Raw genomic sequence first — 124,374 nt, 5'->3', positions numbered from 1 at the left:
GTTGGAAGGATTGTTTTTTTCCTGAGACACAAGAGGTGGCTGACTTATCTTTTTCTAATCAAGGGTCTAAAAGTCACGTAAATCATGGTTTTGACCACTTCTTCCTCTGCTGCCTGAGAAGGTATTCGTCCTAACTTTCTTACATACCTCAGCCTGAGTCTCCCCTTCGGGAGTAAGATTGTGTTCCCAGTCTAGACTAGACCAGACAAGGAGCAAGAGGAATACAGGAGGCCAAGGAAAATCTCAGTGTCTTGCTGGGCAGAAGCTGCCCGTGTGGCAAGGCTGCCCTTCTGACAGGCAGAGGTCGCCCTGACACGCTGGTGTCAGGAGTTGACTTCAGATTTTTTTATTCTTCTGGAAACAATCCAAGGTACCTGGTTAACATTTTGAAAAAATGTTTTCTTAAGGAAAAGGGAGGAGGTGGGCAAGGGAGGAGGGGGGAAAGAATTACACAAAGATTTAGTCTAACGGCTTAAAAATCAGAAGGATCATTGGACAGATAGACATCGAGTGTAATAGGAAACACACTGATCCTGGGGAGATGACTTAATATGGGCCCTCCAGCCTCCTTGGAGCTAAAACAATTATCTACGACTTGGAATGAGACTTCATATTCCCACATCAGTGTGTGCTCTGGATCCACCTCTCAAGACACAGCCAGCAGTCCTGCGTTATTTTAACCAGGCTGAAAATTAGAGGCCGTTAATAGCATCTCATAAAATTGCTTCTCAGATTTTCTTAAGCAGAATATGCCGAAGACTACAGGGATTCAGTGATAGGAGGGAGCAACATGCTGCTAGTTATTTTTCCAAAGCTTAATCTAGGGATCTTTTTGAAGAGCTCCTTCTCCAGCAATGAGACGAATGCCAAGACCAATATAGACTACGTTTTTCCCACTTAGAAGCGGTGACCAGGTCCATTAGCCATGAAGTTTCTTGGGGTTCCCAGGGGTGAGTCTCTCAGCCACATTTCACAGCCCCTCAGCCCACTGGCTTGTTATACGCTCGTCTAAAACTTCCCTGGCATCCTAGACTGAGAACTGGAAGTTTGGTCCACAAAGCTGCAATTCAATGCACCTTACTTTTCTTATATTCCCTTGTACACTGTTAAGGTTGTCTAAACCAGGACTCTTCCTTCTGGTTTGCTATGAATGCAACAAAAATAACAAAATCCTCCAAACATATTCTGAGTGCTTCTCCATTCTTCCAGGGTCCGGAGCCCCTCTTGGGGGCTGGTAACTGTTTTACCTGGAGAAGCGGCCACTCCAGGGGCCCAACTCTTAGCCCCAGCAGGTAGGGGTCACTTCATCAGGACTTGCCAGAGGAGAGACACAGGAGGCTTACTCAGAGGAGCCTCTGCTCTCAGTTCAACTGGGAAGGATAAGCCAACAAGCTGGCACTAATTAAGAGCTAATGGCCTTACAATGGAGCTTTGCCAAAGGATAACGACCCTCGGGCTGCAGCATAAATATCAAGGCATTTGGGGCAGAGCCAAGACATATATTTTCAGAGTGCATTAGACACTGCCGCAGCCTGCCGCAGCCTGGCTCTGCTGAGAAGAAAAGAGAGGATTTAAGGTAGATGGGAAAGGTGCTGCGTCTTCCTAGGGCTGCCTTCTGGTCAGCTCATCAGAAAGCTTCAGGGGGACTTTCGGGAAAGACTTTGCTTTTCAAAACTTCTCAAACTTCTGTGTATACAAGGATCATTTGGGAAGTTCGTTAAAAATGCATATTCTCTGGGCCCCACCAGCAGAGGGTCTGATTTCGGTAGCTCTTGGGTGAAGCCCGAGTCTGCATTTTACGCCAGTTCCCCCAACTGTTCCCTGATGCTGGTGGTCCTCAGACCACGCTTTGAAAAGTCCCTCGTTAGAAGCTGCTTCTACTTGTCCATTAGATCCCAATGAATAAGTTTGTACAGAATGAAGAAGAAAGTGAGCTCAGGGTCTCTGCTTCCCATGAAAACAGTCCATTCTTTCCTAACAGAACTGGGCACAAAGCTGTTTCAGAAATGTGGCACTTTTTTTTTAATTTAAAAAATTATTTTTTTAAAATTTGTTTTTCTTTACATTTTTTAGGTGACTTTATTTATTTACTTTTTTTTAAACTTTTTTTTTTTGTGGGGTCGGGAGGTCATTAGGTTTATTTATTTATTTTTGGAGGTGATACTGGGGATTGAACCAAGTACCTTGCATGCTAAGCATGAGCTCTACCACTTGAGCTATACCCTCCCCCACAATAAATGTGGCATTTCAAGCCACCTTTTTGTTCCATTTCTGTTGGGATCTTCCCATTCACACAACCCTGTGGTTACTGGGAGCAAGATTCCAGGGAATGAGGAGCTCACCATGGGTCTGGAGGAACAGAGAAAGCTTCCCATCTGCATTGTGTGTAGTGGGTATACAATGCTTTTCATATCCCGTAATTCATATGGCTACACTGCAGTCTTTCCGGGTAGTTAAATTAATAGGTCTGTTTTAAAGCTGAGAAATTATAGGCCTGGAGGTATGTCTTGCCTCTTCTGGTCACCATAACATCAGGAAGGATGTATGTGAAAAATGTATCACACATGCGATGAGCAGGGCAGACAAACTAAACCAATACCTTTAGCTTGACCTTCTTTGATCAGGCTTATTATCTGCTGGTAGAATTGAGGCTGGTTGTTTGCATCAGCAAATACTGCTGTAAAAGGATTGATGGATCAGATTATAAAAATAGATGGAAAGTTCATATGTTATACGCAAGCCGAGAATGAGAAGAGGAGAGAAACAACCCACCATATCATCTGGGAAAATGAAACTCCTTGGCAAGACTTCACAACAGCCTGATTCAAAATTTCATAATGAAATTATGTCTCTGATCAAAGCCTGAATGAGCTCATGGGCTGATTTTTGCCATTTGTGTTTATTCTGGTTTGAACCAAATTGAGGCATCAGAAACACATTAGCCTATACTTTTCTCCGGAAGTGGGCTATTGCACCCTTGTTGGGGGGTGGGGAGGGACAGCGTGAGGCAGAAGGGGACATCTTTGGGTCTTCGCTAGGTATGAAGTTGCTTCTGACCTGCTCTCAGAGACTTCCTGAAACACCACGTCAAGGTCAGGGCCATCTTAGGAAAGTCGTGTTTATGCTCATGATAGTTGCCCTGGGGGCAATAAAAGTGAGTCTCAGGGGAAAGAAGGTATTTCCCACTCTTGTCTAGGACATGGCCTGTTTTTACTCTAGAAAGAATGTTTTGGGGTTTGTTTGTTTCAGACGCAGAGAAATAAAGACTCAGTCATCCCTCCCACAGTTAGAGTAAATCACTTCATACCAGGTTGTTTGTTTTGATGGAATGAGATACCCCACAGGCCAGGATCCATCTTCTTCCTGCCTAACTACCTCTTCTCTGACCTATCCTGAAGGCATAGTCATGGACATGTCCTGACAACTTGAGGTACCAAAAAAGAAGGAGGTTTCTTTGTTGAAACACAGACATCTCAAGACTTTATTTTGGCTGACAAAAACAGAAACTGCTGGGCCTTACTGTCCTCATTCCCCCTCAGGAATGCAGAGACATGCCCATCTGCTATTGACTAAACGTGTCCTCCTAAAACTCATATTTTGAAACTCTAAATCCCTGATGTGATGGTATTTGGAGGTGGGGAAGATGATTGAATTTAGATGAGATCGTGAGGATGAAGACCCCATAATGGGATTAGTGCCCTTATAAGAAGAGGGAGACACCAGAACCCTCCCCCTTTCCCCAACGAGTGAGGACACAGTGAGAAGACAGCTGTCCACAAGCCAGAAAGAAAGTTCTCACTAGGAAACCAACCAGGTGGGCACCCTGACCTTGGACTTCCCAGCCTCCAGAACTATGAGAAATAAATGTTTAAGCCACTCAGTCTATGGTATTTTGTTACAGCAGCCTGAGCTAAGACACCATCTATTCATCTCTTTATTCAGTGAATATTTATTCAGTTCTTACTGTGTTTCAAGTGCTTTTCAAGGTCTTGAAGACACAGCAATGAACAAACTTTCAAGTTTCCTGCTCTCAAGCAGCTTACAATCTAGAGGAAGCAGCCAATAAACTTGTAAATAACATAATTTCAGCTAGTAATAAATTCCATGAATAATTAAAACAAATACTGTAACAGAAAAACTGCAGGAGAGTGGGAGATGGCTGATTTACACAGATTAGACAAGGAAGACTTCTCCCAGGAGGAAGGGTTGCCAGATAAAATGCAGGATGCCCAATTAAATTTGAATTTCACATAAACAATGAATTTTTTTAAGCATAAGTATGTTCCAAACATTGCATGGAATATACTTATACTAAAATGTGTTCCATTGTTTATCTGAAATTCAAATTTCATCAAATAGCCCCGCACACGTGGTCCAACGTGGTTCAGGCGGGTCACTTCGGCCTGGCCTGGGAGGTTACGAGCTCTTTTACCCGACGTAGGCCGGACCCCGCGCTCCGGTCCCCGTCCCGTCGGCAAGATGGTGAAGCCCAAGTACAAAGGACGGGGCATCATCCTGTATTTTTTAAAATTTTTTAATTTTTAAAATTTTATTTTGGGGGGGTTGAGGCAATTAGTTTCTTTTCTTTCCTTTTCTTTTAACAGAGGTACTGGATATTGAACCCAGGACCTCCTGGATGCTAAGCATGCACTGTCCCACTGAGCTATATCCTCCCCCACATCCTGTATTTTTATTTGCTAAATCTTGCAACCCTACCAGTGGGTGACATTTGAGCTGGGAACAGAATGACCAGAAGAAACTTGCTATGCAAAGGTTTAGGCAAATGATGATTCAGGAAGAGAGAACATCCAGTGTAAATGTCAGAGGGAGGAAGGTACAAATGAGGTCAAATAAATAGGCAGGGGCCAGATCCTGCAGAATTCTGTAGTGATGGCAAGCAGTTTGAGTTTCTGTTTCTCTCCTTTAACCCTAAGAGTGATGGTAAGCTATTGGAGTTTTAAGAAGGGTGACAAGTTCTGATTGGTATTTGGCTGTTGTGTGGTCTGCCACTTTTGGAAGGGCTTAGAGGACAAATTCAGAAGATAATTAAACTTAAGCTTGTGTCATTGGCCAGAGAAGAGACTTCTACGTTTGCGGGTAGACCCAACTAGGAGTTCTGGCCCGTGCGTCCGGGGAAACTAGGCGGTTGCTATGGAGGGCAGCTTGGCGGTTGCTAGGGATAGAGGGGGCGGGCGCTCGACGCAGAGCGACGTCTAAGAGGCCGGGGCGGGGGTGGAGCCAGGAGTGCGGCGTCGCGCGCCGCGCGTTCGCAGGAAGTCGCGCAGGGGAAGGGAAGGGTGCGAGCGGAAGTGACGTAGCCCCGCACACGTGGTCCAGCGTGGTTCAGGCGGGTCACTTCGGCCTGGCCTGGGAGGTTACGAGCTCTTTTACCCGACGTAGGCCGGACCCCGCGCTCCGGTCCCCGTCCCGTCGGCAAGATGGTGAAGCCCAAGTACAAAGGACGGAGCACCATCAACCCGTCTAAGGCCAGCACAAATCCCGGTACGGGCGGCGGGGTTCGCGGAGGGTGGAGCTTGGAGGAAGCTTGCGGGGAGGGCTCCGAGGAGACCCAGCGGGAGGAGGGACCCTGGGTGGCATGGCTTGGAGTGACCTCAGGCAGTGGCCCTTGGGGGTGAGAAGGGAGAAGATGATTTCTTGTTTGGAGGCACTGAGGAGGGCTGACTTTTACACACCTGTCAAAGCTAGATGCCAGGAACCAGATCTAAAGCCGGGAAAAGTGAACACTCAGGCCTGCAGCCTCGGGGAGTCTCCAACTGTGAGGTGCAGAGACTGGGAAACTTTTGAGTTGGAAGGGCAGTTAAACTTGACCTCTTCTTGTGTTCCTGTGTGTGTCAGGTTTTGAAGCCCCTCCCCCAGTATAGTTCAGTCGTGTGATTCCAGCTCTCCAGCTCAAGGAATTGCTAGAATTAGGCAGAGCCAGACTGAAAGTGTTGGAGACCAACCCCGCTGACCTTTTACTCTTGACCACACTTGCCTGCACCTTAGCTTTGACCACTTAAATGAGAAAGGGATTGTAGATTTGGCTTTTGAAGTCATCCCATCCAGTAAAATGCATAGAAAACTCTACAGATACATAAATACAATTATTTCAGTAAAGACATTTTTGGAGGAGTATGAATTTTGTGGAGGTTCCACTGGAGGATGAACAAGATAGCCTTTGGGGGAGTCCCTTCCGTTTGGGTTTAGTTATTAACACGTATTAAAATATGGTTTAAAGTTTTTGACTTTAATTCATGTCAAATGTTTTCCCTGAATTGCTGATACATTATTTAATGTGTGTAGACTGGAATCTTAGACCCCAAAAGGCCCTTAGAGATCACGATGTCACAGTTGAAGAGACTGAGCCAAAATAGGGGAAGTTTCTTGTCACAGTCGGCACAGTGAGTGGTAGAGCCACCAGTCCTGTCATCTCAGCCTGTTTTCTACTGCATCACTTCGAGGGTAGACAGGTGTCTTGAAGGGATCCCCAAATGAGAAGCTAGGCCAGTATTATGATGCCAGTTTGTCCTTCTCTCTCTGAGATGTGAGGCAAAAATTACTATCTATTTTGCTGTTGATTAAACCAAAATTAAACATTAGGAAATTAAGAAACTGGTCCTTCGGGAACGCTTGTGTATTATAGTCGTAGCCTTCGTGATGTTTTGCACAGAACAGGCACTCAGTACGTTTTAAACTGAGACACAGAGGTAGGTGTCTTAGTGGTTAAAAGCACAGATGGTGATTCAGTGCTATGGTTCAAATTCTGGCTCTGCCATTTGTGACTTTGTGCAAGGTGTCTGCCCTCCGTCCCTCAGTTTCTTAACCTGCACAATGGGGATAATGTGTCCCTCTTTATAGGATTATTGTATGGATTACATGAGATGATGCCTATAATGTGGCTGGCACAGGGCCATGATGAGGGCTCAGAAATATCACCTATTATCATTATCAAACAATCCTATTGAGGGTTCGAGAGTAGATCAGCTTTATCATACCGTGTCGCTTCTGGTAATGCTTTTCTTGGAGCAGCGTATGAAGGAAGTGGAGATTTTGCAGTGAGGTGGTAGCTCGCCTACTTTGAGTGAACTAGTTGGTGTGTTTGAAGCAATAGCTATACTTAGACCTGCTGGTTCTCCTGTGTTTTCTAGATCGGGTGCAGGGAGCAGGAGGCCAAAACATGAGGGACCGGGCCACAATCCGACGCCTGAATATGTACAGGCAGAAGGAGCGCAGGTGAGTGTGGCCACTGTTGTCCTCTGCCCTTCCCTGCGTGCCCTTGACTCGTAGCGGACACCTGTGAGGCCTTTGATACTCCCATCCCTACTCTCCCCAGACAGGAGTAGTGTATTGTCAAATATCGTTTTGTATGAGAGACTGAATTATGTCACGGTCCTCCACAGCAATTAGAAGTATTGCCCCTCACAGCCTCTGCCTCTACCGATGACCTGTTAAATCTCAAGGTAAATATCCATCAAATAGGTATCTGGTTTTCTTTAACAAAGCGGATAGGACAGTGCCATGAAGGCAGCCAGAAAAGTTGTTTTTTTGATGCCAAACTTTAGATCACAACATTGTGGCACTTGGAAACCCATCACAACGCTGAGTTCTGCTGAGGCAGCCTCTACCACAAGGACCTGCTGAGTGTGGCATTTTGCAAGCTGGTCTTAATTTGTTTGGTAATTGGATTCTTCATCCCTTCTAAAAGATGTGTCTGAAACACAAACGTCAATGAACTTAATCTGCCTTAGTCACCTACTCTGCAGTTTGTTTTAGAATTTTGAGTTCCAGCATAAATCACCCTCTACTTAAAATTCATTTAAACCAGCCTTCAAATAATTATCCCAAAAGACTCAAGTATGTGATTTTTTTTAAAGCAAATAAACAGTAAACAGATTTTTAAACATGGACATTAGTTGTTATTCATAGAGCGAAAATCATTACGTGCTCTGTTGCAAGAGGTTAAATGGCTTTTGGGCAGTCTGTTTCGAATGTAGAAGTACTTTTTATTTACCAAAGTCTGTATCTCATGATCATTTAAAACTGGGGCAGGCAGTGGGGAGGTCCTTTTGAAGGAAAGGGTATTCTGTAAACCCAACTTTGCAGTTGCCTTTCTTCTGTCATCAACCAAAATCTGTTATTTTCTCAACTTAGGAACAGCCGTGGTAAAGTGGTTAAGCCCCTGCAGTATCAGTCAACGGTGGCTTCCGGCACAGTGGCAAGAGTGGAGCCAAACATTAAGTGGTTTGGTGAGTATTGTCCTCTGCTGCCTTTGCCCTGGGAAATGTGTGCCGTGTGGAAAAAGGCAGAATGTTCAGGTGTCTAAAAGCCTGGTGTCTGGTGTGAGGGAAGCTGCCACGGATTGTATGAGAAAGGGGTAAGCCGAGTCCCCGCAGCGGGAAAAGCGCTGAGAAAAGTAGCAGGGGTGGCTTTCATAAATAACTTCTTTCGAAAAGAGCTCATCACTGTTGATTGTGAGTGAACCCTTTTAAACAGATGTGACCATCCTTAATGACTAGCATGCTCAGACATTGGAACTCTCATTTCTTAATTTCCGGTTGTCGGGAGAGGTTACTGTTGAAGAGGTGCCTTGTAGGTTTGTTTGTGCCTTTAGCTTGGAGAGGAAGTGTCTTAGCCTGAAGTTCCTCTGAAACACTTTTTCCTGATGGGGTTGTATTCGGACTGAGTGCCAGTGAAAGGACCTCTCGTTGGTCCTTCCCAGGAGTGAGCAGAAATGTCTCCAGAGGCGCAGGGGAAGCAGGATTTCTTCCTTTGGAAACTCCACCTTCTCAGCCTGGGCTTTCAGCCTTTCCCTTAGCCGCTGCCAGGCGTGTGGGCATGTCAGATGGTCAGACCCCATTGCTGCCTGCTGTTTGACCTCTGCTGGGGGGCAGATGGCAACTACCTTTGAAGATCTCTTGCATCTTTTGATGGGACGGATGCCCCCTAGGAAACTGCAGCACAGAAGAGTATCCAGGAGAACTCCTTTGGGAGGCGTCTGGCATGGTGGCAAGGGACCGTGACTCTGGAGCCAGACCGCCTGGGTTTGAACCCTAGTTCTGCCGTATCTGTGACCGTGAGCAAGTTTGTTCAATTTCTCCATCTGTAAAATGAAGATAAAAAATAGCAGCCATTTCATAGGACTATTGTGGTAATTAAATGAGTAAATACTGTATGCAGAGTGCTTAGAATGGTGTCTAGCAAGTAGTACCATGTAAGCATTGGCCGCTGTCACCGTCGCCGCCATTGTAGTCGTCGTCACCTTGAGTTTGGCATTTGTGCTGCAACACGCTGTTTAGTGAATGTGTTCTTCAGGCTCTGTCACTTCCAAGGTATTCTCTAGGTAGTGCTGTAGAGCTTTATTTTGTGCCCTTGCATGGCTTTATTGGTTCTCCAGTAGTCTCTTCAAACTCTCATTTCTCTGAACACAGTAGCTGTGACTCTTAGGTTCCGTGCTTTGGGATTCTCTGAGTGCACTGACACATCAGCTGTGATTGGCTCCGGATCTAGCAGAAAGTAGGACGTTTGTACTTCTCAGTTCCATTCGGTGATGTTTATTTTTCAGTTTCATCCAGTCAGGAAATTGGACTTGGAAAACTATTGAAATGCTCTGTGTGTCTCGGTTGGTGGATTAGTTAATCGTGTATAAGCGCAGGAGAGGCAGTTTTTTTGTTTTTGGGTTTTCTTTTTTTTCTTCTTTTAAGTTTGAAAATGGCTCCATGGGATGGGTGTGTCAGGTGTGCGGGTGAGAGGGGAATTTAAAACCTTGCCTTTCACTGCGTCACTGGGAAGGTGGGTGCAGAAGCAAAAAGGAGTTATTTATTGAATGGCAACATTCTTTTGTGAAACAGGAAATACACGTGTGATTAAGCAGTCATCATTACAAAAATTTCAAGAGGAAATGGACACGGTCTTGAAGGATCCGTACAAAGTTGTCATGAAGCAAAGCAGGTTACCCATGTCTCTTCTCAATGATCGAATCCGGCCTCATGTAAGATGGGGGATGTCCTGGCAAACTCCACGCAGATCCCTCTCTACAGTATTTGTCTCTTGTTTTCCGGTAGAGAATAGTGCCTGGTGCAGCACCGATGGGCTTCCCGAGACTTCGCCTTTCGCCTTTGTGAGCGCTCTCACCTCTAGTACGAATCGAGCTCTGCCAGGGAGGTTCAGTAGCACAGTGGACCAAAGCACAGGCTCTGGAGTCCAACCTGAATTTCCGTCTTTGCTCTATCCCTTCTTCAGCTTTAGCTTTCTCCCTGAGCTTTCACTTCCCCAACTGGAAAGTCAGGATGACCCATTTCCTCAGGTGTTTTGGATGCAGATGAAACATCCTTAAGGCTCTTGGCACCTAGCAAGCACGTAGGCCACCATCTAAGTAGAGCTAAATAGATCGTGGCTATTGCCAACACTGTTTCTAAATGTATGTGGTAGGCAGACTTGTTTAAGTGGTAAAGCCATCAAACTTTGGGGAAACGTAGAATTAGGACTGGGTTGGTAAGAGGGAGACCTTTGGAATTAAGTACTTTCAGCTTCTGTGAGATCCCTGGAGGGTCTTTTCAGCTGAAGGAAAGAGTGCCGGTCAGATTGGTTGCTAATCACTGAAGTTGGAGGGGAATAGGGACAGAATCTGGCTTGAGAGGAATGAGTTTCAAACGATCCAAGGAGGTGGCCTAATGTTTGCCTGCACGTTTTTACTTGCATTGAATTGTAATTCCCAGAAATGCATGTAAGTACAGCACGGATCTCCCTTCCAGCATGAGGAGGGGAAGAGGACATTGACATGCATACATGGATTAAACAGTTCAAAGAGAAGTGTTTACTTGCAGAACAAAAAAAAAGCTCAAGGCCTGGTTATTGCCTCAGGTTTTGTCAATTATGCTTTGTTTTACGACAGACTAGAAGAATGGCACCTATTAGTGGAGTGGCTGTTTTCTTCCAGGGAAACACATGAGTGTAATTCATGAACCGCAGATAAGTTGCTCATTTCCCTTCTTCTCTTTGTCTGTTCTCCCTAAAGCCATCTCTTCACAAACTCTTGAATCCTGTTTATGAGAAGAACAGAGAAGTTCTATTATGGATTTATTGCCTTGTTGCCCATACCAATTGTTCAGTGCTTCTAAAATTCAGTGCTTAAATGTCTGATACGTAGAGTGGAGGGCCCGCAGCTGCGGCAGTCAGCATTATTTTGGTGCAGACAGGTACTTGGAGTAACTGATGAGTGTTCTGCTTTGGCCTTGAAAAACCCTTACCTGTTTTATTTCAGTGTGATACCTACTACTTGTTATAAAATCTCATTCTGAGTTTTGCTGCACGGTGGAGTCAGATCAGATATGCTTTTAACTTTTGCACATTCACCTGTATGTGCATTATAATTACTGTGTTTCTGGAGCAATACTTCAGTCAGAATACTATAACTTATTTTGCATGTGTATTTTATTATATACTGCACATTACTGCCTTGTACTTACCAAGGTATAGGTTTATATGCGCAGACCCATGTATACAATGCTTTATAGGTTAAGAGGTTTTTAAGGATAATTTTGGTCATAATTTTCCCAGTGACATTAGAACCTAGTTCTCACGTGAAACGTGACAGTTCTGTTTGGGGATGTTTCCTTGTTGGAGGGTAGTGAGTAAAACGAAACTAAGAAGTGGGTTAGGGAATCTGGGAAGATGTTAATAGCTTATAGATCTTCAGGAGCTGAGGGGTTGTTCTGTCTTTCGTGTTTAGTAAGTAGCTGGTGCATACAGAGGAGCTTGTACTGAGGGGCAGAGGATGATTTTTTTTTTTGAAGATACTCTCTGCCGGCTGTTAACATTCTGTTACGTGATAGATCCTAACTCAGACTTTGACTTTTATCCTGCTTCAAAAATTCCTATGCCCGTAACTCCTTTACAGGCACATCAAGTTCTACTTAGTATCAGGTTCCTTTTATCACATCTAAACTATTATTTTGGACCTTTGCTAGATGTTTTTCATCTGAAGACTTTCCATGTGCATTTAATAAAAACGTTACCTAAATTAGGGAAAATGTTATCTGAAACTAAAATGCATCTTACAAAACAAGCAATTCCTTTTAGCCATGAAAGAAATTAACTTCCAAGAAAAAGTTGGCATTTACAGTTGGTTTAAAAAAAAATACAAGTTTGAGCATGATTGTCCTTGACAAAATCTGTGAATCTGGCGAATTTTATGCACTTGTTTGAAAGCTTTAAAAAAAAAGTCAGAAAAGAGAAGTTCATTTTCATCATTGTAGCCTAAATTACATTTGACTAAAGTTTATGATAAATGAAATAAAGCAGAGTTTTTGGCAAGTCTTACACAGCTATTCATATTTGCTTTGACTATTTGAATTACTTTTGTATTTCTCCAAGGGAGCTTACAGAACTTCAGAAGAGGGACACAAGTGTTTTTGCAAATTAAATAAGCATTTCTGATTTGCAGTCAGGCTGCACCCATGTCGTAGATTTTGGTATGGCTTGAGCTTCGCAAAAATAGAAGCAGAAAGCCTTTCCCAGGTAGGCTTTGAACTTTCAGCTTTTTCTCAGTGCTTTGCTGAGTTTTACCTGTAATTCTCCTTTCTCTTTAGAACTCAAAGGTGCACATTCTTGATACTGAAAGCTTTGAAACTACATTTGGCCCTAAAGCGCAGAGGAAGCGACCAAATTTATTTGCAAGTGATATGCAGTCACTTGTAGAAAATGCAGAAGTGTCCACTGAGAGTTATGACCAGGGCAAGGATCGTGACTTGGTAGCCGAAGACACTGGTGTGAGGTATGGTTTTGAAGTTCATGTGATTCTCAGCACTTGCTTTCCTGCAACAGACATCTTCTTCACACTTACTCACCTGCAAGAAGCTCGGTCATTTAACTCATAGATGGAGAGTTAGTCTCTTCCGTTAGACTAGAAAAATCTTTCTACTTTCTGCCTTTTATGAGTTTGACTGCTCTCTTGAATAGCTCTTCCTGTAAGTGCACTCGTAGGACTTTTGTCCTCTTGTATCTGGCTTATTTCATTAGCATAACGCCTTCAGGGTCACCCGTGTTATATCGGTTCTTTATTCACTTTTATTGCTGACAGTATTCAATTATGTATACACCACATTTTTTTTTTATTCATTCATCTGTTGACGGGGATTTGGATAGAGTCACTTTTTAAATTTTGGTTTTGGTCCATGTGCAGCTAGTTTCAGTATCCTTTTCCCTTGGTACTTGTTGATTTTTCCCTGGAATATCCTTTTAACCTTTCTTGTGCTCCAGTTCCTCACTTTGGGTGCTTTCTTGTTTAGAAATGAAGCCCAAGAAGAGATATATAAAAAAGGGCAGTCCAGAAGGATATGGGGTGAGCTCTACAAGGTAAGACTTTAACTTCTTTCTTACTGAGTGGTTCCTTTGGCTTTTGTGGTCCTCTGTGAGAAAGCTGACATGGGCGTGTTGAAGCTCTGTCAGATAAAGCACAGACTGCCCATTCCATCCTCTTCCCCCGACAGAGAAACCAGGATGGACGTGGCCTCGCACATACTACCATTGTTCTGGATGACTGCGTTTTTTTATTGCTCGTATAATAGTAACAGCCACCTTATGTAGATTCATATATTCTTTGTCAGTATTTCTTTGGATTACCTGCTAAAGTGATATTCCTGTTTTGATTTATTAAACGTGATGAGAGCTGCATGAGAAGTTTTGAGTGATTTAGTTCAGCGCTCTCTTTTTTTTTTAGATGACAGTGCACGTCTAGAAAGCCTCCCAGCTCACGCAGGTGGTTAAGGGAAGAGGCTTTGTATATCCTGAGTCCTGATCCAGTGTTCCTCAACTAGCTGAGTTTTAGGTCCACACTTGAGTAATTCTCGGTAACAAAGGCTCTCAGGCATAGTCTTGTCATTAAAGGGTAGCATAGTAGGAAACTCGTACTATGAAAGCAAACTAAATTTTTTTAGTTTTTGTAAAATACACAAAACCTGTAACATAGAAACTTAAAAGTCTGAGAAGTTAGTGGTTCTGCTCAGTAATGCATAGTAGTCATGCAGTGAGACTGATTTTATCCAACTTGTTCTCTTTGAAATTCAACAAGTTGCAAATACCCACAGGATGAAAATGCTTTTTTGAATACTCATCACTGGGCTTTGGGATTGGCTGCAACCAGCTCTCCTCATAAGGCTGTTTTGAGGTTATCTCTGTTCCTGCCTCATTTTTCCCAAGTTCCCTTAAATCTCTCTTTCATTTTGCCCTTGTCCTGTAGCAGGTCACTTTTGCCTCTCTGAATTTGCAGGTGATAGATTCATCAGATGTTGTGGTTCAAGTTCTTGATGCCAGAGATCCCATGGGTACCCGTTCCCCTCACATTGAGACTTACTTGAAAAAGGAAAAACCCTGGAAACACCTCATTTTTGTTCTCAACAAATGTGACCTTGTTCCGACCTGGGCAACAGTAAGTACAGCTGCTAATCCAAAACAGACGGCCAAGGCCACGCAACTCGTGCAGGTCCTGCGTTGTCCAGAAGTCAGTCAGTTTCATGGTTGCCGGGCTGGGGGCAGCAGTTAAAGTGTGTTGCGCTATTGAGAGTGCAGTCATTCAAGTGTCCTCGTTGAAAACAGAACTCAGGAGGGTTTCACTGATGACGAAAGTCCCCTTTGATCGTCCAGTGGTTGGTAACAGGACAGCTGTGGTGCCCACAGGATGAGTGACGTATGTCCCTTCAGAAGAGGCAGCTGCCACGGCCCCTGGCCTGTTTCACATTATGTTACATTAATTGTATTTAGTAGCAATGAAGGCATTTTTGGAATATTGTTTTGTGTTTATAAGACAAAAGACAAAGCATTAACTCATACTTGAAAGAAATATTTCAAAGAATTACAGCTAACATTTTCCTTAGACGACTGTGTATTTGAAGTGCTGTCCTGTCATTCAAGCTCTGACTCTTCCTGTATTGTAAGTAAACAGGTTGCAACTTACCAGCTGCTTTTCTTTTCTCCCTTCAGAAACGATGGGTTGCTGTCCTCTCCCAGGATTACCCGACACTTGCTTTCCATGCAAGTCTTACTAACCCCTTTGGCAAAGGAGCCTTTATTCAGCTTTTGCGGCAGTTTGGAAAGGTATTGAGACCAGACCTGTTCCTCCTGGAGTCCTCCTGGTGTGGGTCTGTGTGAGAATTCCTCTTCCCAGGATGTGTCAGAAAGTTACCAGCCTTACTCCCTACATCTTCCCAGTCATGAGAACGGAGTGTCCTAGAGATGTAAAAACTCAAAGCCTCAGGATCACAAGAGATTTGGAAGTACTTTCTAGCTTGTACCCCGATCCCTGACCACCATGGCTTCCCTTTCTGCTGTATCCCTGGCACCTGGTGGCCCAGCCTCTGCTTGACGACGGATCCCCTCCCCACGCTATGTTCCCCACTCTGGGCTCTCAGGGCCATGCAGTTTTCTCTCCCCTCTGCCTGGAAGGCGCCTGCCAAACTCCAGCATCAGATTTCCAGTCAGAGGTCAGGGAGTCACACGAACAGGTGGTGTCGCCGCTTCAGCGTTCTGGCCTGAGACTTTGTGGTCCTGTGTTTAATCCATCCTACCTGGCTTCTAGCAAAAGACACGTGTCCTCTGTCCCACCCTCCCGACTTCCCAGAAGAAGGGCTTCCGACTGGTATTGTGTATGTTTTATACATGCTTATGACTCTGTTTCTTCGTCTATCACCTCTTTTGGTTTCCACCTTCCTTTTGACGGAACATGTTTTTCAAAAGCTTCCTGAGCAGTGCTCAGAAGGAAGTCTCAGTTTTAGGTATTTATTAAGTTTCTGCTATGGAAAAGGAGGATCAGGTGTCTCACTCCGACCTCCCTCCACATGTTTCCCCTCCCGCTTCTCTCCTCGTGTTATTGTATGACTTTGGCTAAACCATTATTCATTCAGTGTTTATGTCATTATGACTGAAATGTCAGTCCCCTCTGATCCACATGGTGTTATAGTTCTAATTCCTTTCTAATAGGATCTTTGTCTGGTGTTGAGTAGGTCTGTTTTATTTGTCACTGACGTATCGCAGATCCCCTGGTGGAGTGGGAACTTGAAAATGTCTGGCACCTCCTGTCCAGGCAGGACGGGCAGCTCCCCGACGGCTGCAGGCTCTTCTTGCCGGGATTCCCTTTCACTGTCACCTGAGAATTCCCGAGGCTGCTTCCTGTGTTGGCTCCCTTGTTCACTGGATCCCTTTTCCTTTTTTGGTTTTCTCTCCTTCCTCTTGATGGAACGTGTTTTCCAAAAGCTTCCTGAGAAGGAGTGCTTAGAAGGAACATCTTTTGAGACCTTGCGTTCTGGAAATGTCTTCACTCTGCCCTCACATGGTTTCTTCTCAGGATGTCGAAGGCACCACTGCATTGTCTTCTGGCTTCTGGAGTTGCCGTTGTGAAATCTGAGGCCACTCTGACTCCTAATCCTTTGTGGTTGGGATCCTTAAAAAATAAAATTCCTGTTCTGCAGTTTGCTAATGATGTGCTTTAAGAAGCCTTGTGTCGCTCCGTGAGCGAGGCGTCAGGGGGGCTTTGTCTGATGCTGGTTCTATAATATTTCTTGCAAACCCCTGCCCCCTCCACCCCAAGACATCTCTATTCTCATTCAGGAATTTGGTTTTGTCTCCTGGTTAAATTCTTGAAGTTTCCTATCACTTCTTTGTTTCAGTACATTTATGACATTTTGCCCAATTTTCTGGGCCGTTTCCGTGACTCGGTCATTTAGCTGTTCTATCACAAAATGTATTTTGCCTCTCACTTTTAATTTGTAGTTTCTGAGAGCTCTTGTTTAACTCCGAGTTGCCCTGCCTCCCATTACAGCCCTTTCTTATTTCACGGGGGCGCTAGCTTCTCTGTCTCCGAGAACGACGCTGCTGATGCTGTTTTGAAATTTTTCTCTACGTTGTCCTACATTGACTCTGTTTCCTCCAAGTTTGCTTTTCTATCTGTGCTACTAAAGTCACTTCAGATGCCTGGTTATTCTTGGTTCTCCATTCATATTTAAGTGTGAGACACCAAAAAAAGGCAGTAGAAATTTTATGCAGCGGGTAGGCTCGTTGAATGATAGACTTCACTGTATTTGGTTGGGGGACACCCTAGACTTCACCGTCTGTAGGTCTTACTCCTGGGCCTGTGAGTCTCCCTAGAAAGGAGTTGTCCAGTCTCCAGCTCGGGGTGTATGGGCCTGGCTGCCAGGCTTCTGGGAACTGAGTGGGAGTAGGGGCTTGAGGGTCTTACTAGTCAATATTAGACTTTCAACTAATCACTCTGGGAACGCTTGCCTTCAGCTACTGTTATTGCTAAATCTAGAGTCCCTTTCAGGTCTGAAAATTAAAGATATTTGCAGAAAATAAAGAGTTTCGGAAAAAATCATCATCTCCTAAGGCTCTGGGGTGGAGAAGTTGAGTGCCCACACTGCGTGAGGTGGGGAGGGGATGAAGAGGTGTGACTGTTTGCACAGACCTTCCGCTGGTCAGTCCTCTTGATTTCAGTCCCACCCTTGGAGGGATCTGTACTGCCTTTTGTGATTCACTGGCAGTATTTTTGCTAGATTTTTAGCTGTTCTACCTTTGCAACCACTTAGCTTTCCTGTTTTGTAGTGGGCCAGGTTAGACACTGCTTTTTAGGTGCTGGTGTTTTGTTAGCATCACGCATAGTTTGTATTGTCTCATCACCAGCTCATGCTTTGGTTTTACATATTTATGGGTTTATATGTGTTCATTCCCACCGCTGTCACTGGTGGAGCTTGTGGAGGGCGTGGATGCTCCGTCCGCCTTCTCTTGTCCGAGGTCCCCGTCCATTTGTAACTCTTTTCCTGGGCTTGAAAGTCCTTGAGACTTTCACCCAGCGGTCTAACTTTGGAGGCTGCCTTTTTTTCTTTTGTTGTTTATTTTTAGGTGATAAAAAGTGCAAAATGTCTTGTACAAAGAAAAAAGAGGGATGGATCATGGCATTGCCACTTGGAGCATCTGCTGAGGTCCTCTTCCCTGAAGGCGTTTTGTCCGTGGATGGTGTTCTGCTTAACTGATAACTAACAAGCTATTTCTTCCTTTGTTTCTCGACCTACATACTTTCAGCCTTAAAACATTCAAGAATAATTTCACATGTGTGACTGAGGAGCTGACTGACCTCTGATTTATTAATAAGTATATGTGTGCAGCCCACTCAGACTGTGCAGGTGATACATGACTGGGCTTTAAATCAAGTGGTAGCAATAGTTTTGCGCTGTTTTCTTTATGTTAGCGAAGTAACACCACCTGTTTGTCTAAAGGGATATTCATGGCTGCGTGTATGAGGTGCGCATTCTTTTTTTGAACAGTTGCATACTGACAAGAAACAGATCAGTGTGGGGTTCATTGGCTATCCAAATGTTGGCAAGAGCTCTGTGATAAACACTTTGCGTTCCAAGAAAGTTTGCAATGTGGCCCCCATCGCAGGTGAGACAAAGGTACGTCTGGCTGGAAGGGGCCTTCTTTCCTTCTGCATGTTTTATTTCCACGGAGGGTGATTGTTGAGGACGTGGAGATTTCTGTTGCTTCTCCTGGATGAACATCACCACGTAGTCTCCAGATAGTAGTTTGGAATGCACTGGAGTTGTTTTCTGCCCATTTTGGTAAGACTTTGTGTGCCACTGCCTGACTTTGGCGTGATTTGGTATGTGCCCTTTGAGTCTGTTTGAAATTGTCACTCCAGCTTTTTATTTTGATAAACAGACCTAACCCAAGAATATTTGGTGCCTGGGCTAAGAAAGAAAACTCAGTGTTAGGGGAGATTCTGGCAGTTGGGGGTCCGACCCTGGAACACGTAGTGTCTGGGGAGCAGCGTAGTTCTGTGGAAAGGAACAGGGGCCAAGCAGTACTAAGCTTCCAAGAGCACTTTTAAAAATCAAGGCAGGTTTACTGGATATTATTGCACAACACTAGATGGAGATCCTGCCTCTGCATATTTTTAGACCCTTAGCTGATGGAAACTATAGTTTATGGCTCATGAAGTGCCTCATGCTCGGCACAAAGAGAGAGGAGGCTTCATAGCTAATTACTCAGAAGATCGTTCGTGTTTGACATACCCCACCTGCCCACCTCACCACCACCACCACCACCACCCACCACCCAGCTTCGTGAGCATCAGGGGTGTGTGAAATCACTCTTAGGGACTGACCCACGAAGTCTCCGGCTTTTTTCTGTCTTAGGTCTGGCAGTACATCACCTTGATGCGTCGGATATTCCTTATCGACTGCCCAGGTGTGGTTTATCCCTCAGAGGACTCGGAGACAGACATCGTGCTAAAAGGAGTTGTGAGTATTTTGGTCCAGATAGGCTCTTTGTTTGCCTGGGGAGGAGGCGGGAGTGGGGGAGAGCATGGGGAACACTGGATACCTTCACTTTTTACTCATTCAACAGGCAGTTTGGGGTCAGCCTGTCTGACCAAACTTGAGGAACATGACACTGAACAGGGCGGCCTCTCCATTCCACTTAAGCCTGTTTGAGGAGTTAGTGGAACTGTGGGCATATCTGGTCAATGTCATCCCACAAGAGTTTGTAGTTTACACACAGGATCCAGAGGGAAGCGGGGCCTGTTTATGCTTAGTGATAATTCATCTTCGTGAGTTTATGGGTTGAGTCATTTTGGAACTCAGTCATTTCCTCACTTGTTTCTGAAGAGGACTGAAAACTTTAAATGGTTCCACTTAACTTTAACCAGTGCTTCTGGCTATACATCCTGTGCCGGTTCCTCCCCTCCTTCCTTTAACCATTCCCTTCTCTCCCTGTCCTGGCGTCCGCAGACTTTTAACCATTTCGGCAAGTCAGTAGCATGAAGCAGTCCAACTTTTAACTGCTTGCGGAAGCCGCATGGTTGGTTTGTGGCGAACTGGGATTAGAGCTGAGTTCTGGGCTCTGCGGCTGTGGTTGGCGCCCTCCGCCGACCGTGTCTCACCGCCTCCAGGACGAGCTCCTGCCAGGCCCCCCTGGCTTTGGGGCGTTGAGATCTGTTTTCAGATATTGTTACCAAGAACACTGGAAACTTTACTCCTTCCATAATAGAATTTGTAAGCGAGAGCTTTCCTGTCAACATCTAGGTTCAAGTTGAGAAAATTAAGACTCCCGAAGACCACGTTGGTGCCGTACTTGAACGAGCAAAGCCAGAATATATCAGCAAGACGTACAAGATTGACTCGTGGGAGAACGCTGAGGACTTTCTTGAGAAGCTGGCTTTCCGGACAGGGAAGTTATTAAAGGTGAGCCAGGGTTTGTGAGAGTTTAGACTGGGATGTGCTGCAGGTATGTGCGCGCACGTGTTTGTATGTGTGGCTTGGACCTTTTTTTTGCGTGTGTGAGCAGTGTGAAGTATGCAACCAGTGGTGATGGACAGCTGGGGCAGCTGACATGCCTCCAAGCCAGGAGGTGGTTTTATGGTTTGAATTTAACTGGGTGTCTTCCTGTGATGTTTCAGGGTGGGGAGCCCGACCTGAGGACTGTGGGGAAGATGGTCCTCAATGATTGGCAGAGGGGCCGGATTCCTTTCTTCGTCAAGCCACCCAATACAGAACCCCCTGCATCCCCCCAGGTAAGAACAGGGCGGACCCACCTCTGGGAATTTGTGGTTACTGACCTGGGTGTGCCGTGTCTTGGGTCTGCCCGCTTCTTCCTTTGGGGTGGGTCTTTCAGCTGTAGTGTCACCCATCCCAGGTGCCACTGCTGGGACCTTGTAGGGGGTGACCAGGAAGTAGATGTATGATGGAAGACCGAGGGTAAATTCCAGTCTTCAGGTATTTAGCCTTGAAAAAAAGAGGGCTCATTAAATGTGAGTGCTCTTGCAGGTTTTGTGTTTTTCTTTTGCTTGAAGGACAGTAGCATTTCCAGGATTCATTTGTTTCACAAACGTTACACCCAACCACGTGCCAGGCACAGGGAGCATAGGAATAAATACCGTAGCCCTTGCCCTTCAGACGCTCATGGTCAGTGGGAAAGGAGAGCAGTACAGTCAGTGCTCGGGGAAAGACATCTTAGTTTGGGGGCCTCTGGGCTGGATTGAGAGGCTTCTCTACTGTTGCATTTGCCTCCCCCAGCAGTGGACTATGCAGGGCTCCAACTTTGGCACTTTGCCGTTCTATTTCTGGGGTCTTTTTCAGAACTCAGCCAGGTCTCTTGAAGAGGTGACTTTTGTTTCTCAGTCCTCTGAGATTGCACCAGCTGGGTGTCCAGTAATTCAGTTCAGTTCTGACACTAACTGCCAGAGTTGGAGCAGACCCCACAAGTTGAGGGCCCAGTCCCACAAGACACCCCCACTTCACATGCCAGCTACGGTTGGGCTTCTCAGGCTCCTCACACTTTTGCCCACCTGACTACAAGTTCAGGGGTGTCCAGTTTTGATAATTTGCTAAAAGGACACACAGAACTCAGAAAACTGCTTTGTTTATGATTACTGATTTATTGTAAAAGGAACAAGTCAGGAACGGCTAAATGGAAGAGGTGCATGGGGCAGGGTGGAGGGTGGAGGGTGGCGTGGAATTTCCATGCCCTCCCCAGACACGCCACTCCTCCCAGCACGTCAGTGTTCAACCCAGAAGCTCCCCAGAGCCCATCCTTTCGGGGATTTTATGGAGGCTTCATTACCTAGGCATGGTTGATGTGATCATTGGCCGTTGGTGACTGGGCTCAATCTCCAGCCCTCCCATTGGTTGCTTGACCAGCCCCCATTCTGAAGCTCGGTCCCACCACCATGGGTCATCTCATCAGCATAAACTCTGGTGTGGAGAAAAGGGGCTTATTATGAATAACAAAAGACACTCCTGTCTTTGCGCAGGAAATTCCAAGGGTTTTAGGAGCTCTTCTGCCAGGAACTAGGGGTCAGAGACCAAATATGTATTTTTATAATACTACGGGGAGACAGATAGTAAACAGGTAGATACATAGTGGCAGGAGACACTGATTGCTGTGAGGGAAACTAAACAGGGTTGGGGGTTGTGGGAGACAGAGGAGTGCTCTTATACGTGGGGTGGTCAGGGACGGCCTCTGAGGAAGTGGCCTTTTCGTGGAGGCCTTAGTGATGGGAGGCAGGAGCCATGCGGATGTCTGAGAGGAGAATATTCGCCTTCAGCAAAATACCCAAAGCCCCTGAGGCGGGAGGAGCCTGATGGGTTTGGTTCTGAAAGGAAGTCACAGGGCTGGACCATGTTGGGCAAGGGGAGGCTGATGTGGCAGGAAGCCTCTGGATCCGAGGAGGTCCGTCTCTGCTCCCTTGTGACCCTCTGGGGTTTTCTCTAACTCTTCCTCTATGTCCAGTCATTAAGTTTAGATAATTATTCCCCACACTGTGCGTCTCTTGCCTTTTCTTCTTCCTCTTTTTTGGTAGTGGCAGAAACCCTCAAGAATCCAAAAGCTAAAAATTACCTTGCCAGAAAAATATATAAAAATGTACAGATGCATTTTGTATACAGTTTCCTGAATTTCATGGATTCCTGATTTATTTAGTGCTTTGCACAGCCACCCTCGCCTGTGGAAAACCACTAAGGTTCTACGAGTCGCAGTTGTTAGAATACAGTGATGCTCCCTCCATGAAGCCACAGGCCCAGCACAGCTCACACTGCCCTTACGGCCCTTTCCTAGGACGGCCCGGCATGTCAGTGTTCGCCGCCCCAGGGCTCCTTCCAGCTCTCTGCAGGAGCTTCCCTCCTCTTTGCTCACACGCTTCCTTCCAGGTGCCTCCTCAGTGCCTCCTCTTAGCTCGTGACACTTCCTGACCCGTCAGCTTGGCTTTCCCTCTCACGGTGTGCTGTGTGCTCATTTTGGGTGTGTTTTCTCCGCAACCCACGTTCTGTGCAGTCCTCAGAGAAGGTACAGGGAATCTCACCTGTCAACAGTGTAGTCGATGGTTCAATACTCTTAACAGTTGGCACATCCTTTGGAACCGCAGATACATTCCTCTGGTCCTTCAGTGCTGGATCCAGGGTTTAATGCACTTTGACTTACAGTAGATCAGTGATATGACTCAAATGTGGGTGTTTTCGGTACTTGCCCTTAGTCCTGAGAAGAGGGCTGTCTCGTTTGAGAGCAAAGTGTGTAAGATCAGAAATTCAGGTTTTGCTTTCTGATTCCATTCCTCTCCCACCCCCACCCCTTTTTGGCCTGACCAGCATCCACCCTCCTCATCTTTGGAAGTTGCCCCAGAAGCATCCCAGAGCACCCCAGAAGAGGAGGTCACAGGAAGCGCAGGTGGAGAGTCGAAGGCTGTCGTGGAGAAGGAGGAGGAGGAGTGCGGTCCTTGCAGCGCCGACTCAGAAATGCAGCAGATCCTCGCACGGGTCCGCCAGAACTTCGGCAAAATCAATGTCGTGCCTCAGTTTTCTGAGGATGACCTGGTTCCTCTGGAGATGTCCGACATCGATGAAGAGCTTGAGAGCCTCTCTGCAGAGAGGGAGGAGGAGGAGGAGGAACCGGAACTCCAAGGAGATGATGAGGAAGAGTCTTATGCAGAGTCCCAGGAAGAACACGCAGGAAACGACACCAAGGCCGTTATTCAAGCCCTGGATGAGAAGATCGCTAAGTACCAGAGATTTTTAAACAAAGCCAAGGCTAAGAAGTTTTCAGCAGTCAGGTAGCATTCTCGTCTTCTCACGAATTGCAGTGTGCTCTTCCCTTTCCCAGAACCCGCTGCGAGGGTTGGAGCAGTGTTTTGATAGGGGGAGGGAGGGTATTGCCGTTTCTGAAAACTGATCTGTACATTTTTAAAATCCAGCCACTTTTGAGTATGAGGGGCTTAGTAGTTGGGTCTTTTACAGACGTCCATGGGGGCGCAGAAATGGTGTTGCTCCTACCAGTGGCATTAACTGTGTGAAGAGGAGCCTGGGTTTCTTTAATCTGCGAGCTTGTCACGGCCTCCCCGTTGGCATGAGATGTGGGCTGTGGCGGGGAGTGTCGGCCAGCTTTTTTGTTCTTTGGTTTCAGGATAGCCAAGGGCCTAAGTGAAAAGGTTTTTGCAAAACCCGAAGAACAGAGAAGAACAGCTGAAGAAGATGTAGAAGGTACAGGTAAAGTTGAATTATTTAAGTCATGTAGATGTGATTTGCATATTTAGAACTTTGGGAAATCTAAATTTAATCTCCAGATTTTCTCTTATACTGTCATCCACACATATTTAATCTGGCAGATTATCCTGGTTTCACATACTGTTTATCACATGGATTAGCTTATCTGCTTTTTTATTCTGCACATTCCATGGGATTAAGTTGGTAATTCAGGGAGCTTCCTCTAAAAAGAGTACATTATTAAAAATACCTTGTAACCTAGGGGTGAGTCCGAAGATAAATTTTTTTCCGGGGTTGGGGAGTGGATGATTTGTCTGTTTATCCTTAACGTGGTTGGACTGGTGATTTCTATATCAAGAGTGTGTTTTCCTGACACAAATGCAGAGCCTGCCGAGGCCGGTGAGGTCCCCCAGGTCTGGCAGCTCCCAGCCTTGTCCTGCTTTAACTCCGCTTTGCTCTCTGCACTCCAGTCACACCAGCCTTCTGTCTTCTCCTGCAACATGTTCCCACCTTAGGGTTCATACACACACTTCAAATAAAAGAATTCCTGTTTCTGTTCTCTGTGTGTTTGTGTATGGTTTCCAGCACCTACCAAAAAGGGAAGGAAGAGGAAGGCACAGAGGGAAGAGGAGCATTCGAATAAGGCTCGCAGGACGCTTACATCCAAGGAAGTACGTGTTTTGGTCTTAAGTATCACCTGGGCGTGGGGCGGTGGGGCAGTCCATCTCTTAAGACCCACTCTTTCCAAAACGAATGGTTGAAATCAAAGAACCCCAGTCCGAAGTGACCTGGTTGAGGTCAGATAAATAGGATCAGGAGCTGGCCCACTGGACTAAGGTCCTTGAGTTTGTGTCTGACATTTTAGGAGTTCCTGATCGCTGTCCTCAAACATGTGGGCCAACATTTGGAAGAGTCCACTGGGCTTATGTGGCCCCAGGGAAATGACACACGATGAGCAGAGCTGTGCAGGTGGACGGATCGCTGCCTTCTGTGACGTTCTGCTTTGTTGCTGGGCTCTCCAGAGCTGGCGCGGGCCCCTTTGGGAGGTGAAGAGCTTGTTATCAGAGTGGTCAGCCTTAGATGTCAGGAGTGCAGGAGAAAGGAGGCATTGGATGAGGGTCGGACTGAATGACAGTCTGGTTTAGAGTTGTTGCAAGTTACAGGGCAGCGGGGACTTGGGTCTGAGGGGGCCCCTCCCTCCTTGTCGGCACTGCTTCTGGTAGTCGTGGGAGCTGCGTGGGAATGGAGCACCGAGGGACCTGTTTTGTGACTCACTGGTGTTTCTGCCTTTCTTGTGTGTGTGTGTGTGTGTGCGCCCCATTTTTACAGCGGAGGCGAGCAGTGCGGCAGCAGCAATCCAGAAAAGTCGGCGTGCGCTACTATGAAACACACAATGTGAAAAACAGGAACAGGAACAGAAAGAAGACCAATGACTCAGAGGGGCAGAAACACAGACACAAGAAGTTCAAACATAAGCAGTAACATTTTAAAAGTTGTTTATTAAAGTATGCAAAAATATGCCATTAGAAACTGTGTTCATTTTCCTCATGCTCGGTGTTTCTAAGGTCGTAATGCATTTGTTCTGAGGTCTGTTAGTTGAAATTCACCAGTGCTAGTGACAATAAAGATGAGGCTCTCACGCCCCAGGGTCTCAGTGATGGGGTCCACGGAACTTCTGATGCTTGGATTAGCCCTCTGAGTTCCTCAGGAGTATCAGCCTGCTGTGTGGATGTCTGACGGAAACAGGGATGCGGTCTAGAAGATGCAGAGTGTGGTATTTCTCTTGTACTGGCAACGAGCAATTTGGAACAGCAGCTCTTTGGATTAGAACTTTAAAAAGAATTCCAAGGATGTCGTGTACATAGCCTAGGCTTTAAAATATAAAGAAAAGGCTACAGTAAATTCTGTTGTCCTTCATTGAGTCTGTTAGGGGGACCCAGTTAGGACACCAGTGCTGTATTGTCAGGGAGTCTTGGAACTAGCACATCTCGATGGGTAAGAGTTCTTTCCTGTGAAAATGACAGCACGGACAGGCTGTGTTAGTGGAATCTTGGCATCAGTTCCTCAGGACACCTGGAGAAGGGTAAAAGCTGTGACTTCAAGCTTGAGATTAGAGTGTGGGGGGCATGCTCGAAGACTCAGTGGAACACAGCTCTTCTGGGCGGACTGCGGTCCTTCCACTGAGCCTTCAAGCCCCAACCAGGATGGCATCAGGTCAGAGCACCTCTTCAGGGAAACACTGAGCACTCAAGGCCTTCCAGCCGAGGGGAGGGGTTAGTGCCTTCTGAGGTACGCTACTGGTAGAATCTGACTGAATGATGGAACTCACTCAGCTTGCTGGTCTGCCCTGAATCGAAGATTCATGTGCTAAGCTAGTCTTCTGGGACCCCGAAACCAGAGGAGTCCTCAGCCTCCAAACTTTGAGTCTAGCGTATGGGAAATAGTCAAGTGTAGTCGTCTCCCTGCCCTGGTCCCGTTGTTAATACGTTGAACTGCGGGTGAGGCTTGGGCTCATCAGAGGGAGTGTAGGATAGCGGGGTTGGATTTTCTGCAGCGTAGGGTCGGGGAGGAGCCGAGGTCCAGGCTACTCACAGCAGACACTGTGACTTGTGTTTCTTTCCAGCAAACGTTTTCTCAAAAGCTATAGGTTTGAGTCCCTGCCATTGCCTCCTCACCCGGGTAGTCCGAAACTAAGGAGGAAGGTGTCTAGTGACTTGGCAGGAGGGGATATGATGATACGGTATAAACCCCAAACTCCAAAAGGAGGTACTAGAATTGAATTGCAGTGGGGATGATGAAAAGACATCAAATAAAGGAAAGACGGAGGCCAGAGAAGCCCAGGTTAAGGAACAAGGTGTGGACCAGAATTGGGGGGGTGGGGGGCGGGGTACAGAGAAGCAGCTTCATTTGGCTGGAAATAAGGGATGGTATGGAGCGTTGAGGATGAGAAAGCGGCTGCTCCACTTGAGCGGCTACTGCAGAAGGACTGAATTCCAAGTCTCACTGTTGAGCTGGCAAATCCCAAAGTTGGCCGCATCCCGAGACGACCTGGGCTACTCTGCCTTCCATCGTCCGGCCAGGAGCCTGGCTGCCAGACCTTAGATGTTTCATGACTTGGGGCAGTGGTGTGACTTCTGACAAATATGTAGGTGGTGATCAGGGGGAGGGTACGGCTTCTTCACTTAGGAAACTAGCTTTTTATTACAAAGGGCTTATGACAGGATAGTAGTGCTTGCTGAGACCCAGATGGAAATTATCACTTCTTTGGTGCAATAATCCCTTCCAGTTGGGCCTGAAAAACAAAAACAAACTCCATTAGTATTGGAAACTTGCAGCCTAACACAAATAGCTGAGAGGTGATAAAAGTCTCTGGGAAGAATAATCCAAATGCTGCCACTCTAAGTGTTTCTTCCCTTCGTTCCCAACTCCGTATTTTCCAGATTAGCTGGTTTCTGGCTTGGCTTGCAGTCTTGTTGCATTAGGAGAAATGGGAGCTGTCCCGGTTTCCATACAATAGCTGCTCAGTGTATAATACAAGGCATTGAAAAGGAAATTGAATAAAAGTTGTTGAAATAGTTGTTTTTCATGGCTCAGATTTCAGGCCTGACTACGTCTGCTAAGTTAAACATTGGGCTGTCTGGTTTGAGAGCCTGGGATCTTTGTGCTGGGACAAGAGGTTTAGGAAACAGCAAATTTTCAGCCACTGAGACAACTTGACACCCAATTAGAGAAAATTGCTACCAGTGAGTAGTGAGCTGTCCATCTTGTATGTAAAGCTTCAGACACTTGGGAGTTATTTACTCTGCTCTTCTGGCAGCCAGTAAAATAATTCACTATCATGGTGTGTGGACAGTTCTTTAAGTAGGTCTATCCTGGGGACTGCAAACACTGCTTTATTTGCAATGCAGCTTTGAGCTAATAAAAATAACTCACTTCTAAAGAGTCCTTCACCCTGGGGATTACAAGGTTGCTTGTAAATGTTAGAGATGCCAAGGTATTCGGCTTTGCTCTCGCCGCCAACACCATAGGAGGAGCTGGGGGACTTGGGCTTGGGATAAAACAGTATGGCAGATAAGGGAGGCAGCTTCAGAGACCGCTAAGTAAACATTCACATTTGGCTGTGAAAGTGTCTTTGTTTTGTTAAACTCAGCTACAAAATCTACATCATCCACCACTAGCAGTTAACACAAGCCCTACTTTATCTCAAACGCCTGGCCTTCTTGGCTTGTAGCACCAACAAGCCTGCCAGTCTCAAGAATGTAAGCTTTCTATGAGACCAGGGAGGAGAGGGAGATACATCCAGGGGCCCCTTCTGGCCAGGGCCATGGAAGACAGCCACTCCCTGTCAATAGGCCATATATCTAGAACAGAGGTTCTCACACTTTAGCAAGCATCAGAATCACCTGGAGACCTTGCTGGACTGGCTTGCTGGACTCCGACTGCAGTTTCTGATTCAGTAGGTCTGGGGTGGCGCAGTAATTTGTATTTCTATAAGTTGCTGGGTGATGAAGTTGATGCTGGTCTGGGACCCTACCTCTAATAACCTTTGGACCAGACAGAGAGCCTGGAATTTCAGAGGCCTGGCCCCGCTGCCCGCCCTTTTCACTAGCTTCCCCCTTCTGCCTCAGCTCAGTCAGATAAACATATGCCACTGGCAGAGAGGCTTTGGTGAAAAAGCCTGCAGCTGAGTTCCTCTGACCACACACCTGGGGAAGGTCCCTGATTTGAAGTGGTTCTTTTGTCCCTTAGGGCCTTCCCTGCCCACCCCAGATGCAGTGCCTTGGTGGGAAGTGCAGGTGGTAAAGCACTCCCCTGGAAGCCCGCTGCAGGGCCCCAGGCCACTCTGAGAAGGCTCCACAGCACCAGCTGCTGTGGGCAAGACGGTCTGCTTTGTGCTATACCTGCCTTTCCTGGACGATAGACAGCTTTTATCCAAGACGGGGAAATCCTCCACTGGAGAACCAGGCAGAGATGTTATGGGCGTTCAGAGTTGAGAAGAGAGCCCCCCTCAGAGCCAGTTGGATGGAGAATCCTAGTAATGATCCCTCACTTCCTCCCACTCCCCAGGTCAGCTTCCTTTACCCCTTGGAGCACGCATGGCAAGTACTGAAAGGCATCGCAGGAGAAGGAACTGAATGCTTGGCCTGCTGGGCTGGTGGGGTGGGGGTGCGGGAGCGCCCCAGGCCTGCGCATCCATTACCTTCAGCTGCTGATTTGTCCGCTTTAGAAACTGAATCTCCTCGTTGTGCTTCTTCTCCTCCACCTGCCTCCTCTCGCTCTCCCGCTTCTCCGTGGCCTCGCATTTTGCCTTCTGCTCATTCACTTGCCTCTCCAGATCTCGCTTTTCCGATTCTAATTCTGCAATCTGAGGACAGAACCCCAGTCATCCTGGGATGTCGCCAAGTGAGTGTCGGGGTGCGGGGGGACTTGGGACACAGCTGTCCAATCAGAGGCATTGCCAGGGGCTGTACTGCCACCCAGTGGGAGGTCAGTGACTGGCAGGGCATGTCCAACAGGAGACGACTCTGCCGTGATCCGGATGACTGTGACACTGTGCATCAAGGGGTCCTCACTGATGGGAGAGCCCCCAAGGGGGCCAGAATTTGGTGCTGGATTGACTACATGTGGCCCTGGGATGGGCAGAAGAGTCCCAGAGGCCAAAGGCTCCTGGGGAACCGACTCACTTTCCTCTCCATGTCTGACTTCCCCTGTTCGGCCTGCAGTGCCTTCCTCATGCCAAACGCCACACTGCTCTCGTACAGGGTCTGGTAGGCGGCGATGGTCATGCGGATCTCGTCCCGGACACGCAGCAATAGCAGCCCTCGCTCCGCACAGTTAATGGTGACCTCACGGATCAGCTCATCTTCCAAGGCACACACACAGCGAGGTCACAGAAGGCAGGTGGGAGGGGAAAAGTCTACTGCAAACCACACACTCTGGTGTGTGTCCTCCTCAATGGGAGAGGCCTCGGGGAGGGGACTTCAGTGGCCCCCGGGGCCTTGCCATGTGGCCATTGCTCTGAACTTGGCACTTGAGGGTACAGGCCATCAGCAAGCCCCGTTTGGCCGGCACAATGGGAGATGAGCCCAGGCTTGTTTGCAGCCATGGGACTCCTCTTCCACCATCAGGCAGAAACTGGGTGCTGTTCAAAGAAATCTGACTTTTCAATTTGAAGATGGTGGCTGTTTTAAAGCAGCTGGGAAATCCGATGTGCCCCCTTGGCTGGACTGCTTTGGGGCTGGAAACAGGGTCTAGGGCTTGCCCACCCATCTCTGTAAATGCTGACTTGGAAGGCAAACCACACTCAGACCAGAATCACACTTGGACAGAAGAGAGCCTGCAAGCCCCCTGCAGCTGCCTCAGGGTTTGGACGTGCTTTGCATTTCCAAGTCCGCGTGGGCCAGTGAGACTGGACTGAGGGCCCGCCATCTGACACTGCCACCCGAGGAGGGAGATCTCAAATCCCTGTGTCTGTTGGTTAACAACAAATTACCCTGCAATATTTTTCTAGACCAAGGGCTGAATGTTGAAGGACGAATATAAATATAGAACATTAACTTTTTCTGATTAAAAAACTAACACGTGCTTGTTATAGAAACCTTTGGTAAAAACAAAGATTTAAAATGGAAGTTCTTACTCCAAACAGCTGCTCAGGGATGAAGAACCCGGTTGTCAGGAACACGGTAACTGGTAGGGAAGGTGGGCTGGGAGGGGGAAGAGGGTGCAGTTAGCAGTTCCTGGGTAGGGCAGGTGGGGGCGACAGACATTCCAGGATGGGGTTTCAGCTCCAGGGACTCCGGGCCTGGTTCCATGCTAGGGGAAGGGAAGGCGTACACTCCCCTGCAGATGGCTCACCAAAACACTGCGAGTACAGCTCCCGGCGCACGGGGCAGATGCCGGTCTCCCGGGCCTGGCGCTGCTGCAGCTTCAGGTCCAGCTGCTCCTGGAGGTGCACCACGTCCATCCTGGTGCTGGGGGTGCTGGACACCTGCTGGATCCATAGCTGCGTGTCCTCCACCCACTCCCTGAAGCACAGACACAGCCAGGCTGAGCCAACCCCATTCACCAGAGAGGGTCCTTGGGCCATGAGCAGAGATGGCCATTGGTGTTCTCTGCCTGCCAGGAGTGAGGGGCAGGCAGCTCTGTCCTCGACCCACCAGAATCCTCCATCTCTCTCTCTCTCTCTCTCTCTCTTCCTTGAGGAGTGTGCAGCTCCAAAGCCACACCCACTGTGCACCCTCCACAGGGCCCTTACCTTGGGGCTGGGCAATACCTTGGGGCTGGGCAGTCTTCACCCTCCCACTATCCTCCATGAAGTTATCACCCCTGGCCCAGATCTTATGCTCCTAACACTCTGAGGACAGATTTATGGTGGTTGTTGCTTGATCTGAACAGAGGGTCCAATGGGAGTTTCCACTGACTTGAGGGGTGGGAGACACAGGGGACCATGACCCTTGTGCCGGCCAAAAAGAGGTGAACATATGTATTGGAGGATGTATGTATAGGGGTCCTCCATATGTGTCAGAGACAGCCAGTTTTTGGAATCACGAGGGGGAGGCTGAGGGTAGAACGGCCACAAGGGAGAGGATTCCATGCATAGCTGAGAGGGAATCAAGTGAAAAATCACCCTCCCTTCCATCTCAGAGGAGACTGTGGTCTGTCTTTTACTGTTTCCCCTTTCCATCATAACTTAAAGACTGCTGTCAACTTAGTATATAAAAATAGTTGAAAGGCATGTCAGATGGTGATCAATGTGGCTGCAGAAGAAAGAAGCACGGTGAGGGGATGGTGAAGAAAGGGGCTCTCCTTTTGTAAAGGAATCTGAAGGAAAGCCTGCCTCCTCACGGCAATGATATTTGAGCAAGATCTGAATGAAGAAACAAGGAAACCAGGTGGATATGGGGGGAAGAGGATCATGGGCAGTGAGAAGGTCCTAAGGCAGGGGGAATGTCACTGAAGTGTTTCAGAAACAGCAAGCAGAGGCCCCCGTGGCATTAGCACTGTGAACAAGGAAGAGAATAACAGGACATGAAATTATGGATACATCAAGGGCCAGATCATGCCCGGTCTTCCGGGTCATTGTAAGGACTCTGGATTTTCATCTGAGAAAGATGGGGAGCCACTAAAGAGTTTCTGGCTGAAGACTGCCATGATCTGACTTATGATATCAGGGCTGTGTGGGGATGGATTATAGGAGCAAAGAGGGGAAGCAGAGTTTTCAGGTAGGAGGCTGTTGCAGTAGTGCAGGTGACAGTGATGGGAACAAGATAATGGAAGCAGAGTGAAAAGCGGTCAGATCTGGAAAATAATTTGAAGGTAGAGCCAAAAGAATTCGATGAAGAATAGGACACATGATGTGAGAGACCAAAGGGAATGAAAGGTGGCCTGAACCCCTAGTGGAAAGGAGCAGACCGAGGATGAGCTGGTTAGGGGAAGAAAGAAATTATGATTTAGTTTGGACCTGCTGAGTTTGAGACGTCTGTTAGACATCTTCGTGAAGGTAATGAGGAAGGAGCAGAATATATACATCTGGAGTTTAAGGGAGAGAACAGGGCTGGAAATAGACAGGAGGGAGCCATCAGCATATAGATGGTATTTAAAGCCACAAGCCTAGTGACAGCACTCAGGAAACAATGGTAGATAGGGATCATCACCCCACACCCTCCCAGGATCCAGCCACCTGCAAGTTCGAGGAACTCCGGACTGTTGGGAGGAAATCCCAGCCAGAAACAGAGATAGGATACCTCCTCTCACACTCCCAAGTCCTGGGATGAGAGGCCTGGGCTTCCTCCCAGCCACTGCTCCTATTTTCTTACCTTGGGGGCAGGATGGCATTCAAGATTTCTTCTGCCTGCTTTGTAGGATCTGGGACACAGGAAGTTGAGGGGAGCTTGGTCTTTGGTGGCTGTGGGACAGGACCTGAGGGTCCAGGCTGCTGGGGGCTGACTTTCAGTGGCCGTGCCTGTGAAGTTAGGGCAGGAGATGATTCAGACACTCAATTCCATGCATCCTGGCCCTCTGGGTTGCTCCAGATCTCCGGCACAACTCTCCCCTATTCCCAGATCACTCTCCCCCCATCTGTCTTCTCAGCAGAAGTTACGTTTCAGAGGTGAAGTAAGCCATGTAGTCTCTGGTCCTACCCCAACCCAATGCTTGTAGCTCCTTGAACAGATATTTCTGGCACAGTTGCTCAGGCCTCTGCTTTCACACGTCTAGTGATGGGGCAATCACTACCCGATCCATTCTTGGACCCTGCTACCCTGATAAAGGGTGAGCCCCAACCATCTCCCTGTGACTTTCTTCCCCACCCGAAATCTGCCCTTTGGGGTCACCTAACATCTGGGCTTCTTGTACAGCTCTCCCAACCTCCTTCCCCAGTCCTATTTCCTTTACTCCCAGTCGCTACAGCCTCTGTTCCTCGGGACTCCCGATCCTCAAGGCAGGGATCTGCCTTTCCCATGGAAGATTTCTGCTCCCCCACCCTCTGAGACCCGTCCTTACTTTGGGGCTCCGTTTCTCCGTGTTCCGGCTCACCAATACCGGGGTGTCATACTTGAGCAGAGAGTCCGCAGGGGGGATCATGGCGGCGGCCGGGGTAGTAGCCCAGCAGTGGCCCTCCAGCCAAGGCCTTGTTTTTTGTCACCATGGAAACTTCCTCTCAACCCTCATGGCCTGGGCGGGGCTTCGGAATGGGGCGGGGCCAGCAGCGCGCGAGTTCCTCTCTGCGCGGCTTTCCTGGAAAGTTCTCCCGTGCTAATCTTGTCAGGCCGCCAGCTCACCCGGTCTCCTCGGTACTCTCGGAAGCAGGGGAAACAAGGGTTCTGAATCCCTGCGCTACGTTTTTGCTCGCGATTTGAATAAGGTGCAGATCACCTTCGCTGACCCTCGATTTTGTCACCTGCAAAATCTGACTCCTCAGTGATGAGTGGGGACGATTCCCAGAGGAAGGCATCTAAAGTTCCCAGGTTTTAAAAAGTATGTTTTTAATTAAATGGAGAAATGGCACGTAACAGAAAGTGTAGGAACAGAGGGAAAATACTAATGATTTGCCCATGGGCTACCATCTATGATTGCATTTCCTTTTCTTCCTTTTTCCTTCGTATTTCCAAACGTAAATGTAATCACAGTCTGCGCACAATTTTATATCCTCCTTCCGTTTAACAACCCAGGGTTTTTTTCCATTTGTCATAGAGAGTTTATAAATAGCATTACGAAAGGCTGCATAACATCTTTCCTACTGCTAGGAGTGTAGGCTGTCCCTGTGTTTAGTAATGACTAATAACGCGGCACCAAACAATACTGAGAGTAACTTTTCCCCGAAAGTTTGTTTTGGAGGAAACTTAAAAGTCCCGCCACCTGAGTCGGGTGACTAAGGTCCCGCCCACTCCGGCATCGTATCGCGTTATCTCCGCCGCGAGGGTTTCTGGGAGAGCGCGCACCCGGAAGCGGAAGTCCAAGGATCAAGTCCGTCATTTCCTTCAGGGAGAGGAGTGCAACGGACTTGTTTTTACTTGGCTCCGTGAATCTCAGCATGAAGGAGGTGAAGACTGAGCGGGAGCGGGGAAGTCGGCGAAGGCACCGGGACGAGGACATGGTGGCGCCGGCTGCGGCGGTGGTGGTGAAGCAGGAGCGCCTCAGCCCGGAATCCGCGCCTCCCGTCCACCGCCGCCCGGACTCCTCCGGCGGTAGCCCATCCCCGCCGGCTGGCGAGTCGGGCCGCCCCGGTCACCGCGGGAACCGAGCCCGAGGAGGTAGCCGGTAAGTGGGAAGCAGCCCGGGGAGGACCTTCGGTCGGCCTCATTGAGAAGGGAGGACGCGGCAACTTGGGCTTCATTCTAAAGCGATGGGAGTGACTGGTCGTGCTTGTGTTAAAGAACGTTTACTCCGGTACCTGTCATTGCGTTATAGTTGGGCGTTAAGCGCCTCATGCCTGTTGGGCAGCATCTCGACCCTACATTTCTGTGTGCCCAGCATTTGGCTGAGTATGGCCCAGCCGATAGCCCTGATAATTTAAGTTGAAAGATTTTTCCCATCTGCCTGCAAATGGAGTGCGGGCGTTATGTTTTAAGTTACCTGCACCGAAAAGTTTACACATCGAGGGCCTAGGCGATCTAGCTATAGATACTCTAAGGGGGAAAAAAGTTGTCTCTTGTTAGACTCGTCCCTTTATTCATTCATTCATTCAACATAGTTTTACTTAGTACCCATTATGTGCTAAAGATTGCTCTGGGTATTGGGGCCGCAAGGGTGAACATGATAGGTGGTCTCTGCTGTGGCGACATTGACGTTCTCTGGCCCTGGGACTAAATAGCAAACAAATAAACAAAATAGTTTCAGTTAGTAACAAGTCTTAGGGATAGGTTAAAACAGTAATGTAATGGTGAGAGAGCAAGGGAAGTGGTTCTCCTGAACCACTCTGAAAAGTCAGCCATCTGTGCTGAGACCTAAATGGTAAGAACAGTCCAGCCTTGTAAAGATTTAGGCAGAGGAAACAGCCCATGCAAAGAACCTGAAGTGAAATTAATTGTGATCCTCCTAGAAATAGGGGTGGAAGTGGAAGTCCAGTTATCCAGTGATCAAAGGAGAGTGGTAGAAATGAGGGAGGATGGGACCAGAGGACTTGCTGATTGATAGAGTGATTGTGTGGACGGAGTTGTGTGGAGGGGCTGTTGCTGGTGAGGGAAAAAAGAATCAAGAGTGACTTCTAGGTTTTTGGCTTGAGGAACAGGGTAGATGGTGATGCCGATTACCTAGATGGTAAAGACAGAAAAAGTTTTTTGAGGGTTGGGACTCTAGAGTTATGTTATCTGACAAATTGCAGTAGGCAGTTATATTAAAGTGAGAAGTTTCAGGAGGCAGTTATATATGTGGGAGACATTAGGGCTAGAAAAGTGAAGCTCCCGATTCTAGTATGATCAGCAGACACCTTCACAAATATGGTGTTTGTATTAGTACATAAGCCTGATACTTGAAGCTAATTTATATGAGGGAATGAAAATTTAGATAAAATCTGTGTGTACCATTCTCTGAATAGGTCCCCAGCCAAAAAGAAAAACAAGTCCTCAGGGAGAAGAAGTAAGTCTCCCCGGAGTAAAAGAAGCCGAAGTCCTCACCACTCAACAGTCAAAGTAAAACAGGTGAGTGGATTGAGATGTTTTCATACTGGCTGCAAATCGAGAGCCTCTCCCATCATAGCTAAAGAGTGTTGCGTATGTGTACATCTGTACTTGCAACGAACTTTTCTAAAAACTGGGCTTTTTTTTACCCCTGCTTGTTTTGTTAAAGTAAACCTTTTACTTTGAGATAATTGTTCATTCACATGCAGTTGTAAGAAATAATATAGAAGTAGCTGTTTCTCCCAATGGTAATATCTTACTGAATTACAGAACAATGTCACAACCAAAATACTGACATCAATACAGTCAAGATATAAAACATTTCCAGTCACCAAAAAGGATTATCCTGTAATCCTTTTATAGTCATGCCCACTTCCGTCCCATCCCTACCCCTCAACTCCCAATTTTGTCATTTCAAGAACGTAATGTAATGGAATCGTATAGTATGAAGCCTTTAGAGATTGGCTTTTTTCTTTCCACAGAATTCTTTGGAGCTTCATTCAGGTTGTTTCATCTCTCTGTTTATTGCTAAGTGGTATTCAAAGGTATGGATTTAACCATTTGCCCATTAAAGAACATCTGGTTATTTCCAGTTTTTGGCTATTAAGACATGGGCTGCTATATAAATATTTGTGTGTAGGTTTTTATGTGAACATGTTTTCATTTCTCTGGGACAAATGCCCGAAAGTATAATTGCCAGATGGTATGGGAGTTGCATGTTTAATTTTTTTAAGAAATTGCCAAACTTTTCCTGAGTGCTGTGTTAGTTTGCTAGGTTTTCCGTAACAAAATACCACAGACTGGCTGCCCCAGGCAGCAGAAGCTATAATTTTCACACCGTTCTAGAGGTGAGAAGAACAGTTCAGTTTCTCCTGAGGCCTCTCTCCTTGTCTTGCGAATAGCTATCTTCTTGGCTGTGTCCTCATAGCCTTCCATCTGTGCGTTCATATCCCTGGCTCAGGCCTCTTCCTTTAACTACATCAGCCATATTGGATTAGGGTCTCACTCATTTGAATTCAATCAGTTCTTTAAATACCTTATATCCAAAAAATGTGGTTACATTCTGAAGTGTGGGGTTTGGGGCTTCAGCATATAAATTTGGAGAGGGCACGATTCAGTCCATACCAGTGGCTCTGCCATTTTACATTTTCACTTGTAATATGTGAGCGATCCAGTTTTCTTCCTCACCAGCACTTGGTATTGGCACCGTTTTTTTTATTTTAGCCATTCTGATAGGTGTGTAGTGCTATGTCATTGTGATTTTAATTTGCATTTCCCTGATAACTGATGATGTTGAACATCTCTTCATGTGCTTATTTGCCATCTGTATTTTCTCTCAGATGAAATGGCCTTTAAGGTCTTTTGCCTATTTTTTAATTGGATTATTTGGGGATTTTTTTACTATTGAGTTTTAAGAGGTTTTTTTTTTTTTTTTTTTTTTAATATTCTTAGATACTAGGCCTTTTTGGGTAAGTGATTTGCCAATAATTTCTTCCAGTCTGTATCTTGTCTTTTCATTCTCTTAACAGGGTTTTTCTCAGAAAAGAAGTTTTTAATTTAGGTGGAGTCCAGCTTGTCCATTTTTCCTTTTTTAGGTTATGTTTTTGGTGTCATGTCCAAGAACTTTTTCCCTGGCCTTAGATCCCGAAGATGTTTTTTCCTTAAAGTTTTTCATGTATGACCATGATCTGTTTTGGGTTTGTTTTACTATTAGGTGTGAGCCTTAGAGTGAGATTCATTGTTTTGCCTGTGAATGTCCACTTGCTCCAGCACCATTTATTAAAAAAGCTCTTTCCTTCAATTGCTATTGCTCCTTTGTCAAAAATCAGTTGGGCGTGTGTGTGCATTTATTTCTGGGTTCTCTGTTCTGTTCCACTGATCTGTCACTCTGCCAGTGCCCCAATCTTGATTACTGTAGCTGTATAATGCCTTAAAATCAAATAGACTGATTCTTTCACTTTTTTAAAGTTGTTTTAGTGAGTCTCTTTCCTCTGCCTTTCCATATAAATTTTAGAATAATCTTATTTATATCTATAAAAAAATCTTGCTAGGATTTGATTGGAATTGTGTTAAACTTGCATTCTGGAGAGTTTTGGCTCTTTAAAAAATTCTTAATATTATATTGAGTTTTCTAACCCATGAACACTACGTGTATCTCCATTTATTTAGATCTTTGATTTCTTTCATCAGCGTTTGTAGTGTTCAGCATACAACTGTTATATGTGCTTTGTTAGATTTACAGCTAAGTACTTTTTTGAGTGATTGTAAGTGATATTTTAAATTTCAGTGTCTGCTTACTCACTGCTAGTATATTGAAATGTAATTAATTTTTGTATGTTTGTCTTATATCCTGTGACTTTACCAAACTCAATCATTTATCTTAGGAGCTTTTTTTGTAGAGTACTTGGGAATTTTTGCATTGACAATCATATCTGCAAATAGGGACGATTTTATTTCTTCCTTTATAATCTGTATGCATTTTATTTCCTTTCTTGGTGCACTGGCTAAGACTTCCAGCACTATGTGGATACAGATACATTTTTTTGTTTTTAAATTTTTTGTAGGGGGAGATAATTAGGCTTTATTTATTTATTTATTTATTTATTTATTTATTTATTTAATGAAGGTCCTGGGGATTGAACCCAGGACATCCTGCATGCTAAGCACGTGCTCTACCACTGAGCTAGACCCTCCTCTCCAGCACCATGTGAAATAAGAGTAGTGAGAGCAGACCCTCTTGCCTTGTCCTCAGTCCTGAGGGACAAGCATTGAGTCTTCTTTTTACAGAAATTCTATGTTACAAAGTGCAAATAGAGACAATGGATTTTTTAATTTGAGAGACTATGGGCCAACTTTCTACAACCTTAAAGATAGAAAGCCAGACAGTCTTGGTGGTCTGTTATATGAGTTGGTCAGGCACTGCCTTGGCTATCAGAATTCAGCCACTGGCACCTCAGTACCCAGATTGAACCTCTCCTACCACTTGTAGGTAGGGAGGTGTGTGTGTGTCTAGGTTTATGCACAACTTGCAACTTTTTTGATTTAATAAATTTGACATGATACATTTTGTAGATTTAAGGTGCACAGAATGTTACTTTGATACATTTATGTATTGTAATGTGATTGCCATTGAAGCAGTATTTATCAGGTTACACCATTACAGTACAGTATTACTGTCTATATTCATTATACTGTGCATTAGATCTGTATGGCTTATTTACTAATCAGTACAAGTTTGTACCCTTAAATATTATCAGTCTTATCCTCCCACCATCCCACCACCCATCATCCCCTCGTAACCACCATTTTATTCCTTGGGTTTTGTTGTCTTTTTTTTAAATAACAGGTTTGACTTGCAGTTCTTTACCTCTAGTTTCTAAATCAACATTTCACAATAAATTCTGGGGCTTACAGCATGGAACTGTTCTGTGATTTACTATTTTGAAGTGTCTTAGGTTGCTTATCTGTGCTAACTTCTCTCCTGACTTTATCTCTTTTTAAAAAAATTATTGTTATTGAAGTATAGTCAGTTTACAATGTTGTGTCAATTTCTGTCTTTTCTGATTTATTTTTTATTGAAGTGTAGTTGATTTACAATGTTAGTTTCAGGTATACCAGATTATCTCTTAAAAAGCTGATTTGCTTGTATTAATTAGCTAGAAGTTTGGAAATGGCTCTCAAGCAAAAGGGCTTGAGGGCTTGACAGGCATTTGACACTCAGTGGCTTTCACGTGAGTTGTAGGAGTGCACACAGCTTGTGACTCCAGCTTGACTTGTGCTTACAGGTATTCTCTCCACCACTAAAAAAAATTTATTAATTGCATGCTCATCATAATAACACAGAAATCTGTAAAATAAAAAGTGAGAGTATGGTGTGTGTGGTATATGGTTACTCCTCTCATTGCTCCGCAGATTGCGCCTGTTTCCCCAGACAAAAACATCACCTCACTCCCCAGGGGTAGCCATTTTAGTAGTTTGATATTTATACTTCAAGGCTCTGTTATACTTACGCTCTCTTCTTTTCCTTTATGTTTTGGTGCGTGTGTGTGTGTGTGTATTCTATGCAAAGACTTCAATTCTGAAAAAAGAACCATATTATATCATTATCACACTTTATTAATAATTGAAGGTATATGCTTGACATCTTAGTTATTTTGTGTTACCTGATTATTTGATTTGTCATATTTTCTCCATAGTTTCTACCAGTGTTGCCTGGTATACACTTAACTAAAAATGAAGACCAAGAATGGCCCCTTAGATTTAGCAACATGGAGGCCATTGGTGACTTTGACTTAACAATTTTAGTGGAGTAATAAGGGTGAAGCCTAATTGGATGATTCAAAAGAAGATGGGAGAAGAATCGGAGACTTCTTAAAAAAATTATTTTTATTTTATTATTGTTATGGCAAATAGTCTGACCTTACTTCTTTTCTACTTTATTTTTTCTTATTTTATTTTTTCTTTCTTTCTCTTTGTTTCTTTGTTTCTTTCTTTCTATTTATTTATTTATTTCTGACGTATAGTCAGTTTACAATGTTGTGTCAATTTCTTGTGACCAGCATGTTTCAGTCATACATACACATATATATATATTCATTTTCATATTCTTTTTCAGTATATTTTCATTATATATATTACAAGATATTGAATATAGTTTCCCATGCTATACAGAAGAAACTTATTTATCTATTTTATATATAGTAGTTATATCTGCAAATCTTGAACTCCTAATTTATCCCTTCCCACCTCCCCTGGTAACTATAAGTTTGTTTTCTATGTCTGAGTCTTTTTCTGCTTTGTAAATAAGTTCATTTGTGTCTTTTTTTTTTTTTTTAAAGATTCCACATGTAAGTCATATCATATGGTATTTTTCTTTCTCTTCCTGGCTTCACTTGGAATGACCATCTCCAGGTCTATCCATATGGCAGCAGATGGCATTATTTTATTCTTTTTTATGGCTGAGTAGTATTCCAGTGTGCACAGTGCCCCCCCCACACACACCCACATCTTTATCCAGTCATCTCTCGATGGACATTTAGGTTGCTTCCATGTCTTGACTATTGTAAATAGTGCTGCTGTGGACACTGGGGTGCATGTGTCTTTTTGCATTAAAGTTTCCTCCGGATATATGTTCAGGGGTGGGATTGCTGGATCATATGGTAAGTTTATTTTTAGTTTTTTAAGGAATCTCCATACTGTTTTCCATAATAGCTGCACCAAACTACAGTCTCACCAACAGTGTAGGAGAGTTCACTTTTCTTCACACGCTCTCCAGCATTTATTGTTTGTGGACTTTTTTTTTTTCTTTTTTTTAATTTTTAAATTTTTTAAATTAGAAAAAAATTTTTTTATGTGGACTTTTTAATGATAGCCATTCTGGCTGGTATGAGGTGATACTTCATTGTAATTTTGATTTGCATTTCTCTGATAATTAGCAGTATTGAGCATTTTTTCATATGCCTATTGTCCATTTGTATGTCTTCATTGGGGAATTGCTTGTTTAGGTCTTCTGCCCATTTTTGTATTGGGTTGTTTTTATTTTTATTTTTAATGGAGGTACTGGGGATTTTTGAACCCAGGACATCATGATTGCTGAGCATGCACTCTGCCACCTGAGCTATACTCCTGAGCTATACCCCACCCCTGGAGACTGATTAAAATAGAACTCTTTTGAGGAGTTTTACTCAAGAAGGAGGGAGGAAATAGAGTGGAAACTGACATAGGGAATGGACCCTAGAGGAGAGCAGGTGCTCATGCTGATGGGAATGATCCAGGATAGACTGGGGAAATTGATTATGTACAAGAGAGATGAGACTCACTGGAGTAATATCCCTGATGAGAGGGATAGCTCTGAGAGGGACGCACCCCGGTGCTGGAATTAGCTTTAGATAGAAGCACAGAGTTTACTTATGGTCACAGGAAGGGAAGACAAGAGTATCTGGGTGTCGATACTGGTAGGTGGGTAGATGTAGAAAATACCTTATGAGTAAATAAGGGGTGGGGAAGGCCATGTGGGAGATTTGAGGGATGAAACAGTCATGTGAGAGAATGAATAGATCAGGAAAATGCAGAATAGTTGTTGAGCATCAGTAAGGCGGCTTGGGGTCATACTTCTAAGGTGGGACCAGTCGGAATGGTTTGTGTTTTTCTGTAGCCACTTTGGTGTGCTTAAAACTGGTTGTGGTTTTGCCAGGACAGTGCAACAGAATGGCACAGGGGAGAGATTTGAATGTGTCTGCAAGGGAGTGATTGTACTGTGTGACCGTGGAATGTAAGTTAGGCAGGAAGGGAAGAGAGGCTGAAAGAGTGAGGGACTGTGCAAAGGTAAGAGTGTCAAAGGTGTGGGTGAGTCTTATCAGGATAAGGGCTGTTAGAATTGAGTAAAATATGAGCTGGGAAAGTGAGCAGAGAGAGGACTGCTTGAAATTGAAATTATACAGGGTTGCAGGTATTGGAAAGGAAAAGTTCCGTGTATAACCATGGGAGTGAGTGGTTGAGGTGAAGGGAGGAGACAAATAAGACAGTGGGAAGAGAGAAACTCAAAGAGAGGCCAGCGTGTTGGAAGAGGCACCTCCGTGTTATTGAAACCACCACGAGTAATGCTGGGGAGAATGACTTGAGCTGGTAGGACAGCTGGCACAAAGTGAGAGGAGATGATTCAGGATTAGTCCGTGATGGCAGCAGTGAGCATAATGGGTGACAGCAGTCTGGTGTGAGATTCAGAGGTGCAGTGTTTTTGTTGTTTTTTTTTTTTTAGGGAGAAAGAGAAGGGTGGGGTGAGTTCTAGAACAGCAGTGAGAAGCACGGATGACGCCTGCCATCTGTCCCAGCCCAGAGATGGTGGGAGCTGAGGGGAGGTCAGTGGGAGAGAACCAGCTTCCATTTGAGAGAGCTGCAGGGGAGCAGTGCACTCACGGCAGAGCCAGGGTTCTGTTGGAGCAAAAAGGGATGAGAACTGTCTGAGAAAACGTGGAGGATGTGGATTGGTTTTGCCCAGCTGTCCATTCGCTAGTACAGTGGCTTCAGGAATTGACAAAGGGTGGGATTTGGGGACAGAATCCTGGTTGTACAGAGCCTTATGCGGATTAGAATACAAGAGGGTAGCGGTAATGACTTGGAGTCTGTGACTTCTTATATCGACTCATTTAATCGGGGATAAAGGGCAGAATGAGATTAGTCCTGGAGAACTCAAGGCAGAAGGTGGTGGCAAGCTTGTGAATGCCTTGGGCATTCTGAGCAAGCAGGCCCCCCCACGTGACCCCTGTGTATGGCAGGGAGAAGGCCTTGGCGGGGGAGTGGGGGCAAAGTCTCATCCTAGTGCTCAGGATTTCCTCTCTACCCCTTCCCAGGAGGCCTTGCTCCTAAGTGTGCACGGCCTGCTCTGGAACTCTGATGCTCTGGTTATTAGATTAGTAAGGATAATCCTATCTTCGGGTGTCCATTAGATATTTCTTTCCTCTGAAAATTGTTTAATATCCTTTGCCTATTATCTACTGGGCTGACTTTCATTACTGAGTCTTTTTAAAGAAAACGTGGTACATTTCATTTTTTCAGATCTATAAAAAATATATCTATTACAGTTGACCCTTGAACAACACAGGTTTGAATTGCACTGGCCACTTATATGCAGATATTTTTCAAACACTACAGTACTACATATCCCGTTGTTTGAATCTGCAGACGCGGACCCTCGAGTACAGAGGAACCATGTGTACAGAGGGCAGACTGCAACTGCTCGGAGGAAGGGTTAACTATTAGCTTTTTACAGGTTTCTTATATGTCTTGCATGTTTCTTAATTTCATTCCTAGGTATTGAATAATTTTTGTTGCTGTTGAAATAAGATCTTTAAAATTACTATTACATTTTTGTTTTGGGCATAAGAGAAAGCTAGCTTGCTTTCTTCATGTATTTATCTTGTATATGACTACTTAACTCTCAGTTCTGTTTTCCGTATAAGCTTGCCCATAGGTATCCTTGTTTCTTGGGCCCTGAACGTGGACTTGCCTTGTTAGACTATTGATGGGCAGCAGCAGCCAGGGCTCCGTATTCTATGTGGTGGCCTTGCCAGGGAGCATGACCACCACTGATAACCTTATTTCTGAGGGACATTTTACTCTGAGTGCCAACGTCCAAATCACAGATGACTTTTTGAATGCAGCTTTGGTCATAGACTGTGGACCACCTTTAATTCTGGAATCTGTTTGAATGTCAGGAACGTGAGGATCATCCCCGGAGAGGCCGGGAGGATCGGCCGCACCGAGAGCCATCAGGACAGGAGCACAAACGAGCCCGAAACAGTGACCGAGACAGACGTCACGGCCATTCCCACCAGAGGAGAAGCTCAAATGAGAGGCCTGGGAGCGGGCAGCCTCAGGGACGGGATCGAGACATTCAGAACCTGCAGGCTCAGGAAGCAGAGCGGGAGTTTCACAACGCCCGGCGCCGGGAGCACCGGCAGAAGAACGACATTAGCACCAGTGGGAATGCGTCTCAGGACCCGGTTCCTCGGCCTGGCAGCAACAGCAAAGACAAGGAGATGCCTGCTAAAGAAAAGCCCAGCTTTGAACTTTCTGGGGCCCTTCTTGAGGACACCAACACCTTCCGGGGTGTCGTCATTAAATACAGCGAGCCCCCAGAAGCACGTATCCCCAAGAAACGGTGGCGTCTCTACCCCTTTAAAAACGATGAGGTGCTTCCAGTGATGTACATCCACCGACAAAGCGCTTACCTCCTGGGCCGACACCGCCGCATCGCAGACATTCCCATTGATCACCCCTCGTGTTCAAAGCAGCACGCCGTCTTTCAGTACCGGTGAGTGTCCTCAGAAAGAAACTGAAGTGCCGGCAGAAGCCAGCTGTCTGGCTCAGTTACGATTACTAAGATCTGTGTACGTGTGTGTGCAGAAGCAGACCACACCCCTCGTATCGAATACTAGTCTTAAGGAGTATTATTAATCTAACAAATAATCACCTTATATAAACTTTCACATTTGTATAAGAGGATGGACCTTGGTGGCAGAAATCCATATTTTGAATCCTGCCACTGCCACTGCCACTTACCAGGTGTTTGACCTGGGGCAAGTCACTCTTTGGGCCTCAGTTTCTAGCTACCTCACAGGGCTATTACGAGGATGCCTGGCTTGTGTTAGCTGAATCTGTATCTGGACAGTTTCTGTGGTACATCTGTTTCTGTTGGATGTTCACAGCAGTCCTGTGAGGAGGCCACAACAAGTATTAATACCCCATTTGACAGATGAGAAGATGAAGCTAGCAAAGCCCAGTGCATCCCTAGTAAATAATCACTGTAGTAGAACTTGGGCTCAAATCGATTTTGATTTGAACAGTTTTGATCATCTTATCTGTTCCTTTGACCCTGAAGACCAAATCTGCTGGTTTATTCCCATCAGGACAGGAGCTAAAATATGTTGAAAAATTGATGAAAGAAACATTGTATTGATTATAAACAATGCAAAAAAATGTATTACTTAATTATGACAAAAGGCCTTGGATTCTGCCTTTTAAGCTTTTGATCTTGCCATGAATTCCCTCCCTCATTCCCCAGTGACCAGTTCTCACCGTTTTTCTTTAAGTATATGTAACCTGCTCCGCATTTCCAAATCCCTGGCCATGCCTTCCCCTCGACTTCCTAGAGTTTGAACTTGAACTTGTCCAAGTGAGGTTATTGACATCATCTTGGCTACGTAGCAAAAAGAGCTGGATGATCTGAGGCAGGATTTCACCTACAGGTTTCCCTCCTTTCTCTCTCCTAGGCTTGTGGAATACACCCGTGCTGATGGGACAGTCGGCCGCAGGGTGAAGCCCTATATCATTGACCTTGGCTCAGGCAATGGAACGTTCCTGAACAACAAGCGAATTGAGCCACAGAGATACTACGAACTGAAGGAAAAGGATGTACTGAAATTTGGGTTCAGCAGCAGAGAGTATGTTCTGCTTCACGAGTCCTCTGACACCTCTGAAGTGGACAGGAAAGAAGACGAGGATGACGAGGAGGAGGAGGAGGTGTCTGACAGCTAGCAAACTGGGAAACAGCCCAAACTCTCGAGAGACCGTTTTTCTCTTCGAAGGCTTTGGGATTGACTCAAAGGGCACCATGGTGCTCTCTGTAATGCCTCTTATTGCCTTAAGTCTTTCCTCTGTTGCTGACCAGCTTCTGCTCCAGTGTAAGAATTTTGACTTCTGTTTGGTTGAACTTTTTTCTGTGGTGCAGCAGCCGCACGCCTGTGGGCATCTGTTTTCAGAGCAGTCTCACCAACCCATTGTGTTCTAGTAGAAGCACTGTGGCTTTAGTTGGTGCTTTCAGAACTGCTGCCTAGGAGACTATAAACCCTTAGCTAAAGGGGAATTGTGGCTTGTTCTCTTTGTATAGTTACTTTATTTATATAGTCGCTAAGCTTCGTGGACTGGGTTTGTTTTCATTTTGGGGGCAGACCCCTGAACAGAGAATCTTACTAAGCTTTGGTTATCACCAAAACCGCCTCCAGAACATACCAAAGCTTTGACCTGATTGAGCTCTTGAGTCATAGAAATTGATTTTGCACTTCGTTATTTGAGGTGGGGGCGGGGGGATTTACTACATGACCTCATTATTGACTGTTGGGCTTAGACGCTATATGGAGCCTGCTTAAACTTGACTGTACAGGAAGATCATGGCCACTGCCAGCAGGTGCTGATTCAGTGTCACGAGAGGCTGAAGTGGGTCGTGGCTCTGTTTCCTGTGAGAGAACTCTGATTGGAGCATGTACATAACAGTTTTGGTCATCTAATCTGTTCTTCAATTTTGCAGTTTTATTTAGACGTTATCTTCCTCTTTGAGAAACACACTGTCATTTATGTGGCAGGGTCCTTGCTTTATTCTAATAACGTATATGTGTCTAAAGGAGGTTGTGTGGTTTACATGTTTCATCTTTTTTAAAATAATGTTCAGAGAGGTTGTTTTACCTTCCCAAGGCTGGAATTGGGCATGGGAATTGCCCAATTTCCTAATTTTCCACCAGAGGAATATGTGTAAGTAGAAAAGTCATAACTACTTACATCTGTTGTGTGTGTGTGTGTGTGTGTGTGTATATATATATTAAAAGAATTGTGTGTGAAAGAGCTGCATACTGATTTCCACATGAGAATGTTTTGTGATGTAAATGTAATACTACATGATAGGCAAAGGCCTCCCTGCATTTGAAGAGCAGGTTTTCATTTATATGTATTTTTGGAATAAAAAATAATAAAATTTGTAAATATAACCCCATTTCAAGGTGTATCTTCTTTCCGAGCATTGAGGACCTTGTGTCCATAGGAGTATTTACTGCTAAAGAAATCTTTGTATCAGTATCTTTGCGGTAGAAATAGACAGTTGTAGAGGGGGTCATGGTAGGTGATGAGACCCACACCTGCACTGGAGTCGAGATCTTCAAATCTCGGGAGTGAGCCTTGGTCCTGTGGAAGCAGCAGTGTTTTCTGAGTTGGCAGTGAAGGGGTTTTCCTCCCAGAATAGTCAGAGTTGGGGCAGGCTATACATAGTGGGCCTCATACCAGTTTACCCCGTCCCTGCTGTTTCACCCTCCGGTGGTCACGGGGGAGCAGGGCGGGGAGAAAGGAAAGAGGGTGCAGCTCAGTCGGTGCTGCTGCTGACTTGTTCCTCTTGGGTCGAAACTGATGATACTATGAGAGTGTCTTCCTTACCGTTGTTTTTCCATTAAGGTCTCACATCCTTCTGTGTACTCAGGGTCAAAGGTTGACCAGTGTGGGGAGGGGCAGCTGACTTTTTGTTTATTGAAAAGATCCCCTTGGAGGAGTGAACAGTGAGTAAGGTCAGTTAGGTGAAAGGTCAGGTGAGTGAAGCCACAGTTGGCATCGTCCCCCAGTGTGCTCTATACTGGCCACTGTAACTGCTGTTTTCCTAATTTTGATATATGCCATAGATCATGTATTACATATGTGCATGTCTGAAAGGTTTTGTATTGATGAGTTTTTCTCTTGATCCAGCCTGGTGATGGTTTTCTCTTTCTGGAATTAGGCACTAACCTGGCATCTCACTCCAGGCGCTCCTTGTTGAATTTGTGTAACAACTGCTCCCAGGGAGCCTTGGGCTTGGCTTCAGGCACCAGCCTGGCAGGCACTGTGATAGATGAGCACTTTGTCTACATTTTTTCAATAAAAGGTCCTAATTGGGTAGCAAACGTTTGCTTCCTGGATTAAGAGATTCTTCAGATTCTTCATGCAAAATATCTGGGAAGGTGCCCCCTCTACACACACACAGACACACTTTTTTTTTTTTGTTTTTTTAAGAGAGAGAGTCAAAGACACTAATCTCCAAAGCCAGATATCACCAGCAGACTTCTCATTTGAAGTTGACATAATTCTAAAACTTTCTTCTTGAATTAATTCACTGCTTAGAAACTTATGTTCACCTTAGCTATTTGCAATTGCTTTATTCCCCACCTTTTTCTCCACCCTGGCTAGCTAGCTTGTCAGCAAGTCAAGCTGCCAAAATCAAGTGATCCGCGAAACAGCCCTTTGCTTCTGAGCCCCTGCCCCAAATCCTGTGGTCGTCTACCGTTCTGCTGAGATACAGGACAGAATCATCAGATTGTCCCCGTAAGCCTCTACCCAGTCATTTTCTAGTTCCCTATTTCTGATACTGACAAAGGATAGCTCATTAAGCGCAACTGGTGATGGAACTCTTAAATACTTTCTCATATCCTGATGATAAGGGAAAGCAGAGTAATCAATTCAGATAACTGAAAATTTTTCTTGAAATTTTATATTATTGTACTGAGACGCCAACATACATCTATATAGCTTGGTTTTTAAAGCCTTAGAACTGAAATATATATATTTCAGATTGATTATTATTTGGTATGGTGCAGAGATGGTTGTATTTTTTTAACATCTTTCCCTTTGTGGAAATTAGTTGTGGATGTGAGGAACAAAATGATACCCTGCTAATCAGCCTAAGTGTGACTTGCACATAACACACCAGCAATACCTCCTTGTGAGATAATGCTCTGATTATAGGATGTTCCTGGGTGTGTAAGTTTATATCAAGTGAAAGGGCTACTTGATTTAAATTAAAGCATTGTAATTTAAAGCTCCATTTGGTCTCCTGGGTAAACTTCCTAGTACATTTACATCATTGTAAAAGACAGTGGATTCCTTCATATTTACTCTAAAGTTAAAGTGAATTAATCCAACCAATCAATGGTTACATAAGCTTGCTATGCTAGCAATTGGTTTATAGCTATGAGTTAGAAATGCAGCACTAATTTGGAGGTGGGCTGTACCTTGAGCAAGAGATGGTATTTGGGGTACACCTTAGAGATAGGTAGGTTTTGTGTGGTTTTTTTTTAATTGAAGTATAGTTGATTTACAATGCTGTATTAGTTTCTGGTGTACAGCACAGTGATATATATATATATACATATTCTTTATTACAGGTTACTGCAAGCCATTGAATATAGCTCCCTGTGCTATACAGTAGGACCTTGTTGTTTATCTATTTTGTACCTAGTAGTTTGTATCAGCCAATCCCAAACTCCCAATTTATCCCTCCCTTCCCCCTTTCCTCTTTGGTAATCATAAGTTTGTTTTCTATGTCTGTGAGTCTCTTTCTGTTCTGTAAATAAGTTCATTTGTGTCATTTTTTTTTAGATTCCACAAATAAGTGATATCATATGATAATTGTCTTTCTCTGACTGACTGACTTCTTCACTTAGTATGATAATCCTAGGTCCAACCATGTTGTTGCAAATGACATTATTTCATTCCTTTTTTATGGCTGAGTAGTATTTCATTGTATACATATACCACATTTTCTTTATCCAGAGAATAGGTAGATTTTAAACCAATGGCAGAGAAGGGCATTGTTTTAGACTGAGCAGTCTGAGAGACAGCAAGACTGGAGTGAAGTATGTGGAAAGGATCCTATAAAATCATTTACCTGAGGTCCCTCAGCAAGGCTGAGCTAGAGCTGGGGTGGAAATCACCTCAGTCCTTGTTCAGTGGTCTTTCCTCTGGAGTCTTCCCTCCCACCTCCCTCGCAGAGCTTCATGGAGAGGTTTGAGGAGGGAAAAGACAGCTGGTTCATTAGGCTTCCTGATTCACAGGAGGTTCAAGGAAATCCCAGGGGGTGGGACTTTCACGGGTAGGGAGTGGCTTAGGCAAATTCTGACTTCACCAAGTCATAGTCAGAGCTACTTGGAAATCATCATGCTAATTCACAAAAATAGACAAATATTCAATAATCAGGTGCCTAAGAAATGTCATATACTGAGACCTCTAATAAAATTGACCAATGTTCAACATTTGCTACATATAAGGCACCGTTCTGAGCATTTTACATGTGCACAAATACATTAACTCATTTCATCCTCATAACCTTGTGAGGCAGGCCTCTATTATCATCACATTTTGCAGATGCCAAAAGAGGGGAATATTTCTAGGCAGAGACTAGCACTCAGAAATGCCTAAGGTGATAAATGAGGCTTCGGAAGCACTTGAAGTTGAATAGGGGAAAAGAGGGTGATTGAGACTTCTGGTGTCTATTAATGATGAACTAGTTATTTTTCTGAATCCTCCTGCTGAAAACAGCTAAAACTTCTTGATAAAATATAAGCAAAGATTTTTCTTAAAGCATCCAAAAATTGACAAGAAAGTAGAGAGTTATCAGGCCAGAAGTGTAGATAAACAATAATCCAGAGAGAAATGGAACACAGATGCCTAGAAAATATATTAGATCTAAAGGCAAACTGAATTTGATTCTAGCAAATCAGACCTCGCCCTGGGTTGAATGGGACAGAAATCAAAACCCAAAGCCCTCATACAATGACTAGTCAAATAGAACATGTTCCCCACAAAAAGCTGGCATACCAAAGGGCTATACCTTTCAGAATAAGAGAGTAGATCAAAAATTGAATCCTCCCAGGGATTTGCAGCCTGGGAGCTCAGAAAACCTCAAGCTTTGAACTTGATTTAAGGTGACCCTGTACTATCAGTGCCTCCAGGTGTCTGATCGAAATAAATGAATTACTCTTTGGAGGAAGGGAACTTTTTATCTCCCCTCCAGTTATTTTCACATTTTTTCCTGCAAAGATACAATTTTATTTTAAGTACACAAGAAAAGTTTCTCATCAACAGAAGTAATGGGTAACAGAAACTGATTGTCAAAGACTTCAGATACTTACTTGAATTACACGATACTATAAGTTTGAATTTCTTTGGTGTAATGTGGAGCAAGGTTGCTTACTATATAAAGTAAATGTTTCAAACAAGTTAAATCTTCCATATGGACCTCACTGCAGGATTATATGAAGACTTTCCAACAGATAAAGGCAGCGCGGAGAGATTACCCTCTCAAAGTTGGAGGCCATTCAGAAGTTACAGATGCAGCACAGAAACTTTTAGTGCAAGATCCCAGTCCAAAGGGCAAGAAGAGATCAGGCAGAGTGTTCCTGTCCTGGAAAGATGCTAAGAGTCTTGGGGAAGGCTAATGGGATGGGAAGAGTGGGAACATGTAGTGTGAGAGGGCAAGGCCCTGGAATCAAATCGAACAGCTGGGGTGAGGGTAGGGAAGAGAGATGAGCAGGGAAACAGAGTTTGCAGTGGAGAAGTAAGAACAGGACAGAATGCAAATGATTCACCTGACAGTGAGGGCGCCATTCTCTGGGTCATTCCTAACTCCTAAAACTTCACCAGCATATGGCTGGAACACAAGGGAAGACCACCTAATGTTTATTCTATAACTTCTTATAACTCTTAAGTTTTATAATATGCATGTGAAATACCATAAAAAAAGCCAGTATTGCTGATTATAGAAAAGAGCAAACATCCTTCCATGCCCGATCTCCTAAACAATCTAATGTGTACGAAACTCTGATTATTCTAACAATCCCTTCCTTTTCCCATGTTTAAAGTTTTTGGTAGCTGCTTAGGCTCAAGAACTCCCTAACATCTTTGCAGAACCTTAGGCTTTACAGAGGTCTAAGACAAGGCCCTCACACCATCACTGTTCTTCACTTGGGGTCAGGCTTGAATCACCTGACAACTCTCTGGTTCCTTCCTTCTTTTCACTCAGTCATTTACCCTAATAAAATCTTTGCATGTCTAAAAAACAAAACAAAAACAAAAACAAGGTACTATAAAATGTTCATGGTTATTATTTTCAAAGAAATAAGTGACAAAACTTGAAAAGACCTGCAGGGTGGGGAAGGTATAGCTCAAGTGGTAGAGCACATGCTTAGCATGCAGGAAGTCCTGGGTTCAATCCCCAGTACTTCCTCTAAAAGGAAATGAATAAATAAACAAACCTAATGATCTCCCCCCCCAAAAAAAGCCTAATGAAAGTACCCATAGGGAACAAGAAATGGCAATAAGTAAAACGGAAGTTATTTAAAAGATCAACTAGAACGTTCAGAAGTGAAAAAGACAATAACTAAATCCATCAATGGATAGAAACTTCAGAGAGACCTAGTGAACTGGAAAATAGGTCAAAAGAAATTATCCATGCATATAAATTGAACAACTTAAAGGAAATGGATCAATTCCTCAAAAATCATAAACTACCAAAATTCACCTGATATGAAATAGATCATCTGAACAGACCTATAACTATCAAAAATTTTGAATTTGTAATTAAAAAGAACTTCCAAAAAATATACAAGCCCAGATGGTGATGGTTTCATTGAAGTCTATCAATCATTTCAAGAATTAGCGCCATTCTACATCATCTCTTCCAGAAATTAGAAAAGTGAGGAACACTTCCCAACTCATTTTATGAGGCCATTATTATTTTAATACCAAAACAGACAGGACAGTACCAAAAAAAACCTACAGACCAATATCCCATGAACTTAGCTACTAAAATCTTCAATAAAATATTAGCAAATTGAATCCAGCAATATATAAAAAGAATTATACAACACAGCCAAGGGGTTTATTCCAGATATGCAAAGCTGCTTCAGTATTTGAAAATGAATCTATGTAATCCACTAGATCAAGAGTCTAACGAATAAAAATCATATGATCATGTCAATTGATGCAGGAAAAGCAGTTGACAAAATTCAACATTCGTTCATGATAAAAACTCTCAGTAAACCAGGAATAGAAGGGAATTCACTCAACTTGATAAAGGGCATCTGCAAAAAACCCACAGCTAACGTCATGCTTAATGGTGAATGACTGAATATCTTCCTCTTAAGGTAGGGAACGAGTCAAGAATTTCCACTCTGACCATTCTTTTTTTTGAGGTATAGTTGACTTACAGTGTTGTGTTAGTTTCAGGTGTACAGCAAAGTGATTTAGTTAAATATATATATATATATATATATTCTTTTTCAGATTGTTTTCCATAAAAGGTTATTACAACATATTGAATATAGTTCCCTGTGCTATACAGTAGGTCCTTGTGCTCTGACCATTGTTATTCAACACAGCACTGGAAGTCTAGCCTGCACAGTAAGGCAAGAAGGGGAAATAAAAAGCACACAGATTGGAAAGGAAACAAAAAATAAAACTCCCTATTTGCAAATGAAATGATTGTCTACCTAAAAAATCCCAAGGAATCTACAAAAAAACTCCTAGGTAAATAAATAAAGGAGTTCAGCAAGACCCCAGGTTACAAGATCAACACATAAAAGAAATTATCCAGAATGTAGAAGAGAGACAAAAGGATGGAAAAAACAGTGGGTAAAATTTAATAATAATAATAATAATAATAATAATAATAATAATAATAATAATAATAATAAAAATAAAAGGATTCTTATGTAAGTTCCAAAAGGAGAGCGAAAACAAGGCAGAGGGGCATATCTGAAGAAAAATAACTCAGAATTTCCCAGAACTTATGAAAGTGCAAATCCACAGATTGAAGAAACACAAAGACTTTCAAAGCAAGGTGAGAAAAAAAGAAGGAAGGAGGGAGGAAGGAAGGAAGGGGGGAAGGGGGGAAGGAAGGAAGTGGGGAAGGAGGGAGGAAGGAGGAAAGGAGGGAAGGAAATGAAAGAAAATCCTGCCTAGATTCATGATAGTGAAATTGCAGAACCCTGAAAAATGGAGAGAGCTGAGGCTGGAGAAGTAATCAGGGGGCAGGTGAAAACAAAGTTAACAATATTGGACTTACGATTTTATTTAAGTAGGCCTTAATACTTTCCAAGCCCCTTACATTAAGTGATTTATCCTCATACCGATTGTATTTGGCAGGTACTGTTATTACCTCCGTTTTGTAGATGAGGAAATTGAGACCAGTGAAATTTAGTTACCCGCCCAAAGGGGCACAGTTTATCAATGGTAGAGGTAAGATTTTGAGTAAGGTAGTTCTGGCTCATTTGTGTTTTTAACCATCACACACATTCTTCTCCAAAGGGCAGTGAGAGGCCATTGAAATGTTTTAATCAGGGGAGTGACACATTTGTTTTCCAAAAACAAATCATCCTGGTATCATTGTCGATAAAGGATTAAATGGAGCTAAGGGTGGAAATAGGAGGCTGTTGGAATAATGTACGCCAGAATAGGGAGGATCTGGATGAGCGAGGGAGGTGGCAGACAAAAGAAAATAGATTTGCGGGCTCTTCCAGGGTCCACAGGATTTGGGTTTTGGATGGACTAAGGGGGTGAAGGAGAGGAGGATGGTACCCAGGTTTCTGACTAGGGCAATTCGTGGGACAATGAAAGTCATTCACTGAGGAGACTTTGGAGAAGTCTGATTTTGGGCACAGTATATTTGTTGTGCAAAAAATTGACTGGGTCCAAGAAAAGAGCCCGTCACTGAGTCCTCCTGGCAGGGAGCGCGCGAGCCCGAAGGCGGGAGCTCGGCGCGGAGGCGCGCGCCCCGGAAGCCGCGCGCGCAGGCGCAGTGCGGCGGCGGGCGCCCCCTGGCGGGCGGCGGCGTACAGGGACCGCCCCCAGCCCGGCGCCGCCGCCGCCCGCTTCAGCCCAACATGGCGATGCACAACAAGGCGGCGCCGCCGCAGATCCCGGACACCCGGCGGGAGCTGGCGGAGCTCGTGAAGAGGAAGCAGGAGCTGGCGGTGAGGGTTGGCACCCGGGGCGCCCAGGTGGGAGCCCCGCGCCTGCCTCCGCCTCCAGGCTCCAGCCCTGCCGCGCCTGGCCGTTGGTTACTCCGCGGGCGCGCGGCGGCCGGGAGTCCGGCGGCCTGAGGACGGCTGCGCACTGCGCGGCCCTTCGGCGCTGGCCTGTGCTGATCGGAAGCCCGGAGCCGGGGCCGGGGGCGGGGCGCTGAGCCGGGGAGGGGGAGGGGGACTAGGTGGGCGGGGGCGTGGAAGCAGGATGGCGCCTGGGGGTGGGTGCGTTGGTGCGGGAGCCCTGGAAAGGCAAGTGTCCGCGAGCTTTACGGGGTGGGAGGGGGTGGGCGGGGGTGGGCGGGTCTGTGATCTTTTGAGGGGCGGGGAGCGAGTGTCTCGTGGGCTGTAGATTGATACGGGTTTGCCCGTGGGTTTTGCGGAGGGTGGGGTAGGAGGCGGGTAAGGGAGGGAGACCCGCATATCCATTCTGGTTTGGAGGATGGAGGGACGTATGTCCTTTTGGGACTAGGAGTAGATCCGTTGGATGGGGTTTTTGATGGGCAGGGATGTGATGTGTTTGGGAACAGCTTAGAAGGGAATAGGCGAGGGGAACGGACTCAGTCTGGGGAATTAGGAATTACGACACGCATCCAGGGTCCTGTGCACCCTGGTGGCTAACCCCTCCCTCCCCTTGCGTTTTGGCTTGGGCACGGGAGGCCCATCTCACCTGACGCTGCCCTTCCAGGTTTCCATAGCAACTGACTGTGCAGGCTGTTTTTCCGAGCCTGCGGGGAGAGGAGCGAGTTGGCGCTGGAAGGCGGCTCACCCTACCCTCCCTGTAGCTGTACCTTTTATGCGTGGGAGTGGAGACTGCTCACGTTCTGCCTCTGCCGGCGATTTTGACAGCTGGGTTTCCACGAAGCCTCCGAGTATATGCAAACTTTTGCATGGGTGTACATGTTTCTGGGGACAGGCTCTCTCTATTCCATTCTATTCTCAGAGGGATCCAACAAGACAGGTCTAGACTGTCTTTAGTCTGAAACAGCCCACCCCTGCCCATGTCATCCTTCTCTGCACAAGTCTGGTTTGGTGTAGTTGAGCTTGAGTTTGTAAGTCTGATATCAGGGTTTCAATTTGGTCAGACTTAATGCTGGCATGTAAAAGGCATTAACCATTACCTTGGTTTTCATCCTCAGGAAACACTGGCAAACTTGGAAAGACAGATCTATGCTTTTGAAGGAAGCTACCTGGAAGACACTCAGATGTATGGCAATATTATTCGTGGCTGGGATCGGTATCTGACCAACCAAAAGTGAGTGTCAGAAGCCTGTAGTATTTGCCCTAGTAATATTTGTGTTTAGGGCTATGTATGTTCTTGGTAGTGACTTTGTGACTTTGCAGGGAGGCAGTAGTAAAGTCAGGTGGAAAGAAGTCTAGACTTGAGCTTGGACCCTGGCTCAGCCACTGCCTCACTGAGTTATCCTGGACAAATCCTGCGTCTGTACAGTAGGGGAAGTCTGGCCAATGCAGCAGGGTTGTGTGAGGCTTAAATGAAGTACAGCATACAATACCTTACATACCAGGACTCCTGTCAGTGTTTTACACATTTTAATTTGTCACGAGTTCCATCCTCACAAGATTTACAATACCTGTGTGCCAGCTGTGCCACAGTTTGTTTAGTGGTATTCTTGAAAACTTTCTTAACTTTTTGAAATTTTTGAAATTTTTAGAGAAATTGAAAGATTAGTTCATGATCTCTTGATACCCTTCACCACATTGACCAGTTGTTAACTTGTTGCCACATTTAATTTCTCTCTCTCTTCTCTTTCTCTCTCTAAAATATATGTTAACACACACCCCTGTATCTACAGGTATAATTATAGATACATAGGAAGTTGCGAAAATAATACAGAGGGGGCCCATGTACCCTTCACCCAGTTTTCCCCAATGGTTGGGTTTTTTGTAACCATATAGTACAATAGCAAAAGCAGTAAATTGATGTTGGTACAATGTGTATGTGTAGTTTGCCATTTTATCATGTGTGTAGACTCCTGTAACCACCACTGCAATCAGATACAGAACTGTTCACCACAAAGATCTTCCTCATAGAGGAATACTTCTCATACCTCCTTTGTAGTTATATCTCCCCTTTCCCTCACATATATATATATTTTTTGCTAAACCATTTAAAAGTTAAAAGCAGATATCATGACACTTTCCCCCAATTATGTCAGCAATTCCCTCCTAAGAATAAGTACATCTTTCTTACGAAACCGCAGTTATTATGCCCAGAAAATTAGCACGACGTTAATAGTATTATCTAATAGAGTCTTTATTCACGGTTCTCTAATTGTCCCCAAATGCATTGCTACCTTTTGATCCAGTCAGTGTTCGGGCCTTGCTTTTAACTGTTATGTCTCTTTATTCTCTTAGTTTAGGAGCGTCACACTCTTTTTGGTGGTGAGGTTGTTGTTTATGACGTTCATTGTCTTGTAGAATGTCCCAATTTCCAGGTTTTTCTTACTGTGACCTCATGAGCGATCCTTTAAACATTTTTGGCGAAAATGTTGCGTTGGTGATTTGTGTACCTCTTGTTGTTCAGCTCTGTTTTATCAGGAGGCATGTGGTGTCAGATTGCCCCCTTATTGGTGCTGCTAAATTTGATCATGTGATTTCACCATTGTGAAAGTTCATTTTTTTCTCTTTGTAATTAACAAGGAATTTCGGAGGTTATCCTTTTTGGCAGTGTGACTATGCTGCTCCTCCCCTCAGTTTTTAATCACTGGTTTTGGTATCCATTGTTGATACTTATCTCAGTCAGTTATTAAAATGGGAGTTGCAAAACAGTGATTCTAATTTTACCATTCCTTTTACATTTAGTACTGGCATTCTAAAGGAAGTCTTTCTTTCCTTCCCTCCCTTTCATTCTCTTTCTTTCTTTAGTATCACTGTAGACACTTGGATTTTTTTTTTTAAATCAGTATATTGAGATCTAGAACTATCGCTTATTGTAAAGTTTTAATTTTTTGTAAAAATTAACTTACTGAAATCTACTCAGAGAAGTGCACAACTCATAAATATATAGCTCCCTGACTTTTCACAAAGCTAACACACCCATCATTTTCTTTTTGATGTTTAATTTGTCCCAAAATGTGGCCAGAGGGAGCCTCCTCAGGCTGACTCCTTTGTCCTTTTGACATGACCCGCTTGTTTGGGCACTTGATTGCGTTCTGTCACCTTGTCCTTTTCTTGTTCCAGACCTGATATCCGTCAGTTCTCTAAGGAGCCCTGGTTCTTTAAAAATTTTTTAATTAAGGTTATTTAACAGAGAGACTTCATATCACTAGTCTGTGCTAGGTGTTTTTAATAATAGGTATTAAAATAAATACATATTAAAATGAAACCAATTGTGAACTAACTAAAGTCATCCCCTGTGCCACCATGGAGCACATACCGTCCTTTGGAGAGCTTCGCTGTCTGCATAGGCATTCAGCGTAAAGGTCACTGTGGTCCATCCAAGTAGGTAAGGAGGCATTTCTGTATGGAAATTGATCATAAAAAAATAAACAAGAGTTCCTTACATTTGTCCTGGGGCGTCTGCGTCCTCAGCCTGAGCCCTAGACATAGCTTGGTGCTTATAATGAGTTTCTTGTATGTGTTTTAGAAACTCCAACAGCAAAAACGATCGGAGGAACCGGAAGTTCAAGGAAGCGGAGCGGCTCTTCAGTAAATCCTCAGTGACTTCAGCAGCTGTAAGTGGGGTGGGGAGATCTTTCTGTGGCCCTTTGTGCAGGAAGACCTGAGTTAAAGTTCTGTGAGTTTTCTCTTTCCTTTCTGTCAGGGAGTGCTCTCCTCGGGTCTGTGATCATTTTCCTAGTAACTAGTGGTTTTTTTCTTTTAGGCAGTAAGTGCATTGGCAGGAGTTCAGGACCAGCTCATTGAAAAGAGTAAGTTTATTTATTTATTTATTTTTCACTTTTGCATCAGTTTATTTTTAAGCCACCATAGCCCCTATGTTTTAATTCCTATCAGCTGTGTATCTGAGGACTGTGTCTGTTATATTTTTGCCTCTTCTTTTTAGAAGTCAGGAATCCTTTTGGGTATCCTTAATCATGTCTTTCTTTTGAGGAAGAAACGACCTGTCCTTCTTGCCTTTTCAGTTACATGAAGGTTGACTTTAGCTGCTCGAGGACACAGAGAGATGTCTACTCCTGATCGGTCTTAGAGAATTAAAAAAAAACAAAAAACCTTTTATCATGGAAAATTTCAGACATATTTAATATATCCCCGTGTGCCCAGCTTAATAATTCTTAGGAAATTCTGATCTCGTGAACAGAATGTACCTGTGTGTTCTTAAATGTAAACTGGAGAGCAGATAGTATTTACTTTGTAGAGAAATTGTATTGTTCTCTGTGTGTAAGCTGTACTCTCAATTCCTTTCTAATTTCTAGTGATGAGACATAGATCTGCAAGTTTATCTTTCTGAGTCAGGCTCTGTGGAGCTGTTATCGGGTGCTCTCCCTGTGTGTTCTGTCACTTTGAAATACACCCTGCTTTTTGTGCTGTGGCTGTGTACCTGCAGATGGCGGATCTTGTGGGATCCAGTTCTTCTTGTTTGCATTGGGGCAGTGGTTTGGGGAAAAAGGATTTTGGTAGCTTGGAAATTCAGACTACTCAGTGACTTCAATTATTATCTCTGTGTACAGATTTCTGAGTTTTTAGCCCTATTCCTAACTCCTGTCCTGAGTTTTACTCATGCATTTCTAGAAAATTCTAGAAAATGTCTTTCAGACATTTCCACTCAGATAGTCAGACTCAAGCATTTGTCTAACACTGAGCTGTTCTATTTCCTTCAAAATGCATCTGCCCAGTTGTTTTGTTACAGTACTTCTGTTCTCCTTCATTCAAAAGTTGGTAGGCATCTCTGATTGCTTTCTGCCAACCTGATCAGTTGGACCAAGTCCTTTTGATTTTTCTTTCACTATGACTGTCAGTTAAATCTTTTTTGTTCTCAGTTAATATCACTTCTAGATTATGGAGCCATTTCGTCTGCTTTGTGGAGTAACAGGACCGGTTAAGGAGCATTCTGGACCTCATTCCTATGAGTTGAGATGGAGTGATGTCTGACTTTTTAATTTTCACAAAAGCCTGTTATCCTGCCCCAGGCTTAGGAGATAGTTTAGTATATGGTTCTGTACCCAATTACCCACATAGGAGGGGTGGGCCCAGGCACTTGTCAGGAAGGATCTTAAAGCCACTGCTTTCAGCAGCTTGACTGAGGCACACATTTCTGTATCAAAGATTCTCTAAAGTGTATGCAGGCCATCCATGCCCCTAAGATCTTCCCCCTGGATTAAGCCCCACCTCTGGAATACATCATATTGATATTCCTCAGTCTTCCCCATAAAGTTTCATTTGCTCGGTTGCACTTTGGTCCTGCACAAGGTGTCACTATTATTGGAAGAGGATGTTGTAAGTGTTGTTGTTATCATTACCATTATTTCCTTCAGGAGGAGTAGTTTTCCCTGAACAACTATTTGGTTTTTACTGAAAATCTGGTAATTGACAGTTTCCCTCTTTGTATGGATGCTAATATGCTTAAAGTCAAATTTGTCCTTTTTAGAAAGCAAATAGGAATTTATAGCATGCATTTTGGGAGTGAATCTTAGTACTGCGTCCAGCTTACTTCCTCCTATTTCTGTTTCTCATTTTAAATTTATTTTATTGGATTTCATCCTTTTTGTTTATTTGGCTTGGGTTTCATTGGACTTTATGAAACTGTGGTTTGGTGTTTTTTAATCAGCTCTGGAAAATTCCCAGCTGTTACCTCTTTGGATACTGCATTTGCTCCTTATTCTCTTCTTCTGGTGAGATGTATGTTAAACCTTCTCATTTCATCTTTTGTGTCTTTTATTATCTCTTTTATATCTTCTTGTCTCTGTGCTGCATTATGAGTAATTTTTTTCTGATCTACCAGTTCATTAATTTGCTTTTCAATTGAGTCTTGATTTACTGTTAAACCTTTTATTGTTAAATTTTTAATTCCTAGAAATTCTACTTAACTATTTTAAGGATTGGCTATGTAATTTTTCAGTAGCTTTCTTGGCAGCTATTTTCAAACTTCACATTTTTTACTTCTTTTAGTAAGCATAGTTTTTCTGTACTCTGTATTTAATTTCAATTTCTAAAGTCTTTACAGACCTCTTTGTGTCTGTTGTTTCTTCTGGTTATTACTTATGAAATCTAATCTCCCTAAGTGCATGGTTGTCTTTGACGGTGCACTGCTCACTGTAATTGAAAGTATTTGTAGAATAATTTGAGCGCTAGGATGCAGGTGTTGTCTTCCAGAGAAGACCTGTGTTTACTTCTGCTAGGACTGCTTGGACCAAGTTCAAGACTTGAGGGTCCCCCAGAGATGCAGATGATTCACACCAAGCTTTAGTTCCAAGAGAGGAACGATCCGCTTTGCCTTTCACTCTTTTTTTCCTTTGTACAGAATCTCTCCCTTGTCTCAGAATTTTTGTACAGCAAATCTTGTGGAATGACTTCTATGTTTTTGATTGTTGGTGGCAATGAAAGAAATATCCTTTTCCCTTAGAATTTGGACTTGTATATTCCTAGATCTCAGGGGCTTTGGAGCTTTGCACGGTCTGTGTTTATTTTCAAACTGTTCTGAAAAATTTCCTCAAAAATGTGTTACTTTTGCTTCCTTTGGCTTCTGATGTGCCTGCACTATAACAGGAGTGGATTAGCATGGTCCCCAAAGGGGGGTTCTATGCTAATTAGTGAAGCATTGTATATTTTTGTAAGAAGAATGAAGTAAAAAGAAAAATAGGCAGATTTTCTCCAGTTTCCGGTGAAGGGTCAGCAGTCTCTCCTGTTTGTTTACTGGAGTCGTCTGCAGTTCTCACCAAAGCAGACCTCTCTGGCAGCCACAGCATTGCACAGGTAGGTGACTGGCTGCGTGAGCATTGTACTGGGTGTCTTCCTTTCTGCCTTTAAACTTTTTACGCCCATCAGCAGTTCCTGCCTCGGCAGTGTTCAACAGCTGATTCTTCCTTGTAATAAGCAGAGTGTCTCATCTGTAGATTTATTTAACTTCAAATCTGATATTCTTTGCTCTGAGAATGAGTTGATCACTTTTACGTCCATGAGACGCAGACTCGTGTGTCTTTTCATGGTGCTGCGGTGTCATACGAGTGACCCGCTTGCTGCTGTTCTTGGAGGTGGTGTGACTCAGCCCTCTTGCAGTCACTTCTCTTCTCCTTCCATGAGCCGAGGAAGAAAATGATTGTTACTTTGTGGTCTCCCTTTGTATTTTCACAGTGTTTAATCTAGGCTCCCCGGCTCCAGCCCCTCTTGTAAAGCACTTCGAGCCTAATAGTCCTAAAACATGCATTTGCACAGGGAACTCAGTACATATTAATTGTCTGGTGTTGCCTTTCTGTTCAGAATCTCAGGCTGACTTCGTCTCGTTATGTCCTGCTGGCAGCTGTTTGACTGCAAATAACCTCAACTGGTTATTTGGAATTTGACTTGTGTGTTCATAGATCTCAAGGATGTTGAGATTTGAACACTTAACTTGTTCTGGACACTAAGCAAACACTCTTTTCTTGCGTTGTCTTATTTAATCCTTAAAGCTACTACTTGAGGACAGGCATAGATTATAAACTCCTTGAAAGTGGGGAACATGGCTGGAGCCCCAAGTATCCAGGCCAATGTCTCGTCCATAAGAGATAACTCAACACATGAGAGAAAGAATTGCTATTTTACAGATGAGGAAACAGGCTCAGAAAGGTTAAGCAACAAGTCAGTTCTTCTCACATCACCTCGTGTTGTCTCCCTAGATTAGATCCCTTAATTGGACAGTTGTGTCTTTCCATTTCACCTGTCATTTCTCAAGCTCTCTGTTTGAGATGTTTGATTTGTTTGTCTCAAAATACACCTTTTTTTTTCTCACCTCTGCACTTTTGCCTGTGCTATTTTTTTGTACTGACTTTGGCTTCTCATGTTTCAAAGTCCAGTTTAAATTCCATGCCCTCAGTGAAGCTTTTCCTGAATAATCCGCTCTTCCTTCTCTGACTCCCATAATTCTTAGTGTCCACATCAGCCCTTTGGGACATCAGTTACTTCCTGGACTCTATTCTTAGGGCTTTGATTTGATTTACACTGCTTTGTATGTGTTTGCACGTGTGTGCATGTACCTGGGTACCTACCTGATGGAATATTACTGGCTCATCTATTTACTCAGTACTCCCACGCCAGCTGCCCCCAAACGAGTCAACAGTTCTTTTAGCTCATCAATATATTTTAATAGAATGGCAACAGAGACAAAATTTGCCATATCGAACTTGCCTTTCTTATTTGTTTCTCACCTTTTTAGTTAGCCCTTGTCTCCTCCTGTGCCCAGCCCCTCCTCCGTTAGTCCTGTGTCCCTTCTGTCGTCCTGCGATCCAAAGCTTTTGTGACCACATGCCTGTCAGCCTGTCCCCCTCCACCACCCCTGCCACCAGTGCCTCCATCATTTGCATTTTCAGAGATGATATTTTTACCTAAATAAATAAGACTGGGTGTGGGAGAGGAAGGCTATCCTGACCACACCTCTCCATCTTAGACTCATCTTTTTACATTTCATTAGACTTTTTAACAAGAAGAATAATATATTTTCATTACAAGTCAAACTATTCAGAGGTGAATATGAAAAAGGTTAGTTACTTCCAGAGGTAGCCAACATTAATAGTTTGGTATTATCCTAACATATTTCTGGGGACACACACACACAGCTGGAGGGTTTTTTTAATAGAGAAATTGGATCTGTGCATATTACCTGCTTTTCACTTGCTGCAGCACACATACCCCTGCCAGTTCGGTGCATACGGGGAGGGGCAGTGTAGAGCAGTGATTAAGAGTATGGACTTCGGAGCCAGCCCGTCTGGTTTGAATCCCAACTCTACTGCTTATTAGCTGTGTGACCTTGGGCGGGTCCCTTAACTTCTCTAGCCCTCAGTTCCTTTCTCTGTGAAATGGAGGTCATATTAGGAGGGTTGTATGTATTAATATATTTGAAGTGTGTAGAATAGGGCCTGGGTTATAGTAGGGTTATTAGCACCTCCTGTTTTTATTTATTTATTTATGAGGGGGAGGTGATCAGGTTTATTTACTTATTACTATTATTTTTTTACTTTAATGTAGGTACTGAGGATTGAACCCATGACCGTGTGCATGTTAAGCATGAGCTCTACCACTGAGCTAGATCCTCCCCCGTGGTGTTCTTTTTAAAAGTGAAAAAAATACCCCCTGCTCTGGTTGTGAGCCTTCTGTTGATAAATATTCACATTGTCTCCATTTTTCCCACTCTGAACAGCAGTAAACTTCCTTGTATGCACGTGGTTTTTTGTAGTGGAGGTTTAATTTCTGTATGACAGTGCTGTTACAGTGTCAAAGAGTGATTTTCATAAATATAACCCAGTTACTTTCTGTGGTATAATGGGGAATGCATATTTGGTCTTTGTTTCCTTTCCCGGCACTCAGCTCCTAAAACCCTTGGAATCTCCAGAATGATAAGAAAGACTAGCACACAAAAGAGTAGTGAGATGACTGGTGGCTGCCTGGCCCTCCCAATAGCTTCAGATGGGGGCTGGTCACCCGAAAGACCAATCCTTGATTGGAAGCTTGGAACTTTCAGCCTTACCCCTCCCCCCAGGCCTCCAAGGTGGGGCGAGGGGCTGCAGCTTGAGCTAATCACCAGTGGCTGCTGACTTAATCATACCTGCATAACGAAACCTCCATAAAAGCCCCTAATCGATGGAGAACACGGCGGGTGCTGGGAAGGTTCCACAGCCCAGAGAGGGTGGGAAACTCTGCACCCCTCCCCTCCCCGATAACTTGCCCTGAGCGCCTCTTCCATTTGCCTGTTTCTGAGTTGCATCCTTTATAGCAGACCCGTAACAGTAAGTAGAGTGTGTTCCTGAGTTCTGTGAGCTAGTCTAGCAAGTGATTGAACCCGAGGAGGGGGTTGTGGGCACGCCTGACGTACAGCTAATCTGTCAGAAGTATGGGAGGCCCAGGACTTGTGACAGCTGGCGTCTGGAGAGGGGGGAGCTCTTGTAGGACTGAGCCCTTAAACTGCGGGGTCTACCCTGACTCCAATAGTTAGTGTCAGAATAAATTGAATTGTTGGTGTCTGGGGAATCAGAGAATTGGCTGTTGGTGCTGGAATACACCCTGGGCTTTCCAGACAGTCTTGCCATTCCCATTCTTAAAGGCAGACCTTGGAAAAAGGCCTGTTACAGATACCACTGTGTTCCCCCAAAAGGAAAAGACCCCAGTTCTTGTCATACTGCGAAGGTAAGTTTACAGTTGGGACACGGTGCATTGTGTAGCAAAAATTTAAAAGATTTATTTAAAAAAAGGAAAAGTACACCTCCAAGAACAGGGAGGCAGGCTGATCCAAGGGACAAAAAGCGGCATTTTTTTTTGTCTCCCCTTTCTCTTGTACCCTTATTTAGAGGTGGTCTTTTGATTGACATTTCCTGTCTCTGGAGTGTTTAGGCATGTTTGGCCCCTTTGCACATGTCCTTACCCAAAATGTACACAGAAAATCCCATGGGAGCCCTAAACTGCAGTGTTAATTATAATACAATGAACAGTGTGTCTGTCCAGTTAAGTTCTTTGTGCTACTGTGGAGTTGTGGCTGTCGGGTTCATTTAGAAGTGAAGTCCCTTTATGCTGCGGGTAGGCATAATGTCATCTGGACCATCCCCTCCCTCCTCCACCTATGTACCCAGTGCCCCCACTTATCTAACTACCTAACAATTGGGATAAAATAAGTGGGGAAAAGATTACTTTAAAACTCTTTATTAGAATGAATTTGAATCTACACAAATACAGACAAAGTAATTAATTCCCTGTGTACATACTGCACTGCCCCCAAACCATCACATCATGGCCATCTGTAGCTGAGCAGGGCCCTATGGGGCCTTCCCAGGGCAGACCCTTACCCCCAAAGCCCCCAGGCCCACTGGAGCCTAAGGATTGATAATGTTAACCCCCGTGACACCTCCCTGTTACCTCGCCATCAGCCATTCAGAACTGTGCACGAGCAGATCATATACCCTGGGACCCCCACCTCACCTGGCCTTAAAAGATGCTTTGCTGAAACCCTTCTGGGAGTTTCAGAGCAGGAGCCACCCATCCTCCTTGTATTAAACGCTGCACTTTCCTTCACCACAACCCGGGGTCAGATCCTGTCCTGTCCACACCCTGCCTACTCTCACCACCCCCCCTTATTATATTGAAAATCCCAGGCATCATACCACTGTTTCCTGTATACATATTTCACTATGTATCTCCAAGTGATAGTTTTTTTTTTTTAATTGTGGTAAGAACACTGTTGATTGAAAAAAAAAGCACAACCTAAAAGTTGAGAATTATGTTTTTTTGACAGACAAAACTGAGGACTTAAGCCCAGAAGACAGCATCTCAGAAATCTGTGAGGGAATGCTCCCAAGAGATAAGGGAGGAGCCAGGATATTTAGGGAGTTTTGCAACAAAAACCAGGTAGTTGGAACATCAAGAGATTACTGTTAATTAAAAAAGACCAGATCTCTGAAGTTAATTACTTTAGCTCTTTTCTATATATGGAAAGATGCAAGAGTCCAGGCTCACCGAAATCATTCCTTTGATGCCCATCTTAACTCTCTAGGGCCAGCATCTTGCTTTTTTCCATCCTGACCCCCTCAGAGGGGGTGGCTCCAGTGGCTGAAGGCTTGCTGGCTGCAGCGTCCTTTGTTGACTGATACGGCAGGTGACATTTTTCATCCACAATGCTAAACATGAGATGTACAGATTTTTAAGAGCACAATACAGTATTGTTAATGGTACAGTGTTGCACTGCAGACCTCTAGATCTTAATCATCTTGCATAACTGAAACTTTATACTCATTGAACAGCACCTCCCCATTTCCCCCTCCCCTCAGCCACTGGCAACCACCGTTCTCTCTGCTTCTGTGAATTTGACTGTTTTCAATGCTGCATGGAAGTGGAATCGTGCAGTATTTGTTTTCCTGTGACTGGCTTATTTCACTCAGCATCATGTCCTCCAGGTTCATCTGTGTTGTGGCATATGACAGGGTTTTCTTCTTTCTAAGGCTGAATACTGTATTCCGTTGTAGTGTACACCACATTTTCTTTATGCATTTGTTGATGGAAATCTGTTTCCACATGTGGGCTGTTGAATTATGCTGCGGTGAACATAGGAGTGCAGATCTCTCTTCAAGATCCTGATTTCAGTTCTTTTGGATTTAATACCAGAAAATGGGATTGTTGGATCATATGGTGGTTATGTAAATGCCCTTTACACTATAATCACACTTAAAAAACCCTAAACAGAATGTACATTGGACCTGCATTTCTTTTCAGTGCTGAACAATACAGGCATACTTTGTTTTATTGCACTTGGCTGTACTGCACTGTGCAGATACTGCATTTTTTTTTTTTTTAACAAATTGCAGGTTTGTGGCAACCCTGTGCTGTCAGATGATGGTTAGCATCTTTTAGCAATAAAATATTTTTAAATTAAGATACGTACTTTTTTTTAGACATAATTCTATTGCACACTTAATAGTATAGTGTAAGCATAACTTTTATATGCACTAGGAAACCAAAAAACTGAGTAACTCGCTTTTTTTGATACTCACTTTATTGTGGTAGTCTGGAACCGAATCCCTGGTATCTCTGAGGTATGCCTGTTCCGTTGCCTGGATATACCACATTTTATTTATGCGTTCATCAGTTGATGGACATTTGGCTACTGTGACTAGTACTGCTGTGAACATTTGTGACAGGTTTTGTGTGAACTTCCTGTTTCTCCTGGATTTATACTCAGGAGCAGAATTGCTGGTGATTTGCTAACTCAATATTGAACCTTTTGAGAAACCACCAAACTGTTTCCCGAGGTGGCTGTACCATTTTACATTCTCATCAGCAATGTATGAGGGTTACAATTTCTCCACATCCTGACCAACACTTGTTACTGCTCGTCTTTCCATTAAAGCCACTCCAGTAGGTAGGAAGTCCTACCTCATCGCAGTTTTGGTTGTATTTCCCTAATGACTAATGATGTTGAGCATCTTTTCATGTGCTCATTGGCTGTTTGTGTATCTTCTTTTGAGACGTGTCTATTCAAATTCTCTTATGATTAAAACTTTTTTTTATTATTGAATTCTAAGAGCTTTGTATATTCTGGATACAAGTCTTTATCAGTATACAAGTATTTGTATGATTTGCAAATAAATGTTTTCTCCTATTTTGTAGGTTGTGTTTTTTTTTTTTCTTTTTGAAGGTAACATTGATTTATAACATGTAAGTTTCATATGTACATTATATTTTGACTTCCATGTATACTACAGCGGGCTAACTACCAAAAGTTTAGTTTCTATCCATCGTCATACAGTTGACCCCCTTTACCCATTTTGCCTTTACCCCACCCATGTGGATTGTTCATTTACTTTTTTTGGTGATATTTGCAGCCCAGGCATTTTATATAAATGAGATAGTTCACTGTACACATTTTTTCTTTCTTCATGCTTGCTTTTGTGGCCTTATCTAAGAAACCATTACCTAATCCAGGGGGTCCTCTGAGTTTTATAGCTTCTACATTTTAGGTCTCTGATCCATTTCGAGTTAATTTTTGTGTATGGTGTGAGATTGGGGTCCACCTTCATTCTTTTGTGTGTGGATGTATCCAATTACCTCTACTTATCAAAAAGACTGTTCTTTTTTCATTGAATTGTTTTGTCACCCTTGTTGAAAATCATTTGATCATAAATGTAAGGATTTATAGCTGGACTCTGAATTCTGTTCCTTTGACTTGTGTATCTACTCTTAATGCCAGGACCACGTGGTTTTGGTTATTCTAGCTTCGTGTAGTAAGTTTTGAAGTTCTTCTGTTCACTTTTATATGAAATCAGTTTTCCTAAACTTCAGAAGGACAGAGTTAATCAATATACTTTTTCTAGCATCATAATCCTGGAGCGCCCTCTTCTGTTGCTTTCACAAAGTGTTCAAAAGTAGGGTTTCCTGATTGCTGAGGGAGGTCTGATGCTAATTCTCTCTTCTGCTTTTTTGGGACCACCTCTTTCTTTTTGTTCTCATATCCACGTGCTACTCAACTTGAAATCTCTTCCCAGCAGTTTATAATACAAAGACATAAAAAGAAGGAAGCTGGTCCCCTGGTCCTGCTGTCCACATCATGCCTTTTGATTATTTTTAGAAACAGCTAATGTACATATTAAGGATTCTTCAACAGTTCAGTAAAGTGAAAGTCTTCCTGCATCCCCTTAAGAGTTTCAAGACATTCAGGAAGAAAAAGTATACATTTACCAAAATATATGTAATTTTTCTTAAAAACATGCTTGTACAGATTGTTCTTGAACTTGCTTATTTAATACATTGAAGGGATGTTTTAAAATCAGGAACGTGTGTCAGCTGAAGGGAATTATTACACCACTTTTAAAATAATATTCTTAAGGCTTCTCAGAGTAATAGGGCTTCTCTCCTCTTGGGCCACTTTTCTTGATGGAAAGTCAGGATTCCTGTGTGGTTTGGGGAAGGAACCAGGACCAGCTGTAGGATGTTTTCCTAAGGTTGTTGCTTATCTCCCGAAGACCTATGTAATGTTTTCGGTAATGCTTCTCGTGTAATTATTAATCCCATTAGTGTAATCTATGTTAAAATAACCTTTATGCAATGAGGTTATCCTGGTTATATGGTCCAGTCTCCCACTGTCCTTAGGTCTGCTGCCTCTGGTTACACTGTTTCAGATTACGCATTTTTCAGGAACTCTGGTGACTTTGATGCTTTGACTGCATGTGTCATCCTGTCATTTAGAGTGTATGGCCCTTGAGGATAGGAAATGGTCTTTTTCTATATATTAGTGCTCAAAACAGTCTTTCCTGACTGATGGAGACTGCCAGTGGGGTACTGACGATGCCTTGGGGGACTTGTGTTTATTCCCTCCAGGGGAGCCAGGAAGTGGGACGGAAAGTGATACTTCTCCAGACTTCCACAATCAGGAAAATGAGCCCAGCCAGGAGGACCCCGAGGATCTGGATGGATCTGTGCAGGGAGTGAAACCTCAGAAGGCTGCTTCTTCTACTTCCTCAGGGAGTCATCACAGCAGCCACAAAAAACGAAAGAATAAAAACCGGCACAGGTCAGTGGCAGGGACCACCTTTCCCCACCCTGCTTTCCCCCACCCTGTCCCCACCCACCCAGAGCCTCCGTGACCAGTGCTGTGAAGGGACTTTGCTAGAGTAAACGTTCTTCAGGATTGGTGCAGTCTTTCGGTTGCTGATGGGAAGAAATTCATTTGGCCCAAATGAAGCAGGCTGATTTTTCTCTCTCTAAGGGAGGAATTGGTGGGCATTAGAATAACTGTGAAGGACATCCTTCTCACTGTTTCTAGTACAAAAGAATTTGATTCCATAAAACCTTTGTTTTATGGAATACAGTGAATTTGAAATCCCTTTAGAAGAGGAAGAGGGAAATAGAAATGGAATCTGTGTACTAGTATTTGGAAAATGCCTCTGGGACATTTTGGGAAGCTGCTTAATTCTTTTGCTCTTAATCCCTGATTCCTTCCTGTTCTTATTCCCTTGAGGACAGAGAGAACTGATCTGACATGCCTTTTTTTCTTTTTAAATTCAAGTTTTTCAATTGCTTATGATTTCTCTATGTTTATATATCTCTGCAGTATGCTGATTTTCAGTATCAGAGAAACAGTGTAAAAGCTGTAAGATACGAGAGTGCCTTCTTCGACTGTGTTTGTCCACTGTTTTTTTTTGCAGTGCATAATGAGATAGGAATCACATCAGTAGCCAGAGGGGTCAGGTGATACCCAGAGAGGATTTTAGCATTCACTCTGCTTGGGGTTTGTATGATAATGCCAGGGCCTCTTCCCTCAGATAACTGGAAATTATACAGCTGCACTAAGAGAGGGTAATGCATATTTCTAGAGGAAGGAACCTTGCCCTGGCCTCAAACCTTCTTCTGGGAGGCGTGCACACCAGGTATCCGAAAGGCTGGCTTTTTTCCTGTTCCTCTTAGGAGCCTGCATGCTGAGGAGATGAAAGGGGGCAGGCAAGGAATGGGTGGGGTTCCCTGTCCCCCAGTTTGCTCCTGGGCCTCGCTGTGCCCTAGAACATTCCTTCACGCACTCTGTGTATTAAAATTGTTAGCTTTGTGGCTGTGGCACACAGGGATTGCATAGAATTAACTCTGATGGGGTTAAGCCTCCTTGGCATCAGCTGATTTCTTTAATTCTTGTTAGAGTTTTTCTTGTGAGTGGTGGTGGTTTTTAGACTGCAGAATGATATTTCCAGATAGTGACTAAGGACTGTTGTTTAACATTTTTCTGCAAACCAGAAATCACCATGCCAATCTCACAAGTACAGTAAAAAGTAGCAAAAGTTGCCTTTTTTTTTTTTTTTTTTGGTGCTAAGTCTACAGGTTATTTGATCACTGTGATAGGGCTGATGCCAGCTTACAGGGGAGGGTGTAGCTCAGTGGTAGAGTATGTGCTTAGCATGCATGAAGTCCTGGGTTCAATCCCCATAATAAATAAATAAATTAATTACTCCCCCTGCCCCCCCCCAAAAAAAACAGAAAAAGGACTGATGCTAACTTATCTCAAACGGCAGAAAATCATACTCTTAATATTTTTTTATCTACTGGGGGAAAAATTTGTTTTTAATTGTCAAGATAAAAAGGTCATGCTCCATTGTGCTTTATTAAGTTTGTTCCAGTGTCATTTTAAAGTAATAATTATTTACTATTTCAGAGTATCTAGAGTAGGGGATAAATTCCTTGAAAGTTTCTGGGAAATTATATTTTCCCATTCCTGGGGCAGCAGACTCTAGACAGCTATTTCAGGTAATACCTTATTTTCCCTAGTGATACGATCAGCTGATAAAAGGGAATTAGGCATTGACCTTAACTTTCCTCTCGCAGGTTGCTAGATTTCCATAGGAACGCACTTCCTCCTCTTTTCCTGACCCTGGGCGCTAACGCCTTCCAAAAAAATCCTCGGGTTTATAAAGACCTTTGGTGTTAGTTACTGCTTTCACAGATGGGCTTTCTCTTTGATAAGTAGGAGCCTTTCGCCATCCCCCTGGTTTGATACTTGGCTGGTCACCTTCTTTGGCCTTAGGGACTCACCTGCCCTAGGGGAGGAGATTGGAGCTGATTTGCCTTCTTTCCAAAGGAAACAGGTTTAGTGCACCTGCTCAGATTCCTGCTGTCTTTAGTCAGGAATTGTTTCTGGCCCAGACCCCTCGCTCCCTGACTGGTATCTAAGTGGGTCTGATAGGTTGGAGGTAGGGATGAAGCATTTGTTTGTAAAGTCGCTCCTGCTACAGTATTGTTTCCCCTCCAGCGTGCCCCACCCTGTCTAGTCAGATGAAGTCAACAGTAAATTATTTCAACAGAAGTCTGAATACCCACCATGTGCCAGGCACTGAGCAGTGGTGACTAAAGCAAAGTGGAAATATATACGGTACTTTAGCAAGAAGGAATAACTTTGAATTTGTCCTCTTCAGGACTATGGCAATTGATCACATGATTTCTAGCATTCATAAATGATCACAGTGTTCTAAATTCTTGTGTTTTACATGGTATCTGAGCCATAAGTCCCAGTGTCTTTAAAGAAAAAAGTTAAAATCATAACCTGTAGCTGCTCTTACAGGTTTTTACTATTACGTCAGACTCTAGTTCTTTAAGGTGGTTTGTGAAGTTTTCATTAAGTAGGTACAGTCCACTTTAATTCTTGAACAAAGTTAAAGTAGGCTGAAAGTTAAAGTTTTGATAGTTCCCGGTTTGTACACTTGCTGTATACTTTTCCCACATGTCTTAAGTGACACTGTTACATAAGGAACATTGACGTTAAGCTTTCTTCCAGCCTCACTCTTGCAAACATTGGCTACGAGGAAGTAACAGCCATCTTTGCATATTTTACCACCTGCCTGCAGTCGGAAAGGTGTTGGAGCCAGCTAAGGAGCGAACGTCACGCTCCGGGTCAGTGATGCTTTGGAGGTCTGCCCAGACCAGGGTCTGTCAGCACTGCCGGCCTGAAATCGCCTCCTCCCCTGGGCCGCTCCCTTCCTGACCCCTGAGGCGTGCGTGCTCTTGGATGTCAGCTCCCCCTTGTTTTAACAGGGGCACTGTGGCTTTTGGTGTTCCATAACCCTAGCCCTGACATAAGCAGTTAACTGCCCTCACCAGTTCAGGGGCAGAGTAACATGGCCCTGTGGTTTCTGGGACAAGACTGATTCGACCTTTGGCTTCTAGTAGGAATGCTGAGAAAAAGGGGACCATGTTTGGACATACTTAAAACATAAAACTTGAGTTAGAAATTGCCAAATGTTTTCTTTTTCAGAAACTTATGATGTTTTAATCCTTCATTTTAGTGCAAGTATGTTATGCTGAGTTGTTAGTACTGCCTTCAGAGCACCTTTCATTACACAACTAAACCCTGCTTTCTCTATTTCTTCTAATGCCCTGTTTACTTTTCATTACAATTAAATATTTTAAAAGTTCTAACTCTGAATCTGGCAGCTAATAGAAGGCCTGCAGGTATCTAGTTTTCTAATGAAATAACTTGTCGTTTTATAGCCTGTTCTTCTGATACGAACTCCATTGAGGGAAGGGAATCTCCCAACCACAAAATCTTTGGTGCTTTGATGTTTGAAACTTTATGGCTTAAGATTCTTAAAACTGATTTTGTTTCTACAAATCTTGCTAGGGTGGCTAATCGACTAATTTGTTGAATTAGTGTATTAATTTCTACTGCTTTCTTCCTTTCAAATGCTGCCCCTCAGCCCGTCTGGCATGTTTGATTATGACTTTGAGTAAGTTTGATTTGAATTAGTATTTGTGCTGTGTTGTTTAGTGTGTAGAGACCAATATGCCTTTTTGAGACCTTTCTAACCCATAGTTTATCTGTTTAATTGTAGGTATGTATATTAGGTTAGGCTGGGAAGTTTTTTTTAAAAACAGAAAAACGTGATGGAGGTAACATTTTATTTAATAACTTAAGCAAAATTAAGTAAACTTCACTTTTATGCATTTTAATTTCTTTAAAAATAGATAACCTTTACTTTAATTCATATTTAAATTGATTTCCTGGCTTTGCTTTATAAGGAGGTTAATAGTTGAAGAGCGTGATACTGTGCTTTGGAAAATTTAAAAATTGAAGTTTGTGTGATTTCTTTTGTGTTTCATGTCCAGAAACACAGACTTCTAGCCTCTTTCCTGTTCATAATCGCTCTGGGTCTCAGTGATTATCAGCGATCCAGTTGTAGAGCTAACACGTTTGTTAACGTAGAGCATGCCCTCTTAATCCAATCTCTTTAACGTGTAATTTTGGAGTAACTTTTAAAAATGACATGGCTTGCATAACTGCTGTAGTATGTTTCTTTTTGAGTCATTTAAGTTTACCTTGTGGCAAGAGTATCTGCTCATGTTTTTAATAAATACTTGCTTAATAATATCTGGGTAAACAAATACACATGACATAGTCTAATGAAGAATGTGGATTCTACTTAACCAGGTAGTCTTTGTTATAGCTTGTGCCCTATGCAGTAGCTGATTCTTGGACCCCTTTTCTGTAAATTAAAATGCAAATATCTTTTATCTTTCCTATCACAGGATTGATCTGAAGTTAAACAAAAAACCACGAGCTGTAAGTATCAGCCAAACCTTTTCAGAAAGCTGGTAATTTTTGTAGATGGTTAGAAAAATGTATTTGTCTTCAGAGCTTGAGTGTTCCTGATCTGGGGTCCCAGCTCTCATTTTAAAGTCTGGGGTGTCCATCTGGATACACTTCAACTTTTGGGTTTCTTTTCTTTATATTTTGGAGCAAGAAAGGGGTCACTCATTTTTCCTGAAGAAAAATTCCCTTTGATTAAATAATAAACTGTTAATACTAGCTTCTCCCCTACCCCCAGCCCCCGACTGGTGAGCTCTCAGAAGGTCTCCTAAGGGCAGAACTCAGGTTTCAGTACCTTTGTGGACTCAGAAGACAGGCCACTTTCAGATGTGAAATATTGTCTGTTATATTTTGAAATAGAATCTTTGGCTACAGAGCAATCCCCTGGCAGAGTTGTTCATGAGAATTTTGTTCTTAGATTCAAACCAGTGTTCTGCTGAGGGTAAGCTGGGACCTCGTCTCTCTCTCTCCAGGACTATTAGAAGACTGCTAGTGCCCGAGCTCCCCGGCCGTAGAGCCCTGCTCCCCTCCTCCGACCTCGCAGAGAGAAGCTTCCCTCACCCGAGTGCGTGACCGTCCACCGCTGCTTCCCCAGACCCGGCGCCTGTGACTCTGAGTAGTTTCTTCTGAAATGTGGTGACAAACAAGTCATTTCTGTAAGACCACATCGGATCATTTACTTTGTGTCATTTTTAGTAACAGAACTGCAGAAAGGCCCGAGACATGGTTATAATCCCGGCAAGTTGCTAACTGTGCGCTTCTCCCTTCTTAGAATGAATGAATGCCTCCCCCCTAAAACTGGCTGGCACCAGCTCCGTCTGTGATACGCATCAGGCAGTGTTCTCTGGGCTTCCTTCATGCTGAAACTAGAACGCAGGTCACATTTCAGAGGGAGGCTGTAAATATCTGGCGTTTTCTTATTTTGTTCGTGTTTTATCATTTTTCTATTATTGTTTTTATCATCTTACTTTCTTCTGGGACTTTTTGTAATGCCATTGTATAGCTCATATCTTCCTGCTGACATATCTGATCATCTGTTTCGTGCAGTTGCCAATACTCTTAACTGAAAACAATCTGGTCTACCATAAGTAAAATGGGGACTTGGCTTTTTGTTTTTCTGCAGGGGGAAGGTAAAGAATGTTTATTTAATATTTACCTATCTTAAATCTTTCTGAGTTGGAAGCAGTTTCGTGTTCAAGGAACAGGAAAAGCCGAAAAACATAAGTTTAAATCAGTCTTTTTAAAATAGATATTTTTATTCTTTTGTATAAATAAAATTTCACAGGCTTTGTCTTCTCATGCTTTACTTTTAAACCTGAGATTGTTTTTTCACTTATTTATTCGTATCATGCCTTATGGAAATTTCCCTTTTTCCATCTTTTCTCTCTTTGCTGGTATTTGCCTGATTAAAAATTGCTCTAAAAATCACTAAGACACATGGAAAGGCCCCAAATTGTCCTCGAAGCCGATAATGTCTGGAGTTCTTGAGCAGAGTGAGTGACAGGATCACCGAGAGGCTGCGATGCCCACGGATGCCCTTTCCTTACAGGGGTGAATGGGCTACGAACCTGCTGATGGTTGTTACCTGCCTCTGGAGCAGTGGTGATTCACCTCGGCTGCACATTGGAATCACCTGGGATGCTTAAGAAAGTACCGATGCCTGGGTCCCACCCCCTGAGATTGTGACTTGGGTACAGTCTAGTATTGGGGGGCATTCTTTCAAGGAGTCCCTGGGATTCTGGTAAGAAGCCAAGTCGAGAACCGTTGCATTAGGAGACTGGGTGGTTCAATTTAAATCCTATGTCGTGAATCCGTCTAAGGGATAAGATTTGGGGCCTCAACTTTCCTTTGATTCTGCTTAGTCGTAGTCCTTTACTTATGCCCATATCTTTGATAGAAAAAATACGTTCCGTTTGTGATAGTATTGGTAGAACTGAAATATGGATGGTGTCTATTATCAGAACACATCTACCTTGTCAGATGTGCAAAAGCTTTCACTCTTGTTCTCAAATAAACTTTTTTTTGGACTCTGTGCCTATTTAGATGTTTTTGGCTGTGTCTTTGGTAGCAGAGCTTCAATGTCAAGGATTTTTAAGGAAATGATTTCTTACGTATAGATTGTTCCTTAAGACAGCAACAACAAAACTATAAACTAAAAACAGTGAAAACGAGCTTTCTGTATACTTTTTTGTTAGTTTGTCTCCTTTCCTGGGAGAGGGAGGTAGGATCCCTGCAGTTTCCTTAACTCTGAGGAAAGCATACGGCAAATCTGAAACTATTTCTGACTCTCATAGTTTGACATTTGCTAGAGCTGTGTTAGGACTACTCAGGTATTATTTAAAAGCATATCTATGTGTGTGAATACCTGTGTGTATATATACTCACGATTAGAGACAGGCTCCTTGCTTTATACTTATTTTCTGTATAAAGTGTAATCATTGCTTAGGGGCCCTCCCCCCAGTTTCCTGTGAGTTGGCCAGGTGTACTGGAGATCCTCAAGTCTCGAGAGTCTTGAAATGTTGCTTAGGTTCCCTACATTGGGGTGGTTTGAGGAAGAAATGGCCAAGGGACCCTGCTTACCATGCTTGTGATATTTATAACTTTGGTTATAAACTAAGTTTACTTTTGCTTAACTTTAAAAGAGGACAAGGTCATGACTTTGGTCAAGTTATTGACTAGAAGAACAACCGGACTGACGGAGGGACACACTTACTTAGGTGACAGTTGCCCTTGCAGTTCCCATGGTAACTCTTGGTGGAGGTGGTCTGCTGGGTGGCCAGCGTCCTCCCGTCTTAGCAGCCCTCACCCGCAACCCTGACCTGGAAGGACTGCCGGGGCACTGAGGAGGTGAAGCCCTCCCCAGGTTGCTAGGGTTTGGAGTAGTACTTGGCTTCCGGTCTTTAACCTTCTCATCTCTAAGATGGGAATGGGTTGTTCGTTGCTCCTTTTGGTCATTATAAGACATCTTAAAAAAGGCCAGCCCTTTATGTCTTATTTTGGGAGGATGGTGCCTATATAGAGCCTCATGAGGAGTTTCAAGTACACTTTCCAGGGGCTGAGGAAATAGTTTATTCTGTTCAAACTCAGAGTGTTCGAAACACTATCAGACCCTGAGAGTTGAACATGGAGAACCCACAGGAACAACCCACAAGTAGAAGATAAGAAGCTTTCGGGGGCCTTGGGGAGGGCCTGAGGGAAGGGTCGTGCCCTTGGACATGGCCAGTGTGGGCTGAGTTGGCACAGACTGTCGAAGCTGCTGTCTCCCCATCTTGGGGCCCTCGGAGCACTTTAGGAAATTGATCCGTAAGTAGTTTAGTTTTCCCTGTAACAGAGTTTACACTCTTTTCTTAGAAGAAAATCCCTTCCTGTGAGAGGAGGAAGCAGGCATCAGCGTTATTTCTGACTGTGAGGTTGAGCCTTTGGGTGCTGGGGTGACGTGAGTCCTCTGTACGTATCCTAGGGGTATTGACATCGGGACCCTTGTGCTAAATGAGGGAATTAAATCAAATACTAAATGGCCTAAGGTTAAAAGCAGTAAGTTTGCTGTTCTGAAACTCTGTGACTTAGTTTTTGCTTTTATTTTGACTCCTCTGTCCCTTAGCCTTACTCCAAATTACAGGAGGCAATATTATGCTTAAAAACTCACCTCTGAGGCCCGACTCGGGGAGTGCTGCCCTGGTTGGGGTGCAGTGTGGAGAGGGAGCGGGACTGTGCTGTGTACATGTTTACTTCTCCAGGCTGGGGTGGTGGTCAGTGCCTGCGAGGGCGATGTGCATGGAAGATGCAGAGACAAGAAGAAGAGACTGGGCTTCTCATTTCCATGTTCACCTAAATTAATGTTATCAGGCCTAAATTTTATAAGCAGTAAGCTTCGTGATTTGAAACAGTTTTCCAGTTGACAAACTACAGTTTTCCGCACTGAGATGGGCTGTGGTGGAGTGGATTCTGACCCTCGCTTCCAAAGGTAGTGGTCCCCAAGGGGGAAGGGGCGGGCAGGTGGGAAGAACAGACCAGGCCTTTGTTATATTTACTTTCAGGCTCAAGCTTACTGACTTCCTCACTTTGTGTTATATAATGGACAAAAATATTAGCTCATTAGTACATGCAGGTAATTTATAGATGACACTGGGTTGAACCCCTAACAGTCAACCATTTTGATCCTCAAACGGCAGTTAGGATGATTGAACAGCATGGACACACTGTGGGTCGGTATGCCCCAAGTTTTTACTGTTCCTGTACAAGTTTAAACTTTAGATACCCCTGGCCAACACAGCCCTCCTCTGATCCCCAACCCCACCCTCATAACTTATTTCTATAGCCAAGGAGGCTTTAAAATAGCAAATTTGAATAAGAAATACATGCACATGACGTACATTCAAATGGTACTGAAGTGTGGTCAATGAAAATTCAGTCCCTTTGCCCTTCTGCTCCCAGTTGTCCTCAGGGACGGTTTCTTGTGCGGCCTTCCAGATGAACCTTGGACGTGTATGAGCAGTACGCGCATGTATGGTAGCATACTTTTTTCAACTAGAAATACAGCTTAGGAAATGTTCTGTAAGTGCCGTGGCCTGATTTCTATTGGCCGCCTAATCCATTGGTACCAGGATCCATCTACCCAGTCCTCTGTTGATGGTTCTTATGTTGTTTCCCATCTTTGCTGTTCTGGACAGTGTTGTGGTGCCTTACACACATCATTTTGCAAATATAATTCTTAGCAGTGGGATTGCTGAGCCAAAGGGTTAAAAATACATGGGGTCTCCTCATGACTATCTTCCAGATCACATTAAAAATAGGAATATGTGTACTTTCTTTTCTCCTTTTCCTTTCCTCTCCATCCCTCCAGTTCCTGAGAGTTTTTCTAGGGTCATGTGTTACCCAGAACACTTGCAGTTTCCTGGAACTCTAAACTTTGGAGCAGGCACCTCTGGTGTTGCTTTCCAGGTGGAGCTGCAAATGCCATTGAGAATTCCCAGTTTCTGCTTGCTATCACTTTCCATATTGTTCAGATCCTGCAGAACATTCTGGTCCTTAGACCCTGCGCTCAGGCCTGGGAGTTAAGCCAGCCCCCTGTTCCCCTGACAGTCATACCAGAAGGTGTCAGCAGGTGGCAGGCAGAGCACCGCAGCGCCCCTGGCCTTTAGCGAGGCTCTTTGCTGGTGAGCAGCCACAATCAGAGCCTTTGGGCCCTTCCCAGTGACCTGCCTCCCAGCAACAAGCCTAGCTGGGGGTTGGGGTGGGTTGCCCAATTCTAGTTTTGCAGCCATTTCTTACGTGGGTGAGCAGTTTAAGAGCAGCAGCAGCTGCCTTGAATTGGGCTTCAAGAGGCCACACCCCGGGATGACAGCCTGGGGCCTCCCCCTGCTCCAGAAACTAGCCGGAAGGATTTACATACCATGGCCTGGGATGGCTCTGGTTTCCTTAATCGCAGGGCCCTACTTCCTGTCCCTTTCTGCCAACTCTTCCACACCCTTTCCATGAACTAGGAGGTCCCCAGAACAGGCTCTTACTCACCACCCTCCACCCACTCTGCTAGATGGTCTAGAAAAAAAAAATGAGCCAGAGGTTTGAGAAGCCCTGAGGCAAAAGTGTTAGGGTCCAGGACTGACTTCGTTAGGGGCAGGAGCTCCTGGGGACCAACTGGGCCCAGGGCTTGCGCTGGGGACTCCACCCCTCCCCCCAACTCTAGATTTGAGTCCCTTTGAATCCCAGTTTCTCTGGGGCTCACTCACTGTCTCCATAGAGAGCTGTCCAGCCCCTCCTTCAGGGCAGGGGGCTTGCCCTTCTGAGTCAGGGAGACAAACTGTGGCTTTTCCAGGAGGCTTAGGAGGAGGATGGAGAGAGCTGTGCAGTGACTGGTGGCCTCTCCCAGCCCCTCCCCAACACAACCCTGCCAGAGACTAGCGTTGTTTGGGGTGTTAGCAGCACTGGGTGGGGGTGGAGGCTGGTCTGGGAGCTGCTCCTCTGGGGCCCCCAAAGCCCTCCTCCTCCTAGGTTAGTTCCCCAGGTCTTTAAGGGTTTCCTCAGGCTGGTGCAGTGGGATGGGGACAGAGTGGGCATGGACACCCAAGGCAGGGAATTTCACCCAGTTCATTCTCTTCCAGGGAGGCCGAAGTTTCCACAGTCATCCCGCACCCAGAGCGTGGTTAACCCGCGTGCAGGACAGAACTTGTGAGAAGACTCAGTGTCAGGCCCCTGCTGGTGAGGGCCCTGGGGTGGGGTTAGGGGGCCTGTGGAGGTTCCAGGAAGGGCTGGCAGGAGGCCCTCCTCCGTGAGTGCCCCAGGATCCTTTCCCAACCGGGCATGATTTGCATATGCTTTGCTTTCCCCTTTGGCATCTCAGCTCCTGGAACCAGGAAAACAAAAGGAGGAAAGAGCAGGCAGGGCATGACCTCCAGCACCTCTGTGGCAGTGGCTCCAGTCTCAGGGTCACGTTCGGGCCGGCCATCCTCTCCTTCACACTTTACAACCCCGCCATGAGCCTCTGGAGGGGAAGTGAGCTGCCCAGGGCCACCCTGCCAGTGAGGGGGACCCAGACCCAGGGCTTCTTTCTCTCATCCTGCCACCACACAAACTGAGGTGTCCGCTTGTCAACTCCAGGGAGAAGTGGAATCATCGTGTTCCTTTCACAGGTGGGGATGCTGAGGCCTTGTGAAGAAAGATGCTTCAGTGCGTGGGGCTGAAGGTGGTGGGGAGAACTTTGCAGTTAAAACCCAAGTCGTGGGAAAGGAAAATCCTGGGCATTGGGCCTGGCCGCCTCTGAGTGGCTCTGCCTGGAAGCCAGATTGAGAAAGAGGCCTGGAGGGGAGGCTCCAAACCCTGGACAGCCAGCCCAGCCAGGCCAGGGCTGCCGGGAAGGCACAGATGACAAGGCACTGAACTGACTCAGTCCTCCGGGAGCCTGGCCCCAGCACCTGCCGTGCGGGCTCTGCTGCCCTGGTCCCTGTCTGCCAGTGGGCCAGCAAGGCCAGACATGGCCTCCAGATGGTCCCACAGCCAGCCTAGACCTGCTGCCCAAGGCCCACAGCCCACCTGCCTGTACAATCAGCCTCCCTCTCCCTTCCCCACAGAGCTGAAGCAGCAAATGACAAAGAGTTCAGCTCTGGTCGAGGACGAAGTGTGAGCCTTCAAGTCTATATAGACAGTAGGCTGGTGGGATGGGCAGAGGGGTGGAGGCACCCTACCACGCTTTCCAGGCCTCCCTCTGGGCCTCACGGCCTTCAGGCCCCACTGCGGTGTGCAGAGAGGGGGCTGGATGGCTGGGGCTGCTGGGGCACCTGCTGCCAAGCAGGGGGGTGGGGTGGTCAGGCCAGCTGTTATGCTGGAGGGTCCCCATGCAGATGTTGTAAACCTACGTGGTTGTGAGGTGGGGGGCTGGGGCACCCCCACCATCTCCATCCGTCTCAGGGGCTTGAGAGTCACCACAGATTAGTGTCTGCGGCCCTCCCTTTCTCAGGTCTATTTGGCTAGGGGACCCCAATTCGAGGCCCTCCTCTAGTCTCTCTTCCTCCATGGGACCTTGGGCAAGTCACTCAGCTGTGTCAGTGGCTGATAATGAACTGGACAGTCTGGTATTTTAGCTTTCTGTCCATGAAAACAAAGGCCCATAAATAGCCTTTAATCTGGAATACAGTTCTTGACTGGAAAAAAAATTCAATGACATTCTTTTTTTTAATTTTATTTTAATTTTTTCATTTTTTGGGGGGGGAGGTAATAGGTTTATTTATTTACTTATTGTCAGTTCTATTACCTGCTTTAAAAAAAATTTAGGTATAGTTAGTTTACAATGTTGTGTCAAGGTTAATTTTTTTTCTTTTTTATGGCAGTCCTGGGGATGGAACTGAGCCTCGTTCATGCTAAGCATGTGCTCTACCCACTGAGCTCTACACCCTCCCCCTGGCAACATTTCTTTGTGCAGATAGAACCTCCCGGGGCGGCTGGATGCAGCAGGCCCAGGGACCCTAGAAGAGCCTGACGTGGGGGCTTGGAAGTAACGTTTGCTGAAATCACTCCCATATTGTGGGAGGACCCCTGACTGAAGGGCAGGCTTCTACAGAGAGTTTGGGGCAAAGAGTGAGCGGGGGCCTAATGTGCAGAGAGATGGCTGGGGTGGCATTTCCTTCAACATGCTGCATAGCTGTTCTGGGGTAAAGCAGTGTCTAGAAAACAGTAGGTACTATAAAAGCTTCACAAACAGTAAGTACAGATTAGGTGAGATGTTCAAAGATACAATGATTAAAACTGTATTTTTTCCATTTTCCTGCTGATAGTGTTTGGCGATCATCTGACAGCCCAGGTTTCATTTAACATATGTAACATTTATACCTCATTTTTTATCTTAAAAAATAAAACAAAGCTATGTATTCCTGCCTGTCTTCTTCCCCTCCAGGGGCAGATGGGAAGGTTGAGATGACGGAGGCCCTTTAACGAGCACCCAGCATGAACAATCTTGTGTTCTCTCAGAAGGTAAAACCCTGTAGGGTAGGTACCATCATCATCCCCACTTGATAGAGACCCTGAGAGGGGTAGTCACTTGCCCCAGGTGACACAATTGGTGACAAAGCCAGTTCTTGAGTTTGGGGCCAGGAACCCTAACCTCCTGCTTGGGGGTTACCTTGGCAGGGCCTCTCTAGGCTGATTCCGCCCGTGGCCCCTACTCTGCTCTGGGCCTGGTGCAGGGTAAGACTTGGGTGGACAGGGGAGAGCTGAGCCCACAGGGGCCTCCCCACCACACCCCTACTCCACAAGCTCTCCCAGAAGCCAGCCAGGTGGTTCCCATGCTCGTCCCTGACCTCAGGGTAAAGAAAGGGGACACTCCCCTCCAAAAGCAACCCGTCCCCACACCGCAGCCTCAGGACAACAGGATGCTTCCTGACACCCCATCCATCCATGTGTCCACAGCCACCTCTTTTCAAGGTCTGACCCAAGGCCTCAGGAAGGATGCCTCTGCCCCTAGGGGATGGAGCACTCTCAGTGGAACTCAGAAACCTTCCTTCCAGTGAAGAGTCAGGGAATTGTTGAGGAGGGAGATAGGGCAGTGCCCACCTGCTGACCTTCCATCACCCAGAGGCCAGCTCCATCCCCGAGCGCAACAAAGACCATCACCTCTTAGAGGGGTTGTACTTTATTGGTGTTAAGGGACGCAAGGACTTTCCACTTGAAACACTTAAAATGTTTACATCCGTACAACAAATACACACATCTCCTGGGGGACAGGTGAGACTGCTCCAAGTACAGAGAAAGGGGGAGGATGAGAAAATGGGGGCCAGAATGCCCTTGACCCCTGAGGGGACAATGGGACAGGTGAACAGAGTGGGACGGAAGGTGGGTTATTAAGAAGCATCTTGCTTACTAACATGAAGCCTCGTGCCTTTGAGAGCACAAATGAGGCCTCATTGGCTTAGAGGAGGGCCCATGAGGGCGGGCACACGGTGCCCAACTAGCCAGCCAAGGCCAGCATCCCAGGGACAGGGCGGAGGTGGGGGGCTGTGCACAGGGCCCCCAGCCCAGGCCTCTGCTCCCCCCTGCCTCCCTCCCCGCCCTCTGAGAGAAAGGAGGGTTTGGGCCTCAGCCATGGACCGATGGCCGTTACTGGCAGCGTCTCTTTAAACTACAGAGATACAATGTGCATCAACAGGGTGATCGCTTCTGACCCCTCGGGCAGACGGCAAGAGGTGCCGAGGGGCCAGAACCAATCCTACAGTATCTTTGGTTTGTAGGTTCCCTTTCCTACTTTAATCCTCCCTCTGTCCAGCCTCTGGGGTGGGCCTCAGGGCTGGGGCTGGGCTGCTCGAAGGCCTGAAGCCCGGCCTGGCAGCCCTTGGAGGCCGGAGGCGCTGCCCGTGCAGGTGGGCTGGCTTACTCGCTGAGGTGCTGGGACTTGTAGGAGAGGATCTCGGCGGCCAGCTGCTGGGGGTCCAGGAGCTGTGGGAAGCGCCCCATCACGGCCTCCACAAGGTGTGGGGGGAAGACGCCACACAGCTTGGTATACACGCTGGCTCGCTCCTTGGCCAGGCTGCCCGCCCCACCCCAGGGGCCCCTGTCAGTCCCTGAGCCCGGCACCCGAGGCTCCTGCAGGACTGGGGTGGGTTGGGGCAGCTGGTATGGCTCAGACCAGTACTCTCGAGGTGGATAGGCGGCTGGCGGGGGTGCATAGTCAGCAGGGACGCTGAAGTGGCCGGCACCCATGGCTCGGCCAAAGGCAGAGAAGGCTGGAGTGGCTGGGAGCTCGGCCCCGTAGGGGCGGTAGCCAGCGTACGGGCCCCGAGGTGGGCCTGGCTCACCAGGGCCGCCTCCTCGAACCCCCCACAGTTCTGACATCTGGCTCTCCAGGGAGCCGATGCCCGAGTCCAGGCACTCCTGGGAGGTGTATGGGAGGGAGTCCAGGGTCTGCGAGAACCAGTCAGAGGGCCCAAAGCTGCCGCCACTGCCCCCACTAGGTGGGAGGCTCCTGCCCGTTGGGGCGAAGGTCTGTGGCGGACCCTCCCGGTGGGTTCCCAGGGATGCCTGGGCCCCCAGCTTCTTCCCGTCCAGGCTGCGCTGCTCACGTTCTGTCGGCAGAGAGCCAGGCTGAGATGAAGGTGAAGGCCGCCGGCCACTTCTGTCCTTGCTCGGGGGCCTGGGGGGTGAGAGGAGGGCATTGGCCCGGAGCTCATCAGCTACAGAGCGCTGGGGGCGGCTCGGCCGCTCCGGGTGGAAGAACCGGCACTTGATTCCGTAGGTGCACTTCCTCCCTGCGAGAGAATGAAGAAGGCCCTCAGCAGGGGCGCCCATAGCTGGGGTTGGGGATCCTCAAGAGGAAGAACTCGGGGTGCACGCTGACTTAGGGGAGAGAGGAAGGGGATGACAGAGTGAGGAGGGCCCTGGAGCGTGGAGTTCTTACCGTAGGGACACGGCTGCTTCCTGTGCTCCGCCGTGAGCGGCTTCTTACGCAGGAAGTTGTCCAGGCTCGGCCCGTGCCGGCCCAAGGGGTCATCAGGGGGCATGAACCTGCAGAGGAGGTAGGAGGCATGAAGGGGGACTTCCCAGTGCCAGGGACGGGGCTGCACAGGGAGCCTCGCTAGGAAGAGTAGGAAGGCAGCTCCTAAAACTGGCGTCTGCCCAGCAGGACATCCTGGGCGGGATGGCTTCAAGGAAGGGACGTCCCAGTCCAGAAGGCCACAGCCATGGGCGCCTTTAGGGCAACTCTCCTGCTGGGAGCTCTCTGAATCTAAGGCTGCATCCACTGGCCTCTGGTCAGAGCTTCAGTGCTGGGAACTGGAGAGGTCCTCTTGGAACCACTGACCACATCCTGTCTCAAATGCTACTGCTCCATCCCACAAATTATAAAGCCTGACCCTTCCTATGTGGAGCCACGTCCATCTTGCTCTCAGAGCTGCCAGGACCCAAGGCCGTGGTCCCCCAGCAGAGCTCCCCCAGCCCTGGCCCTCCTGGGAGCGTCTCTGGCCATCGGGTCCCTTCCTGGTGGGGACGTACTTGTCATTGACGAAGGAGTACATGAGAAGCCGCTCCTCGATGAAGCGCTTCCACTCCTGCCGCTCACTCTGGAGGTCCCGGTAAGTGTCATTGGACACCACAATGCCATCGGACTCGAAGGCTAGCTTCACGATGAAGCGGTCGTCATAGCACACCACTCGCTTGCCGCCCACACGCCGCGACGGGGTGAACACCAGGATCTTTTTCTTCTCCAGTTCCCGCAGGATGTGCTGGTCTGGGAGGTGTCAGGGGCAGAGGTCAGGGTCCAGCCCGGACCTAGAGCCAGCCCTCAGGGCTCCCTGACCCCGTGGTGGCCAGGCACTGGGTTCTGAACTCCAGGGTCAACTCTGCGAAGGCCACCGCCACATCCCAGTCCCTCACTGGGCCTGGTGCGGAGTTTATGGCCAAAGACCAAGAACCCCTGAAAACAGGTCAGCAGGTCCCACTCCGCAAAAGCTCCAAAGTAGAGCTGGGCCACCTCCCTCCCCGTCCTGGACACCAGGCTCGGGTGTGCCCAAGGTGAGCTTGGCTTTGGTACTCACCCAGCCTGTCCCTGAGAGGTTAGAAAGGAGCCCCCGCTTAAGCTGGGACCAGAGCAGTGTCTCAACTCTGTCTCCTACAGAGCTAGGACAGAAGGGGCCGCTTTTCCTGGAGTGAGTGGCCCCAGCCAGCTTGCCTCCAGATCTCAAGACTTCTAGGGAAATAAACTTGGGTTTTCATCCCAAAGGTGGGTACTTGTGTAAGAGCAATGTTAAGAGGTGGCACTGGCTGAGCATTTGCTGTGTGCCAGGCGTTCTTCTGAGCACTTCCACGTATTAAGTCACGCGGTCAACCCTGCAAGGTTATCAAACCCTCACCTCATCCCACGTCTCAGATGAGGAGCAGGTGGCTCAGCCACTACGCCGCACTGCCCCTGTACCACAAGGCTGTGGAGACAGCATGCAACCACTGGGTGAGGGAGGTGCCTGGTACTCGGAGGCAGAGGCTGCTCCAAGGATCACTGTTCAGAGCAGGAATGCTGAGGACAGCCAAAGCTGGGAAAAGTAGGGACTGAACGCTAGTCCCTCCTTGGGGCCTCAAAGCTGCTGCATAACCCAAGGGTCTCTCTTGAAGGGAACCAGGGCTCCTGGGGCAGTGAGACCACCCCTCTTCCAGAGGTGCCACTCACCTGTGATGGGCATGTCAGGCCGAGGCTGCTCCTTCCTCCAGGATGGTACAAACACCGTGATGTCTGTGTGGCCCCGCTCCAGAAACCAGTTCACCGCCAGCAGGATACCCCGGCAGGAGAAGACCTCCTTGTTTCCGTGGCTGGGGAGGAGAGGAGGGCCGGATCAGCCTGTGGTCCTTGCCCCAGGCCTGCACAGAAGGAGGCGGGCTGCACTCCAGCCCCTGCCCTGGCTGGGGACCCAGGGCCTGTATTCCCTGCTGGTTCCCACAGCGCCGGGGATGGCCAGCCCCGGGACTTTCCCTGAAGTGTCTCCTGACAGTGAGGAGACGCCCAGGAATCTGGCAGCACCCGCTCCCCAAGTGGGGGAGGGTCAGGCCACTTACAACACACCTGGGGGTGGGGGAAAGGCGCTGGGACCACGGGGACACAGATGTACACAGGCCGACTGAGTCACCATCCCTCCCTCGCCTGCTCAGCAGGGCTCCGGGTGGGGGCAGGGGAAGAGAAACCAGATTGTTCCGGATTAAAGTTGGATTAAAGTTCAGTCCTGAATAGACCCAGACCTCAGGGCTGGGGCTGAGGAGAAGGAGCCTCGATTCAACCTTCAACTTGGGGCAGAAGGCTGTGGTGGGGCCTTTTAAGCCTGAAAGTGAAAGGATGCTGCTTTTCCTCCCAAGACTGCCAATTCCCAAAAACCCCAGCCTGCCTTCCTCTCCTCGCCCTTCCAGGGAGGGCATGACCCAAGGCCAGAAGATGTTCTGAAAGACAGTGGGGCCTCTGCCAGCAGGAGGGCCTGGAGATGGGACATTGCCCTGCTGCAGTCTAATGACCAGACCTCGCCCCATCCAAAGGTGGCTGGACCCAGAAGCAAGTGCTGACGTTGCTCTGGCTCAGTTTCTCTATCTGAAAAATGGGCCTGGGAGTCTGCTGCTTCCCTAGGAAGGGTCCATGTCAGTGGGACGATGTTCCTGTTTGCTTGAGGCCAAAGACAGTCCAACACCGTGGAAGTTCCAGCTAGCTTCCTGGGAGAGTGGGAGGGCGCAGGGGCTCCCAGGTAACACTAGGTGTCATGGGTGCACTCCAGGACCAGCTGAGGGGGCCCCCTTCCCCACAGCCGATGCCCCTCGCTAACCTCTCAGTGAGCAACTCAGACTCATGTATTTGGCAAATAAAACAATAAACGTTACGCAAAAGAGGCAACTCCATGGCCGACCACATCCTGTGGGTGGCTTTGAGGGGGGTGATAGCGGGAGCCCCGAGGGAACATAGCAAGGGAGGTGGGGCAGCTGGGGGGCATGGAGGCTCTGGGAGTGAGGTTGGGGTTCCCAGGACTGAAGGTCTCTGTAAATTGTAGGGGAGGCAAAGTCCAGCCCAAAGACAGTGCTCATCCCTGCCAGGTGGAGCCCCCCTGCCATCCACCAGCATGCTTGTAATAAAAGATAACATTTACTACTGAGAGCTGTGAGCCAGGCCCTGATCAAGCAAGCCTCTGAGGGTGGTACTATCATGAAAGGCCCCTTGCCCCTTTATTCAGACTAGGAAGTTGGTCAACAGAGGGCAACTGGTTGCCAGCATCACAGCAGCATTGGTGGAACAGATACAAATAGAGACTGTGCTCACGACCACGAGTGCTGATGCTCAGACAGGTACAAAGACAAGTGCCAACCCTGACAGCGGACTGGAGCGGGGATTAGCGGGTGCCCAGTTCGTACTGGAGACCACGCACATCACCCATCCCCTTGCTTCATCCTTACGAGGCTCATCTAAGGTTCTCTGGCTACTGGTAAGGGACAGAACTTGAACTCATGTCTGGGGGCACTGGACTGCCTTCCTGCCCCAACAGAAGAGTTGGAGTTTGTTTAGGAGGGAGAAAAAGCTCCCAAGCTTGAGTCTGAACAAAGTGTTAAGAGGGTGGGGCAGGCTGGGAACAGGTTAAATCATGCATCTGGCAAACTCCTGCTCCGTCAGGACCCAGGTGGTGTCACTGCCTCTGAGAAGCCTTCCCTGACTTGGCAGGATGGGTCAGGTCCCTGGTCTGTCTTCACAACGCCCAGGGCTTCCCCCTGCCCTCAGCCTTCTGCTGTTTCCCCAAGAGTGGGGGTATGACCATCTCTGGCTTGTCCCTGTCTTAGGTACAGTCTGTACATGCATGTATCTACCTCCTTGTACACACGTGTGAATGGCTATGCCCCATCCCAGGCCAGCATCTTCAAGCCCTGGGACAGTGGGACACCAGGTCTTCCAGGACAGTGTACTGCTTCTGGGCATCAGAAACCTTGGCTGTGGACTAGTCTGCTGTCAGCTGTCCTGGCCCACAGAGCACTCCCCAAGCAGGTAGTCAGAGCCTTACTCTTGGCAGTAGTAGAACACATGTTCTAGTCCCTCCTGCCAAGCCCAGATACTGCCCTCCCAAGCCAGGAGTGCCTCCCTACGACTAACTTTAGTCCCTCTTGCTGCAATGGAGGAAGCTCTGCTGGCATAGGAAAACCAGACATCCTCCCACCCTCACCGCAGTCCTGTTCCCCAGAAAGTCAGGGCCCCCCAGCCTGGCTAAGGAGACACTGGTGAGACTCACTGGTGTGATCCCACAGGCAACTCCAGCTCAGTGGCTCCCGCCCCAGGGCAGAGGGCAGGGCTGAGCCAGGATACCCAGGTGAAAAGATCTACCCCAGCTGGGCCCAGCTAGTGGAGAAAAATTCCCTTAGAAGGAAACAGAGGTGAATTTCCCCACGATTTGCATATAGTAGGGGCTGGCCCGCCTGCCCCTGGCGGGGAGGGGGCAGAAGGGCAGGAACCCAGTAGCAGCTGAGACAGGAAGTCTGAGGCTGGAATTCCCCTCTTGCTGCTGCCCCGGCTCAGAAAACCCCTGTGGCTCGGTCACCCCCAGCGCCACCTGCCCCTCCTCCTGTCCTGGCCCCTCCTCCTTCGGCTGGGATACAAACACACAGGGCACATGGCTGCCCCTGGGGCGCCACGGCATTCGGGCCCAGCCCACGTCCCTGGAGGACGGAGTCACCCACCAGTCCCAGCTCCTTACCCAGCCAAAAGCTGCTGGAACCCGAGACAGGTCCCCTAACTCTCAAAACACGTGTGACCAGCTGCCACTGGCCTGTAGGAGCCAGCTTTCCTCAATTTCCATCCAGGCTCAGCTCATTTCAGAGGTGGGAAGACTGATCCAAAGATGGCCAGAAAGAGGCTACCTGGACCTCCGCTGACCTAGGCTAGGCAGGACCAGCCTGACAGCTGGCCTGGCCCAGGTGGGCCAGGTGTGGGAGAGGCAGAGGCGCCACAGACACAGAGGCACAGAGGCAACCATTCAGGAGATCCTTCAGGGAAGCCAGGAATCCCTTCCCACTCCACACCTGCGCCTGGGGTCTCCCTGCCCACACCCACAGGAAATTTTCCTTGTGAACCATCCACCCAACCCTGACTCACCAGCCTGCCTTGAAGGGACTGGGAGAAAGTGGGGCCAGAGGGCAGAGCTTGGATGGAAGGGAGGTCTGGGCAACCTGGGATCAGTGGCAGCCCTGCCCACCCCCCTACCACGAGAATCATGAGAACCTAGAGGAGAAGGGGGGACGGCTACCTGGGCCGAGTCCTGGGAGCCCCCAGAGCCCAGTCCAGCCCAGGTGGCTCAAGCTGAAGCAGAGGGGACCCAAGTCACAGCTCATCTGAAGCCAAAGCATCAGGCCACCTGCCTACACCCCTGATGTAGAGTCAGACCCTTGAGGTTACTTTTGGTCATGGCTACACAGGCCTCAGGGGCTAGGCCTGCTTCCATGGGAGCCCAGGTCTGGGAACAATAAGGCCTCAGAAGTCCCAGATCCTGGATAACAGTAATAATAACTGTTAACAGTAATAACAATCAGGACTGCTGATTCCTGAGCCCTTACTTCTTTCCAGGTTCTGGGCATTCACCCCTCACAACCACCACCTGAGGGGTGGGCTGGCCCCACCTCATGGATGAGGAATGAAGCCTCCAGTATGAGTAAGCTGGAGCCCACGGTCTGATCCCTCACACCACACGGCCTCACGTCACAGAGGAGGAACTGAGACTGAGACTGCTGGCCCTCATGAAGACCATAAAGGAGCTCTGGAGACAGAAGGACCCAAGTTCAAATCCTTGCTCCAGCACTTACCAGGAGTGTGACCTGATCAACTCTTTTGAGCTCCCCAAATATCCCTAAAAACCCACTTCCAAGAAGCCATGAGGATTCAAGAGCCTCCTGGCATACAGTAGGGCCTCCAGAAAGGGCTTTCCCTTCCTCTATACCAGTCTCTGAGAAGAGGTCAAACTCCTTCCTGAAGTCCACTCTACCAGAGGTGCAGAGACACACAGCCACGATTCCTGGCCACAGTCTTGGCCACAGAAGTGACATGTACCTCATGGCCACGTTGCTCCCATCGATGACCACGGGCCTCAGGTCACTGCCCTCCTTGTCCTCCTCGGGGGGTGAGGGCTCCAGGATGGGAGCCTTGGGGGTGCCTCCACCCCGGGGCACCAGAGGAAGCTGAGGGCTGGGGTCTGGTGACACCTGGCGCTCCCGTTCCGCCGCTGACCCATGTTTCACCAGCTCGCCCAGCACTGTGTTGGTGTCCGCCTGGACCCCCAGCTTCTGTAGAACGCTGTGGATCTCAGCAGAGGAGTAGCCCAGCTTCCGGAAGAAGTCAACTTTCATCTGCAGCTCCGCAGTTGTCGCCTCCTCCGCGGTGGGCTCCTGGGCCGGCCTGGGGGTCCCTTGGCAGCTGTGGCAATCTTCAAGTTCCCACAGACTCATGGCGGGGCTGGCTTCCTGAGTGGGCCTCTTTCCACTGGCCACTCACAGCTCAGACCACTGGAAGGTACCTGTCACAGCTCCTGTAGGCCAACAGAGAGGGTTAGGGATGGGGAATGGCTCTCTCACCCCTCTCCTGCCCCGCCCCTCGAACGGGAGAAGGCCACACTGAGTGGTGGCAGTAGGCAAAGCCATTTTTGAGTGTTACCTCTGTTACCCTCTCAACAGCCCTCCCAGCTAGGGATCGTCATTCCCATTATGTAAGGGAGGAGCCTGAGCCATAGACAATTCAGAACTTGCTCAAGGTCATCCAGCTGTTAGCTGGTAGCGCACGGATTTGAACTCAGGCAGTATGACTCCTCCTCCCACCCCACCCCCAGCGGCCCCGCCAACTCAGAGGACCCAGAAGTCGTGGGAGGCGCCTCAGAGGACTTCGCCGCGCCCCCACCACTGCTGGGCGGAGCTCTCCATGGAAACCCACGGGGTTGGAAGTGAGGTGGTGGGGCGGGGGCTTCCCCGTTGAAGCCATTGCCACCTCTCGCCCGCCTGCCCCGTGCCCGGAGCCCAGGCCCAGGAGGCGCAGGGTCCGTGGCCCGGACTCCCGGACTGGGGGAGGGGAAGTTTCCGGCTGACCCACCAGCGAGAAAAGTTGCTGGGAAACTCTGGTTGGCCTCCGGGCTCGGTGACGCGGCGGCTGTCCCGGCCCAGAGCCCCGCTCTCGCTCGGCTTCCCCTCCGAACCTAGGTCTTCCTACCTCCAGGATCGCCTAACTTGCGCTAAGTTGGAGGGGGTCCCGGGGACCGGCGAGGCCGAAGGGGACCGGCCCTCACGTCTCTCCCTTTGCGGTCGGTCCTAACCAGAGCCCTCCCCACCCCCTCCTCCGCCCGCCCGGGAGCCTCGCGACCCCGACCTGCCGGGCGCGCCTCACCCCGCCGTGGGCCAGCCACAGCCGGCGGCTTCTCCATGGGGCCGAGTCGTTGGGGGCCAGGCCGGCGGCGCCTTTATACGGGGCGGGTGGGCGGGCAGGTGGCGCTTGGGCCCGTGACGCGGAAGCCGGGCAGGGCAGGCGAGAGCCGGTCCGGGCGGCAGGGGGCGGAGCGGCCACCGCCCCTTCCTGCTCCGCCCCCGCGCCGCCCCGCCCCACCCGGCCTCCGGCCCCGCCCCCGCAGCCCCAGCGAGCCGGGCCGGGCCCAGAATGGGGGGGATACGGGGCCGCAGCCCCTTCCGTGAGCCTGGAGGCTCCAGCGGCGAGGAGTTCCGCAGGGCAGGAGTGCACGGTCCGCAGGCGTCAGGTAAGGCCAGGCTGAACCAGGTACGCGCACCTAGTCAGGCAGCGTATGGAGATACAAGCACAGGTATAGCCACGTACGTTCAGAACTAAGCATGCTGAAGGTACAGTCCGGGACGCATCACGGGAATCGGGTACACGAAGGCTGGTCCACACACCATTGGAGGCAGAGCCATAGTTACAAAGCTAGGTACACCCAGGCAGGCACTTTTCGGATTGAGGCAGGAACACTCAATAGGTACATCATGACTGGAGTAGGTACACAGAAGTGGGGCCCCACCCAGGGCCAGGAACTTTTTTTTTTCCTGAAATAGGACATTGCCAGGATAGAAAGGCAGGTACATCTTGCCTTGTCCCAGCTGGAAAGACTTGCGACCAGGACCAGGAGGTCCCATTCCAGGGCACGAGGTGCCACCTTTGTCAGTTTTGAAACCACCAGTGACCCCCACCTAGCCAAGTCCCTGCTTTATTGCCTGGTCATCTTTGAGGACACTAAAGTATCTCTTCATCTGTGCGCCCTGGGCACAGCAACCCCAGGGACTGGCCTCCAGGAGAGAGAAAATGAGCCCCACTCCGGTGTGTCAGCTCACACCCAGTGCTATGCTCCTCCCGTACTCACCACACGCTGCCCAGCGCTGTGTGTGCTGTAGCCCTAATCTTCACAACAGCTCTTTCTAGCGTTGTGAATAGTTCAGTGAAAAGTGCGATCTATTTAGGCATTTATTCATTGTAGTAACCACCTTTAAGATAGTAAACATATTAAGTAATGAGTCCGGGCTAATAATCATGATGATAAGCCAATCACAGCGGTAATGCCTCACATTGATGGAGTACTCACTGGGCGGCAGGCACTGTGCCAGCTTCTTGCAGACACTTACGTGCCTTTGCATCTCCTTCCTCTGCTCAGGGAGTGCCCTCCCCTTCTTCCCTCCCTACTGCTGCATGGCCAATTCCATTCCTCTTTTTGATGATGTCACCTCCTCTGTGAGGCCTGCCCAGACTCCCTCGATGCTGAGTTGCTTCCTCCTCAATGCTCCCACAGCACCCTGCCCGGGTCCCTACGTGCTGGATTGTGATTGCCTGCTTGGGACCTCCTCCGGGGCCAGGATGGGGTTGAGACTCCACCCGTACTCCCAGGCCCGGTGCTGCCCAGCACTGTTGCAGCGGGAGCCGGCAGAACTGGGCGATGAGTCACACAGCTCCGTGTCCTCCCAGAGTGAGCCGCAGTCTCGCTCTCTTCCGGCTTTTGAAGGCGGCTCTTTCCCGAGAAGTTGACTCTCTTCTGCAGAAGCCAGGGCTGCTATGGGGAAACCCTGCTCCACATATAGCTGGATTTTGCAAACCTTGTCCCCATTCCCCAGGAGCCCTCTGGATCTAATATGCCCAGCCCCCGCCCCCTGCCGCCTAGCCTCCACCCCTTCTTGCACGACTGTCTTAGTCGCTGGGCTTGCCAACTTCCTTGCTGGAGCCTTCCTGCTCTCCTGCCACCTGCCTGCACCTGGCTAGGCTGGGTGGGGTCTGCAGAGCTCCAGGACTGGTCACCACCTGGGTGGCAGGGTGGAGGGTGCAGGAGAGGCTGAAGAGGGAATGATCCTAGGAATTACCTTGGCCTCTGGTAGCTCCACCAGGCAGCTCAGACTGGGGAGGACACAAGACCTAGGTCACCTCTGTAGGAAGGGTGAGGAGGCTGCCCCCCAAGCCTTAGCAGAGTGGCTGCAGAGGTTCAATTCCACGAGATGTCCTGGAAATGGAGAAAGGGCCAGGTCCCTCCCATGTCTTGAGGCTCCTGGTATATTTTAAAAAGTCTTGTCACAATAGAGCTACAAAAATTGAAGTATTGAACAAATTAACTCTTTTCATCATGTATTCAAATGCAGCGCAAAATATCTGGACTATTGAGAAGATAATTGGAGGATTGGGTTTAAAAAATGTATTATTTCCTTGGCGAAATAGCTGATTCTAGGGCTGAGGCACAGAAAGGTGAGCCTAGAGCACCTTATGATTCCAGAGTTAGGAAATGCCTCAAACTGAAAAGGATAGGGGGGGTTTCAAAGGGACTCAGGAGCAAAAAGCTCCCAATGGCCAAAACTGCAACAATTAGAAAAATAAAATAAATAATGTACTATTAGATTATAACCCAAAGTATAAAATCCATCTCCCTGAGTCCGTACTGGTAGACATAAGTGATTGACTAACTAGCTGGGAAAGAAGAGACAAATCTTCCAAATAACATATGTAGGTTCTCCTTCCTCCATGTTAATTATCCCCTCCTTTTCCTTTGAATGTGCACGAGACTTAGAGACTGGCTTCTAAATGGTAGAAGAGGGAAAGGGAACAGTAGTAACTTGACAGTGGAGAAACGTGGCAGATACCACCCTGACCAAAGTGGTCAAGGTTAACACCTCCTGTGGTAAGTCAGGTGGATATCGTGTGCCCCCCAGTAGTAGGCGGTGAGGAAGGCATCTCACTTCTGTGGCATTCTTCAAACCCGTGAGCCCGGAAGGAAAACTTTGGGCAAACCCCAGTTGAAGGACATTCTACAGAATACTTGAGCAGGACTGCACAAAACTGAAAAGGGTCATGAAAGGCATAGAAAGACAGAAACAGGCACAGACCAGAGGACACTAGGAGACATACCCAGTGGATGCATTATGGTTCCTGGCTGGATCCTGGAACAGAGAGAGCATTAATGAAAAAACTGGTGAAATCTAAATAGGGTCTGGACTTTAACAGATGTACCAACGTTGCTTTCTTTTTTTTTGGTGGGGTTTTTTGTTTGTTTTTAGTTTTGACAGATGGTGTGAGATGATAACGTTAGGGGAAACTGAAGCTGGGTGAGGGGTATGTGGGAACTCTGTACTATCTTTGCAACTCTTTTGTAAATTGAAAATCAATTCCAAGATTTATAAGTTTATTTAAATATATATAATTTCATGGGCCTTGTAGGTGGTATGTTTTGGTAAGAAGGCCCAATGTCTTTGTGCATGTCTGTTGGTGTATATATATATATCTCTGGTGACTGCAGTTAACTATTTGGAGAGAGTGTCCGAAGTCTAAACTTAGGGCCTTTGGGTCTATGAGGCTCTGGCCAGACGGTCCTGCCACCTCCCCTCTCCCCCCAGTTCAGCCACCCCTGCTCCCTCTTTTCTGAACCTTGAATGCTCACTTTCTCGTCTGTTAGAGCTGGAAAGCCCCACAGAGACTGATTAGCCCAGAATCTTTGTTTTATAGATGAGGAGACAGAAATCAGGAAAGGGACTTGCCTCTGGCCACAAGGCAAGTTAATTTAGGCAAAACGGAGAATGGGACTAGCGAGGCTTTTTCCGTCCCAGGCATCCCTGGCCCCCATTGCTGGAGACAGGGGAATCAGACCCACACAGGTGCTCAGAGGTACTGGTGACTTACCTACTTGAGGACCTGAGAAAGGCAATGCCTTATTCAAAGAAGTGGTAGAATCTCAGAGCGGTTGCCATGGAATTTTACCCTTGGCCTCACTGTATGCTTGCTTAACCAGTGGAATCCCACCTGGCTTTGAAGATTCAGGAAGAAGTGGAGTCTGAAGGCAGGCAAAAAGTGAGTTGGATTGCCTCTCACCCCCAGTTCCTCTGCTGCCCCAAAGCCACTATAGTGAACGGGCCAGAGAGAATTCTGCGTGGCCCTGATGCTATGCAGAGGTTTGGGACACTCCCCAGTCTGTACTGGGGGGCACAACTTTGATGATATCCTTGAAGCTACCAGAGAGGCCCCTGGCCTTCCCTAGGGCCAGGAGAGTACCGGCTAGGATGAAGTGGCCCTGCTGCTGAGCATGCTGGGCTGGACATTCATGCCCTCTGGCCTGGGATGGGGAGAGGCCTGCCTCTGGCCCGCTGCTGCCCAGCTCTCTGTGTTTCCACACTGAACTGGGGCCCACTGCCTCCCCACCTCACTGTGGCTCTTTGAAGATGGGTTCCCAGGACAGAACCTGGCACTGATGTGGGTAAATCTGTGGTGAGTCAGTGAACGGGGTATGTTTTGCTGCAGACAGCTCTGTTGCTTCCTCTTTGCCTTGTTCAGCTCATGGATCTGAAAAGGGCAGGCATAGGCCTGGGAGCTGGGGAGTTCCAGGTTCACCTGTGTCTCCAGCAGAGCCATCTCTGGAGGGCTGGATGGGAGTGGAGAACTAGTATGGATGGACTTGCACCTTGGCCAGGTCTAACTGCACCTGGGCTGATGTCAGCTCACATGATCCATGTGGCCGCCCACGGCTGGGGTTGTCATCGGGATCAGCTCACAAGATTCTGGAGGTCACTACTGTGCAACTCACATGCGTGTCAGAGGTTCTGATGGGCTGTTTGAGATATCTCTGGCTGATAAACATGGCACAGGAAACTTGCTGGTGTCTCTCTGGCATCCTTCATCCGATTCTCTCTTCCTAATAGCACTGGGAATTTCCCAGTCATGTGACCTGGTCAGAAATGACCCCATTCCAGCAGTGGGGCCTAACTGGCTTAAGCAAATCAATGTATCTCATCCTGCAGGCTATGGTAATTGGTCAGGAAAAGGCACATGACCCCCATCAAGCCAACCAGGTTAATAAGTCTCAGTTCTGTGTCTTTGTGCTTACTGGGCAGTAAGCTCTCTGTTTCTTGCCAGTCAGAAATGAAAAAAGCAAGTAGTCCCAAGAGCTCCTGGAAGCCACCCTGTGACACATCAGAGAAGGCAGAGCCAAGAGACTGAAAGAATATTTGTCCTTGGTAACAGCTGCTGGATCAAGCCTTGCCTGAAGCTATTCCTAGTTCTAGACTTTTTGCCTATATAAGCCCATAAACTTGTCACTCACAACTAAAAATATCCTTTATAACGGTAACAATAATTACTTAGTAATTATTAAGTATATAGTAATTATCTAAATATAGCTTAGGGGATAAAATCTTACAAAATATGAAGTCTGTGGGGGTGGTTTAGAAATAATAAAATAGATTCTTAATGGTTAACAGGTCAGTCAATGGCTGATCTAATTCAAGCTTTGCCATTTGGCACATGGTAAAAGGAAGGCCCAGAGAAGTGATGAGATTTGCTTGAGGCTTTATAGCTGATCAGCAGAGACTCCTGAATCTGAGTCCACTAATTCTTGAAGTTTAATGATAATCATTGGGACGCTTGAATTCTTATGCATTCCTTGCGAGATCATCACTTTGTGTTTTTCTCTCTTCTTCTGTCTGCTTTTCCAAGAGGCAGAGAAAGAGTGGCAATAAGCCTCTTCCTTTTGCAAAAAGGGAGGCAGGAGCCCAGAGAGGCTTAAAGATTTGCCAGGGTCACACAGAGAGATAGTGGTACAGCTAGTCCTGGAGGCCAAATGTCTCTTAAGGTTCAGCCGCCTCCACCTTTCCCCTTGTGCTAGCCACCTCTGGCTCCGTTAGGGTGGGAGTAAAGATGAGGGGCGTGGCAGGGTACCTTTTTTGGCTGCCACGTGATTAAAGAGGACTTTGAGTTGCTCAGGCCAAGGAGGTGACTGTAGGCCCCAGCAGATGGTTCTTCCCGCTCAACCTTAGGAAAACCATGGCTATGAGGATCAGAGAAACACTTAAGATATTTCTGTTGCCAAAGCCTCCAATAGGCAGGCCAACCTGGAGAGATGGGTGACTGGATGCATGAAATTCTGGCCTCCCAATCTATGTAACCTCATTTCTGACACCTACCCTCCCCTGCCCAAAAGCCTTCCACAGTCCCCAACATTTTTAGTAGTTACAGGATTGATATGACTGGCTGCCCAGGCAGTGCACTGCACAATTTGGATTATGATCTGAATGGCTCCTCCTGGAGTTGTACAGTTCACAGCTTGCACAACAGTACATGGTGAGCCCAGGTTGCATTTCTCAGCATGTTTGAACACTCATATTTTCACAGGGATCAATGACCTTGCAAACCCTTTTTTGAATAAAAACGATGATTTCGTTTTTTTGCGAGATGAAGCTATTTTGAGAAAATATATTCTATTTTAGATCAGTCTGATTTCAAAGATTGTACTAGAAAGTTTATATGTAACATGATTTGTTCTTTTAAAAGCTACTTTTTGACTCTCCCCTATTTAATAAATGATGCCTACCGTTTAATAGAATTTAAATTAATTTTATGAGCAAAAGCAAGATTTATAGACAAATGAATTGAAAGTATTTTGTTAGGCTTGGTTTGGGGGCTGAATGCTGAAATTATCATTACAGATTGAAATGTAACTACATGCTATGAATTAAAAATAGATACATTTACTTTCAATACATGGGAGTTTAGAACTTTTGCAGCTTGTGCTTCATTTTTGTGATTTATTTAGTTATTTAAAAACACATTTCCGTGCTTTGCTTCTAAACGAAGAGATAAGAGAGAAGATACCATCTTCTCAAATAACCCATTTCAGGTCTGAATAGCTGTTATTTCCAAAAGATGAAAAGCTAAAATGGCTGTATTTTCTTTTTTTTTTCACTGTTGGTTTTTGAAGTGTTAGAGACATCTTGATGTTCTATGTAGATTTTTTTTTTGAACAGGTGATACATAAACAATGTAAAAAGTTCAAAAAGTGCAAAAAGTACAGGTGTGTTTATAGCAGAACCAAAATAGCCTTTCCGTGGTCCTCAAAGTGATTCTGCTCTCTAGGAACAACTGAAGGCAGCAGTTTCTTACGTATCTTTCCATATAGAATCTATGGATCTACAAGCAAATATTTGCACATTTATTTTCTACTTTATTTCTCTTTATTTTTATACAAATGGGACCTTTTGTACAACCAACTGCACCTTGCTTTTCTCACTTTATAATAGACCTTTGAGATAATTCCAATCACTATGTGTTATTCTGTCTCATTATTGAAAAATATTTAGCTGAAAAAGATCCCATTGTAAGGATGTACCGTGATTTATTTAGGCAGTTTGTGACAGACAGACATTTAGGTTGTTTCTACCCTTTAGCTAGTACGGTCAGCACTTCCGTGTAGAGCGCCCCCTCTCGTCTGTTCATCACTTTGCAGCTGTGCAAATCCGTAGTGGGATGAATTCCTCAGCTGGGTCAAAGAGTGCATTAGTTTACTAGAACTGTTGTAACAAAGTGCTACAGACTGGATGATTAAATAATGGAAATGTATTACTTCAGAGTTCTGGGGGCTGGGGGTCTGAGATCAGGTCAGGGTGGGGTTGGCTCCTTCTGAGAGCCTTGAGGGAGAATCTGAGAACCTTCCAGGTCTCTCCCGTGGGTTGTTTGCTGGCACTTTTTGGTATTTCTTTGGCTCGTAGACGCTTCACCTCATCTCTGCCGTGACGTTCATGTAGCATTCTCCCTGTGGGTGGGTCCAAACTTCCCCTTTTTATAAGGATAAAGGACGTGTTGGATGAGCCCCTCCCCCTCCGGTATGATCTCAGCTAGCTCCGTCTGTAATGTCCTGATTTCCAAACAGGGTCACATTCAGGTACTGGGGGTGAGGACTTCAACGTGTAAATTTGGTAGGAGGGACAGAAATCAGCCCATAACAAAGGGTATAAGAGCACTGACCTTTAGAAGAATATTGCTGCATTTCTCTTCATAGAAATCATACCATCACCTTCCCATCAGCAATGATGAAAACGGCCCATGTCCCTGTATCTTTGCCAGCACAGTGGTCACTACACATCTTCTTCTTTGCCAGGCTAGTAGATGAAAAAGGATATCGCACTGTATTTCACTTATAAGTGAAGACGGAGGTCCTTTTTCCTTACATTTAAGGCCGATTTGCATTTTTGGAGTGAACAATTGTTTACATCCTTTGCCTATTTTTCTGTTGAATTGTTAGTCTTTTATCCTTACTGATTCATAGGAGCTCTTTAAAGATAAGGGAATTTAGTTCTTTGTGATACATTTCAAATATTTTCTTTTCGTGCTAGTCAGTTGTTATTTGCCTTTGTATATGGGTTTCTTTTTTTCTTTTCTTTTCTTTTTCCTTTACCCAGGAAAATGTTTTCAATTATGTAGAGAAACAGATCATTTTCTCTAATGGGGTTTTCTGTGATGTGTAAGAAGGCTTTTTCCACTCTAATACTATGACACAAATTCGCCCATTTTTTTTCTAACACATTTATGATTTCATTTTTTTATATACAGTTTTTTGTAAATCTGTTGGCATTAATTTTGGCACAGGTGTAAGGTAGGGACCCAATTTAGTTATCTAGTTATCCTGGTGGGTACTTGGTGGTCCCAACAAAATTCATCAAATAATGTGTGAAAATTATGATCAGATGTAAGTAGTGTACAGATAGGAGAGATTTCCAGAAATATTTTCATCAACTATTTTTTTCTTCCCTATTAACTTCTTTTTCAGCATCAAATTTTGTTTTTAGAATTTTTATCTTTAACTAGTGATCTCTTATGGGTATAGACTGTAAATTTGTTTTTAAATTTGTAAAAATAATGTAAAATTGTTTCATAGGCAAAGCTACCCCAGAGGCTGGCAGTGTCTATCCAAGTGATAAGAGGACTGAGTAACTGTGAGTCACAGTGTGACAAGCACCCAGAGTCTCTCGAACAATTCCCTTTAAAAAATTACTAGAAAGTATTTATTAATTGATTAAAAGAGAAATTGAAGAGGGAAGGGGGTAGCTCAGTGTGCTTAGCATACATGAAGTCCTGGGTTCAATCCCCAGTACCTCCATTAAAAAACAAATAAATAAATAAACAAGCCTAATCACCCCCCCCCAAAACAAAAATATAGAAATTGAAACAGAAGCTAGTATGCATTTAAAGACATGAATTTCCTGGGAAAACTCCTCAAACCTTTGTTGGTTCACCTGAGGGGGTGAAGAGTTTGAATCCAGACTTCACGACCTCCCAGCCCTGCCACCTTGGGTGACTTGCTTGATTTCTCTGTACCACATTTTTCTTCATCTATAAAGTGGGGAAAATAATAAGAGGAGGTTCTGTAGGGCCTGAAGTTCCTGTAGTTTTGGGGGGGGGCGCCTCTTAAACATTGCAGATGTAAATAAAGTTAAGTGCTGTTCCTGTAGGATCCTGGGAGGGCCTCTCACCTGTAGATTAAACCTCATTAGCTTCACCACAGATGAACCTCTGAAAATAGGATCTTCTTCAAGGGCTGTTGAAAATATGGAATGAAGTGATGTGTTGAAATCATCTGGCTCTGGGGTGTGGTGGTCCTGACTCCCAGTCTGCTAACTCAGTTGTGTAAGAAGCATCACTTTCTTTATGTATGAAAACTTACCTGGAGTTCTGATGCCTAGCCCCCAATTCCATAGAGCTGGCTGACATTCAGTCATTCTTGAAGTTTCTAGTCCACCTTGCTCTGAAGTCGAATCAGTGGGGGGAGGGGTCCTTTTTTCTGTGATCATCATTTATTTGCCTTTGATCATTTGTACACACAGAGACACCTACACAGACACAGACAGACAGATATATATGTCATGGTTGAAGCATCTGGTATCGCTTTCTGAAGTCCTCTTAAACCTTCAGCTCTCCTGCTTCTGATCCATGTGTGGAACTTGGGCATCTTTGAGGGGTGCCCCAGGAGTGCTGTTGAGCAGCTTGTAAGAAGATTGCTGTTGGGGACCCAGTGGCCGTATTCTAGGTCATATTGAAGATCCTGTTCTCTGAGGGGACAATGAACCACTGTGGCTAAAAACCTCGGACTGCGTGCCAGACAGAATTGGGTTCAAATGTGCAAGGCCTCGTTGTCTGCATCTGTAGAATGGGGAGGATGACAACAGTGCCTCCCTCAGAGAACTGGCGTGAGTATTGAATGTCGTGAGGTTTGTAAAGTGCTTGGCATAGCGTCTGCCGCACAGTACATGAGCTCTAGTGGTAGAGTTCTTCTCTTCACTGTTTATTATTACATGGGGAAACTAAGTCCCAGAGACACTGGCTGGCTGGGTAAGGTCACGCAACATGTCTACAAACAGCTGGGGTAAAGGTACAGAAGGCATGCTGACTTGATTTGCAGATGACCTAAAACTAGGTGTGGCGGTTGGTATTTTAAATAACCAAACCGGGGCTGGAAAGCACCTAAAGCAGATGAAATGATAGACCAAACCCCCTACAGTGAAAGGGAATAGGGATGGATGTAAAATGAAAAGATTTTGCATGAAAAAGATTTTGGCTGAAGATTCAGTATAACCCCATGTTAAGATAGCTGCGCCCAGTTAATGTGATTTCAGGCCACATCTATTGAGGTATAGGGTTGAGGATGAAGGAGGTGATAGCTGGAGGGTTGTGTTCAATTCTGGTTACCATACTTTTACAGGGACAGGGAGAGACCAGAATCCAGTTTGTGGAGGGCAAAGAATAATGAGGAATTGGGATACTGACTTTGGAGAAGAGAGACTCAGAGGGGCAAAGGCAGGAGCAGTAGTAACCCTGCCTGGCTCCAAGGGCAGAACATGGAGATAACAAGGGGCTGAGAACCAACTCTGTGACAGTCAGAATCGTCCCACAATGAAAAGGATTGCATCCATAGGTAGTGAACACCCCGTCACCAGTGGTATGTAAGTAGAGTGAGAAAAGGATTCCTGCTTTGAGCTCTCAGTGTCAGCAAAAATACTAGACCCTAATAATAAAAATCCTCGGCTATATATACTCATATTATAGTCAACAAGTATGCAATCCATATTTCCCCTATTTTAAGGTGTACTTTAAGAAATGAATATTAGTGAAACTGGAACTGTCTTACAATCAATGTGTACCCTCAATGCATCCTTCTTTCCGAAAACTTGTTATTCAAGCATTTTTGTGTGTGTTTTTGTTTTTTTGGTTTATTTTAATTTTTTTATTCAAGCATTTTTGAATCAGCAAAATGAAGTGTACAATTTGGGAAATTTTTTCTGACAATCGGTATTTCATCTTACATCTGCCCCATTAGAATGTATGTCTTGAATTAACTCTATCTAAAGAAATGACGTATATTTTAAAAAATCCAACATTCTCTTCTTAGTCAAGCCATATTCAAGCTATTGAATTCAGCAGCCAGTGACATTCCACCTTGTCACTGCCATCCTGGCTCAGAAATGGAACAGAGACAGGCTATTAAACCGGTTTTAACAAATACAGAGCAGCAGGTTCTTGGCTGCAGGTGGGGGGGGGGGGGTGGGAATTCCACTTATCAAGAGATGTTTTTCCTTCAAAGGATGAGAACCTTCATAAAGAGAGTTTGGAGGGCGCTTTTTGTTCTGCGAGGACAACATCTGGATTTGAATATGTCCATCCTCAAAAGGAGATTTCTCATAATGGACCGGACTCAAAACACTCAGAGCACAAGGACTCGTGCTTTTTCAAAAGGAGACACTTTCAGAGAAGCGCGAGGGCCCTTGGGTCCCCGCCGGCGCGGGTTCTGGAGGTCGGGGGAGGGCTCCCCGCGCCCTTGGCGTCTAACTTTGACACTGAAAGGCTTTACATCATCTTCCGCCTCCCCACCCTACTCCGGGAATTTGGGACCTGAATTCATTTAAAAACATTTGTGGTTTCAGGAGCCCCCCCTTTTTTTTTTTTTTTTTAAATAAAGCTGCCAAGATATTCCCATGAAAGACCATTTTAGAGACAAGAAAGAAGGAAGCCAGGCCAAGGCCGGTCCGGCTATGCTGTGGTTTTGGGAAGGATGCTACGTGGAGCCTGGCCACCTGCGGACCAGGCTGGCGGGCAGGCACCCATGGACACGGATTCGAATCCCGGCCCTATTGGTCCCTTGCGACGCGACCTAAGGGGAAGTTGTGTAACCTCTGAGCCCCGCGACGCCTTTTCCATGAGCCCGGAACTGGAACGAAGCCCCTGGAAGCCCTGACATCAGAGGTGACGCGAGCCTTCGCAGGCGATGACTAAGCAGAACGCGATGCCACTCCCTTTCCCGTGTCCCGGCCGCGCGGGCGTGTCGCCCCCTACCAGGTGGCCCTGGCTGCTCCGGCAGCTTCCCTACTGTCCCGCACCCCATCGCTACCGGGGCCCACAGACCCTCCCTCGCCCCTCGGCGACACGGCCCGGCCTCTGAAAACACTGCCCTTGGACTGGGCTGTGGCGCCCCCTCCTGGTGACCGCAGAGAGGCGGGGCACGGGGACACCATTGCCACATCTCAACCAAAGGAAGTCCTTTCTGGGGTCTAGCCTCGACCTCTCCTGGGGCTCTTTGAAGCATGAAAGTCAGGTCGTATGGAGTCCAACAGTTCCTTTTCGAGGCTGGGCTGGGCCATCTTGAAGCCCGAATAGAAGGGACCACCTGGAGTGGGACCCGGCCAGCATTTCTCTGCTGAAAGGGCTCTTTGGGGAGTAAGACAGAGGACTGTCATGCTGGGGTGTGGGGTGTGTGTGTATGTGCATGAGTAGGGTTCTCACCTGGGTGTGGGAAGGGCAGAGGGGCCACCAAAGGAAGGATTGTAGGTTAGGGCTTGTGAGAAAAAAAAATAAGGACTGGGAGGGGAGCTTCTGCCTGAAGCAGGGTTTTGGTACGGCCCCCAACTCACTGGCCTCGTCAGCTTCCCCCAACCTCCTCCTGGGATAGATTTTAATTGGCTCAGGGTTACTGGGGAAGGGCCTAGCTAGCCATTTCTTTTAATAGGAAAAGCGAGGGGTGGGGAGGTTATAGCTCAGTGGTAGAGTGCATGCTTAGCATGGTTCAATCCCCAGTACCTCCGTGAAATAAACAAACAAACCCAACCCCCCCCAAGAAATAAAAAAAAGAAAAAGAAAATGCAAGAGGGATTCGAGTTAAATGCCAAACAGAATATCTTGATGATGAGAGATGCTGAACCTCAGAAAGGGAAGCGGAGGAGGCCTTGCTATCTGGACAAGCCCCCAGGTGGAGTGGGGTCTGGACAAAAGTGAGGTGGCCCCTGAAGCTCCCTGTCTGTCCTGAGTGGTCCGGTCTAGGAGGTAGTCCCTGGGGTCCCAGGATGGAAAGGCCTCTGAGGAGGCTCTTGGTGGCTCTGGCCTTCAGGGATGGGGTGCCCCTGGGCAGGTGAGGCTGGGCAGGGGGAGAAATCGAGGTCCAGAGTCATTGCTGCCCCCATCCTGCCACCCTTGGCAAACTCATCTTCCTTCACCTCTCAGCTTGCCTCTTCTCTGGATAGTTCCTGATACGCTCTAAGAGGTCATGCTGTCCCCAAGGTGCTCCCTTGGCTCCGGGCGGTTCTCCCCACTGGGCTGTTGTGCTCCATCCCGGTTCTCTTCTTAGCGCCCAGCATGCTGCCCAGCACATCACTGGTGCTTAGTGAATATCTGATGACTTCAATTGATTTGGGAAGGGCTCCAGGTCCTCCTTGGCTTTAGGAAGTATCTGGCAGGCGAAGGAGGCCGAGCACCCGCTCCCCTCCCTGCCCCCTGCCACCTCCACCGGTTTGAGTGGCAGGCAATCTGGGTCACCCTTCCTTTCTCTGCTCCGGCTCCTCTGAGGCTCTGATTCCCCAGGCAGGGTACTCCCTCCCTCCATTTAGACCCCCTCTTGACTCCACCTTAGGCTCCCACACCCATCTCTCAGCCTGGCCCCATCTTCATCCAGCTTGGCCTCTGATTTCCCACGCTGAGCCCATTCCCCATCGTGGCTGCCCTACTCACCCTGATCCAGCTCTGACACCCGCACCGGGCTGCCCTCACGTGCGGACGCCACTTCACACCGTTTGTGCTCCGACATCCCAGGCCAGGCTGTCCCCCTGTAATAGACGCACTCCTCACTCTGCGGGGGCTCTCACCCTGACCTCCCCTCCACGGACCCCTTCTCACACGCTGTGACGCCCCCTCTTGTCCTCCGTGGTTCCCCCTCCCCAACGCAGATGTCTCCCTTGCTCTGCTGCCCTGATGGTTTTAGAACTGAATGGTTCAGGAAGAAAGGAAGAGAGGAGAAGCAGGAAAAATATTTTGACGGTAGAAGTTCTTGTGCAAGTAAAGCTTTGAAAAGAATATATAAAATAGAACTGCTCTGGGTGGGGAAGGGTATAGCTCAAGTGGTAGAGTGCATTCTTAGCATGCACGAAGTCCTGGGTTCAATTCTCAGCACCTCCTCTAAAAATAAATAAGTGAATAAACCTAATTACCTCCTCTCCAAAATTAAAAAAAAAATAGAGCTGCTCTGGCTGAAGAGAGAAGGGAGAGGGTGTGGAGGGGGAGGGGTGAGAGTGCCCCACCCACTTGGTCCCACTTTCTCAGAACTGTCGCTAAATCTTGGGGACAGGGAGGTTCCTTGGTGTACAATTTGGGAACCTGGTAAAGAATTCTGCCTCGAATAAAAAGGGTGCCGCTTTGTAGCCACTAAGATGCCCTCTCTGAGCTTTTCTGAGAAGGTAGCTCCCACAGACGGAGGGATGGAGCCTGGGGGCAGCCGTAGCTGCTGGGCAGGTGTTGGGGGCCTGTGGGAAGAGGTTCAGGGTCTGCAGGACACAGGCTGTGAGTTATAGGACTTTTGTGTTCCGAGGCACAGGGCAGACCATCCTTTCCCCATCCGGGCCCCTTGGTGACTCTCTGTGTCCCCAACCCTGGTCACCTCCAGGAATAGATTCTGGAAATTCTACTTTGGTGGCTGAAGCAGATGTCACTTGACCTCTTGAGGGTACTCACCAGAATATGAGCAACACTTTACAGTTTACAGAGCAGTTTCACATCCATTCGCTGGTTTGACTTGATCTTTGCAACTGTTAGTAAGATAGTATTGTTGCTAATCCCTCTGCCCCCCCACTTCCCCAGAGAGAAGAGGAAGTTAAGGATCAGGAGTTACGTAAATTGCCCTCAGAGGCAAAGAGGAGGCCCGGAATCCCAGACTCCTTTCCCAGCACCTTCTGGGCACCCTTGGCCTTTCCCGGTCTCTCCCCACCCCGTCTCTTCATCACGCTGTTTGAGGTAATGAGCTTCTTTAGCCCAAGCCAAGCTTGAGGTTAGGGCTTAGGGTTAGGACTCTGTAGTCAGGCAGAAAACAAGTCAAGGGGTCAGGACATTTTCCTCAAAACCTGGGGGCAAGCTCTGAGGTCCCCTCATTGGAAAGGGGGATTTGAAGTAGGATGAGCACATAATTAGTCATCCAGATTAGGACACTTTTGAGAATGAAAGCGCTATTAATAATTACTCCATGGCAACAGCCGTGAACAGGGAGCTGAGGTCACTCTGTTATGGTCCCACCTGCCCAGCCCCTTCTTCGCCTCCACAGCCTCAGACCCCTAGACCTGGTGCCGATCAGTGGCCATTCACTGGGCACTGAGTGGAGCCGGGCTTGTTGTATTAGATCTCCATGGCATCGGGTGGCAGATCCACTTACTGTTCCCATTTTATTAGTGGGGAGACTGAGGCCCGGAAGACTCTTGCCCAAGAACAGGCAGCTGGTAAGTCGTGGAGCTGGGATTTGAATCCAGGGGGTCTGGCTTTCTTGGGGAGGATTATAATAAAATTTTAATGAATTGGTTTGGCCCACAAGAATTGTACCATGGAATGAGGGTTCCCCAGTCTTTCATCAGACCTCCCCCTCAGTCTCTCTTAGCTGTCTTAGCTCAGGGACATCATTAAAAGGCCTTCTGAGTGGTGAGGGGATGTATAGATGAAGGAGGGAGTCAGGTGCACTCAGCAGAAGGCAATGTGTTAGGAGCAGGGAGTAGAAGAGTAGTGGCAGGATGAGAGTAGTAAAAGCTAACATTAATTAGGCACTTACTGTATACCACACTCTTTTAAACCATGTCAAGGTATTAACCTACTTACTCCTGACAACGACTCTCTAAACTAAGTAACATGATTCCCACTTTATAGATGAAAAAACTGAGGCCACTTGCTCTCCATTTCACAGCTGGTCAGTGGGAGAGCCAGGACCACCCAGGTGGCTTCACCATCATGCAGTTTGTCCTTGAGGAAGAGGAAGCTGCTAGACCAGTGGTGGAGTCCCTCCAGCCTACTTCCTCTAAAACAGAACCAGCAAATTCTGCTTTGGTGGCTGAAGCAGATGTCACTGACCTCCTAAGGGTACTCTCAGACAGTGAGTAACACTTTACAACTTTCAGGGAAGAGAGAGTCCAAGGTCCAGCCTTCTTGGGTTACTAGCCATCAGGGTCCACCGATTCCCCCTGCTGCTCCGCCGTCTCCCTGCAGGGGGCGCAGGCGGGCAGAGAAGGAACCTGATCGCCGCCGCCCTCTGCGGCAGCTCATTTTCATTCATTTTCTTTAAATGCTTCTTGCTCTGTTTTTAAATCTAATTTTTCAGCTGCTTTTTTATCTTCACTCAAGTTGCTTTAATGAAACGAAAATGTGTCTGTTTCCCTCTGCTGGAGCTGCCTGGGGAATTTCAATATAAAACAAACAAGTTGGCTTTTAAAATTAAAATTTTATGGGTGGCATTTCCTCATTTAATGGGAGGCACAAAAGGCTGGAGTAAAACCAATTAACACGGGGTTGGGACTTGGTGTTCAGCAAAATTAAGCAGCAGGAGCGCGGTGTGCTGTGAGCCAGCCGTTTGTGGGGGGCTGGGGGAGGTGCGCACACAGGTGGCCTGGAGGGTGGTGGCCTCCCAGCACCTCTGTGCACTGGGGATGGATCTGCACACGTACGTGAAGACCTCGCCCCCTCCACTCCTTGCCCGGACACCTGCTCTGTACATTCAGATGGCAGGAGATCACGGCGAGGAGCAAACAGAGGGATAGCTGCTTTGGATTCCTGGGGTCCTGGACACTGGAGTCTGGAGAGGCATCCGTGAAAGTAGCTAAGACTTCTGCAAAGGCCAGGAATCACTCGGGAATTAACCGCCCCCCGGGGACAATATGAGTCCTATCCTGTCTTGATCATGGCTGTGCCCCAGGGCCCAGACAGAACCAGGAGTGGTAGGTGCTCCAAACACACACGATGACTGAACGAATGACTTCATTTGGGCAAACAGTATTAAGGGAGCTCAGCAGTGAATCACTCAGAATTCTTATCGCCCAGCGCAGATCTTTCTTTTTTGGTGGGGGGTGGGTAGAAAAGATGAAAATGTCGCAGGTTCTGGGGAGGGAGGGGCCAGTCATGGTGGGACCACCGTGTGGGAAGGATTTTGTGAAACCAGCAAAGGCAGAGTGAATTGCACCAGAGAAGAAGGCAGCCAGGCCAGTGGTCTGGCAGGAGCAAAGGACTAGAGGTGAGACGTGGATGTGGCTGAATCTGGCTAGAAAGTAGGATGTGTGCAAGCCGAGGAATCCGGGGAGGTCGGAGGCAGCCAGGTTGTGATATGTGGGATGAGGAAGTTCATTTTACTTTATCTTGTGGGCAGTAGGGCTCCCTTGCAGGTTCCAAAGCAGATTGGTATGTGCTCAGAGGTGGTTTCCGGGAGACTGCTTCTGGTGGCCTGTGGGAGGGGAGGGAAGAATCCAGCCTGGTGTGGTAGACTTGGTCCAGGCTGAGCTGAGGACCTCAGGCTGGGGGCCCAGGGAATGGTGGGGCCCTACTCTAAGCTGGGGAGTCCTGGCAGAGGAGCAGGTTAAAAAAGTGGAAGTATTCAGTGTGGCCACAAACGCCCACTCTGAATGTGGACCTGATTGTGCTGAGGACCCAGGAAGTAGATTCACACTGACAGTTACAGCCCAGTCCTGTTAGTACTGGGCCCTGATGCCACAGCGTCCAGGAAACCCCCAGGAAAACAGGATTTACAGCTTCAGAGAAAGGGCCTGGGCCAACTCTTTGGCTCCCTTCATCTCCCTCCTCCCCTGGGGCAGCTTTCTCCCCACCCTTTCTGCCCTCTGATCCCTGAGTCTGTGGCGAGGGTCACTCTGGTTACTGGAATCCCCAGAGCTATGGGGAAAACTGAGTGTCCCCACCTGCTTGGAGTCAAGAAATCCAGCTAGTTTCCATGGCCACCGCCAGCATCCTTAGTCTTCCCCAGTCAGGGCTTCAGACCCACAAATGAACTGCTGGACAGAGTCCTGCAGGCCCCAGACAGTCCTCCAGGAGGGGTGTGGACAGTGGGTACCGAATCCTGGCTCTCTTGGGAGGGTATCTTTGAGGGAACATCTGAGGTCGGAGGAAGGGCTTTCCTGGTGTGAGTCAGTGCTCTGACCTGTGCCCGTCGAAGGGTTCCCCTGGGTCCAGTCTGAGGATCCTGGTGAAGGTCTCTTTGAGACCAATTTGAGATGTCTCTGGTTTATTTGTAAGTCTCTTTGAGGCCTGTTTGAAGGCCTAAAGACTGGGTTGGCCCGAGGGCCAATAGCATAAAACCAGAAAAATGGCCCAAGGCTAAGTCTGACATTGACCTTCTCCCTCTGGATAACAGAGTAAACCTGGCCAAGCTTGAAGTAGGTTCTTATGGCCAGGGGGCTGGTGGAGAGGCTGGTGGAGAGGCTGGTGGAGAGGCTGGTGTCTTTTCTTTAATGATAGATGAAGTTTACCCAAACCACAAAACACTTGGCCAGAGCCCCCACTCTATCCCAACAACCAGCAGGCTGACTTTGACCAATCTGGCAAAAGCAACACAGTGCTTGAGCATCACACCACCTGTCTTTCTTACTGGGGAGAAAGACAGCATGTGTCCTATCTAAAATGGGTTTTTGAGTATGAATGAACCAAGTGGTAAGGACCATATCGGCTGAGTGACATTGGTGAAGACACAGAAATGTGAAACAGTTCTCTGTAGGCCAAGAGAGCTACAAGTATGTCAGTTTTCCTTGCAAGAGATAGGCCGACCAGTATCACACAAAATAAATTAAGAGAGAGGGCTTTGCAAACTGTAGAGTGCTACACAAAATGAGGCATTGCTGTTACCACCCATCTCTCGTCTTTTGTCACGGGAACCAAATGAGTCGAAGCGTGTGAAGTTGCATTGTAAACTGGAAAGTATTTATGAAAATGTTAATTAATGTATTTAGAGAGTAGGTAGATTAAGCGTGAGGATGTGGAGATGGAGTAGACAATTAAAATATCTGCTAATTTCTCTCTTGAATTCACATTTTAGGAAATGTTTATAAACTGAGAATTCTAATTACTTTTCTCCCTCGCACCTCTTTTCAGATGAGTACACTGTAAGAGAGTTATAGTAGCTATTAAAAATATTGTCAATTTCCTGGTAGATCAGTTGGGACTCTATATAACAAGTAGCAGAAGACCGAGCGCCAACTGGCTTGCCCAGTAAAAGGAACGTGTAGTTTTTATGTGATTTGAAAGTCCAAAGGTAGCATAAACCTCAAGGTAGGCTGGATCTAGAGTTCATTACTCTGACGCTCAGGCCTGCTTCTCTATGTCGGATGCCAAAAGCTCCTCCAGATCTTGGGGTTCCCTTTGGCCAACCATCCAACAGAATTCCTGAGCTTCACTTCTGATTGGAGTAACTTAGGTCATGTGGATGGGGAATGCCAGGGCTTGTTTGGCTTAGGTCTGGATCAAGTGTCCATCCCTAAAACAATCATTGTGGTACAAGCACGGGCACCCATCACCCCTGGTCACTCCTGTGGACCACTGGGCTCCAGGCATGCAGACCTGGAGTCGTGGTCAGTTTCTGGCCTCATTGCTGATTTCAGCATCTAAACTCTCTCTTCCCTGCACCTCTTCCTTTGCAGGCAAGATGCTGGTCCAGGCCTTGTCCCATCACCCCACATTGCAGGGTTTTTGGTTTTTTTTTTTCAGATGCTTACTCAGTCCCTAGCCTCTTTGCTTGCCAGTGAATTTTTCTTGGTAGCTGCTCAAAAGCTCGACACTTTTAATCATACAAAGAACACATATTACAGCCGTTGTGATAAGACAGAAAGCATGATTGCAAAATTTAGCTATGGGAAGATTATCATCGTTTTCCAGAGACCCAATTTTATCACCAGAAAACCCAATAAAATTAACTCAAAACAATTAATTATGGCAAATAAAGGAGTTTAGTGAGGTGTCAGAAACAAAATAATAAAAAGAAAAAAGTTCTCTTCTGTAACAACAATAATTCAGTTTTAAACTATTGTGGTAGGTTATCTGGAGAAGAGGGTTTTTGCTTTTTTTTTTTTTTTTTTAACTTAATGAAGATGCTCACTTGGGGATCGTTGGTTTCTGGAAACTGTTGGTTTCCAGAGATGGAGATACATATGACCTTGAATTAGATCCCTCCCCCACCCAGGATGTGTCCTGTAGACAAACAAGCAAACACTACTTGTTTTTCTAGGAGGAGGCCTGGAAGAAGGAATCTAGGTGCAAGAAGGCAAATTGAGATGGTAAATATTCTGTTTTGTGATGACTGCATTTAAGCAGTTTGCTATAGATGTGACCTGGGTTTATTGCCTGGGGTGGGAGCAGAGGACACTAAGGATTTTCAGATGGAGACAGAAAGAGAGAGAGAAGGGGGTGGGCAGAGAGAGAGGAGGGAGGGAGGGAGAGGGAAAAAAAAGGAGGAGGAGGAGAAGAAGACGAGAAAAAAGAAAAGGAGGAAGAGGAAGAGGAAGAGGAAAGATGGCAGGGGAGCCAGGGGAAGGAGCAGTCAGACAGTGAAGTGACAAACAGCCCCCTGGGTCTGTGTGTGGAGCATGTGAGCTCCTATCTAGCTTCCCCAGGTGCCGAGGTACAATTCTTAAAATGTTATAAATGTAATTCTCAGGCAATATATAGTGAGCACCATCAAAATATTATTTAACTCAATGAGAGTTGAGCAAAGCTGATTCAAAGGAGGATGTGAGGAACCATGAAAAACCATGATGGAATATGATGACTCAATTAGATACAAAATTAGTTAATATCCTGTAAGGCAATAGAACCATAACCTTTGCAATTATTTTCTCTTCTGGATGGAAATCATTCGCACCTTATCAGTTTTCTACAAATGAACATCTGACTTCCCAGAGCGGGGGCCCTGATCAATAGTCATTAGGATGTCAAACAAACTGTAGGCCCTTGAGTGTCAGCTGAGTCTACATGGGCTTGTTGGCCAGGTCTCAGGACGGGGAGAGGACTCAGCCATCTTTTTGCCTATTTCCAAGCTGTGAATAGGACTGGCAGAAGGGAGCCTCACAGAGGAACGTGCTTTGTACAGTTTGAGTTTGAGTTTCGAGGGCTCAGAGTTATTATAGCTGGACCCTGAAAAGAAATATGAGCCCAACTTGGATTCCAATATGGTGAAGTGGGGCATGTAAGAGGAGGGCCAGTGGCGTGGTGGGCTCCATGTGGGGGTGGGAAGATGGCCTGTACCCACTCCTGTGCTGTCTGTGCTGTGCTTTAAAGCAACTCTCCTTGGACTCAGAGTTACACTAACCTTTTTATTTTCTGGAGGTTTTTTCCTGTTTTTTTTTTTTTAATTAAAATTTTTAAAATTGTGGTAAAACATGCATATACATAACATAAAATTCCCATTTCAATCATTTAAGGTGGGGAGGGTATATAGCTCAGTGGTAGAGCATGTGCTTAGCATGCACAAGGTCCTGGGTTCAATCTCCAGCACCTCTGTTAAAAATAAACAAATAAATAAACAAACCTAATTACCCCCCCCGCAACCAAAAATAAAAAAAACCCTAAACAAAAAAGTAATAAAATTAAAAAAAATAAAAAAGTGTACAGGTCAGTGGCATTAAGTACATTCATGCTGTGGTACAACCATCGCCACCCTCCATCTCCAGGACTTTTTCATCACCCCAAACTCTGTACCTGTTAAACACCAACTCCCTGTTGTCTCCTCCTCCAACTTCCTGGCGACGACTCTTCTACTTTTTGTCTCTCTGAATTTGACAATTCTAGACACCTGATTTAAATGGAATCATAGAGTATTTGTCTTTTTGTGAGTGATTTATTTCACTTAGTGTAGTGTCAAGGTTCATCCCTATTGTGGCAATGTATCAGGACTTCACTCCTTTGTAAGGCTGAGTAATATTCTATTGTACGTATATACCCTATTTTGCTTATTGTTTCATCCATTGATGGACACTTGGGTTATTTCCATCTTTTGACAATTGTGAGTAATGCTGCTATGAACATAAATATCTGTTTAAATCCCTGCTTTCAGTTCTTTGGGGCACATACCTAGAGGTGGAATTACTGGATCATATGGGAATTCTGTGTTTAATTTTTTGAGAAACCACCATACTGATTTCCACAGCTGCATCATTTTACACTTCCACCAGCAATGCACAAGGTTCTAATTTCTCCACATCCTTGCCAACACTTACTTTGTTGTTGTTTTAAATAATAGCCATCCTAATGGATGTGAAGTGAAAACTTTTAGTTTTTAAATAATTGCTCGGTGTCAGTGGTTATTAGAAGAAAGTCTGATTGAGATTCTCTCCCTCTCCAACTGACCGGGGATCTCCGTGGTAATGCGGTCACAATGAGGTCAATCCCGCTCGCTTCCAGGACCTCTCCTCCAAGAGGTAAGAAAGCCCGCTGCTGCTGTTGCTTCTTCCTGCCACATGGTGTCGCTGTTGAAAGACTTACCCTGCACAGTCTGATGGACATCGCTCATCTGTGGCTATACTGACGTCTCTGTTGGTTGCGGTTCTTCTGAAGGTGCTATTGGATCTTCCAGAGGAAACAAGAGACCTTGGCTACAATTACAGTACCTCAACTAAATTAGACAGATATTGACTGAGTCCCTACTATGTGCCAGGCGTTGATCTAGGGTCGTGGGAAAACATCAGAACAAAGTAGACAACGATCCCTGGCCCTTTGGGGGCTAGACAGTGAACAACGACCACAGTACATCAGTAAATTACAAAGCATGTTAAAAGATGTTAAGCACAATGGGAGGATGAAAGACTAAAAGAGGGTGTGGGGGCTGGGATATGTGCTGGGATGTGAGTGACAGCTCCATCACTGTGAAGACTTGAATGAGGTGAGTTGTTCCTGGAGGAAGAGTTCCAGGTAGATGGCCAGCCTAAGGCCGGAGTATGCAGGATAGGTTTGAGGTCAGAGCGAGTGAGGGGGACAGGAGCAGGAGAGGCACATGGCCTTGGAGACCATCGTAAGGACTTTGGTTTTCACTCTTGAGTAAGATGAGGATCCATTGCAGGCTTCTGAGCAGAGATGTGACATGATCTGACTCATACTTTTTTTTTTTTTAATAAGTATTTATTATCTTTTAGGGGACGATTTAAAGACTATTTTTTAGAGCAGTTTTAGGTTCACAGAAAATTTGAAAGGAAGGTACAGAGATTTCTCACATACCTCTGTCCCCACGCATGCACAGCCTCCCCCACTATCAACATCCCCCCTAGAGTGGTACATTCATTACAACTGATGAACCTACAGTGACACGTCATTATCACCCAGAGTCCGTGGTTCACGTTACGGTTCACTCTTGGTGTTGCACGTTCGATGGGTCTGAACAGGTGTATAATGATGGATATCCATCTTTATAGGACCACACAGAGCATTTTCACTGCCGTGAAAATCCTCTGTGCTCTGTGACTTATGTTTTAAAAGATTCTCTTTGGTTTATGTGTTGAGAATAAATTGAAGGGTAAGGGGCAGGGACAGAAGTAGGGAGACCAGTTAGGAGGCCATGGCAATCATCCTGGGTCACAGGCATTGTGGTTTACAAAATCATCACAGCCCAGAGCCTGGCCCTCTCCCCAGCCTCCTCAGCGAATCCTCTTGCTCGACCCCAGTCCTCTTTCCGCTTCAAGGCAGCATTGAAGAGAAACACTGGTGAAGTAAGCTGGAAAGAGAAAGAAAAATACCATATGATATCACTAATACGTGGAATCTAAAACAAACAAACAAACAAACAGACACAAAGGAACTTATTCACAAATCAGAAAGACTCAGACATAGAAAACAAACTTATGGTTATCAGGGGGAGAAGGGGGTGGGAAGAGATAAATTGGGAGTTCGAGATTTGCAGATACTAGGGACTATATATAAAATAGATAAACAAGTTTCTTCTGTATAGCACAGGGAACTCTATTCAATATCTTGTAGTAACCTATAATGAAAAAATATGAAAAGGAATATATGTATGTACATGTATGACTGAAACATTATGCTCTATGTACACCAGAAATTGACACAACATTGTAAACTGACTATACTTCAATTAAAAAAAAAAAAAAAGAGACCCACTGGTGATTGAGGGCCTACTATTGAGGGCCGGCTTGGCTTAAGGTGCTTCCTGGTGATTGTCTCACTCAATCTTCAAAGGCACTCATGAGGAAGGGATTGCTCCACAGATACTTCAAAGCTCATGCTCTGGACTGAAATGTGTCTTCCCAACCCCAAATTCATGTGTTGAAGTTCTAAGCCCCAATGTAGTGGTATCTGTAGATGGAGACTTTGGGAGATAATTAGGATTAGGTGAGGATGTGAGGGTGGGGCTCCCAGGATGTGACTGGTGCCCTTAGAAGAAAACACACCAGGGAAATTGCTTTCCTTTCTCTTTCCCTCTCTCTTCTCCACTCCCTCAACCCCCTCACCCCCCAGGATGAACCAAGGAAAGATATGTGAGCACACACTGCAAGCCAGGAAGAGGATTCTCCCCAGGAATGGCATCTGATCTTGGACTTCCAGCCACTGGAAATGTGAGAAATAAATGTCTGCTGTTTAAGCCACCGACTCGGTGGTATTTTGTTACAGCAGCCCAAGCTAAGACGGCCCATTTTACAGACAAGGAAACTGAAGCCTGAGGTTTAGGTGACCAGGTCCTTTAGCTGGGAAGTGGCAGAACATAGGTCTGGGCTGTGATGGGAAGTCGGGGAGCCAGAGAGAGCAGGGCTTGGGGTGTTCTGCTGGTGGGTTTGGGGGCCCGGCATAGAGGAGTTGCAGAGGGACAAGGCCAGGTCTTAGGGTGACAGGCTGGCGGGCTCCTGACCCAGGAGTGGCCCCCTCTCTGCAGTTTCCTGGAGACCTGGTTCTGGCTTTTCCAGGCATGCTGGGGGTCTGCCAGGGGTCCCACTGAAGCTCTTCCTGAGGCCTCAGCCTTGCTGGTGGCTTGAGCTGTCCAGGCTGGTGCCCCTGGAGGTGGCAGGTAGCAGTGATGGTGCTGAGGGTGCAGAATGGAGCCGGGAGAGGAAGGCACCCAGTCCTGACTCCCTGAGGCATGCTCGTTGCTCATTCCCAGAGAAGGTGGTGCAGAGGGCACCGTGCTAATGACAGTAATTGCTTCAATTATTTTTTTTGTTTCGGAGAGTCATAAAATGTGGCAGTTTGCTCAGTGCTAATCATGGTAATTAGGAGGGGCTGGGGCCCGTGCTTGGACAGCAATTGTTAACTAGGGGGAAGCAGCAGGCTGCAAAGACAGAGAGAAACAAATGGTCAGTCCCCCTTCCTCCTCTCTCCCCTCTTTCCCTCCCTTCCCTTCTACTCTTTTGGACTGAAAAAAAAATTTTTTTTTACTTGAAGTATAGTCAGTTTACAATGTTTTGTTAGTCTCTGGTACACGGCACAGCGGTTCAGTTATACATACGTGTGTGTGTGTATATTCCTTTTATTATTTTTTTTAACAGATTGTTAAAAAATTTTTTTAAGAGTGATTTACTTAAAATTTTTTAGTTTTTTGGGGGGAGTAGGTTATTAGGTTTATTTATTCCTGTATTTTTAGAGGAAATACTGGGGATTGAACCCAGAACTTTGTGCATGCTAAGCATGCACTCTGTCACTGAGCTATACCCTCCTCCCATATATTCCTTTTCATATTCTTTTTCATTATAGGCTATTGCAAGGTTCCTTTGGCCTTTCACCCACTGCCCCCCTTCCCCCATCCCACTTCCCTCCTCTTCCCTCTGCACCAACCCCTCTGATGCAAATGCAGTGACTGCAGGGATGGGGGTGGGGTGGGCAGTGGCCTGGCTGATCTCAGGCATCGGCTTCAGTTTGGCTTCGGGGGCAGAGGGAGTAGCTGGGGAAAGCAGAGGAGAGTTCGATCCCAAGCAGAGGACTGGGCTGCTCTGGGCTCAGTCCTGTGGAGCTCCCAGGTGGGCAGCTTCACGCCGTCTGCTTTGGACCAAACTCCTTGACCCTTACAGCTGAGCCGGGGAGAGAGCGGAGCTGCATCCTTGAGTGAAGCTGGCAGGAGCCTCAGGGAATGGAAACTGGGCCACCTGCCTGCTTCCCTTCCCCCTAGCCCGCCAAGCATCACACCCTCTGCCAACATTTCCTGAGCACCTACTGTGTGCCCGGCTGGAGATTCACTGGGGAATCAGGCTCCTGGTCAGACTGAGACCTGGATGTGTAAGAAGTAATGACCATCCCCAGGAGGGCATCAGAGGAGCAGCACTCAGGCCAAAGGTGCCAACTCTTGGAAAGTCTGGGAAGGCTTCCTAGAGGAGGTGGCAGGGTGATCAGGGAGGACTTCCAAGAGGAAGCGATGTTTTCTGGGTCTTGTAAGGTGAGTAGTAGTTTCCTGGATGTGAGGGGAGGGAGGAGTCTAGGCTGAGAAGGGAGGGTGGAAGATACAGCTAGAGAAATCACTTTGGGCTAAATTGTGAGGGGCTCAAAAATCACACCATGGAATCTGGGCTTGACCTAGCCTCTGAGACCCCTATGCATGTGGCTTGGGAAAGGGTTGGAGTCAAGAAGTATTTTTTATGGGGAGTTAAAGATTCAGTGGATGATGGCAATGCCGGTATTGGTGGTGAAAAAAAAGTGCTCAGCCAGGAACAGTGCCCCAGGGACAGACAGACACACTCATGCAGGTTCTTGGAGACACAGGTATACACAGACGCGTGAGCTACAGTCACATGAAGCATATGCAGTTACTGCTCCCCTCCCTCAGCCATGTACAGAAACACACAGTCATGTACACTCAGAAACGGGCTGGCAAAGAGCACCTCTGGACACACCCACCACACCAGATCCACCGAAGTGCCTCACCTTGGAGGGCCTGCTCAGGCCAGAGGTGTGCCCCAACTCCTCCGCCTTGCTACTCTGGGGGCTGTGGGCTGCAGGGCTGGGGCTGAGTCAGGGAGAATGTCCTCCGCAGGTCACCTGCCAGAACATGACCCTTAGCCCTGCAGCTGGAGAGCCTGAGGTCAGCTGTCAGGAAGAACTGTCCACAGGAGAAGCCAGCTTTCTCTAGTCAGGGGTGCTATTCGCCACCCCAGTCCTCAGCCCTTGGTGAGGCAGACATACCTGGTTTGGAGCGGGGAGCTATTTCACTCCCAAGCAGAATTCTTACCCTCTTCCAAGACGAGGGTCTCAGAATCACTGGGACCCTCCTCTAGTGGGCGTAGGCAGAGGAGATGAGCTCAGAGGGGAGCACTATGCGTGGTGCATGCAAGTATCTGCCCTGGGTGATAAGAAGAGACTTGTAACAGGACGGATGGTGGTTAGGGCTCTGGGGACACTTTTGGATTGTGAAGGGGTATGGGAACAACAGAAGAGCAAAGAGGCTCCTGGGGTTTGGTGAGGGGTGCCGAAGGTGGGAGAAGGGCTTGCTGTGGGCTGGGCACTGTTGGAAATGAGTTGCAGGTGTGAACTTGCTTCATCCTTCTAGCACACAATGAAGCACATGTCGTTAGCATCCCATTCGACAGATGTGGAACTGCAGGACCTCGTGTAATTCAGATCCCTTAGACGTGGTGAAGGCTGATGGGAACCCCAACAACTGGGCCTCGGAGTCCTGCCTCATCAAAGTGCTCCCCATGCCAGGACTTGATGGTCTGTCCTTGCCCATTCCCCAGACTGTCCTCCTTGAAGGCGATAGTGACCACTTTGTCCTTGTGCTCCCAGTAGCCGGCAGAGCGGTAGCTGTTCACCAAGTCTGGATGGGAGGACGGGAGGGAGGCGGGGAGGAAGACAGAATGAGGGGCAGGGCTGGTCCCAAGGGTCTGCAGGCATCTCAGAACTGCCGTCCCATCCCTGCATCCTTTCCCTGCCTGTTGGGAGACCTCCAGTTCCCGCCACTACCCCTGGAGCCTCCAGGTCTCCCCAGAGCTCACTTGCCTCCTTGTCCAATTCTATTTTCTTACCAGACAAATGAGGGGCTGCATCTGCCTTCCCGGTCACACCGACAGGCTGGCTGTCAGCTGCAGTGGCATCTGTTCTTGTCAGAAGAATTAAGAAGGGAGTGAAAGAAGCCACAGCTCTAGAACTGCTGGCTGGGGAGGGACTCTGGGCCTGGCTTCTTCTGGGAAGACCATTCCAGAAACCCACAGGAGGCCTGGGGGCAGGCCCGGGCCAGAGTAGACACAAGTTCTCCACCAACATTTTCCTCCCTTGAGAAGGGAGTGTGGTGAACAGTGTGGCCTCTGGAAATCCCAGCTCCGGGCGGCCCTGCTTTGTGTTTGGGCAAGTTACTTAACCTCTCTGTGCCTTAGCTTTCCCGTCTATTAAATGGGAATATTGGTGTGAGGGTTGAATGAATGAATGCATGTGAAGCACTTGGAACTGAGCCTCATCCTGGCACTTGGTAAGTGTTTTGTTAGTGTTCGTGTTATTCTGCTTCTCTTCCTTGTCCTAGGGACGGCACCTCTGGGGGAGGGGCTCAGCCCATCTCTGTGGTGGAGCCAGACTGGGGAGCACTCCTTATGTACCAGGCAGTGTGGAGATGGCTTCATTCATTCTACAAACCTTTGCTGACCCCAGGCCCCTGGTCCTTGCCCTTGGGGACACCCAGTCTGGTAGGGGGAGGCAGGCATGTAAACAGATAATTATTGTAAGAGGTGGGTACATAACAGTCAGGAAAAAGAAGAGGGAGCAACTAAGGGGAGTGAGGAGTGGTGGAGTGAGGAGGTCAGGGAAGGCTTCCTAGAGGAGGTGGCATGAGCATTATATGGGAGAATGAGGGAGAGTTTGCCAGGTGGCCCCAGGGTGGAAGGCCTTCCAGGGAGACTGCGGCAGGAGCCAGGCTGTGAGGGGCTTGGTCAGCCATGTGCAGGAGCCTGGGCTTTACCCTAAGGGCAGTGGGAGAATGGGTTGGGGGGGCTGTGGGGTAGACAAAGACACCACTGGCTTGAGGGAGGAGGCTTGGGGAGCGGTTGGAGGATGGATGGATGTGGGAGAGGACTGGGGGTGCCTCCTTGGTTGGTTCCCTTTCTCATTCATCTTTGTAGCCCCAGATGCCGTGGCCTGCCCTGGTCACGGGCATTTCTGGCTCCCACTGAGTGGGTGGAGGTCCAAGGAAAGGACCTCTGTGATCACCCAGGCCCCAGACGGCCAGGATCACAGAGGGGGCTGGGTCTTAGCAAGAGGGCGCAGAGCGGAGGGTTTGGGGCCTCTTGGAGAGGGTTTGGGGACTTCTCTTCAGGACTGTGTGCTCCTGGCTGCCTCCACGTCTCAGCCCGGGTCAGCCCTGGTGGGAAGAAGCAGGTCAGAGACTGCTGGGCTCGCCGGCTCTGTCCAGCAGGGGGCAGCCGCAGTGCGTGGATGGGTGCCCCCGGCCACCGCGACTCCGCTCTGCACCACCTGCACTTTGAAAAGGGTCTTTGGCAGGGTGGGGGTCAGACCCAGGGTGTCAGGGGCTTCCCGCATAAGCTGAAGGGCATGCGGAGGGACACCTTCACGCCCTCAGGGCAGTCTTTCTTGAGGACGAAGAGGCTCATAGGACCCCAGAGTCCCGATCCGTTGCTCCGGTAACTTCAACACTAGAGGCACATAGGAATCATCTGGGGAGTGTTAAAACCATACCCATTGCCGGGTGCCTTCCCCGGATGAATTGATTCAGAGTCTCTTGGGATGGGATCCAGGCATCAGTAATTAAGAAATGTCCCTCTAGTGGTCCTAATGCACACTGAACTACCTGGTTGCAGGGGTTTGAGAGTGAATGGATAAATGTCAGGGCCCTCTTTGCCCTCCTGGGAGTAGGACTGCCTCATTTACATCGCGTGACCACGACATCACGGGTGTCGGCTCCTGCCACCTCAAGGCTAAGACACCGTGCTGAGCAGGGCAGACTCCAAGAGGTACCTGCTCCCGCCTGCCCCAGGGTGAGGAGTTCAGAGCGGGCTGTAGCATGCATGTCCGTGAACACAAAGCATCCCTGGGTACACGCAGGCACGTTCCTGTGCAAAGGTGCTGGGTGCCTGCGCGCATGGAGATGCCGCTCTGGGTGGCTGCAGGTACCCCGGGCCTGTTCTGCCTGCACAGATGTGTGCTCTGGCATCTGTGCTATGTGTGTGTGTCAGTATACACGAGTGTCACTCCATGCCCACCATCCTGAGCTGTCTTTGTCTGCGTGTCTCTGCATATATACGTGCCTTTGCACACGCATGGTTGTCTCTGCGTCCCCGTGTCTCACGTGTGAGGCTGTCTTAGGGCTGGCCCCTGTGTGCTCATGGTCTTGGGTCCTGGGGAACCGATGATGGATTGGAAGCTCTGCTTTTGAAGTATTTTTCCTCTTTTTCTCCCTCCCGTCTGATCGATATTCTGTTTCCGTGCAGCCTCCCCAAAGACCACACACAGGTGAGTTCTGTATGGACAGAGTCAAGTGTGGGTTTAGAAAAATCCACCACAGCCTCTCCAGGCAGTGTCTTTAGTCGGCTTCCAGGTGGGCAGCCAGTCTTGCTGGGAGAAGATGCTCCCACGGCTGGTGGCAGGTCCCCTGGCCCTCATTGCCGGCATCATGCAGAGGCCGTAGGCGAGAAGGAGCTACCTGGGCCAGATGGGGACCTGAGGACTCCCAGGCTGCTGATTAAATTGACACACTTTATATCAATATTCTTTATATATTGGTTCAAAATTTATTTAGTGGAGGGGGTAAAAGTGATATTCTGTTAGTAAAAACAGTGATCTGCTTATGGTGAAAAATGAGATTTATTGCCTGTACCAAGTATAACATACATCTTAATATATTGGAGTTGCTTTTGATATCAGAGTTTTTCCGTCATTTATAATAGGAGGTGTATTGTCTCTCATTCTGAGAACGGAGATTACTTATATAGATGTGGTTACAAAGTAGGGAACCTACTTCCCATATTGGGCATTATTTGTTTGCGAATTTCAG

At 46.8% G+C, this 124,374-nt stretch overlaps 5 protein-coding genes across 16 annotated transcripts; 3 read left to right on the top strand and 2 right to left on the bottom strand.

The window, feature by feature from the left end:
• Positions 1-4,391: 4,391 nt before the first annotated feature.
• GNL2 (G protein nucleolar 2) lies at positions 4,392-25,540 on the top strand. 3 transcript variants are annotated; one of them, XM_032495991.1, is made up of 17 exons: positions 4,392-4,448; positions 5,408-5,502; positions 7,149-7,233; positions 8,152-8,246; positions 9,849-9,988; positions 12,588-12,772; positions 13,287-13,353; positions 14,267-14,425; positions 14,977-15,090; positions 18,309-18,437; positions 19,179-19,283; positions 20,067-20,225; positions 20,441-20,554; positions 23,124-23,584; positions 23,935-24,017; positions 24,600-24,685; positions 25,344-25,540. In XM_032495991.1, exons 2-17 carry the CDS (start codon positions 5,439-5,441, stop codon positions 25,494-25,496), a joined length of 2,199 nt encoding a protein of 732 aa, XP_032351882.1. In that variant the 5' UTR covers positions 4,392-4,448; positions 5,408-5,438; the 3' UTR covers positions 25,497-25,540. The 3 variants fall into 3 exon arrangements, with proteins under 3 accessions (XP_032351882.1, XP_032351883.1, XP_032351880.1); XM_032495992.1 differs by lacking the exon at positions 4,392-4,448 and having other exon boundaries at positions 5,314-5,502; positions 23,935-24,011; XM_032495989.1 differs by lacking the exon at positions 4,392-4,448 and having other exon boundaries at positions 5,314-5,502.
• A 74-nt stretch (positions 25,541-25,614) lies between these two features.
• Positions 25,615-33,690, bottom strand: DNALI1 (dynein axonemal light intermediate chain 1). The gene is made up of 6 exons (XM_006186334.3): positions 33,516-33,690; positions 32,831-32,976; positions 30,870-31,039; positions 29,699-29,877; positions 29,215-29,379; positions 25,615-27,306 (listed from the first exon to the last, which is right to left on the bottom strand). Exons 1-6 carry the CDS (start codon positions 33,594-33,596, stop codon positions 27,271-27,273), a joined length of 777 nt encoding a protein of 258 aa, XP_006186396.2. The 5' UTR covers positions 33,597-33,690; the 3' UTR covers positions 25,615-27,270.
• Positions 33,691-34,479: 789 nt separating this feature from the next.
• On the top strand, positions 34,480-47,391 carry SNIP1 (Smad nuclear interacting protein 1). The gene is made up of 4 exons (XM_006186333.3): positions 34,480-34,772; positions 36,049-36,151; positions 44,344-44,942; positions 45,901-47,391. Exons 1-4 carry the CDS (start codon positions 34,546-34,548, stop codon positions 46,163-46,165), a joined length of 1,194 nt encoding a protein of 397 aa, XP_006186395.1. The 5' UTR covers positions 34,480-34,545; the 3' UTR covers positions 46,166-47,391.
• Positions 47,392-55,022: 7,631 nt separating this feature from the next.
• On the top strand, positions 55,023-76,964 carry MEAF6 (MYST/Esa1 associated factor 6). 8 transcript variants are annotated; one of them, XR_004325514.1, is made up of 9 exons: positions 55,048-55,194; positions 56,358-56,473; positions 58,826-58,913; positions 59,063-59,108; positions 70,183-70,375; positions 74,037-74,066; positions 74,172-74,229; positions 74,866-74,899; positions 75,400-76,964. XR_004325514.1 is itself a non-coding variant. In XM_032495985.1 (8 exons), exons 1-8 carry the CDS (start codon positions 55,078-55,080, stop codon positions 75,406-75,408), a joined length of 606 nt encoding a protein of 201 aa, XP_032351876.1. In that variant the 5' UTR covers positions 55,023-55,077; the 3' UTR covers positions 75,409-76,964. The 8 variants fall into 8 exon arrangements, 4 of the variants coding, with proteins under 4 accessions (XP_032351876.1, XP_032351879.1, XP_032351875.1 ...); XR_004325516.1 differs by lacking the exon at positions 74,037-74,066 and having other exon boundaries at positions 55,023-55,167; XM_032495985.1 differs by lacking the exon at positions 74,172-74,229 and having other exon boundaries at positions 55,023-55,167.
• A 7,065-nt stretch (positions 76,965-84,029) lies between these two features.
• ZC3H12A (zinc finger CCCH-type containing 12A) lies at positions 84,030-93,402 on the bottom strand. Of its 3 annotated transcripts, none has more exons than XM_032495982.1 (6): positions 93,270-93,402; positions 91,950-92,424; positions 87,567-87,706; positions 86,399-86,633; positions 85,806-85,912; positions 84,030-85,656 (listed from the first exon to the last, which is right to left on the bottom strand). In XM_032495982.1, the coding sequence occupies exons 2-6, from the start codon at positions 92,342-92,344 to the stop codon at positions 84,782-84,784; spliced, it is 1,752 nt and encodes a 583-aa protein (XP_032351873.1). In that variant the 5' UTR covers positions 92,345-92,424; positions 93,270-93,402; the 3' UTR covers positions 84,030-84,781. The 3 variants fall into 3 exon arrangements, with proteins under 3 accessions (XP_032351873.1, XP_032351872.1, XP_032351874.1); XM_032495981.1 differs by having other exon boundaries at positions 93,252-93,379; XM_032495983.1 differs by lacking the exon at positions 93,270-93,402 and adding an exon at positions 92,550-92,571.
• Between the last annotated feature and the right edge of the window lie 30,972 nt (positions 93,403-124,374).

Source organism: Camelus ferus, chromosome 13 (genome assembly GCF_009834535.1).
Source record: "Camelus ferus isolate YT-003-E chromosome 13, BCGSAC_Cfer_1.0, whole genome shotgun sequence".
Lineage (NCBI taxonomy): Eukaryota > Metazoa > Chordata > Mammalia > Artiodactyla > Camelidae > Camelus > Camelus ferus.
This window is presented reverse-complemented; position numbering and strand designations above follow the sequence as displayed.

What these genes read in the sequence shown, in the direction of transcription:
- ZC3H12A (XM_032495982.1), bottom strand. Translation starts at nt 92,344, where the DNA reads ATGAGTCTGTGGGAACTTGAAGATTGCCACAGCTGCCAAGGGACCCCC. An exon ending in GGGAGCAACGTGGCCATGAG is followed by an intron (nt 87,707 to 91,949) that starts GTACATGTCACT and finishes TCTCCTCCCCAG; the next exon opens with CCACGGAAACAAGGAGGTCT. An exon ending in GCCTGACATGCCCATCACAG is followed by an intron (nt 86,634 to 87,566) that starts GTGAGTGGCACC and finishes GACACCTCCCAG; the next exon opens with ACCAGCACATCCTGCGGGAA.
- MEAF6 (XM_032495984.1), top strand. Translation starts at nt 55,078, where the DNA reads ATGGCGATGCACAACAAGGCGGCGCCGCCGCAGATCCCGGACACCCGG. An exon ending in CGGTATCTGACCAACCAAAA is followed by an intron (nt 56,474 to 58,825) that starts GTGAGTGTCAGA and finishes TATGTGTTTTAG; the next exon opens with AAACTCCAACAGCAAAAACG. An exon ending in GGACCAGCTCATTGAAAAGA is followed by an intron (nt 59,109 to 70,182) that starts GTAAGTTTATTT and finishes TATTCCCTCCAG; the next exon opens with GGGAGCCAGGAAGTGGGACG.
- DNALI1 (XM_006186334.3), bottom strand. Translation starts at nt 33,596, where the DNA reads ATGATCCCCCCTGCGGACTCTCTGCTCAAGTATGACACCCCGGTATTG. An exon ending in CGGAGAAACGGAGCCCCAAA is followed by an intron (nt 32,977 to 33,515) that starts GTAAGGACGGGT and finishes CTAACTTCACAG; the next exon opens with GCACGGCCACTGAAAGTCAG. An exon ending in AATGCCATCCTGCCCCCAAG is followed by an intron (nt 31,040 to 32,830) that starts GTAAGAAAATAG and finishes TCTGTGCTTCAG; the next exon opens with GGAGTGGGTGGAGGACACGC.
- SNIP1 (XM_006186333.3), top strand. Translation starts at nt 34,546, where the DNA reads ATGAAGGAGGTGAAGACTGAGCGGGAGCGGGGAAGTCGGCGAAGGCAC. An exon ending in CGAGCCCGAGGAGGTAGCCG is followed by an intron (nt 34,773 to 36,048) that starts GTAAGTGGGAAG and finishes TTCTCTGAATAG; the next exon opens with GTCCCCAGCCAAAAAGAAAA. An exon ending in CAACAGTCAAAGTAAAACAG is followed by an intron (nt 36,152 to 44,343) that starts GTGAGTGGATTG and finishes TTTGAATGTCAG; the next exon opens with GAACGTGAGGATCATCCCCG.
- GNL2 (XM_032495991.1), top strand. Translation starts at nt 5,439, where the DNA reads ATGGTGAAGCCCAAGTACAAAGGACGGAGCACCATCAACCCGTCTAAG. An exon ending in TTTTGCGGCAGTTTGGAAAG is followed by an intron (nt 15,091 to 18,308) that starts GTATTGAGACCA and finishes TTTTTTGAACAG; the next exon opens with TTGCATACTGACAAGAAACA. An exon ending in AGAAGATGTAGAAGGTACAG is followed by an intron (nt 24,018 to 24,599) that starts GTAAAGTTGAAT and finishes TATGGTTTCCAG; the next exon opens with CACCTACCAAAAAGGGAAGG.